General features: G+C 40.2%; 4 protein-coding genes across 4 annotated transcripts in view; 2 read left to right on the top strand and 2 right to left on the bottom strand.

The window, feature by feature from the left end:
- zic5 (zic family member 5 (odd-paired homolog, Drosophila)) overlaps positions 1-1578 on the top strand; it is a 4446-nt gene extending 2868 nt beyond the window's left edge. The window contains exon 2 of the mRNA XM_007547177.2: positions 538-1578. Coding sequence (XP_007547239.1) covers positions 538-989 — 452 coding nt within the window. The 3' untranslated portion in view covers positions 990-1578. The remainder of the gene's footprint in view (positions 1-537) is intronic.
- A 16270-nt stretch (positions 1579-17848) lies between these two features.
- Positions 17849-53039, bottom strand: LOC103134852 (citrate lyase subunit beta-like protein, mitochondrial). Its single transcript, XM_016669079.1, has 7 exons — positions 52770-53039; positions 35937-36125; positions 29627-29728; positions 28359-28452; positions 26824-26991; positions 22896-23020; positions 17849-21466 (listed from the first exon to the last, which is right to left on the bottom strand). The coding sequence occupies exons 1-7, from the start codon at positions 53037-53039 to the stop codon at positions 21371-21373; spliced, it is 1044 nt and encodes a 347-aa protein (XP_016524565.1). The 3' UTR covers positions 17849-21370.
- Positions 53040-61715: 8676 nt separating this feature from the next.
- Positions 61716-97060, bottom strand: LOC107835725 (citrate lyase subunit beta-like protein, mitochondrial). Its single transcript, XM_016669075.1, has 3 exons — positions 96994-97060; positions 62984-63197; positions 61716-62836 (listed from the first exon to the last, which is right to left on the bottom strand). The coding sequence occupies exons 1-3, from the start codon at positions 97035-97037 to the stop codon at positions 62819-62821; spliced, it is 276 nt and encodes a 91-aa protein (XP_016524561.1). The 5' UTR covers positions 97038-97060; the 3' UTR covers positions 61716-62818.
- A 20364-nt stretch (positions 97061-117424) lies between these two features.
- Positions 117425-119582, top strand: part of LOC103134747 (G-protein coupled receptor 183) — a 4118-nt gene continuing 1960 nt past the window's right edge. The window contains exon 1 of the mRNA XM_007547176.2: positions 117425-117705. The gene's annotated coding sequence lies outside the window, so the exon portion shown is untranslated. The remainder of the gene's footprint in view (positions 117706-119582) is intronic.

The following is a 119582-nucleotide window of genomic DNA, read 5'->3' as shown; positions in this document are numbered from 1 at the left end:
TATATATATATATTTTTTTTTTTTTTTTTTTTTTTGACATGAACCAACGCTTTCCGGCTGCTAGGGACATAATCAGGTAAAACTTGATACTGATCAAAAAGAGTATAAAATATAAGTCCAGCTTTAAATAGTTTTAAATTGCACACAGAAGAACTTGTGCCTCAGGAAAAAAAGCAAAAAAAAAAAAAAAAAAAAAAAAAAAAAGGAAGAAAATGCTGTGCGACATTACACAAGCGTCTCCTGGTGGTCTCCTGAGTGCCTTCCCCCCACCCTTCTCCCAGCCACATGCAAACATGGAAAACCAGAAGGCCTGGAGGCGATGTTACACGTGTTCAACAGAGGAATGAAGCTTATATGTTGAGATAAGTGGGTGTGAAGCAGCGGATAGGCATTCAGTGGCGGAAGAGTAGCTAATCTTTAAGATTTAACGCTGACAAGTTGTGTTGCAGTAGCTCCAGCGTTCTTTTTTTTCTGGGTTTGTTCTGGCAGCTTTCAGACCCACAATGATGACTGTGTGCGTTTCTCGTTTGTCCAAAGGAGAAAAACCCTTCAAGTGCGAGTTTGACGGCTGCGATAGAAAGTTCGCCAACAGCAGCGACCGCAAGAAGCACTCTCACGTCCACACGAGTGACAAGCCCTACTACTGCAAGGTGCGGGGCTGCGACAAGTCCTACACGCACCCGAGCTCCCTGCGGAAACACATGAAGGTGCACTGCAAGTCCCCGCCGCCGCCCCCCTCCTCCGCCAACGTCGCCTACATCTCCTCCACGAACACCCTGGTGGCCGAGCACAATCTCTCGCCGGGCTCCGAGGCGCACCGGAGCCGCTCGGCGAACCTCTCCCCGCAGGTCACCAACCTGAACGAGTGGTACGTGTGCCAGGGGAGCGGGGGGCCCAACCACCTGCACACGCCGTCCAGCGACGTGCCGACGTCGGATTCGGACGACGAGGACACTTTCAGAGGCTCAGACCCGAGGACGATGCTCTGATTGCCTGTTTACAACCCGGACCAGACTATGTCCAGCTCGGCATTGACTTGACCCCTTTATAAGTACTGGCCACCAGAACCACCGACAAATGCAGCTCAACGCGTTGAAACAGTACAAACTGTGGATGCAATGCAGGTTCGCCTGCACAAGGAGAGTTCACTCTGAGATGACCCCCCTGACCTTTCACATATATATATGAAGCAATTTCGACCTTTAATCAGACTTTATATTTGAAGATCACTACTTAAAATTAATCTCAATTTGACTTATTTGACTTTATATTAAAGAATTTACACACAGGTTTTTATTAAGTCTTATATTTTGGACTTAAAATTGAATTTTTTTCAATTGAAAATATGTCACATTATGTCACACCAGGGGGTGGAGGTGGGGGCGGGGTACTGTCTGCTGTCTCATGAGTGACAACAAACAGATATTGACGAGAATACACAGGAAAAAAAAAAAAACAGTTTGGTTTTGGCAAAAAGTGATCAACCGAGTGTCTGAGCAGTTCTTGTTTTTCAGATTTCTTTCTTTTTTTTTTTTTTAAACGCTTTGGATGGAATTTTTTTGTAATATTTAAGAACTATTTAAGACTGTATTTTATGCAAAATAAAACAAAAACAAAACAAAAGAAAACAAAAGAAAAAACACCGCACACACACATACACACAGGCGAAACACTCGTTTATATAGAGTCCGGTTAAAAACAACAACAAAACAAAACAAAAGTCCCCCGAGACCCTAAAAATGTCGACTCTGTATGGATTTGTACATATGTAACCGTACCGATGCTTGTGAATGTTGTGTAGTTTTATTGACGGAGGGGTTCGTTTTGTACATTGTAATTTATTTGCTGGTGTCCGTGTTGTTAACTGGAATTACAGAAACACCAAAGAATAATATTAATAATAATATTAATAATAATAATAATGATAATATCAGTTTTGGTGATGTAAAGAGCCCTACTGATGTTCGAATCGTCTTCTTTTTTTTTTTTTTTTTGCAAATTTATGTTGAAGTTTTTTAAAATCTGTGCTCTGTAAAAGATGAAATCATCTACCTGGATAGGCCGTGAAATGTGAAAAAAAAAGAAAAGAAAAAAAAAGTCCCTCCTCTCGCATGCCTTTTTGTAGTGATGTGTCTTTCATATTGAGGTGCATGATGCCGGTGGACAGTATGGATTAAGGACAAAAAAAAAAAAAAAAAACTGAGAGAGGGAGATATGAATCAGTTATGATTGTGCAGACCCTTGATGTTTCAGATTTAATTTACAACCCAAAACTCTTGGTATATTTAATAAAAACAGTCAGGACGAACACAAGCAAACAAGTGTGGAATGATTGCAGCAGAAGCCAAAATACCTATAGTGGCTATTCTCAGGTTTATTAAGAGGTTTAAGGAGGTTGTCCCCTCTTTTTTAATAGCCTTTTTAACTTTAATTAAGAGTCTACAAGCCATCAGTCTCAACAGCAATGGGGAAAGCTGAAGTAGCACCCTCATTCTCTTTAACATATTCCCAGAATCAGGCCCAACAGGCCAAGGAGGGCTGATATAAACTAATCACTGAGCTAATGGGAAAACTTACAGCCCCCTAATGGCGCTAGTTCCTGAAAAGGCTGCGACGACACAAAGCGGCTCAGGCATGAATCATTCATGGGAAAAATAAAAGATAAAAAGATATCTGACAATGCGCAAAGATTTGTATAGAGTGTATGAAGAAGAAAAAGGGAGGTGGGAAGTAGGTTCCCCTCTCATTTCCTCCATTAAGAAAAACGCAGAATCTCACTTTCAAAGAGTTGCCCCGTCCAGTCTGTAGAATAAAAATTGACCGGCGTCGGTTTATGCGAGCACTTCAAAGCTTCCACAGCTTCTCAAGGGGAAAGGACGCCTGCTTTGACAGTCTCGCACGCCGCGTTAGGATTTCTATGGCAATCGGGCAGTGAGACACTCTCATTTGAATACGTCCGGTTTGCACTGTCACTAAATGGAGTCCAATCAAAGCACGGGTGGGTCGGGAAGGCGATGCCCCCCCGCCCCCCCACCTCACCACCTCTTCCTCCTGAAGTGCGTGTTGTCACTGGCGGGTACAGTAGATGACGTTGACACGCAAGCTGAGAACTGTACAGAGTCACAACAGCAAAAAAAAAATAAATAAATAAATCTTCAAAGACACTTTTATTCTTGTGTAGGAAGAACATCATGATAAAATAGGAAAGGGGTGTAAAAGCAGCTATTTCCTGTCAGAATTGAGACACACCTGACTCAGGTCAGCGTGGAGAATTTAATGAGAACTGGAAACTTGCTCTAATGTTCATTTAGAGCACAAGATAAGATGCTCTTAGCTGGTGCAAAGGAACTTTATTAAACACCGACCTCTATGGGTTTTTCTTTGAACGCCATGATAAGTTTTACTGGACATGAAAAAGAAACAAAATACCAAAATATTTCACTTATTTGGGCACCCTATCCAATATGGTGGTGTTATTTCATCATTAGGAGGGTGGGGGTCATTAGCAAACCCTTAAAGTTAGCTAACACAGTACTTTTTTTCCTAAGAGTGACCATAAGAGAGGAAAGGATTGCAAAAATGTGCATATTTATCTGTTACAGAAATATGGTTTTGTCTTTTTTTTATTTACTTTTTTGACCTTAGAGCATGCTACAAGTCTTCGCTGTAACTTCTGAGCCTGCTGTCTCCTTATTGTACACGGCAAATCAAATCTGGGATCATTAGCTGTAATTTCACAGCAATTTATCTCAAAATTAATTATCTCATTAAATGGAGTTTGAACTTGTACATTATATCAGGATCACTACTTGGGTCACACAAAAACATGAGAGAGCACAGCTCAAGTTGCGATCATTAACTTTTGCAGAGGTAAAAAAAAATAAAAATAAAAAAAAAAACATGAAAAAAATTAAATTCTGCCATAGCAACAAATTGGAGGGACAAGTTACAGCAAGTTACAACATGGGGTCAATTGTAGCCCAGAACTTTTGACGAGGTGTGTAATTGTGTAATTGTGTCAGTGGTGTGTCTTTCCAGTAATTCCGAGACATTCCGTAAAAGATCATTTACACGTTTCCAGACAGTTCCCACTTCATTTCACAGAGATGTGCAGAAGTGGCTGTTTGAGCGCGGTGAAAGCGATACGCTTTCTGCTTAAATACCGAGCTGCAGGATTGATTCGTCGAATACCGTCGGGTTTTATGTTGATGCCGTTAAAAAAAAAAAAAAAAAAAGTGCAGTTCTGAAAAACACAAACATGTTATATTGTGTGGTAGCTAATAATGATCACTGTGGGAAATGTTAGTGCCTCTAAAACTTTACAGTGTCTAATAAATTATTCCAGACATCATTAAAAGATTAATCCAAAAGCAAAAAAGCCAACAATAAGTAAAGAACCAAGTAAATTACTAAATTAAGGAATGATTACCCGGAGTAAAAGTTGCTGGAGTTGCAGTGTTTTTGTTTAAAATTTTGGATTATGTAGGTGTAATCACACACTCATTACAGACGGATGAATAGCATCAATTGACTTTAGATATGTTTTCAATTTATTACCCCATTTCATACTTAAGTTGCCATTTTGGCTCTTCCGGCTTCCGCTTCACACCTGTACATGACAAAGATAGGTCACAGGAAGCTCACAAATCTCACTTATCGTTTTATTTAAATCAATACTGTCAACTGGAAATCATATATTGCACTGTATTCCCATATAGTTTAGGTTCTGATTCTTGTTTGCGCTCGTCCGAATGTAAGCAGCTGCTGACGCATATCATTTTATGAGATGACTTTGAGGAGAACAAAAATTTCACTTTAACTATCCAGTGTCAAAACAGGTCAGTAGGAAATGTATGGTACCGTTTCGCACCCCAAAAAGTCAGACGAGAAGCAAACAAAAATGCAACAGTACAAAAATCTTAAATAGGAAGAATAGCCAACAGTTGTACTACTGCTACCAATCACTGTATTGTCAATGGATGATTGAAATTTAATATTTACAGGGCAGAAACGGGAAGCATTAGTGTCAATTAATAGTTTCTAAACATGGTTTCAATTACACTTTTTTTCAGAAATTTTGTAATAAATAAATAAAAAATATAAATCGGTTGCTGTGTTCCACCACCTTTAAGTCTTAGTGGGCCCCCACGTGGCCGCCCCTTTCTAAAACTCTCTGTAGACGCCCCTGTCAATAGGTAACCCCCCTCCCCCCACAACCCCCGAAAAAGGGGAGAGAAGCTCCTGTTAGGAAACAGACGCTCCAAAATAAACATGATGGAAAATAAGCAGAGACACTCCGCGGCCGCATTAAAAAAAAAAAAAAAAAGGAGGGGGACTTAATAAAAAGGAGTGAAGCGGTCACCCTTCAGCGAGAAACGCTTTGAAGTAGAACTTATTATCTGAGGAATACTTTTTGGGTTGTCCTAACGACGCCGCTGAATGGGAAAGGCGCTGCTTTTGTCAGCGATTTGTTCTCCTTTAGTGGGATGTCCGTGGAAATCACTTACATGGGCCACCTTAACATACACTGCCTGCAAATCAGTAACTGGCAAGAGTCAGACATGCAGACGCCACTTTGGAGAGGACAAAGAGGGGGGAGGAGGTGGGAGTTAACTAAAAAGAGGGAGAGAGAGAGAGAGAGAGAGAGAGAGAGAGAGAGAGGTTCCCAGTGAGAACGTTGCTTGCTTCTCTCAATTGCGCCCTTTAAAGGGGTTGAGCGATAATTTCTCAGACGAGCGTGGACCCAAAACAAACGCGGACTTGTCAGCGTTTACAAGCTTTATCCATCTCCTGAATGCTGCCGGCACAATGCGCACGAAAGTTGCATGTGAAGCGACGACAAAAAAAGTTAAAGCGTCCTCTGAGTGTGTGATCAGAGAGCACCTGCAGCCGTGGGACGGCTCACCTCTCCGGGGGAATCAGAACGCAGTCGAGACAAAACAAAAAAACAAAAAAAACCAAAAAAAAAGAGATGATAATAATAATAAGAGTATTATATTTATAGAAATGAGAAAGGAAGTGCCACTCTTCACACCGTGCGCCCTAAATCTCCAGATCCCATTCGGCAGACCTGCGAACACCTTGTCACGGTTTTGGCCACACAATAAAATCACACTTTTTCTGATCCCTATTGGGTGAAAACTAAGAACATCGAGTGATAAACGCGAGGCCAAGGCCCCTGAAAATGAGGGTTACGACAGGGTCTGAGTTTAATCAATATTTACCCAACTCCTGTTGACAGAATGAAGCTGCTCTCTTCACGCCTTTCCCGGTAAAGTTTCACAGGTCTTTTCAAAAACGACATAACGGCGCAGGATTTGCACTTAAAAACCCCCCACAAAAAACAATTTGTGTGCGTCAAAACTGAGCAGAAGTTCGAGCAGAACAATACCTGCTTGTCTTACTGTCTCGTGATTTTCTCACGAACACCTTTTTTTTTATTTTCTCAGCCACACACACACACACACACACACACACACACACACGCACACGCACACGCACACGCACACGCACACACACACACACACACATATATATATTTCACGAGAAGGTCCGAAAACAAAGCAGTCCAGTTGCCTTTGCAACACTCTTCTCTTGTCAACAAAACTTTCTATTCGGAGTTGATTCTCTCTCTCTCTCTCTCTCTCTCTCTCTCTCTCTNTCTCTCTCTCTCTCTCTCTCTTCCCCCCCATCGTAAGTGAAGCGCAAGTTTTTCAGTCTGCTCAGCGAAAAGTCAGCCTGGATGTTTCTTTTTTTTGTTTTTTTGTTTCCCCTCTTTTTCATGCTCGACAGCCTGGAGGGGATATGTTGGTCTTCAAGTTTAAGATGCGAATTTTTTTTTTTTTTTTTTTTTTTTTTTTTTTTTTTGGTCCGGGTCAGAGTTGGATTAAAGCAAACTAAAGCCGTTGAGCCCTACAGATGCATGCAGCCCGACCTAAATTATGTGAATTGCCCCATGATGGAACCTTTTTTTTTTTTTTTTTTTTTTTTTGAGCCTTTGAAGAAAGTTTTGAATAGAGACTTTTTCCACCCTCCTTTTGTCGGATGTCTCCAGGGGGAACGTCGCGCCTCTTTAGCCCGGTCTCAGCAGCTGTGCTTTCACCCTTTAGCCCCGATGTGTTTCGCGAAGGAGCTCCACATCGGACAAGAAACTGATCTGCGGAGCGTTATTATTTTTATTAGCTTTTTTCTTTTACTTTTAGTGGAACTTCATTGAATTAATTGAGTCACATGTGTCCTTATTAATGCTATATAACTGTCTTCTCCAAACTCTAAGTTCTGTTTGAAGGTGCCTTATATTCAACGCGTTTTTGCCCTGTCTCAGCAGGGGCGTTGCTAGACACAGAGACGTACTGGGGCACAAGATCTGAATCATAAACCACAGTCTACACATAGGTCTGACTTTGTTGTCGGTGCCCTGGAAGCACACGTAGAACACCGCATTCATGGGGGGGGGAAAAGGGAATAAATAGTGACTTTCTTTCTGTATTTTCTGCAGTAAATCAAAAGTTTCAAAAAGTTTCAAAAGCTTCCATGTTTTAAATGCTTACTTGAATTTTCTGAGGTTGTCCGTGCAAACTCAGTCCCTGCCCACACATTATTCTTTAGTCTGGCATTCATTCTTTAAATATTTTAATCGAAGTTGTGGGACTTTTGTATCATCTTTAAAAGTTGATGTTAAAGCTCTTAGATGAAGCGCAGCCCTAGTGAGACGGGTCTTAGCATCACCTGTGCTTTAGTCCTTTGCACATTATTTACCTGTTAGAGCTCTCATTTGACCTATAATTGACTAGCAAGTGAAAAGTCTCATCATCCCAAAAACCATCCATGTTTTTAGAATGAAAAATGGTAAACGAGAAAAATAAAGTAATTAAAATGAGAGAAACAAAAATTCTGTTTAAAGACACAGATACCAGGCAGTTATCCCCTAAATTTTATGAATTTCCAAATTCCGCTAACATAAGCATCAAACTTACACGAACACTTTTTTTTTAATCTCATCTGTTAAAAGATCTGAGTTTCACAAACGTATGGGGCTTGTTCGCCGTGCTGCACCGCTGCTCAAAGGAGCGTGATGCATCACTCAGAACCTGACATCAAATCTGGTGGTTCAGTAACATCTGTGTGGGTACGGAAACTTGGTGCCGCTCCAAAAAGCCCCATCCCAGGACTGGGAGCCGCTCCAAGTGCTGCAGGTGAGGGGGAGCAAGGTCGTCCACGGACAACCGCATGAGCCAGCCGCCGCCGCCGTACCTTGGCCCTATTATACGGCCCACCGGCCAGAAAGTAGAAAACCAAAGTGCAGATGAGCGTGAGCATGCTTCCCCCAGCCGCCTCTTATTGAATGACAAGGCTTTTCTAAAAGCCTCTAAATGCAGGATGTAGGCCTCAGCGAAACTTGGAAAGTGGGGATGAGAGCGGGTGGAGGGAGATGGTCAGCTACTCCATCAAAGTGCAGCAGATGGACTTTTTAGTGATCTGTATTCTGATTTGTGCCCAGGGATGATGCTGGTTGCATGATGCTGGACGGAACAAGAAGAAACAGCTTCGCTTCTGGCAGCTTCTTTGACTTTCATGACCTTTTTTTTTAAATTATTATTATTCAAAAATGCTGCACTTTTTTGTTTTTGTTTTTGACAGATTTACAGTTTAAATATACTGAGAAAACATGTGGATCTAATCACATCTGACCACAGTGTTTCAGCCATAAATGTTTACAATTTACATATGTCTTACATGTGATCACAGTGCAAAAGTATTATGACTTTTCCACATTTCATTTCATTACAACCACAAACTTTAGTGTATCTATGGGGAATTTACTAGAGCATATAGAGCAGAGAGACGTTATACATGGCTGTAAAAAGTTTTTTTTTTAAACATTTTTGAAAAGTGTGATGCACGTTTGTATTCAGTCCCTCCTGAGTCGACACTTTGTAGAAACAGCTTGTGTTGCACATTCCTCTTTGCATAATAGAATGTGAACTTCGATTTTCAAGACTCGTAACAGATTCCCAATTGATTTTTGATTTGGACTTTGACTGGGCCATGCAATTTGCTTAGAATTAAAGAATAGCGGTCCCTCTCTACTCTCTTGCAGCCTCAACATAGTTTCTTACAGGATTTTCCTCTATTTAAGCTTTATCCATTTCCACCTCAACTCTGACCAGCTTCCCTGTTCCTGTTGACGAAACCCAACGTCACAGCATAATGCTGCTTCCACCATGCCTCATAGTGGAGTGTGTTCAGATGTACTTGCTACGTTGTGGCAAACTTTAAATTTCACTTCTTTCTTTTTTCCTTTTTTCTTTCAGCTCCGGCTTTCTTTTTTCCACCACACATAGAGGCCGACTTGGCAGAGTGCATCACTATAGTTGTTGTGCTGACTGATTCTCCCACATTAGCAGTGGATCACTGCTGCTTCTCTAGAGCCACCACAAGCCTAATGGTTGGTTTAGTGGTTTCTTGAAGGGATTTGGAACACTTTTCAGGGTTTTTTTTCCCCTATAACTATCATTCCTTTTGATTGTCTGCAATACTTTCTGTTGATCTGCTCCACAGAAACCCTGAAAAAGTACATTGAACTTTGTGGGCTTCACATTGCAAACTGTAGTCAAGTTTAAGAGATGTGAATACTTTTTCCAAGTCGCGGTAAATCCTCTAGCTTTCTACGTGTCGGATACGTACATATGGTTGCAAAGATGCACTTCAGCTCTTCATAAATAAAGGATTACCCAAACCATTATGACCCTTGGTAATGTGATTCAAATCCATGCTTCTCTCTTTTCCCCCCACCTCTCATATCTTCAAACTTATCTGCGATTGAGAAAAAATTACTTCAGCTGCATAGAGCCAGACTACCACTTTCTTCAATCCCCTCTCTTTTGTATGATCAACCCTCTTCATTGTGGACAGAGATTGGCATCGGAGGCAGACTTGGAAAGAACGGTGTGCCTCCGACATCAGAGGGCTGGCCCCTGAATGCATCTGGGTTTACCGCAAGAAAAGGTCAGCATCCAGAGAGGGGAGAAATCCCTCTTACACAGCTGGGGAGGGAGGAAAGTGGGGTATCTCTTGGGGGGGCAGAAATAGAAGACAAGGGAAGAAAAATACTCATGTCAGTACACAAAGAAGAAACATGAGCGAGGAAAACTCCAGCATGAGTCGGAAAAATAAAGGAAAGACGAGAGAGCGCATCCACTGAGAACAACTCCTCTGCCTCTCACCATAGCTCAACTGTCACATACTCATTGTGGGCAAAGTGGTGAAGCTGGTTAGCAATCAACCTTTGCGTCCAGCTTATCTGTAGGAGTTCTAATTCAGCGCGATAAGCCAGCAAACTAATGCTAAAGCATCCAGTGTGGAGACACCACAGCCTCTTTCAGTACGAGGAGCCGAGACCTCCCTCTGACTTCACGGAAGAGGTCCGTATGGAGCCTCAAAAACATCACAAGCGTCTCACCTACTCTCTCTCGCCGACTTGACTTTGGCGTTGGCTGATATGGCTCCGACTGTCCAGAAGAAAATGTGGCATCTTGATGTTTCCAACTGACCAGGGATAAGCCAGAAAGGAAATATGGTTGGCTGGGCAATAGGATTGAGATACGGAGGTCTCCATCTGGCCCAGAGCTTCAAAGAGACATGGGCTCAGTCTGGTGAGGCCCCAGATGAGGCTTAGGGCAAGAAGTGATTGAATGCTGAGATGACTTTTGGCGTTACTGCTGTCCACAGAAACTATCACCCCTTTACCAACCACTCTGATTTCTTATGACGCTGAATGCACATTTGGCTCTAGAGCATTTATATTTTTTTTTTAAAGATTGTAAAGACAAAATGTAGCCGGTCTGCTCTTGTCATGTTATGATACGCTTGAGTTTTTGAACGATAATTTTATATCGGGTTAAAAGAGGCAATTTTTTAACCATGTAAAGCCAAACATGCTGGTTTTAACTGCAGACATTTCAAAGAGACATGGGCTCCACCATGTCTCAAAGTGGGTCGCTGTCTCTTTAACAAGGGTTGTACTTTCCTTAAAAATCTGCTATTTCATAAATAAGCTGTTGTATTTACAAGTTTTCCTTAAAAAAAAAAACTTGGAAAATGGATCATAAAAATTAACCAAGACTATAAGACAGTTTTAAAATCTATGTGTGAACTTTGTGTGTTTTTGTTTGTTATTACAATATTGCGAAAGCTTTAGGGGATCATTGTGATGCCAAACAAGAAGAGCGGCAAAGTTTGAAAAACAAGATCCAGATGTTTTCTTAAAAGCATTCAGTAGTCAGCTAGCTTCTTTTTAATTTGAATTTTCTATCATAGATTTCTTGTATTTGGCTCTAACAGGATAAGAAATGATGGGTGATTATTCCATGGTATCCACATCATGAGTGTCACGTGTTTTATGCAGCTGGGAATACATCTACACAGTCAAATCTAGCTTTCTTGTAAACAAGAAAGCATAGGTGTTTTACAGCCAGCTGACAGGCAGTGTGCAGCCTTAGGTGGGGGCAACAGCACTGCATCACTCTATGCTCCATTCAGCTGGAGAAAATCCAATCGCTCCAACACTTCCTCTGGGATATCTTAAAAAGTAGAGGAAAATGTTGCAGTTATAAAACCACAGCTGTTAAAAATCTTGGAGCACTTTGATGCCAGTCGCTGTCCATAACTTACAGAATCAAAAACACAAACAATGCAGCCTGCGACTCCTTCCTGTGAAGGTACAGATGACAGCCATAATGTGTGCTCCTGTCCCAGAGGACGTTTGGTGCTGGACTGTCCAGATCGCAAGACTAATTGTATAATTAGGCTGGCTCCACTGGGGACGGGAACCTTTTGGCCCTTTGGAGACACTTGCCATTGTTAATGACAGTATATCTCTGGAAATATTAAAGCCTATCCATCTTTTGCACTATTAAATCTGAAAGGTTGTGATTTCATTATCATGTTTGACTGATGGCTGGTCGCATTCCTGTCCAAACTGATAACCTGTAACGTTCGTGGTGCACAGGTGAATCTCAATCAATGAAAAATATCAACAAAAAATAAATAAGTAAATAAAGAAATACATTTCTTACAATAATTCAATTGAAAATGTGAAACACGTATGTAGATTAGTATCACTCAGAAGGGTGTATTTCAAGTGTGCATTTAAGCTAGTTTTGTCATAATGAAAATTAACCATCAGTTTCTCCAAAAATGAATCAAATTATGACAGGTCACACACACACACGCGTGCACACGCACACACACACACACACACACACACACACACACACACACACACACACACACACACATATACTCAAAAGACAGTAAACCATAAGAAGTCATTGCTAAACGAGTTTAGCTGTTCAGAGAGTGCTGTATCTTAGCCTGTTGGTGGAAAGTTGAATAGAAGGAAAAAGCGTGACAGAAAAAAAGTGCACAAGCAACCTGATTCCACCTGATTTACCAGCCACATACAGAATCTGAGAGGTTTGGTCTAGAGGAAGTTGAAAAGCGCCTGACACTCTTTACACCTCAGCAGATTTAGAGGCTGACCGCCTCAGCAACACGAAATACTAAAGCAGCAATCCATACAAAAGGAGTCCTGAGTATTGAGAGCGGATACTGTGCAGCACATGGGCTAAAGAGTATGGTAACATTATTGAATATAAATAATAATTCTTTATTCATATTTAATTTTGCGTATCTTCTATATTTCAGAAATGAACTCCTGAAATGTCCCAACTTGTCTTTCACAAATCTATGCGAGTTTCACGTTTTAGCTACTGAAATAAACTTTCAATGATGTTCTAATTCTTTGGGATGTAATAATAATAATAATAATAATAATAATAAAGAGATTTGCTCACTTTCTCATTCCCCTCAGGTTTGAGGGAGGAGAAGAGTAGTCATGCCTTGTGTTCATTACGTTGGGAGTGAGGGAGCGGTGAAGGGGGATGGGGGGGAGGGCTGCCCAGCTCCTCCTTCGATTTTCAAAATAACCATATGCAGCGTTAGACTTTGTCACAAGTAGAAGTTGGAGGCATGAACTCTTGACGACGAGGGCGGTGACAGGAGGAGGCCAGGAGGGAGACCAGAGACGCGCAGGTGCCCCAGTTCCGTCTGGGGCCGTGGCGAGGTTAGGCCGCTTCTCTATCCAGGAGGGGCCCCATAGGTGCCCTCATTAAGCAGGCCCCTGTTGCATCGGCTGAGGAGAGGTGCGACTCCTCACGCTGGAAATCCCCCTCCCTCACCTGGCCCCTGTCCGTCTGTCGCGGCTCCTACAGGGAGCTCTCCCAATCTGAATGATAATAAGCATAACACCAACAATAACCCTGTGCAGGGATAACCTCCTGTTAGCCTAATGAAGCACTCCAATAAACTAAATCATCTCTTGGAAAAACAACAACAATAAAAGCAGAACTTTAGCTCACTGACCCAATTCCAATCTGCAGCTCATTCTCTACCCCACCTCCCACCCCCATCTCGCTCCCTCTGCTTATGTCTAAAGATGCACATCTGAAAAAAAAGCAACAAATAAAAGTTTGTTGAAAACTTCCCCTGCAGCACGCTGTGACCGAGATTCAAAGGGCAAGCGGTGCTTCATTAACCGCATCTCCATTTACTTTCCATCCCCCCTGAGTCTGCCACAGAGCGGATTAATGTCAATTACCTGTCGTTTTGCAGCATCCAAGCCAACAATATGGCGATGCTGCCATACATTTCCCAGACATGACGTCAAAAAGTGGAAACGGTGTGAGATGCAGTTTAAGTTCAGCTCATTTTTTTTTTCTTTTTAATGAATTCAAGTTATTAATTTCCCAAGGTGTAGTTACGTTTTTGCTTAAAGATTTAGTCAATTTTAAAATAGATTCTTGATGTTTATGGGCATAGGCCCAACCTATTCAAACAGAGGGCTCATTAAGCGCACGCACTTCACGTGTTTAATTGATTCCTAAATCCCAATTAGCAGGCGGTTTGGATTACAAGTTTTAAATGTTAAATAAATAAAAAAGAAAAGAAAAGAAAAGAAAAAAAGGAAAGAAAAGAAAAGAAGCCCGAGATGTTGCCAGATTCATTCAGACAGCCGCGCCGGAACGTGGTTCCTCTGTTAAGAGCCACATTAAAAGGACTGACCGTATATAGTGCAGGACAAAGAAAACACTATCCAGCTCGAGGACCAATGAGGGCTTCCTTTCACTTTTCAATCACTCGTGGTCCTTGCTCGGGATTAAGAGAGGGCTCTTGACTCCGTCTTTGACACAAAACCAGGAGTGCTTGTCTGCAAGTTGAAGAGGGGCTGGGGCGGAATGAAAAGGGGGAAGAGAATAAAACGTGAGTCCAGGGTTATCGTGTTTAATTGGATTAGATAGTGTCATGTCGAAGCGCGGAGAGATTCACCGGGATAAGCACACTATTACCCAAAGTGGATATTTGAATAAACAAAATTAATTTAAGGAATATGCCTTTTAATAAATAAATAAATTGCTCAATGCGCTCTTTTTCTTATGGGAAAGAAAAAAAAACACCCGCAAGTTTCTAGTCACTCCGGAGCTGCGCGCTGCGCCCGACTGAGCGTCAAGCAGCGACGGCGATAACAAGGTGCGCGCAGCTGTGCGTGCAGGTGCGCGGCCTCCACCTGCTCAGCGGCGATGAGGGAGGGGGAAGGCCGGTGCGAATCAAAAGCATCGGGGACTTGATTATGCGGAGAGATCAATGTGTTAGTCCGCTTATTAAATAAATAAATAAATAAATAAATAAATAAATAAATAAATAAATAAATAAATAAATAAATAAATAAATAAAAAAGCGCCGATAAAACAAACTTTGAACTAAACTAAATAATGTTTAATGTCCTTGAGCAGAGAAATTAAGTTTAAAAGTTCAACGGCCCGTGGCACCACCAAGATGAGTGGGGCGTTGACAATGACTATGCATTTTTACAGAGGGAAAGAAGCGTGTCAAATGACTGATTAAACTGTTTTGAAATGAACCAAAGTGTCAAAAGAGGATCTCATTACTGTATTCCGAAATATTTTTTGCAGGATTTTTCTTTTTTTAAAAAAACATAATTAACATATCGGACGAACTGATTTTTAGTGCAAGTACCCGGAGTGATGGGAACTCTAAGGATTGGGGTTCCTAAATTTTAAAGTCCCCTTAGAGTCAAACTTAATGCAACTCTTGGGATTGCATTAAGGCTGGTCATGTATTGTCTGAAGGATCCCTAAACGAAACAGCTCCAACTAATTGTTTAAAATGTATTCTTACACGGCAGATGGTGAATAAGAATATCTAGTGATATTAGCCTGAACGAAGACTTTCACTTGAAATCTCATCGAAATGCTTAAGTTTACTATAGTAGCTAGTGTTGTGAGAACTTAACCTACATTGAAAAAGCTAAAATGCAAGACTCGTATATTAATTTCTTGAATGGCTTATATTCCATATCTTCACAAATTCATTTTTATAGTGTGAAGGAGGCAAACTTATCTTGATCCGAGCACAATGAGAGAAATCCCTGCGTCAGAAACGGTAGAGATCTAAATCTTTACGTGATTCTTCTACAAACTGTCAAGTTGCGTGATGGACGAAAAGTTTTTCCACGGAGGAGAGGAGGACCCTACAGGACCTCGTAGGAAAAAAAAAGAAAAAAAAAGATTAACTATATGTGTTACAACCATTTTCTTCCAATCAAATTTGTAGTTGGAGGCAGGTGTTAGACTGTGATCTCACCTCCTTGTCATGTGACCACACACCTCAGCTGACGTCTGCCGTTTATTGGTTGCTCCTGCTTCCCCCCCCCTCCCCCACTTCTGTCTCAACTTTGTCCCATGCATGTGCGTTCAGGAACAGCGGATATTATGCCACTTTTATTAGTTTCATTCCATGACTTAAGCTAAGAGGTGGGTGTTACATCGGGTAGAGTAGTATTTTTTTTTTTTGGCCAGGCTGCAGGGAACTAATTAAAAAAAAAAAAAAGTAATACGAGATATTCTGACAATAAAGACGACTAAAATAATACATACGAGAGTCAAACGCGACTTAAAGAAGAAAGATTAAAAAAAAATACCAAAATGTTGTGGAGACCGTTTCATTACACCACCCTCCTCATCCTCCTCCTCCTCCTCTTCCTCACCCCTGGCAACAGCAGACAAAGCGGGCGGGTTTTAGTGGTCTCCGCCGGGCCGGTCAGCCTTTGATCTGGGCCTGTTAAGAAGAAGTGAATCGTGGAGAGGGGGCTCCACCCAGGAAAGGAGCAGTGGAGGAAGGTAATGTCTCCAAGAAATATCGTGGTTTTTCTTTTTGTTTGTTGTTGTTTGTTTTGTTCTCAGTAATTACATAAAAAGAGAAAATCATATTCGTTTTAGTTAAAGGGCAGATAATCTGAAAATTAAGGTGATTCAATCCTAAAACTGCTGATAATAAATCCACACTATAAAAAAGGAATACGGGGGTATTCAATTTTAGCCACTAAAGTATATTTCTTTCCTAAAAACAAATTATGTTAATGTAGAAATAGTGTTCAGTGGTGGCTAGATCCTAAAAGCACTGTTTGTTTTTTTGGGGTAACAAATCCTGAACTTTCTAAACTGAAGATTTTGGTTCCGTTAACATTTAGCATCATTTGACATGCTAAAGGTCAAACGGGACCACAGCAAAGGATCTATGTTTATATGGGCTGAATTGTGAATGGATGAACTTGGTAAAAAGTTCAGAACTACCATCACACTTTAATTTCTTTGTTGGAGTTTAAATCCAAGTCTAGCTTGCTTAGCAACAATGCTAATGCTAAACTCAAACGTGTTAGCAAGCTGTACTTCTCGACCCCAATAGCTGTTGCCAATCGCTATCTTAGCTTCTGTCAGGAAAAAGATTTCTGCAACTTTGCTTGAGTAGACTTAAAAAGTTTATCGCTATTTTAGTAGCCTATAATGCTTAACTAGCTTAGCAAAAACAACAAAAACAAAAACACAATTTTGCTGGCTAACTGAACTTTCTATACTCTGTGGCAGTTTACATCACACTAGCTAATTCTTTTTTTTTTTTTTTTTTTTGCTTCTTTTCAACACTGATGAAACTTCAAAAGGTACATATTGTAATTTAGCTGTTTTACACTAATAACCTAAAGTAATTTGCACTCAGAAGACCAGATTCAAATGTGTTGCCCTTTAACATGTAGGAACATCATTTTCTTTTTCAGTTAAACTCTAAAAGTTTGTTTTAACAGCGCACAGGTTGAAAACTCAAGAACAGAGATGGCCTATAAAGGGCCACAGAGTTGGTGGGTAAACGCTGAAAAGGCCAAAGTGGATCATGCTTTATATATATATATATATATATATATATATATATATATATATATATATATATATAGCCTCTTGTGCAAATGGAAAAACAAATCAAAACAAAATCAAGCGAAAAGTTATTTATTTTTATTTTTGTCAAACATATGGTAAATGTAAGTTATAGTAATTACATTTTTTTTCTGTCTTTGCTAAAAAAAAGGAACATTTAAAGCCCCTTTTAAATTGAGTTAGTGATGGTATAATGTGCCAGCTGACGCAGCAGAGACAGGCCTTGGTAGATTTCACGTCCAGCCAAGCTCACTGCTACGGTCATCAAAGCGGCTTCACAAATGGCTTATAATCAGAATGAAACATTAAGATATATAAAGTCGGTTGCCGGGGTTCATGTTGTCACGTATGTGTTTAAAAAAAAAAGAGCTCGCTGTGATATTGTTTAAAAGGCCCGAGGCTTTTTCTTTCTTTTTTTTTTTACTTCAAAATGCATCGTTTCATGTCATATTATGAACTATTTACTGGTTAAACTTGAAGAACGCAAAGCAGAAATTCACTTCTTTTTTTTTTTATTTAAAGCGTTTTAACTTTCAGCTGATGGGCGTAAGGGAGCGTTCAGCTGTCCGCCTGAGGGGCCGCGCATGAACGACCCTTCTGTCAGTTTCTCTGAGGCCTGAGCTTACATCGCTTCAACAGCAACAGCAGCTCCACAGCTAATGCAAACAGCATTATTGGACGTTAATTAGCACAAGTGAGACGTGTTCCTCCCTCTCTCAGCTCCCGTTATATAAAAAAAATAAACAAATAAATAAGTCCTCTCCTCTCAAACTGCGCCACACGCGCACATAACTGCGGCGTTTCTTATTGCTTCGGAATAAAATCTGCCGGTGCAATTAGTCCGTCACACATCGCCATTAGAAGTCTATTAAAACATCAAGTCATTATTTGAGCATCCCCGGGCAGGAGGGAGGCGGGGGGAATTAGAAGAAAACTATCTGTGCCGCACGGGTCCCATTTGGATTAATGGGGAAATATGTAAAACATTTCGTTTTAATTTTCCTCTCACGGTGTTTTGCATACGAGCCTTTTCTCTCTCTCCTTCCCTCCGCTGAAGCGCTCATTATTTTTGAAAGCAATCTCGACCGGCACATTACCGGGCTATGAAACGCAGCTCGCTGCCTAATTGATTCCCCGTCACATTTTTTTTTTTCCTGTGAGCTTCTAATCGTGTTAATTGTAATTTAATCTCTCAGGGAATACCGGAGACGTGTATTTAAATAAGACTGCCGAGCGAAGACGTGAATTTGTATTACTGTTAATATTATTATCATCATCGCGTTATTATATAATAGAAATGTCACGCAGAATTACGCAGCAGAGTCAGACTGGGATAAATTCCTGTAATCTACAGAGATGTTAGGGTGGAAAAACAGGAGAAGGGGTTTCTACTGCATTTCTTAAAAAAAACAACAACATATAAACCTGTCCAAATCATTTGCTCCTTTATCCTCATGAGGAGCTTGCTTTGTCCCTGAATGATGCCGTGTTGCAGTCCCCCCACCCTCTTCTGCTCTGAGGTCTTCCTTCCTGTCAGTGGGTGGGGGGCACCTGTTGGAGCAGAGCAGCTTGCAGAGTCAAGTTGTCCCGTCAAACTGGGCTCCTGCAAAACTAAAGTCACTCTGTTACGCTCTGGTGGGCTTGCAGCGTGGAGCATTCACAGCCATGTGAGGCTAAATGGCTTTCTGAGGGCCTTTCATGCAGCTCCACAGCACTCTGAATAGGGGCTGTGAGAAAGCTGTTTTACTGTAGAAAATAATGTTTTAATTGCCTTAGAAATTCACCTGAATGCGGCAACATAAAGCCAAAGTTGCTCTCGCTAAGTAGGACATTTTTAATTTGACACTTATTGCACCTCAGGTGGTTCTACAGATTCAGTACGGTAAACAGGATTTGAATAGGAAAAGACAGTGATGGCAGCTAAAACAAACAAACAAACAAACAAACAAACAAAAACGGTTGTTGGGTGTACCCAGATTTTTTTCTGTCCTGGATTCTGTTTCAGAGCTGTAACATAAACTGGATCAGAGCATTGTAAGTGGAGACAGCTGTCTGAACGGTTGCACTTCAAATTATTGCAGTTATTTTTTTTTTTGAGAATTTCCTAAATATAACCAACATACAATACACAAAAAGAACTAAAGTCAACAACTTTCCTAAAAAAAAAAAACCCCAAAAGACATATTTAACTATTTAATATCAAAATAATGAATCGATATGTCTTGTTATTTTACGGTAAACATCTTGGGCTAGCAGAAATGTGTGTTAAGGTCGACTGGACATTCTGGGTTCATCACAACATCATCAGTGAAATCTTAAGCCGGAGCAACAAAAAGAAGAAAAAAAATTAACAAATAAATATAAGTAGTCATTTCTGAAAAATAAAATGACTGAATAATAGAAATATAGACAAAATTAACATATAACTTTAAATGGTAACAAACTAACCGTTTAAAAATTCAGTACTTTTTCTAACTCTTTATGAACTTGGTTCACATGTTTGTGTTTCATACATCTCACCTATTCTTTTTTTTTTATTACTTGATCCCAGAGATCAAGTTAACGTATTAATTGTATAACTTACTTGACCTAAAACTACAAGCATATTTGGATTTAACATTTTTAACTGGAGCGATTTTTTATTTATTTTTTTTTTTTTATGCAAATGTACGAAAGTTTCACAAGCAAGAGGAAAACATTTCAAAGAGAGAAAAAACATGGCAACAAGCTGCATTCTAAGCAATCAAGGCAAACTTATATGTTAACTGTTTTAGAGTTTAGACATTTGATAACATCACAGAAAGTCCAAAAACGGCTTCAAATATGACATTTCAATCAAACAAAACATTTTTCTTTTCATTAGAGTTTGAAAACAAGCTCAATATGTTCATATGGCAGCAAAGAGGGAACCAGTTTCGAGTCACCAATGTGGCCGATTGCCAGTGCGACGGCTTACTGTCGGGGTCTTTGGATGGACGCAGGAGCCGTTTCTGTCTCTTTCTCTCTTTTTTTTTTTGTCTGGACGGGACTGGCATGGACACTGGGTCTGTCCCAGACACAATACATCATACAGTAAAGGGAAAGAAACATGAAAACAAAAAGAGAGCGAGAGAGAGAGAGAGAGAGCGAGAGAGAGAGAGAGAGCGAGCGCGGATGAGGTGGGGTAGAGGTGGTATGGCGCCTTTCATTACCATGGTCACCAATGGCACTATTAACCATTCGACACCCCCTCAATTATCCTCCCATCCGCAGTCAGAGAGACAAAGCCTCGGTCCTGGTCTGCTGGAGCAACATGGCCACTAATCTGTCTCTCCTCGAACATCACACCCACTTCACAGCCTCTGCGAGTCAGACAAGTGTTCCACAAAGACCCCTTTTGTGCTTTCATTTGTGACTTCTTCACTCTGCTCATTAAGGAGTTCATTTTTCATGTTCCGCTGAAGCTATTTTCGACGAACGCCGCTGTAAGTCCACGTCGCCACCAATGCAGAAAATGAGTGAAAATGTTGCTGCGCACAATTTACCTTGTAGTCAAAAATAAAAACACAAACAAAATTGAGTTTCTTCTTTAGTTTTTATGATGCAAAAACGTGAGGATGTTCGTCTGAAGGCAGGCGGAGGAACCCGAGTGGAGCTACGAGGCCCGAGGAATGGACCCACCACAACAGAGTGGTGTTGTTTGTTTACCCTTTGCCCCCCCTCCCCTGCCCTCCCCCTGCCAGGACGTGCTGATGGGAGAGCATTCATCACGACTTTTGAAGCGACGGAGGGTGCGGGCGCGCAGGCTGCACGGTGACATGATGGTGAACACGCACTGCTCACACTACTCACACACACACACCACAGCAAATTCAAGTAAGATTCTGATAATAGCTACATATTCTCGTCATAACACAAATATAAATCATGTTTTCCACTGTAATCTTGCACGAGGGGGACAGTTTGCAAAGTTTTTCGAAGTGCTCATTTTGTCTGTGAGATTTCCAGTCTCCTCTGTCCTGCTTCAGACCATGCGGCCCTCCCGATTATTTCTTGGACACCGCCGCAGCGAGGGTCAGGATGTTCTGAGCCTGCTTCAGCGAGGGCAAGTCAATCATGCTGCCGCGGAAGGTGAACGCACCCTGAGGAGAAACAAACATTGCACGTTTCATACATATAATCAGTTGCAGCAGGTCAAAATTCTGTCAATGTTTTGGGAGTTAGTATATTGGCATGGTTTTGTTTTGTTTTTTCTCAGACATGAAACTGGACAGACAAAGAAAGAGTAAGAAATAAATAAAATACACACAGAAACACGCGAAGGGCTCGACTGAGGGAAGGGCTAAGATGCGAATCCCTTCGGGCGCTGCCCTGGCAGGGAGACAGAGGTGGCGGGCAGATTGTGTATTACCTCAGCAGACAGCCCACAGAGCTCGGCACACAGGCTCCAACCATGCACTAAATTAGGGACAATAATATTGTACACTTAATTGGCCCAACTCCCCTCCCCTCACTGTCCTGAGAGTCACCCGGGGGTGTACAGTACGCAGCCTGAGCCATGGAGGTGCGCGCACAAAGGATCAGTGTGAGCGTCGGAGCAGAGAAACAGCCGTGTCATCGCAGCGTACGGGCAGCAGAGAGACGCTGACCAGTTACAGATGGGTCCTGTAATAGCTGCTCTTTTATAATACAAACAACCAGGCAGGAGCCAGTGTTAGATTTCTATGGCATCACACTCTGAAGTAAAAACACTGCAGTTTCATTACATTGGGCTATTTATGCAAAATAAAAGAAAGAAAGAAAAAAAAGGAATACATGTAGCATTAATCTTTTATACTAGTTTTTATTCATACACAAAGAACAATTATCCCTGCTGTTGTTGTTACAGTAAAAATAATTACATGGAACATTTGGATATTGTTATTTTGAATTAGACGCACAGACCTAAAAAACAGCATGAGCACAAACTAATTTTACTAGTAGTTTCCAACCTTTTAGTTATTTTCTCATTTTAAATTAGCACCTATAATCTTGCCTTGTTAATTAGTCAGGCTATCTGCTCAGGGAGAGCATGCAGTTGACTTTTTCACATATACATGGCCTCCCAACTGTAGTTTTAATTGTATGTTGCCAAAGTGTTTGGGTTTTTTTTTATATACAAAATGTTCTCTCTAAAAATGCAAATATGCATTTCTTGACAGGAGTGACGGCAGAGATGCCATTCATTTCAAAACACGTCTGGTTTTATCGAGACCAGAAATGTTTGAAAATAATGAAGTTCAGCTTTTTTATGAGAGAGGGGAGGGTATAGATGATGAGCAGTGCGTAGAAATAAGTAGGGGAGGGGGGGAGCTCTGCATTACTTTATGTTTCATACAGTCAAATAAAACAGTTCTGATCATGTCAGGGCTTCATGACTTTAATCTGTGGGAACTGTGCAATGTAAAATGGTAAGAGTTTTGATCATCAACTTTTTGAATCTCCATCAGTAACAACCCCCATGCCTAAACACAATAAATAATATTAAAATCATTTCAGTGAAATGATTCATGATTCTACACCTATTATTACCTTTCCTTCTTTCTGATGCTGGTCAAAAGCAGCAATGAGCTCCTCGGCCCACTGGACCCTGTCTTGACTCGGGGAGAACTCCTCCTGCACAGCCTGGATCTGCCCGGGGTGAATGACCTGCTTACCTGCAAAGAGACACACACACACACACTGGAACATTTAGCTCTTTTAGTCGAAGCTGCATGTTTTGTTTTTTTTCCAGCATAATGCTGGTAATTTTTGCCCTTTCAGCATTTCATTTTGTTACGTTTTTCTTTCTTTCTTTTTTTTTTCCAAAAAAAAAAAAAGGGAGCAATCTTCCTGGGGACGTTTCATACCCACCATGCATCAATTGGTACCTGCTTTAACAACTGTCATTCTCTCTCTTCTGCTGCTCATTCATGCAGTTTTATGACTTTGATCAACATCATTTAATAGCAGGTGATCCCTCAGTTGTTTTGTTTCGATTAAAGGTAGAGCTGGATTGTGTGCCAAACACAGGTTGTCATCACAATATCAATTTGTGCAACACTGCAGCAGCAAAGGATTGCTTATTTGGAAAAAAAAAAAGTAGGATGTGTTAATAAGTATGCGTGTAAATAATGCATTTGGAAATATTTTTAGTGCCCTCCTTTGCTGATACTCGACGTCTATTTTTAGCGGCTGAGATTCTAAAGCTTTAAAGTGGTGGGTACATTGTGATGAAGGGCGAAGCATTTTAGTGCACCGGTAATCAGAGGTCATGTTTCAAGACTCAAGTGGGCCACATGTGATGGAAATATCACAGGGTGTATTAACACAATGGATGACATGATTATTCATCTGCTTTTTGTGTCAAAAGAACTTATCTACCAATGCAAACGAAGCAAAATAAAATAGCTGAGTTCAAAACGGTTTGTCTACTGGCACAAATTCAAAGCAGAACTGGACAAAATGGAAATGAGAGAGAGAAATATCCTGGTGTGAATTGACCCAGAGTATTCAAAAATCAATGATCTGAAATATATACCCGTTTTCCCACAAAAAAAATAGAGCAATATTTTTATTACTTTCTACTTTATAGCAAACACAACAATGTGCAGCTATAGATCAAAAAAGAGAAAGTAGGTTGGGGAAATCAGTTTAGAGCTTCTATGCAAGAGATGCATTATGAACAGGAAGATAAAAAGGTAATAAGAGAGGAGGAGATGGAAATACACAACTGACTTGTCTCTGACAGCATGTCCAAACAGACTGGGGTGAAACAGATGGGAATGAAAACACAACTACAGCAAAAGAAAAGTCTGCCTCTAAAAAGCTGAAACTGAAGACTAACAAGGAGTTATATCTCTGTTGGTCACAATCTCACACACACACACAGACACAGCCATCTTCTCCGTTAAATGTGGGCGAAGGCTGCGGATATAATCCCGTGTACATTTGCAGATCAAACTTGTAGTGATAAAGTTGAGGGTTATGAACATGTCTGGCGAGAGCGGCGGCTCAGCGGCAGCCAGCGGGAACCCGACACTTTAGGGCTTAGCTCTGTCGCCAGCAACAAATCCTTCAAGGTGGCAGTGCAGGCGGGCTGCACGAGCGAGTAGGGTTAAAAAAAAAAAGGAAAAAGAAAAGAAAATCACAGAGGAGAGGGAAGGGGGAGATGGGGGGTAGGAGAGAACCCAGTTGCTTCATCAAGCTCTGCCCACCCTACGTTAGCCCATGAAGAAAAGATCTGGCAAAGATCACATAAACTCTGAGGTGCTTGGTTTGCATTTTCACGTCATACTAAACATAGTACAAAAGCTGGTGTGACCATAAATGTAAGAAAGCATTTTAATTGAGAAAGCATGCTATATTACAATAGAATAATTGCAATGCTTTTGTTTTCATATTTTTAAGCTATTTTTTCAGAAAACAGACAAAAACAAGAACTTGGCTGGGGGTAGCCAACCTATAAGATGGACAGATTTATGTCTCAGACCTAAAAAGCTTGAAGTATTATTTCCATATGACCATATTTTGTAGAAAATATGGTCATATTTTACCACAAAAAAGTGTATCTTTCTGTCAGCCCATCTGTGTGTGCGCGTGTGTGTGTGTGTGTATTTGTGTGTGCAGCTGTTTAGGACAACAAGAGAACGATGGTTCCAACAGGGCGGGCTGGGTGACTCAGGTGCCCTTAGTTACAATCCATTGGTTCTCCTAAAATGCATCATTCACGCCCTGCAGCCAATCCCGGGCTGCCGTGTGGGGTTGGCACCTTATTGGAGGACGGCTATTTAGCAAAGTGCTCTCAGGCGAGTGATGGACAGGGTCCTGGGGACTGAAGTGAAATGTGGTCCCTGAGAGCAGAGGAAATGTTTTTCTATCTCTAAAAAAAAAAAAAAAAGAACTGCAAACCAACAGCTCAGACTATATAAAATAAGAAGTTAATAAAATATTTAACTACACTATTATGAAAGATGATATTGCATTATCTTCTGATGTGCACATCAGTTCAAAACAATTCTGTCCTAAGCTCCCCAGTACGGAGCACTGGTGCTCTGTACTCTGCGCTTAATGGGTGCTGCTCCCAGCTTAGGTTGTGCCAAGGTCAATTACTGCACAGGTAGAGCTTCTGGCAGCGCCGTATTATTGCTTAAGCACACATGGGCCAGTAATAGCTACTAACCAAGATTATACCGAGTGCCCACGGCTCGCACGGCACTAATCCACTGCTTTAAATGCTTCTGCTCCCTTTCAAACCGAACCATTTATTTCATCAACCAGCTGTTTCCCCCTCCCCAGCTTTGCAGACCTCATGCGCCGAGAGATAAACTGCAAATCTGTCAGGCCCAAACAAACACAAACAATTAACAAAAAGGGCTTTTCGGTCTATTCTCTGCCTAAGCTTGAGGAATCGTGTGCCGAGTGTAGCTCTTAAGATGCAGAAATAGGATAGACAACAAAACACACGCACACACCCGTGCAACACACGGTAGGGCGGAAGTGGCAAACAAGGTCACCTGGGTGAGTTTCAGTGGGAAGCAGCAAGAAGTGCAACCTACACACTGACATAACATGATGTGCAGGTATTTTGTGTGCTTCGATACGTGCCCCGTGAAGAGCAGGTCATTGATTCAATGTCTCTTCTTTGCCATTTTTTTTCCCCTTTCATGGCAACTAATGCCTTGAGGAACTCTCACTGCTGTAGAAACCATGAGATTCAGCTACTTAGGTCCCCACTTCCAAATGGAGATATATTTAATTTTGACTTCTTGATGGATAAAATAACTAAATGAGATTAAAATAACAAAGCTAGAAAACGTGGCAAGAATTGCTATGAAACACATTCATGAAAAAAAGAAAAAAAAAACCTTCAAACCTTTTCTTAAATAACTTGTTAGAAACAGCAAAGCCTATTGATCTGCCAATACCAGTCAGAATTTTGTATATGATCCAACTATGTAGGTACGTATTTGACATTTTAACTAGCGATGGTGGGGCAGTGCTTTCCACTGAATGGACACAAAACTGGGATAAAGGAAATTTGTTAAGCGTGCAACTGAAAATGTCGACATTTTATGAGAGCTAATGCTGCCCCCCAAGGATATACCGCTCTGGACAGAGAGCCACGGGCTAAAAAACCGGCACTGACTAGAACACAGACTCCTCGGGATGCAGTTGTCTAAATTATTAATATTTACAGAGAGTGGAAGCAGACTCTAAATTGATCAGTTGTGAAGCACAGATAGATATCATTTCATGCCGATGCCGTCGTTACAAAAGAACAAATCTAAATAGTGGGACATCTTGAGTGCTTTTTGCAGATGAGACCTTTGTAATGTTCTCCCACAGGGAGGATGCAGAAACGATACGGCACACAATTAATACAACAAAAACCGATAACGGGAAGCGAGCGCAGTTATCAAAGGAGCACCTGGAGGATATTAGTCATGATTACAGTCAGAGAAAGAGGCAGAGATGTTACCGGTGAAACCCATGAGAGCTCCCTCCTGGGCCTGTAGCCTCAGTCCCTCCACATCTTTATAGTCGATGTAAACCAGGTCGATGGCCTGCAGCCCAAAAGCCTTGGTGGTCACCACCACCTTCTGCCTCGCGTAGAGCAGCTCTCTGGCATCCTTAGTCCGCGTGGCACCTGAGGAGGGCCGGGAGGCAAAGGCAAGAATGCTGAGGCAGAGGAGTGAGAGGTAATAAATAACACATACAGTGGCTCTACACTTAGAAGGAGGCTCTTCAAATCACCCAACAGGAGGGATAAACATTGAAATATACAGATTTTCATACAAATCCTTTACTTATCTTTCAAAATGTTCACATTTTGTTTGATTACAACAAACATTCAGTTCTTTTTTGTAAGGGAATTATGTGATGGATCGAAACAAAGCGTTCGTTTTAAAGTGAAAGGAAAACGATGCATGCCTTTTCACCACTATAAATCTGAAAAGTGCGGCGTGCAATTGTATTCAGCCGCCACGAGTCAACATGTACAAGAACCGCATTTTCACAGAAGAAAACAGCAAGTGCTTAGGAGTACATCTCTACAGGGGTTAGTTGTTTAGAGGCGGATCGTTTTCGCCCTTTTCTCCTTTGCAAAATAGCGTAAGCGTAGCACTCTGCGAGTTCATTTTCAAGTCCCGCCAAATATTCCCCAGTTTAATTCAGGTCTAGACTTTGACTGGACCGTTTTAACAAGCCATTGTTTTCATCTGGAGGCGAGCCTTCAGCTTCAGTCTCAAGTTCTCCGCAGCTGCTAACAGGTTTGTTTCTGTATTGAACTCCATCTTCCGTTTATACTCTGACCAACTTTCCTGCTTCTTTTGAAGAAAAGCATCTCACAGCATGATGCTGCCACTACCACGTATCTATCAGCTTTGTGTGTGCTTAGTGATGTTACATCTTGGTTTTCCGTTTTATAAATGAAAAGGCCTGTTTAGTTCACGGCTAATAGTTTTCCTGTAACCAGGGAACAAGGCCATCGTGGCTGCTCCTCTGATTAATGATCTCCTTACCCTGCCTGTCAGCTTAGGTGAAAGGTGATGTCTTAGTCTGTTTGTTTAATAATCTAACCCTGTCTGAAACTTCTCCGCAGTATTGTCCCAGCGGCATCTGGCGTACTCCTCGGTCGTCATGATGCTGATTATCCACTAATGTTACGTGACAAACTGCTGAGGCCTTCGCAGAACAGCTGGATTTACACAGAGACTAAACTGAACACACGTGGGCTTTGTGAACTAGCGAAGCGATTCCTGAAGACAAATGACTGCACCAGATATTATTTAGCTGTATGCATATGCACACCACACTTGCCACTACTCCGCATCGCCCAGTCGGTTTCAAATCCAAACAAAAAATATGTTGTTTGTTGTTTTAAAGTCAAAAAGGTGGAAAGGTTTAAGTGACTTGAATATTTTTGCAAAGCACTGCACAAAAAGTAATAGTGTGAATATCTAATCAGCTGTTATTTAAGAGTGTGGAAATGTAAGCGCAGAGTGCGACCGACACCTATGCTGGCACAGAAGTCATCGGAGCCAAACACCACGCCGTCATGGTGGAGCCCGGCCCTGGGAGAGAGTTGGCGGATTTCCTCACACACGGCCTGACAGAGAACAAAATACACTCAGCATAACAGCAGCAGGAGCAGCCGGACAGCAGAGACACATTTTCAACGTCAAAAACACAGAAACAACCACGAGCAAACAAAACAAAAAATAATAATAATAATCTGTGAATTCATCGCATGGATTAGTTCTGTTTTATCAGGAAGAGATAGTCTTGAACTCTACAGTATTTTTGCAAAACTGCATCCCACCCCCACCCCCTTCCTCTGTTATCTCATGTTTCTTTTAAATTATATTTTGACTTGAAAGACAAAACTGCATTTGTGCACACATCTAACAGCACCAGTAGGGAAATATTAACCGTTTCATCCAGGAAATTGCTCGTTAATTTATTGTTTTTGGCCAGAAATCAGCTCGGGGTTTGCTAAAAGATTGGAACAAAACATAATTAAAAGCCACACAGGTGTTATAGATAAAAGCGCATTAGACTAGCAGCCGCAGTCACGACTGAAAGAACAAAAACCTGGACTGTCTGTAGTAAAGAGTGACATTTAGTCGGATGTTTTTCAGGCTTTTTTTTTTTTTTCTTTTTTTTCCCAGCTACAAATTAATACCGCCTCTAGCTGTGCTACAGCAAGTTTGTTACCTGGTGTTCAGTCTGGGCGAAAATAAAGGGTTTGCTCAAGAAAGCAGAAACAGGCAAACCCTCGTATCCCCCCCTCCCCTCCTAACCGCCAACAAAACACACATGCACAGGCACAAGCACAGGCACACACACACACACACACACACACACACACGATCACAAACGCGGTCGGAGAATTATACTGAAGAATTGACAGATGAACCAAAAGAAGGACTGCCAGCTGGTTGCTCCCCAAATCTGCTCTCTTTACCCCTCCAAGAAGCTGAAGGTCATGCTGCACTGTTAGGGAAATCTGACTGACTCCAACTGAAATGTCCTGAAGAATTTTCTCACTATGAGGATATTAAATTAGCACTAATTAAACAATGTCAGGACGACTGAGGACGGAGGGCATTTTGAGAGGCGGTGGAGGAGCTTCAGATCCTGTTTCTTTCCGGATGTTGTCGAGTTCTCCTCACGCTGATGGGAGTCTTTAATCTAAAGCCAACGATGAACAAACAGCAAAAAAAAAAAAAAAAAAAATCTCTAACGTTTGCAGTTTTCCCTTTTATTCACTCGTACTCTACCTTAAAATTGAGCAGGCCCACAGCGGTTTCCACGAAGGTGACGAGGCGAACGGGTTCTGTCAGCGTCCGTCCTTTCAAGTTGTGCTGAAACCTGTCAACAAACTGAACACACGGGCAACGTCTCAGGCTCCGCTCATTAACAGCACCCACGGTTCTGTGTGACTGGGAGACAATAAAGCACTCAGCAATCGCAATAAATTAATTTACTTGCAGCGCTTTCAGCCAATCATGTTTACACAGTCCACAGAAGTGGGAAAATAGGTTTTTAGTGACACAAATACCTTTAACTCTGAGGGGGAAAACAAACAAATGTTTTCTCATTCCATTTTTTATGTAACCCGACACTCTTTTTAACATTTGGTTGAATTTGTCAGTGTACTTTTATCACTTCATTAGTATTTACAAATTATATTAACAGCATAACACATTATAATGACAATAACCTTTATTTCACCAGACAAAAACCATTTTCATGATGGACCTGGTGACGTAGCAGCACCTTTTACAAGTATCAACATTTACATTCAACCAGAGAAATAGATTTCTTTAGTTTTAAAAGCACCAGGCACTAGAGTTTATCCAGGGGTAGCAGAATAAAGGGGGATGGACAGAAATGATACAAACAGCAAACAGGAGCCAAGAAATGGCACAAAGAGGTGCAATGGAAATGGGCCGAATGCAAATTCAACAAACAAGATCCAGCTACAAAACTGCGCACTGGATTTTAGTTAAGGGTAGCCAAGGAAAAGGGGCTGAATACAAATTTTGTAAACAACAAAAGCTAGACAAGAAACACTGCAATGGGTTTTAGTTGGGGGTGGATCAGGCAAGTGGGGAGGGGGCTCAATATGAATTGTACAAACAGCAAAAGCTAGCTAGGAAATTATGGAGTGGATTTTATTCATAGGTGGCAGAGGAAAAGGGGTTTGAATGCATAAAACATCATGAAAACAACGTAATCATTTTCTTTCAATTGCACACCTTTGCAATGTTGAAAACTCTGTCACTTTAAATTTGGATGCGTTTTTCTGCGGTAACAACCGCAAAGGATTACAACAGTTTTCAAAAACGGCGGAGCGGGGTGGGGGGCCGGGGGGGGAATGTCTTCATACGTTAAAATTCCTCGTTTGACGGAAATCCCGACACCTTTATTACCTGCGCCTTGGCAGTTTCAGTCCTTATTCAGAAACACATCTGTGGAGGCTCACGTGGCGCAGGGAGCAAGCACAGGAGAGCAGCAACAAAAGCGAAGAAATAAAATATTTTACATTAACACCAGGGTTCCCCCCTTCGTCTGAAGTGTTCTGCTCTACCTTCTTTCAGAGGTTCTCCTCCACTACAGCTTGTGCTCCCCTGAGAGAGCATGCAGACATGTAAATGCACCCACGCACACACGCACACACACACACACACACACAGAGAAGAAACAAAAGTGCAGGAAAAGGAAGAAGAAACAAGACTTGGGACGTCTTTGAGCGTGTTTTTACCACCGCATTATTCTGTTTTCCGCGTGCCTCCTCCGTGGCGGGGAACAGGGGAGAGCGCAGCAACAATCAGAGAGCGATGTGACACTTTGCCGAGGCCTTTATGCTGCACGACTCCTGCTAATATGCAAGCTCACCTAAAGTAGGGTTTTAAAACCCGAGTTTAATTCTTTGAAGACCAAAGCGTTCCGATTTTTTCCAACAGACCAGTTCACAGCTAGCCCTGGACTGCCAGTGGGGTTGCCCAAATTCCTAAATCTATCATCTGGAAACACACAAAAGCCCCCTCCGTCAGATATTTCCTTTCAAAGCCAGACAAAAAGGGGAAAAAAAAAAAAGACAGAAAGAAGAGAGAGAGCAAAAGCTCAGAGAAGAAATGTCTACCTCCGAGTTCCCCCTTCCTCTCCGTCTGCTCCTTTAAGACATCAGAAATAAAAATAAATAAACGTATAAACATTACAAATAACCCCAGGTACATCATGACTATTTGTTCGAATGAGGAGCACAATAGCCCTCACACTCACAACTCTTGTTCTGAAAAGTGAAAGAGTGGACCTCCATTGAAGAGGTTCGGAAAAGAAAAAAAAAAAATAGAGGCAATTTTAATCATCTCTCCATTCAATCTCGGTTGGATAAATCATATCGGGGAGATTTGCATAAATACAAACCATCAAAGACTTTTCATCTTCAAAGAGGTTTTCAAGACCCAATAGGCTTTGTACTGTAATCATCTGAGGTCACAACCCTGTGGGAGCAAGGCTGCTATGGCAACATAAAAACTAACGCTGGGGGTTTTAGCATAATATGCCCCCCTCCCTCGCCAACACAGGAAGGGTTTTTTTTTGGGGGGGAGGTTGGGGTGGGAGTGGGGCTTGAGGGGATGGGGCGGGGGTCTGAGACGGAGTGTGAAAAGAGGGTGTAGATAAACCCATTTCTGTGACAGAGGAGACCCAGACTGATGTGGCCTCGTTGTCGGGGAATCCAGCAGACGTCGCCGCTGGCCGGGCGAGCGGTTTGGATCCTACCGAGGGAGCCAGGTGATGGCTCCACGGGACAAAAAGAAGAAGAAGAAAAAAAACAGAACACTTCCATGATTACATGTTTCTGTCCTTCCTCAAAACTCTCCTCTTCAGCTATTATACACCTTAAGGGTCCGATTTACTAGCATAAGAGGCGCTATAGTGGCTGTTGTCACTCTGACACTCACAGCAACCATTAACTGTCGATGGCTATCAAAACTAAGACCCTTTACGGTGCCATTCAGGGCAGAATTGAAAAAATAAATAAATAAATAAATAAAAGAATTGTTACAAGGGAAGAAATAACACCTCTCCTTGCCTTTGAGAGCCACGATGCAAACAAGCCCTCTGACAATTTTCGACTCGCAATCATGAAAAGAGAAGGAGGGAGAGACGGGCGCGAGAAAGGAGGCTATAGTGGGACAAGTTTCAATTAATTTTCTTCAAAAGGGGGCCAGATTAAATGTTTCCGGCCTGCTGAAGTGTTCATTTCACAGAGGGGAAGCGGAGAGAAGGGGATGAGGGAAGGGGATGAGGGGAGGGGACGGGAGGAGGAGTAGAAGAGGAGGAGGAGCGGGACAGGGCGCGATTCTTTTGGTCCCCGGTGCACACCAAATAGTGTGGTGGGCAAAGAATGCGCACGGCTCCGAATCTGTGTGAGAATTGTCCTCGAACAAAAGAGTGCGTGTGTGGAGGGGGGTTTACGCCTGTTACAGCCCAATAAGGCCTGTCAGTCACACAAGGGGCTGGAGGAGAGCAGAAAGGCCGGGCAAAAGAGTTCAGCACAAAGAGAAACAAGCAAGTCCATCTTTTAGCGACAAATCAGGCTGAAGGTTCCTGTGCCAATATCAATAAAAAAAAAAAAGGGGTGAAAAATAAACAAGTGACGGATTTACTGCCCTGCCTAACAAGAACGGAGAGAATCAGACACATGCTTACAACGCAAACACACACACACACACACACACACACACACACACACACACACACACACACAGAGGGAAAAGTCTGGGTAAGGGCACAGACGGAAAGAGCTGTGAGGGACCGAGGTGACATCAGATGAGCATGCATGACAGAGTCGAAGCCCAGTGCAGAACTTGTCTTCTCTCTCTGGAGCGTGCGTGCGCCCGCTGGTGCAGAAACGCACAAATAAATCACGACAGAAGCGCGGTAAGCTTAATAGCCAGTGTGTAGGTGGACTTGAATAAACGTACAATCAAGCGCATTAGTGTCACGAAAGGGGGGAGGGGGAAATAGCAGGCAGTTATCTGTGTCATACAGCTTTTAATTAGCCATCAGGTTTTTTTTTTTTTTTTTAATCTTCCAATAATAACAATAATAATTTTAAAAGGAAAAAATGCATGAGAAAAGTGTCTTTTTGAAGAGAATAAAAGTAGTGCAGGATGAAAAGCTGGAGCAGTGAATAAGCGGACACCTGTCAGCAATTATGCTGGGAAGAAAGAAAGGGCAGCAGGAAATAGACGTGTTCTAATTAAAACCACTAGTTAAAAACTTCCTGCGCCTGCCACTAGACCATGTATGCGTACATATTAGTGTGTGTATGTGTGTGTGTGTATGTGTGGGTGTGGGTGTGTGCGGGGACGTTCGTGTGTTTGCAAAGGTTTCCGACCAGACCAGACCAGACACATGCCTTTCACAACAGATTTAACCGAAGCCTTTAAAAGGGCTATATTAGCCACTTAAGAAAAAAGAAAAAAAGTTGAACAGAACATTTGCCTGTAATAAAATCAAAAGCTCAAGTATTCAGAAGTTTGAAGCATATTTATTATCTTTGAACTATTGCCATGCAAATAATGAAAAAAAGAAAAGAACAAAAAACTGACATTTGTAGTTTTTATTTTGTGGTAAGTGAAGCATATGGAGCTGATCAAAAAGGTCTACATTAATGATGTCCCTCCCTCCTGACCTTTGAGAGCTTGACATCCGTACAGCAGCCTTTTACGAAAACCCACAGGCACGGTCGATGACAAACGCCTCTTAACTACATGTATTTATGTTATTTCCAAAAAAACATTATTATTAAAAACCCTTTTAAAGGCGTCAGACAAGCTCTTGGATAACTGTATTCTTTTATGCAATTGCACCACAATATTTGATAATTACACCAAAATATTTGGAAAAATTCCAGTCTTCAATTTGTGTTACATTCATTTTGTATGAATATTATATACATATATATATATATATTTGTTTGGATATGATTTATTTGAGCAAAATTATCTGAGCCACAAATAGTAGCACCACCAAATGTTTCTATATAGCAAATGCATCTATGACATGTTTTCCATTTATACTTAATTTTCTTATGGTGACTCCAGTGTCTACATAGTAATCCATGACTTCCTGTTTTCATTGGATAAAAATATGACACGCTGTGTTCTTGTCACTCTTCAAAATGGAAAAGACAAGAGAACATGTCAAATACGGAGTACGAACAGACGTTTTTTTTTTGTTTTTGTTTTTTTTTTTGCATAATTAGCATAAATATATAAATAAAAAGATTTTGGCAATAACAGTGATAAGCTCAAACTGATGATGCTTTCAAACCCAAAACATCTTAGTGTGGATGTGATTGTTACTTTCGCAGTTTGAAACATTTTGTCAGTTTCATGTGAGCATCAGTAAATGCTCTGCTTGGGTTTCAAAAAGAAAACGGAAATGCAATTTCGCTGTAGATCTGAACTATTAATGCAGCTGCTGCACATACCTATTTTTGATAATGGATAAGTACAATTTTTAGAACAGTATTTGTTTTTGTGATGCTCTGACGTAAAGTTATAAATTTATAGAAAAAAAAACGACTGTGAGGAGAATAGAAAGGTTAAACAATCTTCAAAGTGACTTTAAGAACTGTTGTGGGGTGAGGGGGTCACAAAGTCTCCATAGCAACCACTCTTTTTAGGGAATCACATCTTTACCAGAGTCGCCAATAACTGGGAATGTGCTCCCTAGATGTAACAATTTACAGCACAGCCATGTTTCATGATAGTCAACGCATGTTTGTGTGTTAAACAGCATATAAAGCACTTGGCTACTCATGGAAGTGGAGTATCACTGGGCCCTAACAAATTTAACCACACACTCTTGTTTTCATCAGTATAAAGAACTTCAATTACAGTATATTAAACTAAGACAGAAAAAAACTAGAGAAGCTTAATAACCTGGCTTGTAACCAGATTCAGATCATTTCCTTGCCTGATCAGCAGGTCAGAAGAGCCAAAATGCAACATTCTCTAAGAAGTAAATTGTACCTTATAAAGTGCTAAGTAGTTGTGATTAAAACTATTTTTAGTGTAGATGTGGCTCCTGAGTGAAGGAGCCTCAAAGTTAGCTACTTTCGTAACAGTAAGGTATTTATGATGAAGCACAAAAGCTGTTTGAAGAGTTTGTTGAAACATATCTACGGTTCTACCAGGCAGCGAGAGACAACAGGAAGGATAAATGGAGTACAGCAAAGTTCTGTTTAATCCCTATTAGCTCTAAACTTCAGCTCGTCCCGAAACACCCATTTGTAAATGTTGGAAACCTCAGAGTGGAGATCAACATTCTCTACAAAATCCACGCGAAGGCTGTAATATTTACAGTATTTACAATGTAGCTACGACCCAAAATATACTTCTAACCCAAACACAAAACCAAAGACGCACCAAATACCAATGAAAGTCCTGCTTAAGTGTTTAAAGTATTTTTTAGTTTATCTGATGGTGAAAAAAATAATAAAAATGTACATTATTATTGAACGCTGGAAAAATAAATAGATTTTGGACAGCTGGCTCTGAAGCTCACCCATTTGACTTCGTGAATGTCCTCCACTTTGGGCAGCATGATGGCTGGAGGAAGAACCTCTGCTTGAAGAACCACTTGCAGGTCAGCCTCAGCGAGGCCACTGGAAACCGAATTTACCCTCACACACTTCTCAGTCCGGCCCAAGTCCAGCTCCCCCAACATCTGAGCGATGGTCTCTCTGGCTTCAGCCTACCAAACAGAGACATACAAGACACACACACACACATCAATTATGATTATTTTAGGAACCTTTTGACTCTACTGCAGGTTGAAATTAACGCAAAACGCGTTCAATCATTTTAACTGTGTGAAGTTATCACCTTCACTGTGGACGAAATGAGGTTATTTTAATGATGGCTTGCGTATTTCAGCAGCCACTTAACATTCAAAACAATAATCATTTATATTCATCAAATTATAATTGAAAAACATGACAGGAAAGCAATCAAAGTCACATGTCCTTAATAGATATGTAGCTGTTTAAATTGCGTTGAGCACAAGCACAAAAATAATAATAAATGAGTGATCAAAGAGTTTATACATCAATTTGGCATAAATAATACATGATAAAGCATTTGAGAACACCCACTGTGAAAAAGAAAAAGTTTTTCTTTCCTTTTTACTACGTCTATACAGTCTGAAGAGCGGGCAACATGAGAAAATAAGCAGTCAGTTGATTGGCTGAACATTTCCATTTATGAATCAAAAGAGTTATTATTCTGGAAAGATTGGCTAAAATACATTTTGTACTTTCCTGATAAAAAAAAAAAAAACTATGAACGTCAGAGAAACATTTTGTGAAATAATTGCTTATATCTGACTGTGTGAATAAATCTTATGACACTACAGCAAACATAGGTTTTAAATGAATAAAAATGTACTGCAATAAGTATAGACTTTGCAATGTTTACGTCTAAATGTAAAATACATGCAGATCAAATGAGTCATGCATCTTCAACACAGCAACATCCAACATTCAGTCTGGCTGTACCAAAATGAAGATTTTTGCATCAGTTGTCAAGACAACATGTAAACATATGCAAAATAAGCAACTGTATATTTCTAACTGATCGAAGCTGTTTTCAATATAAACTTCAGATCCTTTAGTCGCTCTTAATCCTGACAGGAAATAATATTCTCCTGTCCATAAAAAACAGATGTGTTTTGAACAGAGTAGATCTGAAATTATCTCTCAAATGTACAGAAAATAAGATTCTGCTGAGAAGTTCACAAACACTAACCATCAGCATGAATCCCAGAATACCTGCGTCACCGTCCACAATGAGCTGTGGTTTTCCATCTCCAGGTTACAGAGAGAGTGTCGACCGAGAAAGAAGCACCTGCTCCAAATTCAACATTCGAACTTTCAAGCTCCAATTGTATATGCAGCTGCCAATATGGACAAACTAAATCCCATCTGGAGAACAGTTTTATGCTCAGATGAAGCAAATCACTTTAAGGTATGAGCTAAATACCATTTTGAAATATTAATGATTTGTAAAAAGCAGTGAGGAGGGTAGAAGTCAACGAGACACTGCTACACACTGCACAAGGTGGAGAGACTAATACAATATATTTTAACTTAAATTAAAAGGAATTTTGAGGAAAACTGAACACAGTCAAGGGTTGCAATCAGACAGTGACCACAAACATGCATCTTAAATGGTTCTGGAAGGAATGAACCGTGTTACCATAAATATTCTAGAGTTCAACTCAATTGAAGATTTTGAATCTTGCTTAAAAGTGTTAAAATTTAGAATGTGACTGGTTTCTCTGGAGCTTGCAGAGGGAACATTAGTCAAATATAGGAGTGAATGTGTAAATTTGAGACTGTATGTATAATTATGACCCTGTGTGAATCTTAGAAAACCCACAACATGTTCTAAAATTCTACTTTGAAAGACAAAAAAAAGTGTTTCACCGCAGCTGCTAATAAATTTTGTATTTTAACTTTGGTTCGCCTCATATGTAGCATTGGCTTATAGTGACTCTGGGTTGGAGCCGTGTGGTGATTGGTGATCTTAATAATAAGTTAACGGCTGCATTACTCAATTCTAAGACTTTAGCTACTACTTCCATTCACTCTTAATGTGTTTCAAACAATTACTAAATGGGTCGTTAAAAGTAAACTGTTCTAGTAACACTTTCTCTCTTGCTCTCGATGAAGGCGGACACATTTTCCCTCTGCTCCCTCCCTGCCCTTGTCTGCCCTGCTTGCTCTGTTTTTGTCCTGTCTTCTATATTTTTGGAGCCTTTCCTTGTACATCATCCAGATCTACAAATTATGGATCTGGTCAACCGGTCTCTCAATGCAATGGATCAAATTTTCGACAAGAAGTCTGGGCACAGGAGAGCCCTCTTGTCCTGTGGGGACACACCTGGCGGGATTCACCCTGAATTTATTCATGATAACAGGATTTCTGCTATTTGTAGTTTGTGGATTCCTGGATTATCAACAAATTTGTGACGGACTTGGCCAAACTAGTGAACACTCAAACTGTTTGTGTGGACAGAGACTCTAAATCTCACTAACGACTTGGAATCGATCTAGGGGAAGTTGCTAGTTTCGGCTCAGTGGAACGACCAAACTAATTTGGATGATTGGGAACTGAGATGTATCGGAGAGACTTTAGGGAAGATTGAAATTTATAATCTTCCCGACCTAAGACATTCTGTTTATGAATTGGCTTTCCCGTGTGGCCTTGGAAGGGCTGCATATCTCTAATCTCCTTGAAGATATGTAAACATAATGCTCCTTCCCACCTCACCCTCTCCTGTTTCCATGGAGTTGTGAAGCTGAGCACTCCCAAGGACATCATTCCTCGATAACAACACCTTTATCAGACTTTGCCAGGAGCCTCAGCCACCTGGCTTCATGGCCCTGTGACGTCACCACCTTCACTTGTGTCTTTGTTTTGCCCTTTGTTTTGTCTGAATGTTGCCATCTGCTCTAATGTGTCCTTTCCTCTTTTTTATTAGAAACGGTGGAGTACTCCCTATTTAACCCAGAAAAGGATTATTTTAGTTTATTAGTAATATCAGAAATTGTGGAGTACGCACTATTTAGATCAATACTACACAGCCCAGAAATGGAATCAGAAATAGAATAACTACAAACTTGGAATCCAGAAATGCTTAACATGAACAGTCACTGCTTAGTTTATATTACTTTTAACCCAGAAAAGGATTTAGAACAAACTTAGAAATGTGGAGTACTCACTTTAACCCAGAAAAGGAATTAGATCAGTCACTCTTTAGCTTATTTTATCAGAAACTATAGAGTACTCACTATTTAGAAATGGAATTAGATACTTAGCAACCCTGAACAGGAGCACTTAGTGTACATACTTTAGAACAACATTAGATTAGTTTTCTTTCCTCTTTTTTCTTTCCTTTGGTTTGTTATTTTGTTTGTATTTCCTTTTAACTCACGTAAAGCACTTTGAATTGCCTTGTTGTTGAAAATGTGCGATATAAATAAAATTACCTTACTAGAATTTTTGTTCTGAAGGGATTTTGACAGATACATTACTATAGTAAAATTTTACCCGCACAAGTAAAACATCTGCCTAAATGCTGCTGTAAATCCTTATTAGACAGCTAGTTGTCTAAGTCTCTCAAGCTACTGTTTTGAAACCGTTCACCTGACTTCTTCCTCCTCACTGAATGAATATCCATATAAAATTTCACCTCATGAATTCAGCCTGAACTACAGACTTGCCTTTATTAATTTCATCTTGTGCTGGCATTGTGTCATGCAGACTCAAGTTTCACATAACTCTTCAGCAACTTTTAGTTACGTTTTCTACTCACGTGAACTCGGTTGTCTTTTTCCATACAATTTTTGACATTTCTCAATTCTGCACATGAAAAGAAATATGGACATTTTGAGACAAAAGTTGCAAAACGGTATACACCTTTAAGGGTTTGTCGATTTTAAATGGAGGCAGTGATTTAAAAATATATACTTATACATCTCATACTTATGTTTAAATCAAACGCAACATAATAATGTCTGAGGCTACCCAAAGAAACTGATAACTTGTGCATGTGTGGAGCAATAGCTCCACAAATGCAATATTTACTTATCATTGAGTGTGTGATATGACCCTTGACTGTTTACCCTTTTCCTTATTTGCAATACTTTTATCTGCTTTAGTGCCGTTTTTAAATCCCACTCTTGCATTTATCCATTTGCATCAACAAGGGTGGTTTCCCAGTTCTGTAAGAATGTTTTAATAATAACCATAAGCTGAGCCTAAAATGCAAATATATATTAGGAAAAAAGACAAAATACCGGATGCAGTCTCATGTTGTTTTTCTGAGAGTCAAAACACCATGAGGGTGCAAAAAAAAAAAAAAATGAAAGGAAGCCTACACACCCAATTTCTATCATCAACCAAGTGGCACAAGCAGCTTTACTCAAACCAGATGCTGCAGCTGCAGGAATTAAGAGAAAACATTATGGAGTGGAGAGAAAAAGTCCAGCTATGGGAGAGGAAAGAGCTTCTGTGGGAAAAATGTGGTCTGAGTTAAGCAGTTTGAGGAAACAGTGGCTTGAAAGTTGTCAGCTCACATTAGAGACTATAGTCTGATATTTTTGCATTATATACATGTCTGCATAAATGCAATACATCATATATATATATATATATATATATATATATATATATATATATATATATATATATATATATATATATAATTAAATTATTGAGAAACTATTCTCGTGTGTTTATTGTTTTGCATCAGTGAAGAATATCTTAACTGTGTTTTGATTGGTGGACTGACCATTGAAGTAATGCAAGTGTTGGCAGCACAGAAGAAAATACGTGGAGGGAAGCAGCATGGAGGGACTGCAGTTCACAGCCTCTTGTAAAAACTTCAGAGAATGAAAGTAAACTTGACTTCAGTTTTATCTGAGCGTTGGGGAAGCTGTCAGGAGTCGCAGGACTGAACAGTTTATGCTCTGATCTCCTGGAATGCAGAACTATACTTGATATTTTGAACGCTCCTCCAGTATCAATAAAATCCAGTATCAAACTACATATCAAAGATTTAGCCAGACTTAACAGGGGTCACGAGGCGGCTGAACTGCTCCGTGTCGTCTACGCCTCCCTTTTTCCATCGCTGAACTAGACGAGAGGGATCGTCACACCGTATGATGAGTATGCTGTGATCTTTGACTTTTATGCAAGCCCTTCTCTCTCCTTCTTTGTCTGGCTGCTGGCCTCAGGACCTGCAACTGTACGGAGGTAACTTGAAACGGATGGGGCGATTTATGAAGCCCTTAAATCACTAATCATAAACCTGCTACTTGGTGGATGAAATTCTGTCTGTCCCTCCGCTGTTCGTGGCAAAAGGGGGGGAAAACCGATCTGTGAGAACTACAGACCGCTCTGTGTGCCCAAAGTCACAGAGATCCTTAGCCAAACAAGATAAACAGAGGACCAGATGAGATCAATAAACAGGGTTTATACTATTCACAGATCAAATGAGACAGTAGTAACGCAAGCTGCCACTTCAAAAAGGGAGCCTCTGTGAATATTTTCTTTCTTGTTTCATGTAAAGTGAGACTCATCATATGGATAGCCTCTTGAACTTTTCTCAATTGCTGAATCTATGATACCAGAAACGGGCAGGTGATGATGCACTATCCTTCCCTTCATCTGCCTTTCCCCCTAAAGAAAGAGATTATTCTGCCAGATACCTTGACCCCGGAGGTATCCTGTACTCCAAGCTTGAATAAAGCCCTTTGAAAGCAAGATATTTTACATTAATGGACAGCCATCCAACAAGTTGCTTCAAAGCTCCCTCCGCAATCGCCTGGTCTCCCACGGAGAGCTCCACCTCAACGTCAGCTCCGTCTACCCTTTGATTCCCTCCATCATCCCCATCATTACGGGCCGACACACACACACACACACACACACACAAGCGAGCGAGCGAGCAGACAGCCAGGCGGACGGGGCCGCGGAACGCATAGACGCACACGAGAAGCTTTTCAAGTGCAGAAGAGCTGACCTTCCAGGAGAGCGAGGGCAGCTTCTTAACACGCAGCCTGAGCCTTGACGCTCAGGTTCCTACGGAGTGCTGTGTATATGTGACACAGCATGGCTGCTGCCTTGTAGACACCACATCAGACCGGAACGTCCAAACTGATGTGTGTACAGTCCACAGCAGGACCGGCTTCCTCTTCAGCATCAGATCATGGATGTCTCGCCCTCCTGTCAAGCTGCTTGAAACAAGCGTTGCCTATGGAGAGCCTATGTGCGCAAGTTCACTTAGTTGACACGTTGAATTTAAATCATTTCTCCTTGCAGCCAGAAGTGCAGCATACACTGAATACAAAGTAGATGAGATGAGGTGAGTGATATACATATTTTAATGAGCCAATAGGGGAATAAACAGCGATTGCATGCCATTAGTCAAATTTCTATCCCACAACAATTCTAGTGTCTGAATCCACGTTTCACCTTAAACAAAGGAGTGATTGAGGTTTGCTCAGTTTGTTAGTTTTTTTGTATTGTAACTCTCTAAGTCAGGTCCTAAGATCACTGTTTTCTACTTTCTTATTTCTGCTCCTTTTGCCCTTAATCTTCTAATCAACTCTCCCAGTTTAAAGGGTTAGAGGCCCAGAGAGCTCCGATAATCAGTCAAAACCGAGGTATTTATTTCCCATAACTTCCCTGCTCCCTTTTTTGGTGGTAAGTATTTTTGAAGTGTCTCGTGTTTCTTCTTCTAAGTGTTGTTGTGGCTTGAGATTTCTACATTTGTCTTCTGCCTTATCGTCTACTTTTTAACAACTGCAATGTTTGGCTGATTAGTCACAGAGATATTCAAATTTTTATTTATTTTTTTCTGAAGTTCAAGTCAAGTGTCAAGTCTTTCCCCTCCAAGTGCAGGTCAAACATCGTCTCTAATGTCTTAAATCATTTTATCATCAAGTGTGTTCCATCTCGTGCGCCATTGTTGTAGGCTGGGAACTCTAACCTGTCTTAAATGAAGACGTGAACACCTCACTGCATTTCACTATCCGTTAAAGAAAAACAGCAGAGTGAAATAACATCCACAGATGTAGAATTTCTGAATGAATCAGTTAGTGTTTCAAATCATACGTTTTTGGAATGTAAATCTAAATCCAGTCGGAAAGTTGACTTTTACTACTTAAGAGTAACTTTAACGCAAGTCTGAAACTTGAGTCACCGCTCCTCTTAACCCATTTTGAATTTGTCCATCTGCATGTAGATGTCCCAGTCGATTCAAGTCACTTCTATTCATTCTCCACTCGGATTGCAGGATCTGAGTGGATCTAATTCGTACTTGATGTTTCTGGTTGTGGCATCTGTATATAGATCACATAACTTTCTTTTGAAAGAAGCTAAACACATTAGCTACATTTGAGATATGTCTCAGATGTTTACCTCTGGGTTATGTGTAACTGTCCAGAACAGCCCAGATATTCCCAAACGTTGGTAGTTCCACATTTCAGCTGTTGTCACCTCGTCTCTCTCTTTTTAGCACATTTGAGCACATTCATCCATTCCAAATACCATCCTAATGACCTTGTTGTACAGCCTGCTGACATGGATCAGTGAGTTGTCTCATTCATCATGTCATCAATACATAGAAGTGGCTGATCATTACTGCCTCTGAAAGCCAATATCCAGAGTCACTCTTTTTGAACATCTGCCTTTATACCACAATTGCATGTGTCAAGAGTGGGGAAAAAAAACATATTTGTTTAGATGTAAAGAGAGTTGGAAATCTTGATTCACAGTAAAAGTGGTTGTTTTCCACTCTTTCTTTTTTTTTTGTACCTTTTAAGAACCGGCATTTTGCTACCTGCTGCGCAACTCACAATGCCATTTAAAATGAGCTGTAGACGCTTGCAAGTGAAGACTGCCTGCCTGAATTGTTGCTGCATAACCATTTGTTTTTCTTTTGTCAGTGCATGCGTGTCAGGAAGTGTGTGTGTGTGTCTATGCACGTGCACATACATACGTGCGTGTTAGCGGGCTTCAAGTCATAGTGAATGCATTCTGACAAGTGACATGCTGCACTCCAGAAAGCCGGAGTGAGATGACTGTCTAATTCAAGCTACGCTGATAACTGAGATGTAGCAGGAGGAGACTCAGACCTTCAATCTGTCAGTTGGAGGCACAATGCGTTATGTGTTATCCCGTCACGGAGAGACAAGAAGACACGGGTAATCGGATAGAGAGTGGGAGAAATTTGTAAATCGTGATACCTGCTTATCAGCGTTGGTAAAAACTGACAGGGTTGGGTAGGAAAGCAGCAGTTTTTACACACAGTTATCATGCTGGTTAAGCATGAAAATGTATAATTAATGCTCTTTGGAGTACAGTTTGTCCTATCTGTAATGGGAAGTGACTAAGCAGATGCCCATCTACCTTGTGAAATTTGTTAATTGAATATTTAATTTCTGCTCACTTTGCATCAATTTACCTTGTTCCACAAAAACTAAAAGCAGTATTAACAATAACAATCTCAGGGGGCGTACCGACAGGAATGTGGATGTAATTTTAAAGGGTTAGCTTGGATTTTCTGAAATGGAGTTTTGTAAAGTTATCATTGGTAATAGTTTCCTGTCCAGCAGAAGAAAAATGTCACATCACCTTGAACAAGAAATAATATTGCTTCTCATGTTGCAAAACCTCGCGCCATGTCAATTCATTACATTAGTAAAGAATTTGAAAAATGAGCATCTTCAATATTGTTACTAAATACTCCTGCCACCACATCGACTCTCTCCTCAAGTGTTTTCTCCAAATCCCACAATGCATCCAAAGTTCCTCGGATGCAGCGAGGAGATGGGGGGCGGAGGGGTGGCAAGTATCTCTTACTTCTTGCAAAACAGGAGATATTTGCTTATTTTGCACTATTCTCTCACCCACATCTGTGCTAACCCTCATTCTTTGATGCTCCCTTCTTCTTGTAGCCCTCCCTTCTCCGGCATAAGTTGCTCCCTGGTGTTGAGTGTACTGAGAAGCCCACTGCCATGGAATGATGTGGGTTATGGCTGCCAGTGAAAACACGAGGGTGTAACAGGATAATGGAAGTGTTCGGGAGAGCCTCAGCCCTCAACTTTCATTCCTTTTCTTACTACTGCTGCTGCTATTTCATTACACTTGAACTGACGTTTGAAAGACTTGCAAAAGTTGCCGCGGAATCAACGAGCAATTCGTAAGAAACACGCTAAAATGAACTTCGCCATCACTCATCTGAGCCCCATGACCTCTTGTTCGACCACAGTGCTCTCCCCATGAGGTCTCCAGTAGTTACATGACACCTAAAATCACACGTACACTTTGACAGACAGTAAAGCTCGGTTTGGAAGGGCTTTCTGATCTGACCAGCATGGAGTCCATTTTCTGGTTGAGCAGCTCGCATCCCGTTTGTGAATCTTGGCAGGCTAACTGGGAGTTTCTCTAAAGTCTCTGTGGTCATGTGAGGTGTCGGGCAGGAGTAAAAAAAAAAAAAAACTTAAGGAAAATGTGTATTCATCTACAGTGGCTTGGAAAAGGATCCATACCCACTGAACATTTTCAAATTTTGTCATGTTACAACCACAAACTTCAATGCACCTTTGGGAAGATTTGATGTGATACACAAAAACAAAGTAGTTGTGTACTTCCATCCACTGTACTAACTGTAGGGTTGAAAGAAAATGATAAATGGGTCTTAACTCTGTTTTTTTTTGTTGTTTTTTTTTACTACGAATACAAATCTGCAAAGTCTGGCATGACATAATTGTTTTAATGTCCCTGAGTCAATACAGGATTTTCTATGGCAATTATGTTGCCCAGCCTATTGAAGTATTTCTTAACCATTAGAATAATATTTGTAAAGTCTTTGCAAACTGATTATTCTTAGTCAAATTTGATGGGTATCATCTCTCAGCATGGATTGTTTATGTTGCCAACTGGATTTAGCTCTACACTTTCCTTTGACCATTCTAACACATGAATACATTTTGATCTAAACCATATTTGGAGAACCATTGTTGTAGATCTCTACAGTTCAGGTTAGCTGCCTTACTGATTTATGCTTTAAAAGTCATATCTTGGTAGGTTTGCATTTGCTCGATAATCTAATTTCGGATTTTGGATTCAATGGTGCTAACCAAAACATTCAAAGCCAGGGATGTTGTTTCATAATCTAATCATCTCCCCATCTCTGACTAGTCGGTTGTGTTCCTTAGTCTTCATGATGTCATTTACTCCCCAATGATCTCTAAAAAAAAAAAACCTCTGGGGCCTTCACAGAACAGCTGGGTTTACAGGGAGTTTAAACTGCACACAGGTTGACTACTTACCAATTAGGCAACTTCCGAAGGTAGTTAATGGAACAGTATTTTATTTAGGGGCATCAGAGCAAAGGGTGCTGACACAACACAAAGAAATACAACACTGAAAACCACTTCATACTTATGTGCTGCTTTGTGTTGACCCGCAACGTAAAATCTCAGTAAAGCCACTGATGCTCATGGTTGTAATCTGAGAAAGTGGGAAAAAAGTTAAAGCGATGCGAATACTTTTGCAAAGCACTGTACATGTCTTTCATATTCCAACTTTGCAATATCACTTCCCAGGAGCACTCTCCGTTAAGACCGTACCTGACCGAGTCTGGTTTTAAAGAAGGGAGCAAAGCTTTCTGTGTCCTTTGGAAAAGCACAGTGAGCATTGAATCGAGGTCATGCAGCAATTGACAGTTGACTGCATAATTTATGTTAAGTTGAAAATCTCTGGTGTCAGACACAATTCATGCATACGGCACAGCTCATGCTGACTGACAATCAGACAAAGGTAATAGACTGTAATAATGTAATCCGTACAACAATGACCTGTTTGTCATTCAACCGCTTTTAATGGAGGCATGAGAGAACCCGCTCCAGACCACCGGTAAATGGTCCAATTGGGCATATAGAATCCCAGAAAACACCACTTTTAACCTCCTCCCTCCACTCCCCACTACCCACTTTCACCCCACCCCCCGCCCACTTTTACCCCACGATAAAGGAGTCATTCCAGCAAGAGTACGGTTAAGGAGGAAAGTACCACAGAATATTCAGCAAGTAATGTAGAAAATTTATGCCTGATGGAGTATTCTCTGATTTTTACTTATGTGTATATTTGTCATGATTACAGTTATTGGCACAGCTTAATAAAGCTGTGTGTAAAAAAAGAAAATGTTACCAGCTTATGCCATACTGTATTATTAAAACCTACTATTGAACAATATGCTTCAAAGTTGTTAAACTTTTTTAAGTATTACTCTTCCTGGAAGTATGGGCCATTATCAAGTTATACCAAGGTTTATGCAGTTATTGTTCCAGAAACTTCCATTTTCCATCATACCATATATATATATGTTAAAGTTCTTTTAGTGGTATGCTGGAGCAAGAGCCACACCGTAGTCCCCCCTTCACCTGTTGCTGCGCCCTGCATGTCAGCTGGCTTAACTGAAGTTTGCTACACATTCTGCTTGCTTGAGAAATTCAGCTGTTTGAAAATGTTTCTGCTTTCTACAATATCACAATTGAAATGAAAGGAGAGCCAGCATCACTCTTTTGGTGTTTTAAAACTATAGAAAACAGTTACAACAATTTGTACGTTTACCCCCCAAAAAAGAAAAACAGTCTAAATTTAGCCTGTGTTTATTTTATGTTGAAAAATTATTGTTGTAACATTGTAGCAATAAAGTAGTTAAGCCTTACTTTTCTCTTTTATATAAATAGATCATAATCTACAGAACAGAAAGGTCTTTCCCATTTTGAAGATTAGCTAAGACAAATGGTCCTCTGTCACCTTTAGCCAACTTAAAGCATACGTTAAAATAAAGTTTAAGATGCATTTATTTTATAGGAACTGTAAGTGTCAGTAATAAATCATGACAACAATCAAATCTGTCGTTCATTCTCGCTAGTCATTCCGATTAGATATGGATAATTATCACTTTTGTTAAGTGTTGTTGCTAAAACAATGAAAACAAACTAATTGATGGTTTTTACAAGCTCCTTAATCTAACAGTATGGCTGGGATTAGAGTACCTTTGCTGTTAGAGGTATTTTACCACTACTGGTAATACGATGCTGGCAGTGGGCATCATAAATACAGCCCATTGTTTGAATATTAGGAAAGGAAAACTTTATATTTTCAGTCATATTTTGGTTAATAAGTTAAAGTATTGTGCAATGGCCTAACTCATCCCCTCTGTGATGTTCTTATGGCGTGTGAGGTGAAAATGTAATCAAAATAAGAATACTGTTATATGAGGGGAAAAATAAGAGATGATTACGTGAATGAATTTATGTATAAATATTTAGGACTGAAAAAAACAATTCTTGAAGGTACTCAACTTTTTTTGACTGAGAAAAAGTACCTTAAGTATGACCAAAAACAAATCTGTAGCCACTTGAGATGACTCCACCACAACATGAATAGAACCACTGAAGGGAAAGGAAGCTACTGGTTCGTTCAGCTCAAGTCAGAGACTAAATGTGACAAGAAATAATCACCATCATATCTGCAAAATAAAACAAACAGTATCAGCTTAAAATATCAGCAATAGGTCTAAGTTCTAAATATCGGCATCCGTTTCAATTTCTTTGCAAGTTGCTTCAATAATTTTACAAAATCCTGCAGCCGTCATTTGTTAACCTCATATCTTGGTTCATGTTTTGTTACTTACAGGATCAAAAATCTACATTACCACAATTGAAGCACACTTCCTGATTTAAAAGCTTTAAAAAGCTGCTGAGTGTCCACTGCTGGAGCACTGACACTTCACTAAGCAGCTACGTTTCACACTTCAGCGAAGTTAATTTGCCGTATCTACCCAATAGCTCAGCGTCTCCGAGGAAATGTAGCGAACCCGGGGTGAAAACCCAAGGGGGGGGACGCTGGGTTCAGGGTGCCGTTTGTTGTCTGAATGTACCTAAACTGAACTGCACGCAGTTTTCTCCATCTCTATTTTATTCTTACCAATTCTGCTTTTTATGTGCAAACGTCTGTGTGTGTCTGTGTGTGTGCACGCTCGCGCGAGCGTTAGCACGTACAGACGCGTGTGCATGTTTCTATTGTGCCCGTCTTGTGTGCGTTTGCTGGTGTGTGAGAGGCGCTCCCCGTCGTGTCGGCCGCGCCACTATGCCATCTGGAGAGGAAATCGAGTGTGAAGTACAGTATAGTTTGGGACCAAGCTCCGTGGCAGCGGCTCAGCAGTTAGTTCATTAGTTCCAAACTTCCAGGGATTAGGAGAGACTCTCTGCGGCAGGGAGGCAGGGGGGAGTCATCGAGGATGGAGGGACCCATGTGGGGAAAGGAGAAGGGGAAAGAGGAACACCAGGAGGAATACTGGACCAAAGGGCACTACGAGACGGAGAGGGAACATGGGGGAAGGGAGAGATAAACAATCGTAACCCTAAGGACACCAAAGAGGGGGAGACAGGCAATATAGAGAACAAGACGGCAAGGGAGAGAGGAGGAGAGAGGACAGGTGTAGCCGTCAGTTCCGCTCCAGGGTTTTAACCTGCCCTCCTTATTCCTCCACCCCACTGATCATACAGATATGATGATATGTGTAAAAGTGTTAGAGCAGTCAGCCTTGTCTTCCCCTGCTTTCCTTTCCTCCACCTCCTCCTCCTCCCCATCAGGTCCACAGTGACAGTTAGCAAACTCTGGCTTTACTCCCCTGTCTTACCTCTCTACCCACTTAAACACTCACCGTTTCAGCCAATCTGAAGTGCAGACATTTCATGAGTCAAAGTGGCAATTACCAACACACAGTTCCAGATTTCAACTTTCAACAGAGTGGGAGGGAGGCCTTGTCATGTACTTTTTTATTTTGGTTTAAATTCATAAACTTCCTTTTCAGGTGAAGGTGACGAGTAATTAATAGAATGCATTAGTGGACGTATAATAAAACGGTGGTGGTCAGCAGCCTATTTAAGGGACATCCATGCGTACGCAGCGACTAAGTTCACACTTCACCCAGCCCATTGTGGCCTTCGTCTAAACACAGCTTCAAGATGACATTTAAAAAGCCAAGCCTGTGCTTTTCTCCCATTAGACATGCATTACGAGACTTTGAGTCATTGTCGAGGGCCTTGTGAGCCTTGCCGAACCCACAGAGCGGACTGTGTGGTTGTCATGGTGAATATAATCGCGACGAGGCTAGACACTGTAGACACTGTGTCAGCGCGAATACACACACAGCAACGTAGATTGTAATAGCTAGAACTGCCATTCATTTACCGATCAGTGGGACCCATTGGCTTAATAAAAGACGTTAGGAGGTCTGTTTGGAAAGCTTCCAGCAAATATGTCGGCACAGATAAGGTGAAAGTGTATTTAACAACATCTGAGCTTAGTAGAAAGTATGCTTTGCATTGAATTTGGTGAATGATTGTCATCACAATTTACTAAAGACACCCATTCAATCAAGTTAAGGAGAAAAATGTGCCAAAACTTGTTAGACTTTAAAAGTTAACTGACTTACAACACATTTACAAGAGAGGAGGGACTGAGGACATTATTTTTTTCATGTTTTTAGGTAGAAAAACAGATGGATATCTAGGAAAATGTCGCAAACTTTAGGGGTGCACCTTGCTATCATTTTATAAACTCCAAACGAAGAGTTGATGTCAAACTTAAGGCATGTTTTCATCATGTTTTTCTGAACATATACCCTCAAAAATTGAATTGGTCCAAGACCTCAACCTGACACATGAGAAAAGTGAAAGTCTCCCTCTGGGGAAAAAAAAAAACAAGAGCTGACATTTCCAACAATTAAAGTTCCAGATGATTCAAAAAGTCTTCATTCTGTGACATATGTAAAGTCACTTTAAACCTCTTGTAAATATGGAAAAATTATCTTCCAAGTGTTTCTAAAGAAAAATCTGTGATCTAAAAAGCAATCAAAATCCTGGAGGGACTGATAAATACTACAAAACACTAAGCGAAATGTCTCATTCTTTTAGGCAAACCTTACATGTATATTTGACAGGTAAAAAGCATCAGCCTCATGTGGACGTGTGGAAAATGAAGGGGTCTAAATATGTTCTATAAGCACTGCAGGTGACGTTTATTATGTCATAATCCATTTAGAGAGAGCCGAATGTTGAATTTTAAATTGCTTAACTATTATAAAAAACAATGAAAAAGGTTGATTGCTCTTCATTTACATTAAACAATTATAAATTTTTTAGGTGTTCCAGTCACAAAATGTGGTATTTGCCTTTTACATAGTTAAATGAAAAAGTCCTTAAAACATGAACATTTAAATATGGCTAAAAACTAAATGTTTCATGACTACCAAAATTAAGGAAATCTGGAGAATGGCTGCAATTTAACTGCCTATAAATCCTCTGCAAAAATTCTCCGTCTAGGAAAGATAAATGTCTTGAAATTCAAATCTCTGACACCCAAAACCAATATGATGCCCCAAATAAGGTACTGATTTTGGAAGAAACGCTATAAACCAACAACTATTGACAGCTAATTCTGCCAGGACAAAAGAAAAAGATGTCAATACCGTGAAAGTATTGAAAGAAAGGCAGCGGGGAAGGCAAATTTATTTATGGAGCAAATTACAGCACAACAAAGAAAACATAATGTAGCTCCGAAGCATTCCACACCGAGCTGAAAGCTAACACGGCGAATAGCAATGCGGTGGCAAAACCCTGTGCTGTGCTGATGTTTAAAAATGAGAAAAGGAGGAAGTAATGGGATTATTGGGTAGAAAAACCACTGATGTAGAATGCAATTTTCCTGAAGTTAGTGTTGGTATTTTGATGTGCATTACTCAGAGGGCTGCATGTGGAAGACGGAGTGGTAAACCTGCTGAGGAACATTATTTTCCATCTTAAAAGGAATGGTTCTACCCTGTTGCTAATGCATTTTTGTCTTCAATTGCAACAGCACATGTCAGGGTGACAAGTGCAACCCACCAGCTAATCGCTGACATAAAAAAAAAGAAAAAAAAAAAGGCTTTTCAGAAAAATCATTCATGTCTTATTCAAAATATATAATAATTCCCACCAAATCCAGTCGGATATACAGTGATTGGCCAGTGTGGGCTATAGTGTGCGAAATGTGTAGGTTGGAGCGGAGCGGTTTTGGCAGGAGTCCAGCCTCAGACTTTTTCCACTAGCCTGCATGGCGCCTTCTGTGCTGCATTCTCCTCCACGTTTCCCCCCTTCAACACATTATAAAGACAGAAGCTCTGAGATCCACCAGCGCAGGGTCACAGTTTCTGGCCTGTTAGTCACACAGGCCATCAGCTTATTGTCTTTGTCTGCTACAGGAACAGCCTCCAGCCATATCAATCATCTTTATTATCATGACTTAAAAACCTTTGTTGTTTAACTTTTTTTGCCTGGGCTGCCTCTTTATCCTGCGCTCCAATCACGATTTCATGGGCAGTTCAGCCGGGCCAATGGGGAGGTTGAGTGGGCCGGAGGAGAATGCTTTTAACCTGCTGCATCTGGCGCTTTCCCACTGCTCACCCAGTGGGACGTGGTCACCTTGCTTTAAAAGGCTGATGGGGGGGTGCCGGGGGGGGGCACCCGGGGCTTTTCTGCAACCACAATGGGGTGAAATGTGCTCGTTTTAAACATCTCACTTAGGTAGTTTTCCTTTTCAGTGATTAAGAGCAAGCACCTGTCTGGCAGAGGGAGGTGAAATTAAAATCAGGCCAAGATCACAAAATAAAGCATGTGTTTGTGTGTTCCCTGCTATCCCGTTTACAGCAAGCTGATTTTCATTTATGCGAGGCACAATAGGTGTTTTTTTTTTGTTTGTTTTTTTGTACCTTTTTGGTGAGGGCCACGCCATCCTCACAGTCCAGAACGGCGCAGTCAACATCCAGCAAGGCCAGTTTCTTCAATTTTCGTTCATCATTGCCAGGGCAGTAGAGAACTGCCCTACGGGGGATGTAGCGCAGCGAGGAGCCGGGAGACTGATGGTGATGACAGCATGCTTGGGTATACAACTGCCAGACTGCAGGCGGGAGCCAGCCGTTCGTCCTGTCAGCACAGATATATACAAATGTAAGTGCACACTGGCACAGGGACATGGGCATACCTTTGTGAATGTGACACACCTAAACAAAAATCAAAGCATCAACTTTTTTTTTTTTTGCATTTCATCATGTTAGAAGCTCAAACTTCAGTATATATTAGTGGAGTTTCATGTGACAGCTCAAAATAATGTATTGCATCACTGTGAATTGAAAATTAAATGAAAATGAAATAACAAAACTGTGGTTTGTATTTGTAATTATCCCATTTGTCCCTACCCTGATACCCCTTAATAAAATCCAGGGTTGCCGTAACAAGTCGCATAAATACAGTTGTGTTGTTCTGTGAAGGCTGTAAAAAATTCCTTGGAGAGCATTAGTAAACAAAAGACATCAGGAAGACTAAGGAATACAACAGACCGGTCAGGGAAAATGTTGGAGAAGTTTATGTTTTCAAACAATGTCCAAAGCTCTGGGCATGTTACAAAGCTCTGTTCAATCCATCATCGGAGCACGGAAACAGCATATTCACACCAAACAATATATGATTGTCCACATAAACTACAAGACCAGGCATGGAGCATTATTAAGAGTCAAAAAGTGCATGGTAACTTTGGAGGAGCTGCAGGGATCCACATCTCAAGCNTGGTAGTTCCACATTTCAGCTGTTGTCACCTCGTCTCTCTCTTTTTAGCACATTTGAGCACATTCATCCATTCCAAATACCATCCTAATGACCTTGTTGTACAGCCTGCTGACATGGATCAGTGAGTTGTCTCATTCATCATGTCATCAATACAGTAGAAGTGGCTGATCATTACTGCCTCTGAAAGCCAATATCCAGAGTCACTCTTTTTGAACATCTGCCTTTATACCACAATTGCATGTGTCAAGAGTGGGGAAAAAAAACATATTTGTTTAGATGTAAAGAGAGTTGGAAATCTTGATTCACAGTAAAAGTGGTTGTTTTCCACTCTTTCTTTTTTTTTTGTACCTTTTAAGAACCGGCATTTTGCTACCTGCTGCGCAACTCACAATGCCATTTAAAATGAGCTGTAGACTCTTGCAAGTGAAGACTGCCTGCCTGAATTGTTGCTGCATAACCATTTGTTTTTCTTTTGTCAGTGCATGCGTGTCAGGAAGTGTGTGTGTGTGTCTATGCACGTGCACATACATACGTGCGTGTTAGCGGGCTTCAAGTCATAGTGAATGCATTCTGACAAGTGACATGCTGCACTCCAGAAAGCCGGAGTGAGATGACTGTCTAATTCAAGCTACGCTGATAACTGAGATGTAGCAGGAGGAGACTCAGACCTTCAATCTGTCAGTTGGAGGCACAATGCGTTATGTGTTATCCCGTCACGGAGAGACAAGAAGACACGGGTAATCGGATAGAGAGTGGGAGAAATTTGTAAATCGTGATACCTGCTTATCAGCGTTGGTAAAAACTGACAGGGTTGGGTAGGAAAGCAGCAGTTTTTACACACAGTTAGCATGCTAGTTAAGCATGAAAATGTATAATTAATGCTCTTTGGAGTACAGTTTGTCCTATCTGTAATGGGAAGTGACTAAGCAGATGCCCATCTACCTTGTGAAATTTGTTAAGTGAATATTTAATTTCTGCTCACTTTGCATCAATTTACCTTGTTCCACAAAAACTAAAAGCAGTATTAACAATAACAATCTCAGGGGGCGTACCGACAGGAATGTGGATGTAATTTTAAAGGGTTAGCTTGGATTTTCTGAAATGGAGTTTTGTAAAGTTATCATTGGTAATAGTTTCCTGTCCAGCAGAAGAAAAATGTCACATCACCTTGAACAAGAAACAATATTGCTTCTCATGTTGCAAAACCTCGCGCCATGTCAATTCATTACATTAGTAAAGAATTTGAAAAATGAGCATCTTCAATATTGTTACTAAATACTCCCGCCACCACATCGACTCTCTCCTCAAGTGTTTTCTCCAAATCCCACAATGCATCCAAAGTTCCTCGGATGCAGCGAGGAGATGGGGGGCGGAGGGGTGGCAAGTATCTCTTACTTCTTGCAAAACAGGAGATATTTGCTTATTTTGCACTATTCTCTCACCCACATCTGTGCTAACCCTCATTCTTTGATGCTCCCTTCTTCTTGTAGCCCTCCCTTCTCCGGCATAAGTTGCTCCCTGGTGTTGAGTGTACTGAGAAGCCCACTGCCATGGAATGATGTGGGTTATGGCTGCCAGTGAAAACACGAGGGTGTAACAGGATAATGGAAGTGTTCGGGAGAGCCTCAGCCCTCAACTTTCATTCCTTTTCTTACTACTGCTGCTGCTATTTCATTACACTTGAACTGACGTTTGAAAGACTTGCAAAAGTTGCCGCGGAATCAACGAGCAATTCGTAAGAAACACGCTAAAATGAACTTCGCCATCACTCATCTGAGCCCCATGACCTCTTGTTCGACCACAGTGCTCTCCCCATGAGGTCTCCAGTAGTTACATGACACCTAAAATCACACGTACACTTTGACAGACAGTAAAGCTCGGTTTGGAAGGGCTTTCTGATCTGACCAGCATGGAGTCCATTTTCTGGTTGAGCAGCTCGCATCCCGTTTGTGAATCTTGGCAGGCTAACTGGGAGTTTCTCTAAAGTCTCTGTGGTCATGTGAGGTGTCGGGCAGGAGTAAAAAAAAAAAAAAACTTAAGGAAAATGTGTATTCATCTACAGTGGCTTGGAAAAGGATCCATACCCACTGAACATTTTCAAATTTTGTCATGTTACAACCACAAACTTCAATGCACCTTTGGGAAGATTTGATGTGATACACAAAAACAAAGTAGTTGTGTACTTCCATCCACTGTACTAACTGTAGGGTTGAAAGAAAATGATAAATGGGTCTTAACTCTGTTTTTTTTTGTTGTTTTTTTTTACTACGAATACAAATCTGCAAAGTCTGGCATGACATAATTGTTTTAATGTCCCTGAGTCAATACAGGATTTTCTATGGCAATTATGTTGCCCAGCCTATTGAAGTATTTCTTAACCATTAGAATAATATTTGTAAAGTCTTTGCAAACTGATTATTCTTAGTCAAATTTGATGGGTATCATCTCTCAGCATGGATTGTTTATGTTGCCAACTGGATTTAGCTCTACACTTTCCTTTGACCATTCTAACACATGAATACATTTTGATCTAAACCATATTTGGAGAACCATTGTTGTAGATCTCTACAGTTCAGGTTAGCTGCCTTACTGATTTATGCTTTAAAAGTCATATCTTGGTAGGTTTGCATTTGCTCGATAATCTAATTTCGGATTTTGGATTCAATGGTGCTAACCAAAACATTCAAAGCCAGGGATGTTGTTTCATAATCTAATCATCTCCCCATCTCTGACTAGTCGGTTGTGTTCCTTAGTCTTCATGATGTCATTTACTCCCCAATGATCTCTAAAAAAAAAAAACCTCTGGGGCCTTCACAGAACAGCTGGGTTTACAGGGAGTTTAAACTGCACACAGGTTGACTACTTACCAATTAGGCAACTTCCGAAGGTAGTTAATGGAACAGTATTTTATTTAGGGGCATCAGAGCAAAGGGTGCTGACACAACACAAAGAAATACAACACTGAAAACCACTTCATACTTATGTGCTGCTTTGTGTTGACCCGCAACGTAAAATCTCAGTAAAGCCACTGATGCTCATGGTTGTAATCTGAGAAAGTGGGAAAAAAGTTAAAGCGATGCGAATACTTTTGCAAAGCACTGTACATGTCTTTCATATTCCAACTTTGCAATATCACTTCCCAGGAGCACTCTCCGTTAAGACCGTACCTGACCGAGTCTGGTTTTAAAGAAGGGAGCAAAGCTTTCTGTGTCCTTTGGAAAAGCACAGTGAGCATTGAATCGAGGTCATGCAGCAATTGACAGTTGACTGCATAATTTATGTTAAGTTGAAAATCTCTGGTGTCAGACACAATTCATGCATACGGCACAGCTCATGCTGACTGACAATCAGACAAAGGTAATAGACTGTAATAATGTAATCCGTACAACAATGACCTGTTTGTCATTCAACCGCTTTTAATGGAGGCATGAGAGAACCCGCTCCAGACCACCGGTAAATGGTCCAATTGGGCATATAGAATCCCAGAAAACACCACTTTTAACCTCCTCCCTCCACTCCCCACTACCCACTTTCACCCCACCCCCCGCCCACTTTTACCCCACGATAAAGGAGTCATTCCAGCAAGAGTACGGTTAAGGAGGAAAGTACCACAGAATATTCAGCAAGTAATGTAGAAAATTTATGCCTGATGGAGTATTCTCTGATTTTTACTTATGTGTATATTTGTCATGATTACAGTTATTGGCACAGCTTAATAAAGCTGTGTGTAAAAAAAGAAAATGTTACCAGCTTATGCCATACTGTATTATTAAAACCTACTATTGAACAATATGCTTCAAAGTTGTTAAACTTTTTTAAGTATTACTCTTCCTGGAAGTATGGGCCATTATCAAGTTATACCAAGGTTTATGCAGTTATTGTTCCAGAAACTTCCATTTTCCATCATACCATATATATATATGTTAAAGTTCTTTTAGTGGTATGCTGGAGCAAGAGCCACACCGTAGTCCCCCCTTCACCTGTTGCTGCGCCCTGCATGTCAGCTGGCTTAACTGAAGTTTGCTACACATTCTGCTTGCTTGAGAAATTCAGCTGTTTGAAAATGTTTCTGCTTTCTACAATATCACAATTGAAATGAAAGGAGAGCCAGCATCACTCTTTTGGTGTTTTAAAACTATAGAAAACAGTTACAACAATTTGTACGTTTACCCCCCAAAAAAGAAAAACAGTCTAAATTTAGCCTGTGTTTATTTTATGTTGAAAAATTATTGTTGTAACATTGTAGCAATAAAGTAGTTAAGCCTTACTTTTCTCTTTTATATAAATAGATCATAATCTACAGAACAGAAAGGTCTTTCCCATTTTGAAGATTAGCTAAGACAAATGGTCCTCTGTCACCTTTAGCCAACTTAAAGCATACGTTAAAATAAAGTTTAAGATGCATTTATTTTATAGGAACTGTAAGTGTCAGTAATAAATCATGACAACAATCAAATCTGTCGTTCATTCTCGCTAGTCATTCCGATTAGATATGGATAATTATCACTTTTGTTAAGTGTTGTTGCTAAAACAATGAAAACAAACTAATTGATGGTTTTTACAAGCTCCTTAATCTAACAGTATGGCTGGGATTAGAGTACCTTTGCTGTTAGAGGTATTTTACCACTACTGGTAATACGATGCTGGCAGTGGGCATCATAAATACAGCCCATTGTTTGAATATTAGGAAAGGAAAACTTTATATTTTCAGTCATATTTTGGTTAATAAGTTAAAGTATTGTGCAATGGCCTAACTCATCCCCTCTGTGATGTTCTTATGGCGTGTGAGGTGAAAATGTAATCAAAATAAGAATACTGTTATATGAGGGGAAAAATAAGAGATGATTACGTGAATGAATTTATGTATAAATATTTAGGACTGAAAAAAACAATTCTTGAAGGTACTCAACTTTTTTTGACTGAGAAAAAGTACCTTAAGTATGACCAAAAACAAATCTGTAGCCACTTGAGATGACTCCACCACAACATGAATAGAACCACTGAAGGGAAAGGAAGCTACTGGTTCGTTCAGCTCAAGTCAGAGACTAAATGTGACAAGAAATAATCACCATCATATCTGCAAAATAAAACAAACAGTATCAGCTTAAAATATCAGCAATAGGTCTAAGTTCTAAATATCGGCATCCGTTTCAATTTCTTTGCAAGTTGCTTCAATAATTTTACAAAATCCTGCAGCCGTCATTTGTTAACCTCATATCTTGGTTCATGTTTTGTTACTTACAGGATCAAAAATCTACATTACCACAATTGAAGCACACTTCCTGATTTAAAAGCTTTAAAAAGCTGCTGAGTGTCCACTGCTGGAGCACTGACACTTCACTAAGCAGCTACGTTTCACACTTCAGCGAAGTTAATTTGCCGTATCTACCCAATAGCTCAGCGTCTCCGAGGAAATGTAGCGAACCCGGGGTGAAAACCCAAGGGGGGGGACGCTGGGTTCAGGGTGCCGTTTGTTGTCTGAATGTACCTAAACTGAACTGCACGCAGTTTTCTCCATCTCTATTTTATTCTTACCAATTCTGCTTTTTATGTGCAAACGTCTGTGTGTGTCTGTGTGTGTGCACGCTCGCGCGAGCGTTAGCACGTACAGACGCGTGTGCATGTTTCTATTGTGCCCGTCTTGTGTGCGTTTGCTGGTGTGTGAGAGGCGCTCCCCGTCGTGTCGGCCGCGCCACTATGCCATCTGGAGAGGAAATCGAGTGTGAAGTACAGTATAGTTTGGGACCAAGCTCCGTGGCAGCGGCTCAGCAGTTAGTTCATTAGTTCCAAACTTCCAGGGATTAGGAGAGACTCTCTGCGGCAGGGAGGCAGGGGGGAGTCATCGAGGATGGAGGGACCCATGTGGGGAAAGGAGAAGGGGAAAGAGGAACACCAGGAGGAATACTGGACCAAAGGGCACTACGAGACGGAGAGGGAACATGGGGGAAGGGAGAGATAAACAATCGTAACCCTAAGGACACCAAAGAGGGGGAGACAGGCAATATAGAGAACAAGACGGCAAGGGAGAGAGGAGGAGAGAGGACAGGTGTAGCCGTCAGTTCCGCTCCAGGGTTTTAACCTGCCCTCCTTATTCCTCCACCCCACTGATCATACAGATATGATGATATGTGTAAAAGTGTTAGAGCAGTCAGCCTTGTCTTCCCCTGCTTTCCTTTCCTCCACCTCCTCCTCCTCCCCATCAGGTCCACAGTGACAGTTAGCAAACTCTGGCTTTACTCCCCTGTCTTACCTCTCTACCCACTTAAACACTCACCGTTTCAGCCAATCTGAAGTGCAGACATTTCATGAGTCAAAGTGGCAATTACCAACACACAGTTCCAGATTTCAACTTTCAACAGAGTGGGAGGGAGGCCTTGTCATGTACTTTTTTATTTTGGTTTAAATTCATAAACTTCCTTTTCAGGTGAAGGTGACGAGTAATTAATAGAATGCATTAGTGGACGTATAATAAAACGGTGGTGGTCAGCAGCCTATTTAAGGGACATCCATGCGTACGCAGCGACTAAGTTCACACTTCACCCAGCCCATTGTGGCCTTCGTCTAAACACAGCTTCAAGATGACATTTAAAAAGCCAAGCCTGTGCTTTTCTCCCATTAGACATGCATTACGAGACTTTGAGTCATTGTCGAGGGCCTTGTGAGCCTTGCCGAACCCACAGAGCGGACTGTGTGGTTGTCATGGTGAATATAATCGCGACGAGGCTAGACACTGTAGACACTGTGTCAGCGCGAATACACACACAGCAACGTAGATTGTAATAGCTAGAACTGCCATTCATTTACCGATCAGTGGGACCCATTGGCTTAATAAAAGACGTTAGGAGGTCTGTTTGGAAAGCTTCCAGCAAATATGTCGGCACAGATAAGGTGAAAGTGTATTTAACAACATCTGAGCTTAGTAGAAAGTATGCTTTGCATTGAATTTGGTGAATGATTGTCATCACAATTTACTAAAGACACCCATTCAATCAAGTTAAGGAGAAAAATGTGCCAAAACTTGTTAGACTTTAAAAGTTAACTGACTTACAACACATTTACAAGAGAGGAGGGACTGAGGACATTATTTTTTTCATGTTTTTAGGTAGAAAAACAGATGGATATCTAGGAAAATGTCGCAAACTTTAGGGGTGCACCTTGCTATCATTTTATAAACTCCAAACGAAGAGTTGATGTCAAACTTAAGGCATGTTTTCATCATGTTTTTCTGAACATATACCCTCAAAAATTGAATTGGTCCAAGACCTCAACCTGACACATGAGAAAAGTGAAAGTCTCCCTCTGGGGAAAAAAAAAAACAAGAGCTGACATTTCCAACAATTAAAGTTCCAGATGATTCAAAAAGTCTTCATTCTGTGACATATGTAAAGTCACTTTAAACCTCTTGTAAATATGGAAAAATTATCTTCCAAGTGTTTCTAAAGAAAAATCTGTGATCTAAAAAGCAATCAAAATCCTGGAGGGACTGATAAATACTACAAAACACTAAGCGAAATGTCTCATTCTTTTAGGCAAACCTTACATGTATATTTGACAGGTAAAAAGCATCAGCCTCATGTGGACGTGTGGAAAATGAAGGGGTCTAAATATGTTCTATAAGCACTGCAGGTGACGTTTATTATGTCATAATCCATTTAGAGAGAGCCGAATGTTGAATTTTAAATTGCTTAACTATTATAAAAAACAATGAAAAAGGTTGATTGCTCTTCATTTACATTAAACAATTATAAATTTTTTAGGTGTTCCAGTCACAAAATGTGGTATTTGCCTTTTACATAGTTAAATGAAAAAGTCCTTAAAACATGAACATTTAAATATGGCTAAAAACTAAATGTTTCATGACTACCAAAATTAAGGAAATCTGGAGAATGGCTGCAATTTAACTGCCTATAAATCCTCTGCAAAAATTCTCCGTCTAGGAAAGATAAATGTCTTGAAATTCAAATCTCTGACACCCAAAACCAATATGATGCCCCAAATAAGGTACTGATTTTGGAAGAAACGCTATAAACCAACAACTATTGACAGCTAATTCTGCCAGGACAAAAGAAAAAGATGTCAATACCGTGAAAGTATTGAAAGAAAGGCAGCGGGGAAGGCAAATTTATTTATGGAGCAAATTACAGCACAACAAAGAAAACATAATGTAGCTCCGAAGCATTCCACACCGAGCTGAAAGCTAACACGGCGAATAGCAATGCGGTGGCAAAACCCTGTGCTGTGCTGATGTTTAAAAATGAGAAAAGGAGGAAGTAAAGGGATTATTGGGTAGAAAAACCACTGATGTAGAATGCAATTTTCCTGAAGTTAGTGTTGGTATTTTGATGTGCATTACTCAGAGGGCTGCATGTGGAAGACGGAGTGGTAAACCTGCTGAGGAACATTATTTTCCATCTTAAAAGGAATGGTTCTACCCTGTTGCTAATGCATTTTTGTCTTCAATTGCAACAGCACATGTCAGGGTGACAAGTGCAACCCACCAGCTAATCGCTGACATAAAAAAAAAGAAAAAAAAAAAGGCTTTTCAGAAAAATCATTCATGTCTTATTCAAAATATATAATAATTCCCACCAAATCCAGTCGGATATACAGTGATTGGCCAGTGTGGGCTATAGTGTGCGAAATGTGTAGGTTGGAGCGGAGCGGTTTTGGCAGGAGTCCAGCCTCAGACTTTTTCCACTAGCCTGCATGGCGCCTTCTGTGCTGCATTCTCCTCCACGTTTCCCCCCTTCAACACATTATAAAGACAGAAGCTCTGAGATCCACCAGCGCAGGGTCACAGTTTCTGGCCTGTCAGTCACACAGGCCATCAGCTTATTGTCTTTGTCTGCTACAGGAACAGCCTCCAGCCATATCAATCATCTTTATTATCATGACTTAAAAACCTTTGTTGTTTAACTTTTTTTGCCTGGGCTGCCTCTTTATCCTGCGCTCCAATCACGATTTCATGGGCAGTTCAGCCGGGCCAATGGGGAGGTTGAGTGGGCCGGAGGAGAATGCTTTTAACCTGCTGCATCTGGCGCTTTCCCACTGCTCACCCAGTGGGACGTGGTCACCTTGCTTTAAAAGGCTGATGGGGGGGTGCCGGGGGGGGGCACCCGGGGCTTTTCTGCAACCACAATGGGGTGAAATGTGCTCGTTTTAAACATCTCACTTAGGTAGTTTTCCTTTTCAGTGATTAAGAGCAAGCACCTGTCTGGCAGAGGGAGGTGAAATTAAAATCAGGCCAAGATCACAAAATAAAGCATGTGTTTGTGTGTTCCCCGCTATCCCGTTTACAGCAAGCTGATTTTCATTTATGCGAGGCACAATAGGTGTTTTTTTTTTGTTTGTTTTTTTGTACCTTTTTGGTGAGGGCCACGCCATCCTCACAGTCCAGAACGGCGCAGTCAACATCCAGCAAGGCCAGTTTCTTCAATTTTCGTTCATCATTGCCAGGGCAGTAGAGAACTGCCCTACGGGGGATGTAGCGCAGCGAGGAGCCGGGAGACTGATGGTGATGACAGCATGCTTGGGTATACAACTGCCAGACTGCAGGCGGGAGCCAGCCGTTCGTCCTGTCAGCACAGATATATACAAATGTAAGTGCACACTGGCACAGGGACATGGGCATACCTTTGTGAATGTGAGACACCTAAACAAAAATCAAAGCATCAACTTTTTTTTTTTTTTTTTGCATTTCATCATGTTAGAAGCTCAAACTTCAGTATATTAGTGGAGTTTCATGTGACAGCTCAAAACAATGTATTGCATCATTGTGAATTGAAAATTAAATGAAAATGAAATAACAAAACTGTGGTTTGTATTCGTAATTATCCCATTTGTCCCTACCCTGATACCCCTTAATAAAATCCAGGGTTGCCGTAACAAGTCGCATAAATACAGTTGTGTTGTTCTGTGAAGGCTGTAAAAAATTCCTTGGAGATCATTAGTAAACAAAAGACATCAGGAAGACTAAGGAATACAACAGACCGGTCAGGGAAAATGTTGGAGAAGTTTATGTTTTCAAACAATGTCCAAAGCTCTGGGCATGTTACAAAGCTCTGTTCAATCCATCATCGGAGCACGGAAACAGCATATTCACACCAAACAATATATGACTGTCCACATAAACTACAAGACCAGGCATGGAGCATTATTAAGAGTCAAAAAGTGCATGGTAACTTTGGAGGAGCTGCAGGGATCCACATCTCAAGCAAGACAATCTGTTGAAGTACAGATACAGTATTAGTCTTTGACTCCAGGTAAAAAGCATCACCACTCCTCCTTACAGAGGCAGGAAACCGGTGAGAATTGTTGGGAAAATGAATGGAACCTGCTAAAGTCTGAAAGCTGGGAAAGACGCACAGCTTCCTTTGTTGCAGTGACCCAACACTGTAGCAACCACAGATGCTAGGGGATTATTTAGATCGCAGATGTCAAACTGTAATCCTAGAGGGTCAGTGTCCTGCGACCTTTAGATGTGTCGCAGCTTCAACAGACCTGGATCACAAACGTTACTCATTAGCAGAATTCTGTAGAACTTAATTGTATGTTGAAGAGCTGATTTAGCAAAGCGTGGTAGATTTACCAAGTCAAACTGCAGATCTAAATCAACCTGGGAAACTGCAGAAAGTGTCCTATCGACACTTTACATCCAGTCTGACTAAGCTTCAGCTATTTTGCAAAGAAAAGTTTCATCTGTACATCTGCAAAGCTGGTAGGGACACAAACCAACATAATTGCAGATAGGTCCTCCTATGAAGTGTGCACTTAAGGAGCTGCATCTATGTTTTTTTTTTTTTTTTCCCCCACATCAGAGGTATGCAGTATAACTTTATGTTAATGTTGTTCTGCCTTCACCTCAGCCACATGGAGAACAAAGGATTAAACTGCACCTAAACTACAAAGAAACTGGTAAAGATTCCCAGGAATAGCCCAATTGCATCACGATCTCTAAGGAAAGATGGGTTTTCACACAGCTGGTGATAGGTATAAAACCAAACACAGAGCACTGTTCTGTCTCTCTTGCAGCTATGTTGGTGCACAGGAGGGACCTCCGGACCTGAACGCCTTGATCTCGCTGGACGAATAACAGACTGAATCTTTGAAGACTAACCTTGGATCCAAAGTAAAGCACGACCTGCTTTTTTTGTGCATCAGGACAGCCGTGCCTGAACCTGGCTCCAGTTGGAAGACAATCCGAGCAGAGATTCTCCAAGAAGAGACAGGCGTCTCTGACTACGTCAACAAAGTTGGTTTTCCCACTGCCTGAGAGAAGGTGACGCAGGAACGGCAGCGCTGTGTGCGGAAAGCGCCCCTAAGCAACCGCTTACTGTTATTCAGAACCAGTAAGCGATTGTGTTTGGCCAGAGGTAATTAGATTAGGGCAAAAACAAGTATTGTGTATTTCACTGTGTTTGGTTGTGTTTTACATTTTTCCAACAAGAGCAAGCCCCAGAGTTGCTAACTTGAGGCCATCAATGCTACAGGCATTGATGGCCTAGTACTAGTACTAGGCCATCACAGTGCCAGTACTAGTAGTCTGGCACTGTGAGATTATCCCGTTGCGTCTGCATTTTGTCTTCCTGCTCCCTTACTAACTCGCATGAATACATGATAGCATAAAAATGAGATATGGGTGAAACGGTTGTCATTTGACCCACTTGCTAATGCTACAGCTCTCCAATGGCCAAATTCGACACGTGGCATTGCTACACCTTCCATCCGCCCACAACTTTGCAAGTTCATGCACAACTTTTGATGCCATCTTGATAGTCCATAGTTACTTTGCACTCATCACCATGACGGCAGATAAATACAGCATTAAGATTGTAAAATGTTAGTGATTTCTAAGGTTGAGCTGAAAGTTTTATTTTCTTAATAAAAACTGGTTTCCAAGAGAATTTGTTTGTAATCTCTACTGTGTATATGTTTCTTTCTGTAGGGAATGCCAGTGTGCAGATGTACTCCTTATCTTTTGTTCTGCAGTACCATCTCACCAAGGAGGTATTCATAGAGCAATAAGTGACACATACAGAGCAGTGCAAAAACACAGTCATACTCACCACTTTAATCCAGCTCTATAATAATAGTCTTGATAAAAAATATGCCTGTTAATCATCAAATACACCCAATTACAGCGGTAAACACCATCTCTGCCAATAATTCTCTCTCGATATAAGAAGGATAGACAGTACGCTTTATCTGAGCTGGGCAGAAGAAAAGCAAGAACAAAAAGGGACATCTGTAAAATAAGGGTGCTGAATTATTCTCTCTTTTTTTGTCTTTTGCTCTCCAACGGAGCTTAAGTGACTTCAATAGCTTACTAATCCTGTCAACTATGCTTCCCTGTGCCCTCCAGCTCCAATAAAATTTAATCTACACAGAGATGTTGCAGTTGGAGCAGGTAGTTAGAACCAATTCAGAAGGTTTCAAACACTTCAGTGCTTCTAGGCATAAACCCTACAATCCAAAGGCCTGGGAGAAAGTAACGAAGATGAGGCAAATAGATTTTGACTAAAACCATGGGAACTATTGGACATATAAATCACTGTAAATACAATTCTTTAAAACAGGTAAAATGAGTATTAAAGACATAATTTCATTTCATACCAGACATCAGTAGCAGCCCAAAGAAACAAAGAATTAGAGGAAAATACTTAAAAAAATGAAGTGATGGATAATAAAAAATATCCACAGGGAGTATCTGAAATAACATATCTGAAATGTTATTCAAAAGGGCATAAGAAAGTCAAGAACCCATCTGAAATCTGTCAATGTAAAGCATTCCTGCTGCTATGTACACATTAACATCAGCAGGTTTAATATAATAACATGGCCTATAAAAGGGTTCGTCATAATCAAAGTATTGCACTAAGTGGTACAATAACTAAAAGCAAAGAGACTTTCTCAAGACAAAGTCTTGCTGTTGCAAATTGGAGAAATCATTTGGAAAAATGGAAAAAAAGAAAAACACAACTCCACCCTGAACTAGTCACCACAATATTATTTTAATCTATAAAAAATAAAAAGAGACTAAGCAAAGACGGGGTTCAAGACAGAAGTCCGTGCTTTCTAAAGACAATGTGTGAGGGAGGTAATTCAACACAATTTTGACTTGTATACCAACTGCTGGCCAGCTATTTTATCCCTCCAATGATCCTATCAGAAGTGTGAATAGAAACTGATAAAAAGTCCCAGAAGGTATGCAGTTCTTCTCTCCAGTAGGTAAGCAGAGTGAGGGAGACCCCAGGACTCTTAGTTCAGGGGTGTTTTATCTTATTATTTGCTTCTTTTTTCTTTTTTTCCCCTCCTTTTTACATCACAGGTTATCATACCATGGAGCTGTACTGCAGCTGTAAAGCGGTTAGACTCAGCCACAGTGACAATGTTTACTACTCTAAGATCAGAGGTAGTTGTGTAGTTAGTGGGGTTATATATTGCTCGAAGGGGCTGCTTCCTATTAACACAGAGACCGCAGCAGACATAGCGCCACAAAAAAGAAAACGGAGGGAGGATCGAGGTACGAATTCAGGAAGAAGGGGCCGAGTCATGCATTTGACTCCCTATGGTTAGTTTAAAACCTAACTCATATGTTTTATATTTGGTTGTAATACCACATCATTTTAGTCTTATAATCTTGTTGCTTTTCTTAGTATGACAGCTCTGCCCATTGGATCAGCAGCGCTTTGCAAGCATTTCTGTGTGCATTTCTCTCCAGCAAAGGACAACCGTTCCCCAGGTAACAACCGAGCAATTGATCTTCAATACAACAGGAAAGGCTCAGATGATCTGACACTCTTGTTTCAACATCTCTGTACAGCCTGAGTGTGTTACGTACACCATGAAACACACATACTTGGACCTGGGGCTTTTTTCTTATTTGTTAGCTTGGTGATTTATGTACCAGTTTTTTATATCAACCTTCTTACCTTTGAAAATACTTGCCATTTTAATCCTGACTTGTCAATTTTTTTTACATTTTTAGTAGCTCAAAACATGTTATGCCATTTTAAAAGTCTGAAGTTGAGAATATTGGCAGCATTAGTTATTTGAAACGCATTAGCTTTCAACATACTTACTGTAAATACAAAACATTATGATGAATAGCAGTTGTAAAGCTTTAAATATGTAACACAATTGAGATTTTAGGCAGTAAGGATGGATGGATGACAAAATGGTGGAATTAATGTATGAAGGAGGGATGGAAGAAGGAGGGAAGGACGGCATTAAAGAAGAAACAAAAAATGAAATAAAGGAAGGATGCAATAAGGAAAGGATGGAAGCACTGAAGGAAAGAAGAAAGGAGGGAAAGAAGGAAGCAGCAACCAATTTGAAATGCAGATGGGAGGATGGAAGCAAAAACTCAGGATAAAAACTGCATATTTTCTATGCTCTATGTTTAATCTTTCTTTTCCAGAACTGAAAAAAAGTATCTGAATCAAATTCCAATCATTTCCAGACAGCTTAGGACACAGAGTGTCTCGTACCATCTCATCCCACATCCAGCTGCTAACCATCGACTTTGGCCATTTGCAACTATTGGTGTGTTTACTGAGAAGCTTAAAATGCTTCTAGTGAAGTTATGAACTGAGGGAGTTCAGCTTCAACCCGGCACTTAAAATGCATGAACTAGAATCTTCCTGGAGGAACCTTAAAATATGCTGAGCTGGATATTCAACCATCATCATTGCTGTGTCTAACTATAAACAGGTCACACTGTAAAGATCCTTGCCACGGATTAGAATGAATTTCTATTAAATATTGCATAAATATTGCATTACAGACAGTTTGTAGTAATTGCTTCATTGTAATGACCCGAAGAACACTATTTCTCGCAACTCTCCTGGCTTCCACATGGCAGCATAATCGCCTAATTCAGGTGCTAATATTCATCCTATGACATGAATTACTGCAGATAACAAGAGGCCCACTTGAAAACACACTCTGAAGACAGCCTCCCTCTCAATATGCAGATTTCCACAATTATCTCCAGCCTGGCGGCGCGGGCAGAAGCTGTGTCTAAAACGCACAAAATTAAAGATCTGCGTTTCCAACCCCACAATAATAAGACACTTCTTAATGCGTGTACCCCGTTTGGTGGTCTGCAGTGCTTAAGAATCCAGATTAAATTTGGTGAAAGAATAAAAGATGAATAAAGAACAGGGAGGAAATCGATGTTTCTGAAGTACCAACAAGCTCTCTTCCCCCCCTTGCCCCCCTCCGCCCGTTCACCGAAAGCTGTCAGCAGGGAGGAAATAAAATGGTCAAGAAGTCATCAATATTTACCAAGCTACACGTCTACCTGCCTGTCTGACACTTGGTTTTTGAAAGAAAAAGAAAGCTGAAGCATTCCCTCGCATCTACTCAACCTCCCAGCGTGATGCTGCAATGTGTCTTTTCCTGAATTCTCCCCCCCCCCCCCCCCCCCCCCCCCCCCCCCCCTCGCTACGCTGCCTCAGAACTGGAAACACAAGCGATGGTACGGAAATGTTGAAAAATTAACCAGAGACATCCAAGACAGGTCAGAGGACAGAATCAAACACTTCTTTTCTACTTCTTTTGCCCCCCTGCTTCCTTTGCTTGCCCTCCAGCAAGTTGGAAGCTCAGGATGAGGAATCCATTCCCCTCCAGATTAGAACAGCTGGGGGCTGCGGTGTTTACAGCGGCCAGGCTCTCGTTTACAAAAGAAGGAGCAGGGGAGACAATAGCATTCTGGATATGTTACACTTTTATTAATGTACTGCTAGTCCTGCGTTGCTGGACAAAAAAATAAATAAATAAATAAAAAACAAACAACGCTCCTTTTGAGCATATCAATACATCTGAGCAGCTCTATATTAACAGACGGTGTTTATTTGTGTTACTGTTATGCATGAGTCGGTATGAGAGTATTTACACAAAGACGTTAAAAGAAAACAATTATTACCAATGCACCTAAAGTGGCGAAACATTTTAGTAAGCGAGGGAAAAGTGTAGCAGCCTTCCTTCAACAAGCTAAGCCAGCGGTGCACAGCAACAGGTGTGGGAGGGGTGGCGGCATGTTTGTCAATGCTCCATACAGTCGGAGACAACTCTGGTCACTAAAGAACTAGATACATTTTCTCAAAGTGTTTTTAGAGTATTACTATGGTAGGCCTCATCACTGGCTAAATTCAATAACAGCAAAAACATATTTGATATCGCCTTTACTTGTGGTAATCACTGCAACTGAATCACAAAATATTACAGTTTAAACAAGGTAATGTTACTATGCATTTCAGAATAAAAAAAAAAGTGCAGTTTCTTGCATTTCAATGTTTAGTCTGATACTGTTTATCCAAGCTGTGATCCAACAGGTGTGGGAGGGGAACACCATTCTGTTGTCTACAGAGAGAAACTTTACCTTTGACTTCAGCAAAGGACAGAACAAAAAAAAAAACTTAGTAGGGCTGCATAATATCAGGAAGCTTGATTGCAATATTTTTCACCTCAACACTTTATTTAACCCTTACCGTCTTGGCCACCATCATCTGTGCTTTTTTATTATAAGGGACATTGGTAGCAAAACATGTAAAACATTTACAAAATAAAAGTAGTATATTTGGGCTTGCAGGCTGAATTAATACTAAATGTATTTTTGGTTTCAAATTTTTATGTTGACCACAGCAGACAAGTCGGGAAAAGCCAGAGCCACAACTGTGGCCAAGGGGTCTTAAAAGGCCTACATCTGCAGTAAAAGGTTATTGGTTTTTAAACCATAACTCTTTAAATCTGAGGTATTCATTGATCCCGATAACTGGCCCCCCGCCTGATTTATAACGTCATAAAAATGGAAGCTCCGTGTATCCGCCTTCAACCCAAGTCTGCGGCTCTTTTCCTTCGGCTCCAATTTTCTTTCCAGTTGCTCAGATCACACCGATGGTTCTGTGTTGTTCTCAACTAGTTAAATCTAGCAACAATAGTCCTCACAATCAACTAAAGCCTTTCCTTATCCTCTCATCCATGTCCTCTCACCCCTTTCCAGTCTCATTAGTTCAGGTTTTAGGCCTTAATCTACACAATGAGGTTGAAGTCATGGCAGTTATCTTCGCCAGCCAATGCCTGTCTACCTGTAATCCGTCCCAAAATCCCAGGAGTTTTCCCAGCTCACAAATTGGCATATAATGCTTTTATGCAAGGTCTCTATTGAAGTGACCTTTTCTCTCCTCTTTTTTTTTATTCCTTTGCATAAAACCAGCTAACCCCACTTCTTGCTTAGAAGAATAAATACATCTTAATCTACATCACAAGATAAGAAAAAGTCAGAATGCAAAAGACTTTGTGGTTTTTTTATGACTGTAGGTAAAGTTAATTAGTTTTTGTAACATAATAAAATCAATCAAAGAAGTTCATCACTAAATGTGTGGAGAATACTAATCCTTAGCTAACGTTTAAAAAAGAAAAGCAGAATGAATTCATCATTAAAAGTTAATAAAGAGGGGGCTTTGAAAGGTCAAACCAGCCACTCTATTCCAAGAGGGCATAAGGGGGTTAGCTTTCAACTTAGCATTTTTATTGACTCTGGCAAAACAAAATGAGCAGACTCTGAAGAATTGTGCACTCTGCATTGGTCATTTAGGCCCTCAGAGCCCATTGTAGTTGTTTGAAATGAATGAAAGGAAACCCCACTGGTGGAAATGCAGTGGAACAGTCCCACAACAGACCACAACTGTTCCCTTATGCATGAAAGGCAGGGACATAAAAGACAAGATGGACTTCTGAGGTAGGGCCAAAAACAAAGGCAACAAAAGTGCTGATCACGAGGGAATGACACGACTTGTCTCGGCAGAAGGAGCAGGGAGAAAAGGGGCAGGGGACAATAGCACTCCCGGCCAAATGACATGACGAAGAATTGAAAAATCTACACAAGAAGCGTCTTCTCAATTCACTAAACCCACAAGAGCCGAGTGATTGTGGGCTGGATCTCGGTCAAACCGAGGAGCGGGTGGGCAAAAAGCAGCCCACAGCTTTTCTCTTGTCTAACTTTTCTTTCCAAAATCTTTTTGCCGTTTTGGCAAACAACTTGGCAAGAGCAGAGACTGGCTGGGGTGATGCCTTTAGTCTGCTCACACCAAACCGAACCCAAACCAAGACTAATCAAAGAACGACGGGTTCCGCTCCCGCAGCTTCTGTTTTGATTTGCTGGATGTCTGTGTGTTTGAGCCATTTCTTGTTTGTGGCCTAAGTGCAATTATGCTTCTGCCCAAACTCCATGGAAACAGTCAGATGAACAAAAATGTTTGCTTTCACTCAAAGACCATCCTTGTTTTAGCGACTCAGAGTTGCTAATATTAAAGCCAGTATCTTACCAGTTTATTAAATGCTTCACTGATCTCTGTAGCCGTTTTCACCTTGATGATCGCTCCATTGGGAAAAATGCCTAAAGACCGTCTGTCTTACCACCTACAAGACTGTCTTCTCTGTAGATTATCTGTGGTCCAGCAGTTGTCAGTCCTGGTCGTCAAGGCTCACTGTCCTGCATGTTTTTGTGTTTCCTTGCTGTCACACACCTGACTTAGGCAATTAGTAAATTTTTGAAGCACCTGAAGTAATTGAATCATTTAAAATCTGGTTTGCTGGAGCACAGATCCATCTACAACATGAAGGGCAGTGGATCCAGAGGACTCTCCTTCTTACATGCCATGGATTCTCCATGGTATTTTAGAAGAAAAATGTCTGACATGAGGAAGTTATCTAGGGGAGTTTATCCTCATTATATTAAGAATCCTGTCACAGCATGATCCAGAGACCAAAACCCACCAGCCGTCCACTGACCTGGGTCAGAACTTGCAGCCAGCCTGCCTGAGGGAGACACCCAGCCAAATTTAAACAGCTTTTTAAGCACAGACTTTATTGACAGTCAAGTCCAAAGATATTCAGCTGGTGTAGCAGTTCGATCTCTGATCAAGCAGGGCCAAATTTCCTCTTCTATTGTTGCGATTCTGTTGCTGAAAACACACAAGGGTCAAGTCAGAGTCCAAATTTTGGTCATCTCAAATCACGTTCCTCTTAAATTGGGATCTAAAATCCTTTACTTAGGCTTACAAGTGACAGATAAGATTTTGTTAAATAAGCTTTATTCTTTTTAGATAATATTTTAAACAGTCATCCCCTATTCTTAATTCAGGTCAGTAGTGTGTAAAGTCGTATAATAGCAGGTATTTTTATACATTTGTCCATATTGGTTTTTGAATACATATTGCAATATTTTGTTACTGCTAGAACAAAATATTTGGCAGCAACACATGCTCTTCTCTTTAGACATATTCATTTTGCTATGAAGTTAAATAATAAACTTCACAACATAATTATAAAAAACAAATGAAACAGAAAAGATCTCAACTGTAAGTGAGAGAAAAATGCCATCTTTGTGCAAAGAAAAGTCATCTTAAGCTTTAAAATAAATGACTATCACTTGTTGAGTCACAATCCTAAGAGGTCACTCTATAAGTGAGGGCCCTCCTCCCAAGCAGCCCGAGGCCTATCCCACAATTCTTCACATACCCATGGGCCCTTTCACTGGCCATCACCCAGGCTGATTAATGGATCGATGTGGGAATTGATTAGTGAAGAGGAGGTGGGAACGGTAACATAGGTCAAACGTCAATAATGTTGCACCGACAAAAGGTGGAAGACATAAAATGTACCAGTGATAGCCTGCAGCCAGACCTCTGCCCATCAAAGCCCTGGTAGGGACGACATAAAGGCCCCAGTGCATTCTCCAGCCTACCCTGCCCTCCCTCCTCTCTGCTTCTTTTCTCTTGGTAATGCTGTGTGTTAAAGTGGCAGGAACCATTCTGGGAGCTGCTTGTCAACTCACCTTCATAAAACAAGCCGTAAAGCAGCAAATAACAGGCTTATATGGCTTCATTACGCCGGCTACGCAGGATCGCAGCCCTGGGCTGAGGGGTGAGGGGTTTGTGCCGGTAGTGGAGGGGCATGGGGAACTGTTGGCAGAACAGCATTTTTCTCGCGGAAATCTGTTGTTCCCAAGCTAACACATGCATACTAACAATGCCGACACACTTGACCCCCTTCAACTTTGCATTAAGTAACAGATATAGCAGAAAGGAAAAGGTGCATTGAGTAGCTGTCGATACATCCTAACGTATCATCCAACTTCTTTCTATTCATGCATTATTTTTAGTTATTGCAGCAGCTTTCTTTTCCTTCCAAGTCTTCCTAAAAGGCTCTGTTGGATCTGTGTTAAGCTCAGCATCTTTCATGGACGGAGTTAATGATGAAACTATTACTGCTAACAACTCTGTGTACTCTTTGTTTTTCTCATCAATAAAAAGTAGTCCTGGTTTAGTGCTGTCTCTTCCATTGCAGTGAATGAATGTGAATACAAGTTAAATGGATCTGGATTCTATATATTTGAATAAGAATTGCTTGTGCTTGTCTTGTAAAGTGTTACGGAGAGAGATTTGCTGTGAAGTGGTGCTATACAAACAGATTGAATGAATTGAATGGGTAAAATGACAACAATAGTCTTCTGGCAAACATTACTCATAGCCCTGAATAAGAAGTGATATTGTAGCATGAATGAGCCAGATAGCGCGTACATATCTGACAGTAAACTGTTTGCCTCAAACAGGGTTTGGATATGAGAGAAATGTTTATTTATTTCATGCAAATATGTTCAGCTTGTTTCACAACCTGACAGCAGGGGTTTAAACATGGTCAATACTTCAGGTTCTATCTCCAAAACAAATATCTTTGCTTATTTTTATTTATTTTTTTTATTTTTTGTTAGACTGTCAACCAATGGGTGCATTAGCAAATATGCATTTAACAGTCTACCATGAATTTAGAGTAGCAGCCAAATCATTCCCCTCGAGTAAAAAACTCAACTCTTGTTTTTGAAGGACTTGCTTGGTATAAAATTAATCTTATTTTGTTCTGCTTCAGATGTTGTTGGGTTTTTTTTTTTTTACATATAAAGTGTAACCATTATTCTACATATAAATTATGAAAAGTCCGTTGAAGTTTAAAGCTTCAACAAAAACTATAAATAGCCCGCTTACATTAGCAAGTCAAATGTGCAGCACGGAGGGCTGGAGGAACATCTGGTGAGGAAGCTTACACTATAGATCCACAAAGGTAAATCTCCCAATGTGTGCTTATCTGTCATGCGCGCAGTCCCAGTCGTGTTGCGATGGGCTGCGTGTCGGTTGCTGTAAGGCAGCAGCACAAGCACAATCACTGTGATCAGTGTTTAGTTAATTACCACCTCAATCAGCATTAGCACTCTCTAACCTGGGGGTGGAGGGGGAACTGCGCACTCCTTTTGAACGCTGACACTTGTTCTCTGAGGGGAGGGTTTCAGTGTCAGTATTACAGTGCACTGGAGAGAAGAGGCAGATGAGAGGTGGGAAGCGCACTGCACAACTCATGTCACCGATTCTGTGTCAGGGGGAGACAAAAGGAGACAGGGAGCCGGAGAGGATTGATTGGTGTTTACTTTTAAGCAGCCTCTCAAACAATGGGCAAACCAAAGAAACCAGCATGCACTGGACCATCTCCCCCTGACACGCTCTCACGGATCAACAAATTCATCCCCCCAACAAGATACAGACTGTTATCGCGTGTGTCACATGATCACACACCGGTCATATGGCCTAATGGAGCCTAGCTGGACACAAACTCCAGAGCAAAAAAAAAAAAAACACACATAAGGTTGGCAAGGCTTCAGTGTTAAAACAGTAACACATATGGACAAGCACAATATAATCATTACACACATTTGGCACAGGGCCAAACGGACTCAAATGTGTCGCCATCAAACCATATGGACGCACATATCCTAGGCTAATCTTAACAAACACTGCGACGCAGACGCACATTCACGCCTGCCCGCAAACACACATATCCGGACCGCTGAACAAAATGCCATCTTGAGCCCCCTGGATCACCGGGGCCATCTGACACTGTGGTGCCTGAATGCATTACGACTGGCAAGGTGGCTCCACTTTCCATCTCAGTTAGAGCTGTTACATAATCCTCCTTGATATGAATGCATTAACAGCATTCGTTCTGCAGGTGAGAACACTTTGCACCGCTCATAAAATAGCGCCGCGTCAAACTGGCACAATGGATATGGTTGCCGTTAAGATGAGTGAATGTAAGGCAAATGTTGCTGCCTCCTAAAAGGTTAAAGTCTTCTGACTATATCCAATCCAAATTTGTTTTCAAGGAAGTCACTGAAATGAATAAGGCTTTAAATGACCATTTTCCTCTCGATATGATTTTTTCTTTGCAACTCATTAAATGGATCAAAATTAAGAACTCCCTCCATTTTCAGTCTATAAATGCGTCAAACCACATCAAAACCACATCATTTCTTACTATAAAATTTGTTATAAATGTACAGGATATGTGATATTATGTATAAATGGGGATAGTATTTCAGTATCAAAGTAACTGCTGCATATTTTTTTTGGCATGTGGTACAGTCCACATATGCCAGGAAAAAGAAAAAAAAGAAAAAAAAATGTTAAAAAAAAAAAATCTGTATAGCTCAGAATCAGCAGGTCAGAACTCAGAAGATTGGAAACTAGTATCATCCTGATAAACTTTGATTAGTGCATCTAGATTCTACAGGGGTTAAGTTGGTATTTCAAAGTGTTTAACTTTGTGAAAAAGGAGATTACTTGCCGCCGTAGCAACATGACTAAAAACACTCACTTGCTGAATTAAAACCCTGTTTAGTCCAGGATTTTATTCAGCAATGTTTATAGACACAACACTGACAGTTAATCATACTTAGCTGGGATTATTTAAATATCTGGCTGTAATGTGAACGGTACCATGTCTGGTCTTTTGCTCCAAAACTCAAGCGCTGACTCAAACACTTAATACTCCTTCCTCGGGCCCTAGGAAAACATATCTGGCAGATGGGTGAACTACAAAGTTCCACTAAGAAAACCTAAACATAACGAGGCATTATCTCAGGTTAGGTAGAGTTTTGAATGTAGAAGGAAACTTTAACTCCAGAGTAGCAAAACAAAAACCAAACAGCTGTGACATTTGTCCAGTTTTCACTCTTGTGGTTTATGAGTCACGAACAAGCATAAGGGGACAGCTTTGGATCACATTCCATGTAATTAATAAACCAAAACCAAAACAGTCACACTCCAGCCTAACTCTACCTCAGACCTCACCATGTAAGTTACCTCTGCCCCCAAGTGGCTGAACATGATAACTACATGCATTTAACATAGAAAATGTATTTAGATGTGACAGTTCAATTGCTGTAAAAGCTATTTACTACTGCGTCTACTTTGAAATGCACCATTACGTTAAAGCATCTCTTTGTACATTTTAAAAGTGACCAGAGAAAGTGTTTACAAATTAGGAGGGATCTTTAAGCGGTACAATAATATGCTTAAATTTCAGATCAAGTTACAGCTGAAATGTATATTTGTAAAATAAAGAGGTTATCCTGTTTTTATTAAATGTTTTTAGCAAAATGTGGCAATCAAAACGCGCATTGATAAATCACCATTCCTGCGTGTCACTACTGAATAGGGGGGCACTTTAAGGAGGAATTTGAGGTAATAAAGCTGATGCTCCCTATAGTGTTATAATGACAGATGCTTCATTCTTTTAACCAACAGGGATGCCTTTTGCCCTCGACTTCTGCCCAGCCCCAAGCCTTTAATTAAGACTGGCTTAGGGCTGACTGATCCTGACACACCAGGAAGTTTCTTAAAAATCTGACTGCCAAAACCATGGAAGTATTATATAGGCCAGCACCCCCCATAGAAGCTTGCAGTCACTCTGCAAAGTCCACATAAAGGGGACTGTAAGCTGAAAGCCCCTCCAGTCAGTCTATGGGCCCCAGTATTAATAAGTTTGGCTTTGGCATTTTGCATTAACCCTTAACTGCAATGTGTAGTTTTTAATTTCCCAATCTTTTGAATTCTTGGAAATTGCCTTATGCTCTACAGTACAGAGTTTTTGCATATGCTGGACGGTTAAGTATGTGAGATTAAAATAAAATGTTAATTACCTCATGTAAAGTCAGTTTAAATCTTATACAGCAGTTTTGTCCAAAACAGAGCACCTCATCATGAAATAAGCATCGCATTTCCCACAGAAAAAGCAGTAATGCATGCAGGAAGCTGTAGTAGAACTGTGATATTGTCAGAGTGTCTGAGTTCGGCGGGAGTTGCGCACCACATGGAGAGAATTCCTGTTCCATCTCTCTGCATAACACAGCCATGAAAGAGAAGAAGCTCGGCAAACAGTTTGCAGCTTTTTCATGGGCTGTAAAATTGCTCTAAATCGGAATTGTTTGACAAGATCAGTTTTTACAAATAAAATGCATACCGCAATACAAATCACCCAGAGACTTTTAAATGGTCTACAATAAAGCTGATGAAAGGTTATTTCACACTCCGAGATCTGACAAGAGAATTGATATTCTACAGCTGATTTCAGCTTTAGGCCAAAACAGACAGAAAGCTACGCAGAGCTGTCATCAGTGGTCACACTTGCAATAACTCGTAAGATTTCCACTTTCCAGACTTTGATTCAAACGCCAGGCATTGTCATTACTGATCAATTTGAATTACCGAAAGTCAAATGTAGATTTGAAGTATCTTTTGGGTGTCTATAGTGTTTCAACTGATGCAGGAAATGAACTTTAGAAAGTAAAGCATCCAAATATGTTTTACCAAAAAAAACAAAAAACAAAAAAAGACAAAAGCTTTTGTCTTGTCATCTAAGTCAGCTGGATTTGGGGGTCTATGTATTTCTAAAATGCAGGACAAACAAACTGAAAGGTTTATTTCATGCAAGGCTGAAGAAGAAAAAAGTTTTGATTTTTTTTAAATGTATTAACTTAATAAAAGATTCATAAATATGTTTAAAAACTGCAAACACTTTGTCATAAACATTGCATGTGTCTGTCCTGTTCAACAGACACTACAATTATTCTTCCTTGTAATTTGATCTAGTGCTAAATTACAGTTTTAAAGCAAAAGGAAACGGATTACACACAATTTTCTCACACACACAACTACAGTTGTATTTATAGTTCCAAGTGATAATCTAAACCTGTAAAACTTGCCATACGTCAGCCTCATGGTGAAGCACAAGTGTCATTCAATCATAACACTAACAGTTGCAGAGTGTGAATAGATGAAACGCTCAGAAACAAAAACACAAACCCAACCACGATGTGGAAAGTGACGGGGAAAATGGCAAGGCCCTGTGTTGCCCTATTGCTCCCCTGAGGGTGTGGTGTAGGTGGGTTCCTTCCCTTATTGGGAGGATCATGGAAACTTAGCTCAAAGTCCTTTTTTTAATTTTGTTTTGCACCAACTCATTTTAGAAGCCCGAAATAATAGTTTTGAAGCAAACACACAAGAGTAAAGACAGAAGTGTACCATCTGCCACATTATTATACAAAGTGATAGACAAACTGTTCACAGAGATAATTTTTTTTACAAAAGAAACCTGTAACAGGGAGATGAATTTGTTGCTGGTCATTTCAGCTCAGATTTATTTATTTATTTATTTATTTTTTCCAGTTTTGGACTTTTTGTACATACATCTGTGGGTTTCAAAACGGAGATGCTCAACACAGGAATTTTTGGTGCTCCCCCGAGTCTATTTATATCTGCTTTATCAACTGATGATGACAAGTTATTTCCCCTGGCCATCTCATCATTTACTGCATCAAATTGTGCTTATGTGACTCCAGTACATAACCACTATCTAGAGGTTACCTACACTTATTTATTTTTTTGGATTTCATTAAGAGTCAAACATTTTCATATTTGACAAAAATCAACAAAATTGAGGGCATCAGAATAACAACCAGTGGAATTTGGATCAGTGTAACATAGCTGAACTCAAAATTACTCACATACCAGGCAGAATTTTGTTATTCCAACATGTTGACTGGAAAATCTGTAATGTTTACCCAATGATTATTGAGATGGGTATGTACAAATGTTATGGTGTTTTTTTTTTTTAATAATACCAGTAAATAACAACCGATATTTTATTTGACTGATACTACTTTTTCCATTGGTTTATTATGTTTTAAGAAAGCACTCATCTTATTTTCTATCAGAAAACATCCATCCATTTTCTCTGCTCCCTAACTTTGCAGTCATGGCTGGAGGGACTGGAGGCGTGTCTCCAGTGGCCACTGGGCAAGACACAAGGTGCACCCCAGACAGGTCATGAGTCCATCTCTGGGTAATACATACAGGACAAACAACAATGCATGGACACTCTCACACTTAAAGGGAAAATTAGAGAAATCAATTAATCTAACCGTGATGATTTTGGACAGGAAGAAGCCAGAGTACCCGGAGAGAACCTACACCTGCACGGGGAAAACATGCAAACTCTCCAAGCAGAGAGACCCCAGGCCTGGATTTGATTCATGTGTGAGACTAGAACATTTTTATGGTTATTTATTTCCAAAATTCATACTAAGACTTATAAGCCACGGTTAAGTTCATGGGCATGAAATTGTCTATATATGCTTGTCAAATGAAAGTAGACGAGGGTGAAAGGGCAAATGTGTACAAAATGAGTGTATGAACTATGAACAAGTTCATTCTATGTTTACTTAAGGGTGCAGAAAGTTTAGCAGAGAATTAGTTGAATTAGTTGCACAATTTTTTTCTTTTCCAGAGTTCAATTATAAATGTTTTCTTTTGTTTAATGAAAGATTGATTCGTATGTGACAGTTTCAGATAAAAACTCCATTGTGGACTTTAATGTTTATGACTAGAACCGTTTTAATCCTCACAGCTGAAACTTATAATCTTTTCTGAACAGCTTTTTATCACCGTCACCCTTTTATGACCTTTGATGGCTGAGCCTTGGTAGCCTGTCACTTCTCCGAGTATACGGAAATATGAGCGAATCTATTACAAAAATATATCAAATACAGTAACTATTAAAATAGCAATTTCTTTTCCAAATGTTATCTTGTTAACGTGCATTTCTGCTGCTTATTCTTATAGCACTGACTTGAATTTTAAAAGGTGTAGAAGTAGGGCATTTCTAAATAGCTTACACACAGACTGCTTCCTAAAAGAGCATAGACCACAATAAATTCTCTGTCTTCTGAAATCGGTGTCCTACATATATTTTTACAGTTGAGCAAGCTGTTGAGTCATGAACACGTGAGCCCAAAACACGGAGAACAATTAAACTAAAGTGGTTACAGTTACTTGAGTCAGCCTTTGTTTTGTATGTAGGTTATTGAGGATGTTCAGAAGAGAAACAGTCCTCTGATTGTCGACTTAACATGATCACTTAGTGAAAATCCATGACTATTGACTGACCAGTTATCCGAATTTGTTTCTGAGGCTAAAAAAAACAAGAAAAAAAAACTCAGCAACAAACCCACTCCTTGATATTGACCATGTTACCGCCTGCCAATGTCAGTGCAAACAACGGGTCCATTACTGGCTCACATGTAGCCAGCGGAGCAGACATCAGGTACAGGACGTCATTAAGAAGATTCCATTTGAAGTTCGCAAGATCTTTCCTGAACAGCACAGAATGGGTGTTGGCATATTGTTACTGGAAATGCCTGCTGATTGACACGGGGCATGATGAGTGTCGTGCTGCAGACTGTTTTGACTGGACTGAAGCCTAGAACGATCAACGAGTGAGTGAAACTGTCGACGTGAGGATTTTTATAGATCTCGCAGAGGCACTGGGATTCACTATTATTCTTTCCCAAGAGCCAAAGAAAAGTCACTCCGTACGCAAATACAGGAGGAAGGTAAGGTTTCTGTATGGTTTAGCAGGTGGCTGGAGAGGAGCCCCCCTCCCCCACCCGTCTATGCACCTACACCCCTCGCTTCCCCCTTTCTAGTAAAGCTAAACTTCAAGAGTCTTATCACTGTCACATTCCCTTGGAAAAGAACACAGAAATGGAGACCGGATGCAAAGGCTTACACTAGGTCAGGCTAACACAAGAAGTAAAGTGTAGAAATGCTTTGAATTTTGGCTTGTAAAGGGAAGAGGCTCCTGTACAGGCCTCCTGACCTTCCTACTCAACTTCCTTCCTGACAAGTGAAGGAATGCTGTGTCACATTTAATAAATTGGTAGGTGAATGCGTTTTAAAGGTCTCTCAGAAGTCTAATTCAGTCAAGATAAGATTTCAAGACAGAGAAACCAAAGCGGTTTGGTGGAATAAAATCCATAAGCCTCATAAGAAGAAGTGGTGTTTATGGTTTACGGGATAGGTTTGGACTAAGGTGTAAACTGAGTTCAGGTTAGATTTAGGGTTAGGCATGTACTGGTAACGTTTAGGGTTAGTGTGTAGAAATTAATGAAAAATTAAAAGAAGAAGTCAATGCAAAGTCTTGTGAAGATAGAAATAAACTGTGTGTGTGTGTGTGTGTGTGTGTGTATGTGTGTGTGTGTGCATGCACATGTGTATGTAGGATGATAATTACCAATTGTTTGGAAATGGCATAACTTTCAAAAAATTGTTTGGCTGTAAAAATGTTTTACAAAGCCTATAACTAATTATTGCAGTATTATTAAAAGTATCCATCCATTAAAACTTTTTTTGTTTACTCTCAGAGAAATTCAGTCCCCTAATGATGCAGATTTATCTTGGGAGTTTTCACCAAGACATCCTGAATAATGTGGAGAAGGGGGACTCCAGAAACTAATGGCGATAACGATTATGTTGCTTCTGTGCAATTTTGCACTACAATATAGAAGATCAAGGGAAAATGTGGAGTTTTGATCTTTTCTTTTAAAATACCCTCGTACCTGTCTCCCTGGCTCTTTATTCTCTTTTCTAAGGCCAATTCTGTCTTACACAGAGTCCCCACTTTGACTGTGACTTTATCCTGTATTTTCCAATTATCACCTTTTAAAGGCCAGCTGGGTGCATACCAAACCATTGGGGGGCAATTCCATTTGCATTGCTCAAAGTCATGGCCAAGTACTTTCATGCTTAAGTTCATATCAGAAAATCTTAAAGGATGTCATAGTTGCAGCTGAAAGTCAAACTAGCTCAACAGCTTCAACCAAAAAAACTGATAGGATACTGCTCTTTCTCTTGAAATGTGATCCAAGAGGTTTGAAGAAAAAACTTGTCAATGCTGAGCTACGCTGGAGAATGGCTTGAAAGTAAAAATGTCTACACAAATCAGCATGACAGCATTCAAGCATTCTAATTTTTTCACTTGGATCACTACAATTGTTATTGGATTTATGTTTACAACTTCAGCTACGTATTTTTTTACTTCTCAATATTTTTTTTTAAACACTAACTGCCTATCATTATTTCTGCCCTTTCTGTATTCAGTGGGTCAACCTTTTACAGTCAAAACAGCTCTAACCAATCAGGGGATGGACAAAGAATCTGATATTGCCCTGGTTTCAGAAACACTGGAACAAGAGGGAAAGATTCTTACAATCCCGTGGGTTGTGAAGTCAACTCTCTTGCTCTCTGCAGATGAGAACAGATTATACCGCTCATAAATATATCTATTAATGGTGAAGACCCCACCCACACCCGTCATTAACACGTGTCCTGAGTGATCAGAAAATGCCGGTTAAATTCAATTTGGACAGGAACTCTAGGCCAGAAAAGTATTTAAAAAAAAAAAACATAAACAATGATGTCCATGGATGTCCAGTGTATGAAGAGAAGATTTAATTGTGTTTTCTTGAAACTACTTCCAAGTTATTTCAGCAGGTCTCCTCACATTCAGTTTGAGTGGGAGGCTATTGCTGTAGGGCAGCATTGCTGCCAAGTAGGGTTGAGATCATCTGCTTAATATTAAGGTTGGTGTTGAGAAATGCCAACATCAGGATACAGCCTTTCAGCACTTTCTTTACATGTTAGTGATCATGTTGTTATTGCTGTGTTGCTTTTATAAGCTCATCAGTTTTGCACAGTACTGAACAATAACTTTCCTGTCTGCGTTCAGTCCAGGCTCTGCTTAATACAAAACATATTCGCTAGTGCAAATCCGTGTTTGACTTCCTCTCTTCCCTCCCCCTCAGACTGAATATAGTAGCATTTAGCTGTGAATTAATTTTCATGTTTGCTTATACCCTGCTGAGGTGTGATGCCAGTGGTGCATAATCAAAAACTGCAACACTGCATACAAGTAGATAGGCCTTGCCGGCATTTATCCTGTGCAGAATTTGTCAAGCAGGGAAAAACTGAAACGACAGAATGAGAGTCAATAACCAGGACACACCGCAGAAGTCAGCAGAAGGGAAAATGGACATTTACCTCAATCTGTTTCCTAATAGAGGGCCGTAGAGCAGAGAATATCTTCTGCAGTGTGGCGTGCAGCTGCGAGTGTGTCCTTGCGACAATGCACACGTCTCTGGCCATAGGACAAGACAAGCACCCAAAAGCCACAACCCAAACACCAGCCGCCCTTAACACAGTGTGTCTAATGCTCCCATTTATTGTTTGGGGAGCAGTGGCGCATGGCCTTAGGTTTTCGGGCGGGGAGCGAGGGTAGCACCTAGCCTGACAGCTGTGCCCTAAACGGAGGACAAAAGCCCGAGGAAGTACCGCATCAGCGAAGATGGGACTGAAAGGCACGGCAATTTGCTTGTGGTCACTCTGCCATCTGATTTTGTCCGTTATCGGCTGTTCCCCTCTAATGTGTTTTAGTCGCAAACGCTTTTTCCTCACCTTGTAAGGCATCATTATGTGAGTTCTGGCATAAAGGATCGGCATCAGCACTGCATTTAGAAGATCAAAGTGTAAACTACTAATTCATAACAGAGTATTTCGAGCAAATGCGGTGAACACAGGCCACCTCCAGCGAACAAATCCTTTTATTGTAGTTTATTTGTAATCTTTTCATAGGAGGGAGTCGTTTTTTTTTTCTTTGTCAGTCGCTGTACATCAAAGATGAACTAAACCCACCATGCTGGTTGTGTTTGTATGTCTGTGTTCAAGTGTTTAACACCACAGAGCAGAGCATGTTTTTAATCTATTGATAAAATAAGTGTCCTCATATCAGGTTAACACCTAAACAAATAAATCAATTTGGACATAGTGTTTTTTTGTTTGTTTGTTTTTTGTTTTGATTTTTTTTTTTTTTTTAGGGGGAAACACTTTTTGAATTTGATGAACACCCAACAGACCATGAAGCAGTACAGCCTTGTTTCTTCTAAGAACAAAGACTCTCCTTGCCGTTTGTTCATAAATGCCAATTTTGTTCATTTTTTTTCCCTCCTCCAACAACTTATTTTCGTTTGAAGCACTGACAAGAACACAACACTAACCACACATTTCTGTGTGCGGTCAAGCTGAAGATAAAACTGTAAAGCCACTTAGCACCCATAATCAGTTGGTATAAAAGCTAATCTAACATTATATTTGCAGAGGGTACAACAGTCTGCAGGAAGGGCTAAGAAAAGCAAAAAGAGATAATAAGCATTCATTTGTTGCCACATCAGCCACCAGGCGATAATTATGCTGGGGTGAGAATTTTGAATCCTAAATGGTTTCTTTGATCTGAACAGGTGTTCGCAGATGGATATGTAAGATTATTGCTTTAATTATTACCAGAGATCAAAGCCTGTGTAAAGCCTGTGTCTGATTCTTAAATATCTAGCTTCCCGCACAATCTTTGGGAAATAATACTAAGCAGATATTGGAAAATACATCTGTCAGACCTCCTGTTAGGTGATGTGTAAGACCATTTTATTGTGATTACTTTTGATATACTGAAGTATTATGTGAATGGAAGCCCAGCAAGGTAGTTGAAACATCAATGCGGGGGCGGAAAGGGGGCTGTGGTCACATTTCTTACCACACATTTCAGTAGCTATCCCAGAAATAAAATGGAGAGCCAAATGTTTAGCATCTCATCCAAACAGGAAGGTAGTGTGTGCGTGTGTGTGTGTGTGCGTGTGCGTGTGTGTGTGTGTGTGTGTGTGTTGTGGTTGGATGGTGATTTGAGGCAGAGGAAAAGCCATCAACTGTCAGAACGTTTATAGGTGAAATGGTTTAAAAATCGCCAACACATTAGGGTAAAATTTTAACATCCCTTAAAACCTTTTGCTTTTTTCCTGTAATTATCTGGCTTCACTTGCCTCAAAAATCACAAGATTAAAAGTCAGTTTAATTATCCCATACTGGAAAAAAAATTACTTTACATATCTGCATTTAGAAAAGTCATCGTGTAGCCTGTAGATTTGACGTTTATGGAACAAAAATCCAACAGCCTCCCATTACTGATTATTGTTACGCCTCTGCTGAAGCAAGATGAATTACAATCCAGCCAGACAATTCTGTGTAACAGACACATGAACTGGAAAGTTATGAGACATCTAACGGCAGCATGCTTGTCTGTAAAATTCAACCTGAACTCCGTATTCGTCACACTGCCTGCGCCGATGGAAGTTACTGCCACTTGACATTGCAAGTGTTCACTTCTTTCCTTCATAGACAGTTGGGTAGATTTTAATTGCGTAATTTGCAATCAGGACACTGCAACGCCTTGCAAACGTACTCGCATCCATGAACTTTCTTACATTTTGTGACATTAAAACCACAATTTTATAGGGACTTTATTAGGATTGAGGCAGGAGGATGGATGACCACACAGCAGTTCTTGTTATGTGGAATGCAAAAGGATCCATGATATTTAAAATGTTTCTCAAAAGAAGAGGTGAAGTGAAAAAAAAAAGTGGCATTCATCTCTGCTGAGTCAGAGTTTTGTAGAACCCTCTTTCACTTTCAATACAGCGATAAGTGTTTTGTGGTATGACTCTATGGTTCATTTATGAACAACTACAGACAGGTTTGCTCATTTAATAGTTCAAGCTCAGTCAGAGTGGATGACTGGATAACACTATTCCAGTGTCATCCATCCATCTACTCTTGCTCTCACCATCTGACTTGTCCCTCAATCCCCCACAGTATGATGCTGCCACCACCATGTCTCCTGGTGGTGAAATGCACAGGACAAACATGTTGCATGTAGAACAAAATCTTCATCAAATTTCACCACAGAACCTTCTCCCACAACTTAGCTGTGTCCTGTACAGGGCTAGTGCCAATCCATCCACCAGTTTTGTTCATTTATTTATTTGTTTATTAAACAGTGCTCTGTGAGAGATTCAGAGCTTTGGATATTGTTCTATACCTAACCATGCATTAAATTTCTCCAAAACTTTATCTATGACCTGTCTGCTGTGTTCCTTAGTCGTCATGTTTGTTTATTAATGTCATCTTTCAAACTTTAGAGGCTTTCATAAATGAGCTGCATTTTTCAAGAGATAATATTAAATACACTATTTCTTTTTTATTTTATTTTGAAGATAATGGTTCAGCTGTACTTGCCACATATCAGGATAAATTTTCAGATTTTAGGTGATGTACTTTGCTTCCACTTAATCAAATGCTACTTTGTGGCGGCTTACCACATATACTGCAACTAAAATAGACTAAAAAAAAAAAACAAAAAACTGTGACACCACATGGAAATGATGATAAACATTTGCTGAAATACATTAGCTTTAGACTTACATGTGATGTTTTATCACCATTCGAGTTCAGTATAGCTTATTAAAACAACCCATAACCATTCAAACAGAGACAAATGAACAATGCTTCTTGATCCTAATATGAACTGACTGCAGAGGTCATGACCACAAGCTGTTGTTAATTCTGCCAACTGTAGATGGTCATTTCAAAAAGAATGAACAGCCATTAAAAGTTAAAGGACTACAGTCAAACTCTAAACAACTACTGCACAAGTCATTTTTAAAAGAATTTAAAAACAGAAGATTTTGTAGTTTTTCTCAAGAAAAGAAAATCAACACGTCAACCTCTCTCTCTCTTTTTTTTCCCCCATTTCAAAAGCATTTCTGACTTGACCAAATAACAAACGTGAGGTATGTCCCTTTGTGTTTTGTTGGGTTTTATACTCCAAAACTCTAAAACAAAAAAATTATCATCTAAACCATAATGAAAGAGTCTGAAATGTTAAAAATCTGCATCTCTGAGACAGCGAGTGTCCTCAGAGAGCATTAGCACGGGCATTATCTCGTTGAGCCAGACTGTTCGGTAGTAAACACCCTGGCAATTGGCCTTGTAGTAAACTCTCGGCGGAACTGCCACAGCAGAGCTTGGAGTGTTGTAACCGTCCTGGCACGGAGATGTGGGTCACGCTAGGCTGTCCTCTCCCTCACCCCGGCACCGCAGCCCCAAACCCTGATGAGATTAGCCGGCCAGCCAGAGGCTCAGTGGTGGTAAAACACAAACACCAGTGATTACGTGGACATTAAAGTCCGATCCCCTCACACTTTAGCTCGGATCCCCTTGTGCGGGGTCACAAACAGGTTACTGTCACGACTATGCTACCATTAGCGTCATATTTTATGCAGAACTGCCTTCCCTCCCCCTGCCTCCCCCCAATTACAGACATCAAAAAATATAGCAAGTTTCTCCAAACAAAAAAATACTTTAAACTTTCCAGCAACCTAAAAAAAAAAAAAAAATACATATCTACTCAACCTATCTGGTAGTCACTTGATATAAAAAAAAAACAAGAAGCTGCTTATTTGTCCTCCTATTAGTCTTGCATGCTTGGCTAAAAAAAAAAAAAAATTAATGACCATGATGACTGGCGAGTTAAAAATCAGTGTCAGAAATGGGATTAGGCAGGTTGGAATGCCAGGCTAATCACTCATCAGCGACGGCCAGGAGAAACGACCTCCTTAAGGAGGAGGGGCGGCTTTTATAAAGCTTTGATTACTGCGCCGTCTTAAAACCGCATCCGATGAGTAAAGACAAGCGCTGGTCCACCCCCACGTTTACTGGGCCAGTTGCCCCCTGGATTCCTGTAAATACGTGATGTCATAGAGCTTAATGATGCCCAGACTAACACAGTTGAGGAAAAAAATAAATAAATATTGCAGAGCTGAAGTAAAAAAAAAGAAAAAAAAAAAGAAAAAGAAATCCCTAAAAATTACAGTATTTAAAGCAGAATTCAGTCTAATAAAAGGTTGCGTCTCCACAATGAATTTTATGTCTCTGTGGGACGGCTAATCATGGTGACGAGAATCATCACTTTCCTCTGAGCACGGACTGCTCCGTCAGGAACGAAACACAAACAGCAAAGGTTATAGATGGAGAGTGCCCAAAAAAGAGAGACGCTCTCCCAAGCGCAGACTGGAATGGACAGTTGTTTCCAGTTGCTGCATTTAAAAGGGCCCATCATAAAGACTGGCGAGAGGAAACAGGATAAGCGCTCGAGCCAAAGCAGTAAAAAAGAAAAACTCTCTGGGAAACTTGAAAGCCACACAAATGAAGTCTGTGTCTGCCATCTGGAAACAATAAACAAACAAAACCCAGCAGCCAAACAAACACCACAAAATGGCAGGGGGGGGAGAGAGAAACAAAGAGAGATTTAAAAAAGAGCGAGAAATGGTTTCAGACATTTGGACTGTGAGTATGTTGAATGAATGACAGCGAGAGGGGAGGGTGTCGGCGTTAAAAATGTGTGCGGCATGCATCATTAGCAGACACTGATGGGAGGACAGACACAGACACAGGCCTTTGTATAAAACAGCCTTTGATGCTAGGGAGATGGCCCTGCTGTTTGAATGTGTGTGGTACCACTGAAACCTGGTTCTAATGAAGTGCAGCGCTAACAGGAGGCTGCCTGTCTGCAACCAGCGCCGAGATGAGAAGTTACAAACAAGTCCCAAATTCAGCAAAATACCAAAACAAAGTAGTCGGCTATCTGCTCTTTGTTCAGACGAATCAGAGAAACACATCATGTCTGACATGTTCTAACAAGAGGTTTTATTTTGTTTTGTTTTTGTTTTTTTTACAGGAAAACCGCTACAGTGTACCTCAAATTTCACAGAACTTATTCATGTTATGTTTAGTATAAACACTGAAAGAAAAATGGACCTTATCGGCACCCTTTTGCTTCCTACTGCCAGTAAGCTGGCTGAAAGAAGGCTGCTACACTTTACCTTCACTTACAAGAAAGACAGATTCAACGATCTGGATACAAAAGCCGACAGTCATTGGATGGAAACTTTGGGTGTTTTCATACCTCAGATGTTCAGTCCACTTAGCAGCAACTGTATTGACACCACCTCAGTTGCAAACAAAAAACCCTACAGAAGTTTGTTTATGGTGCAAACACAATCCACCCTTAATCCGACAACCTCAAGGTAAACAACACAAGCTTGAGTGAACGACTTTCCCGTAAAACAATACGGACAATCCTGAACATTCCCTTCATGGCTGTTACCAAACAAGAGAGTGTGTTCAGTCAGTGTTGACTTCAGGACCTCTGAAACACTGACTGCTACAAGACATCCTTACTGCCTGCAGCAATCAACATCTACAATAACTCCAAAGAAAATAGGATGAGTGAAGACAACATTTCATTAATAAAATATATTCGATTTGAGCTGAATTAAACTTTACGGGTTGCAGTAAACAAACTAACACCATGGCAACATGTTATATGTAAGGCATAAAACATTATGCAACTTTCATGATGTCTTATTTGGTATATCGTCTCAGATAATTTCGCCTGAATCTCACTATGGGGCTCCATGTCAGCTCACAACACAGAATGTGCTTCCTGTAGTTGCATTTCGAATATAAAAATAATCTCAGTTTTGTTTTCTGTGGTCTCAATCACAGAGCTGTGGCATCAATTACATCATAACTTGATGTCTATTTGTGGCCTTTCGCCCTGTTCTCACCGCCAACTGTTAATCTTCCTGAACCGAGCCCTAAAGGGCTTTATAGGCTGTAAACAACAACAAATAAAGTTTTGCTTAGTTTTTTTAAATCTGAATTTCTGCCTTGCAACAATATGTAAATTAGGTATTTAAATTGAATTTTTGAAATTCTTACTTTTAGGTGCGTCTGTGTGAACCTGGCAAACAAATATAAAACATATGATGTAGCAGCCTTCTCCAAGCAGGCCAAAAGTTATTTAACATGCTAGAAACCCTAAACCACAATGGTGCTAATTTTACAAGTTGTCTAACATCTGTCTCGCCCAGTGCTGTCCCAAATGTCAACTTGTACCTTCAATGTCGGTCTGAAGAGGTTAATGATGGAGAGGAAATCGTAAAGAATGTAAAAGAGCAAAAACTGTTCTGGGAGATTCACAAGCAATGGTTTATCCACCATCAAGACTGTCCTACCTCTATATGTTGATGAAACTTGCTAAATGCTTCCTTAATCACAAACTATTGACACATCTGAAAAAAAGTGTAGCACAGTACAACATAGTAAGCCTAGTTCATCACTTTAATGAAATTAACCCATACACACAAGACACAGCAGATTTACGGATCTTGTAGAATTAAAGGAATGATTCTGTCCAGGTCCACTGGGACAAATTAAACGACTAAAAAACTGAGAAGGTCCATACCATGAATTGTAATAGAATGAAATGACATTATTTAATCACTTAGCAGTCACCTAGTTTAAATGTATATACAGGCCATCAAGTCAGATGCATTAGCAAATGCCCATTAAATGAATGTGAAATGTCCAATTGTGCATTAAAAAGTGAGGAGTAAAATCATGCAATTGTTAAACAACAAACATATTAAAATTTTTAAGCAATAAATATAACTAAAACACTAGTTTATCAACTTTCTTTCTCGTTTTACTGTATTTCTTTAGGATTACTATGGATATATAGTTTAATAACTCACTCAAATTCAAGTTCCAGTAATGAGGCCATTCATTACTTACTGGCATTACTTGGTACCTTGGTAACAACATATTTCTCACAGCAAGAAGAGAACTTGCTACACAACACTGCATACTGAGAATTACTTTCAGGTTCTCCAAACAACATTTCCGCGACCAATTATTGAATTCAAGATACTGATTAGATAAAGCATTTGGAAAAAATAACCTACCTACCCGTTTCTCTTCCCAAGGTCTAGTGACAACACTGACACCAAGAGGTTCACTTCAGGACTGCAGCCCTGGTTTTATACATTAGGAATAACCTCACATAACGCACATATTTAACATGTGTGTGTGAAAAGGGAACAACAACAAAAAAAAGAAACATACATTAAAACAAAAAAAAGCCACACATGAACATAAATCCCCTGCTGAGCTTAGTTAAATACGCGGCTATAAAAAGGGCCTCTCATTAGTGTTCTGTGTATCAGACCGGAAATTCTGGGTAAAGTATACCTCATTGTCCTAAAACTACTCACCATCCACATGGCCATAAGAACAATGCATGGCTGTCAGAAGACTGAAACACAACTCCGGCAAAGGAGAGGATGGAATAAGATTCAAATTATTAATCCAAGTTAAATCAGTCCCATCTGCTTTACTACATTTACTTTTAAACATGCTCTGCTTTATAAACTCTACCAATTCTGACCTAACTCTGATTTGTCAAGACATAAAAAAAGCCAGTCATTAGAACAACATGTAATAAAAACATAAAGCATTGCATAATCCTTACAAATGATAACCTAATCGCCACACTCGTATCGGCTCACATCTGCAAGCAGAAACATGGGTCTTCCACTTGTGTTGTCATTAAAAACAGAAACTGTTTCCCCAGCTCCTCATTTGATCCAACCCCCACGTTCAAATCCTTAACCACATAAACCACCCGTTAGCCAAGTCCACCCCATGTTTCGAGAACAAAATTCTTTTGTTGCGATTGTTCACACATTCCTCCCTCGTTGTGTTTATACAGATGCAGCTCCATGTGCTCTCCGGGGTCGTAAGAAGTCCTACACCGCGGCCCAAAGATGTGCTGTTGATCAAAGGCGTTAGAGTTCGAGGAGGAGCGCTCGTTTCCAGTTGTTTTTGTTCCCTCTTTCTTCTTCTGTGGGATACAGGTTACCGCATCCATCTGCTGGCCTCATGTATCCACCTTAGTCAGAGCAGAGGCAAGTGTAGGCCTCTCTTTCTTGCTGTCTCAACCGTGTTTACTCAGCTGGTTTCCACGGCAATCGCCAGGACTTTGTTTTTGCACAGCAACATGTGTTAACTTAATGCTCTGTAATGGATTTCAAAGGCAAGCTTACCAGGTAATAGGGCAATTTATCGATTCGTTTGCTTAAAATTAGTCTTAATTGTAAAAGAAAAATAAAACACACCTCTAAGAAGATTTAGGCTCAAGACAGAAAAAAAACAACAAGCAAACAAAAGCTAACGCATTTTTCTAAGCTGCGCAAACAATTAAAGAATAAGTAAACCAAATAATAGTCAAGAAGACATGAGGGTTAAAGTTGCCTGGCCAGTGTGCTCAGCCCTTCCCATATGTGCTGAATTTGGTTACAAAGTCCCAGTGGTTGTTTTCTTGCTTGATTGGATTATGGCCACACACCTTAAGCTCAGCTTCCACCACCAATCAATGAGGAAATGAGGTGTCAACACTCTGGTGTTTATTCAACACTCATTTATTTTTCTACCGGAAGCTAAGAAAAGCTCGGCCACAGAGGACTGCCAGATGGGCAAGAGGTAGTCTGGTGAAGCGTTTAGAAGAACAGGAGATTATTAACGGCGTTAGTGAGTCTTTATCGTATGGAATTAGTCAAATACACAGTTCATTTTCTTTATTGCGCATTTGCGAAGTGCAATAATGTTTTTATAATGACTTCTTAACTACATTAACACGGTGTAACATTACCGAGATATGCTAGCATTTATCTCCGGAGCGGAGACGTGCTTTAAAGCTTCAAGCTGAGCATCCATTTGACAAAGCTAAAAAAATGTTGATGAGAAGACAGCAGAAAGTCTGTAATGCTTCCAGTCAGCATGAGGTGCCATCAACATAAAATTCTGCACAGTAGCCGCCACTTAATACAACCGGGGCAATCGAAAATTCCCCTTCCAGTTATAGACCAATGCCGCTGCATTACTATTGTAGCATGAATGCCAAGCGTCTGCATGGCTTTATGCTCCCTCTCTTAATTGAAAACGTTATAGGGGTGCATTACACTTAGGCTTTTTATAGGTAGTGCTATAAAGCCCTAGCAGGCCCTGTGAGGGGAAACTGCCCATTAACTTATAAGGTCCAGGCCTTGGCTCTCTTAATTGACAACCTCTAGGCTACTTTCATCACTTGTCGACTTCATAGTGGCAGCCAATGCTTCCTCCAGGATGCTGTTGCATCTTTGACATGAGGGTGTTTGTGACAAAGAGCAGTCTGCCGCCAACGCCGCGACGAGAGCTCTAGGCTGTCCATAAAACAAGCACATGCATTCCTTCCAAGAAGGCTGCATTTAACCACGGGGTCACAGAAATACACGACCAAAATTTAGTACCAACACTTTCTGCTTAAGAGAGCCAGCTGTAGTGTATTTCTGCAAAAGAAGATATCCTGAAATGTTAGTCTAGCTTCATATACGCTTAGAAACTTTGAAGTGCAAAACTAAAAAGGAGATAGAGTAACGGTATGCGAAGTCTTCAAGTTAAACAGTGCAAGCACAGTGTTAAACACTTAAAGGCAGACCTACAAGACTGGTGCGAAAATCACTTCACACTTGAACTTAGCAAGACAGTCAGTTTTGTGCCTGTGGAAATTTATGCCTCCTCAATTACACCCACATGTCACAAAGTAGCTGACGGTCTCACAACTACCTCTGGAATATTAAAAACACTCACACAGAAATTAAGCCGTTGTAAGTTCACTCCTCCCACGAAACACTAAAACAGTAGAATTTCTATCAGTAAAACTCCTTAAGTGTAATTTTGAAGGATCATTCAAGATCGGTTCAGTTGAAATGAAATTAATTTTTTTCTAATAGTAAGAACTTTACAAAGATTCTAAAAGTGTATTCACACAAGTCCTGTTAAGTCAACTTTAGTCAAAATTTCAAAGGTTAATTTGGGAAGGTGTGACTACACAATTGAACTCTGATGTGGAACACAAAAGCAAACTTTGGACCACCTAAAAACCTACGTCTTGGTTTGGTTGAAGTGAACTGTAGTGCAGTTTGGGTGATATATGTGAATGCAAGCAGACTGGAAAATGAACTGGTTTTCACAAAGGGTTTGGTTGGTTTAACACAGTGCAGTGTGAAAGCAAGCCATGCTTTCACACTCTAAAAACGTCACAAATGTAATTTTGGTTAACAACTGTATCAAGTCTACTCCGTGTCAGATGTGAAAACCTGACACCAAAGAGAAGAACTTAAGTCCTAGAGACAGGATGACCACTACCTTTTCCATGTCTAAAATTCCTACTTTTACTTTTGAATGTATGTATGTATGTATGTATGTATGGATGTATGGATGTATGGATGGATGGATGGATGGATGGATGGATGGATGGATGGATGGATGGATGGATGGATGGATAAAGCACTTATACAATGGGATTCTGAATAAATTTAAATTAAAAAAATATATGTTTGTGTATTTGGGAGACACTTTCATCCAAACTGATTTACGAATCAGTTTGGATAAAAAACTGGTCTTAGCAGAAAGCCAGGCTCTGTCAGAGGTGACTGTGTAGAAACAGAGTTTAGCTATAGAGGGAGAGAGAACCTACACTCTACGGCGCAGGTACTCGGGTAAGAGGGATAATATGATGTAAATGAGCAAAAGTCCAGAATCAAACCTGGGCCAGTTGTGTCGAGGGCTGAAGCTTCCTTATGCTGCACCTGCTCTACCACTACCCACTATTATATTTGTCCAGACTGTATTTTGCTTTTCCATACTTATCCACAACTTGAAAATACTTCAAACCAGAGATGTCAAACTAAGTCCAGTCTTTTGGAGCTGGAAGCCTTGTTTAACTTTTAACTTTCATCCAATACAACTGACTCAAATAGTGAATTATATCTTCAGTGTGACATACGATGATATTTAATTCAGGTTTATTGAAACCGAGGCATCTAAACACTGGAGTACACTGGTTCTCAAGGACTGGAGTTTGAAAGTTGTGCTTCAGGCAAATTTTCTAATTTTATAAGAACACTTATTACAAAAGAAATAACACAATTTGCCATGTTGATCTTAATGTAGCTGGACTGCTACTTCAGTTAACGCAAAGAGATATACCTATTACACTCATAAGCGTAAAAATTTGCAGTCAATGATAATTGTCAAAAATCGAATTCTTAAATATAAGGTCACAAATGTAGAAAATTGTTTATCAAAATCAAACAACTTTTCTCATGTAGCATGAACACTTATGAGAAATCACAGAGCAAGAAGTTATGGCTGCTGCCACACAAAAACTGAGACTCCATGAATGGAAGGTTTGTGACTGCTATTGAAAAGAATGGCAGGTATACTGACTACTGATTTATTCAAATGCCTGTCTGGTTATTTGTTAAGGCTATGTTTATTATCCTCACTTTAATAAATAAAAAGAAACAAATTAGATGGATTTTTTTCCACAGAAATTCTGCACACTTAAACTTTCCCAATAATTGTTCACATATAAATATTCTCTCAGTAGCACACACAATCTGTCTACTTGCTTCAGAAGGAAGCTATAAGAATTATAAATGCATTAGATTATTATCGTCCAGCCAGTTAAATTGTTATTGCCTTGCACATTTAAAGATTTTAGGATTTAGCTGAACTTAGAAGTCCATTGACAATGTTCAAAGCTTGTAATAAGCTCTTTACTTGTTAAAAAAAACAACTAAAGGTCAGGATAAATACTAAAAACAACGTTTGGTTATCATATTTCATTTTCTTCTATGAGTTTGTCTAAAGACTTAGCAATAACTCCTGAGAAATGGCTTTTTTGAAAAATATACAGGAAAAACGCTACTATTTTGATTTTGACAATGCTGTGGATACTAAAAGAACTTAGCAACCAGATATTTTTCTGAAATGTTTAAAAATGACCAAAGTAAAATAAATACCTTTATTTTCTGAAATATATAGACTCGAAGTGCATTAGCATTTCGTATTACTCCAAGAAATAAATAGCTTAATAATTGTGCACGTACTGTATGTCCAAACATATTAAAGTCGGTCAATTTTAAATTATCACATGACATTAAGACTATATTGATAGTTGTTTATTTCACATCTTGAATCTGTTAAATATTGCCATGACCAAAGTTGAGTATTGGAACATATGTTTACATGACATACATGACCCTTTTCTCCAGTACGTTTCTCACAGATGTTGATTTTAGTTTGACAAAAAGCATGTCTAAGCATATTAGTTGTATCGTGTAGCCAAAAAAACCTTTATAAGCATTGTTAATTCAAGTTCAAACCCTACTGAACGCTTCTGTTGAGCAAACAAAGCAAGTGACCTTCAGCCGACCGCTGCGACGTAGCAACAGCCAGAAATGTTGTCTGGAAATGATTTCTACACGCAGCAAAAAACACTAAGAGTTATGTAAACATTCAGAAACAGACTTACTGTGCAGGAAGACGTCTCACAGCTCTGACAATGTGCGCCGCCATGTTTTTCTGTGACGCATGAGGCAACTATGCAGCGATTGGCCTCAAAAGGTTCTCCCACGTGCTGCTTTAGTCATGTGATTGGATAGAGTAGTACGAGGGGCGGGGCTTGGGCTCCTACAAGCACATGGTGAAGTAAACAGAGAATATGCACAGAACTTGCTGGCAGCAAGAGACTGCTTAGAGCAGTAAATCCGTATATTTAAAAGTTAGAGTGAAATTCATATCTTTTTTTTATTATTATTATGTGCTGGTTGCCCTCTTTTTGGCTGCCATGTCTCAGAGAGAAACCTAAAAAATACTTTTGGAAAAAAGCTCAGAGAGAGAGAGAGAGAGAGAGAGAGATTGTGGACAAGGCATTTCACCCCAGGAGTTGTCTCTCACAGCAGTGGTGAATTACTACCACCACCATCAGCCAGGTTCTGGTGTTGTGGACAAATGACACGCATGATTTCCCGTGAGGAGGTCTGCAGGGGATTGGCTTCAAATGTCAGAGTTCAAGGGCAGTTTTTGTAGCCTGATTTTAGAAATGTGTGCTGATGCTCGCTTGTCTTACTGTACACCTTGAAAACCAGAAAACAAAATGTTTTAGTTACTTTTTTATGCCATTTCCTATCAATAAGAACAATTTTATGTGCAGAGCCAATAATTTAACAAGATGTGGTCCAAATATGTTGGGGGTTTTTTCAGCCATTGTTTAAGGTAAATTGCTGTCCCAAATGACTTAAAGAATATGAACTGTTGTACAAGAACAGAGTTTTTGCAGATATTAATCAATTATCTCTTTAGATAACTTGCAAACAATTAAAAGGGGAAAAATATCATACCATGCTTTAACTATATTTTTTGTTATTTCATTATGATTCATAGGTGTACAAAAATTATAGAACAAATTCATTTTGTATGCATTTTCAGACATTCTGCTTGTTGTCTACGGTCATTTGAAGACTGTGTTCGCCTAATATTAGTGATGGGTAGTGCTCCTTTAGTATACAAAGTATGATTCATGGTGCTATTTAAGACTGGAAATATATTCAAGATGGCAAATTTATTTATTTATTTATTTATTTATTTATTTTATTTTAAGCAAGACAAAAGTGTCGGGACCCTCTTTAAGCTCTGCTAGTGCATAGCAACATTTCAGTGGCTTTCTCTCACATCTTTTTGAAAAGAGCTAAATTATATGATGGGATATTTTTAAGAGTTTGAAATCTTAGTATGCCTTGATACCAGAAAACATGCCAAAACAAGATGATTTCAAATAAATATGAAAAAAAAAGACATCGAGCTAAAAACAAAAGATCCATTACCAAGAAAAATTGAGAATATTTCAACATCTAAATAAATCAAGGAAAGGTTCAAATCAATTCTTGTGAGGGATGAAAAAAAATGCATCAAAGTAGGAAAATTCCATCTATGGGTTACTTGGAAACTACTTCATTCCCTCCCCCTTCTGTTCATTGAACACAATTGTTGTCCACTAATCCAGTTTTGATAGCATTTGGCACACTTTCTTTGGATCACAGCAAGATGCTCAACTTCCATTCTGGTCTCCCCTAGGAACCTCTGAGCCCGAGAAAGGCAGCCGACACCAGGTCGCGCCAGAGCGGGGGTTGGGGGGCGGGGGAGAGTTAAGGTTCTCTGTGTCCTCATAAAGCACAGAAAATTATTTTTTGATCCGAGTCAACCCCAGACACACGCACGTACACGCGGACCTGCTCGCAGGCTCATCAGACTGGCAGTTAATTTGGGATATATGCTGAATGCACGTTTATTCTTGTCAGTCTGTTCTGTTGTTTAACGTCGCTATCACCTAATGACCCCCCAAAAGGCAACAGAATATAAAATATTATGTCAAAAGGGTAAGCTTTTTTTTTTTTGCCCGTATCCCCCTCTGTAGCCCCCCCCCCATCCAAATGTACAATGCATCACTAGGCCTTGATGCCTCAGAAGTCTGGGTTCATTAAAATCTTGAACGAGTGCCAAAGCTGTAGTCAGAGATAAAAAGAATATGAAAGGATAACAAAATTTATGGATGGCAAGACACCACCTCACCCTGGCATTTATAATAAACAAATGGTTTCTGTTTCCAATTTAAATTTCTCATTATACTGTGACTTTTGGAAAATGTGTTTTGATTTACCAACATTTTATCTGAAAAAACTGTATAATTGATTAGATTTACATGGCTCTGATTTTGATGCTGATCGCCTGGCTCTTCCCCCCCAACCCCTCTGCAGCAGCCCCCAACCCACCTCCCCAACCTCTACCCCCCCCCAAAAAAAAAAAAAAAAAAGAGGAGAAAGATCTGAACAGCTCCTGAGGCACATTAACATCATATAAAACAAACCTACATATCAAACGGGCTTTTTTTCTGATAAAATAAATTGGTTTAAAACCGACACAGAAGCCAATTCAGCCCTTTGAACGGAACCTCTGTGAGGGCACCACAAGAAAAAAAAAAGAAAGAAAAATAGTGAGATAGACTTCACAGCCCAAGTGAGATGGACATCAATGCAGTGTGCCAGCAATGGCTGTATTAACCCATGGCTAAATCCCATCAGACAAATGTCAGTGTATCCGTTATGAAACCATGACATTTAGATCCAAGGTCTCCATTGTGGTTTTAGAGGGAGTCGATGTTTGTCCATTCTTCGCCTCCATCAAGCCCGCGTATAGCCTCACAGTCAACTGTACTCTGAACATGAAAAGATTAGAGATCATAGGGCTAGATTTATTGCATCATGCACTTTTGATATTTTGGTGACACTGCAAAAAAAACAATTGTAGGCAAAATGTAATTATAATTTTCTAATTCAATTTTAAAAAATAAAATATTTAGTCTGATCTGCAATGCCTTGGACTAGTATAAATACTGCTTGAAACTTTTCACAATTTGTCACACTACCTGAAACTTCGATCTCTACGTTTCAGATCGACAAGCACAAAGCACCACAAAGTGGAATCCTTGTAACACTTAACTGTGGTTTAATCCAGATCATTCTATCAAGCTCAGGCTACTTAGGAATTTTGTTCAGAAAGGTGAACTTCCACTCCAGTCTTATGGAGCCTCAGATTTTCATCCAACACTTTTTTCTTTTTTTAGTCATCCATCTTCCCTTCACCTTTGTCCAACTTTCATGCCCCTCCTAAAGAAATGCTTCCCCACAGAATAACGCCGCCACCACCATGCTTTATGGCAAAAACAGGTTGTTTAAGATGGAGCTATTCAAATGTTAAGACACTGTTTAAAAAAAATACAGCTTTATGCTTCTCTACTGTTTTTCTTGATCTTTGTGATGCTCTTTGTTCACTAATGTTCACTTTAGAAGTGACCTCTAGAGACAGTCGGCTTCCATTTTTATACATAGGTGTTAGAATAAAGGGGTCTGAATACAAATGCATACCACACTTCAGATCATTACTTATTAAAAAAAAAACTATTGGACGTGTTTTGACTGTCTCTCACATAAGCAATGGAAATGCAATAAAAATAATAATAAAAGAGAAGCAATTCCTTTTTAAAGCCATTGTAGGAATCCAGTGGAAAAACATGATAGTGATTAACAGAAATAACATTTATTTACCAAATATATATATATATATATATATATAAGAATTATTAGCATAGTGTTTTATTTTGAGTATTTTAAGTACATATAACAAAAAGGATGAAAGCAGAAAAAATGTGCAAAAGTATCACACCTACTTTTGCACCAACTCAGTGGCAGCCATACTTCCAAGACATGCCAACATGTGGAAAAACTCCTCCTAATTTACCCCAGACAACCTTTCCAAACATCACCATCGTCACGGCAGCACACGATGCACGAACCCGATGCGACACATCACGACCGCTCAGGTGTCACGAGCTGTGAGGAGCAAAAACCACATTCAAGAATTGGACAGTGTGTCATAAAGATCTCATGTTAAGAGGGCAGCACCTATGAGCCACTTGGTTGAGAATCACGTGACGTTTAATTATTGCCTCCTTACATTAGTTTAAACCCACCTCCCTCTATGGCTTCCCCTCTCAAGCATCAGTTGCGGTGAGACTGTAGGGTTGAGGCAGCGGGAAGCAGAGATTGGTGTAGTTGGCAAAGAGGAATAATATATTTATATATATTTAAAAAAAAAAAAAAACCTTCATTACTCTGCTTTTTCCTCCTCATTTTCTGGCGGCGGCCTAAATCAGGAATTACAAATGATATCATGACAATTTTTCATGCTCTTCAGACCAGTGATGTTTTACCGACTCATTTGCTATGATACCTTGTTACAGATCCAGCTGTGAATCAGGGACGATTCACGGGGCTAGAAGCCCGCCCCCTGCTGAGCCTGGCCAATGACCTGGAAGGCAATAGGGGATGCCAGTGCCTGCAGCATGTGCTGCACTGACAAAGCAGCAGGGCACCGTCAAAAACCCTCTCGTACAAACTTTGCAGATCACTCCGTTTTTAACAGATGAGTAAGCACTGGTGCTGACTTTATTTTTTTCTTTTCTTTTTTTTCCCCTTTTCCTCTGCCCTCACACGAGATCCATGGATTTTCCCTTCGCAAGTGTGCGGCTGTGGCTGATGCACAGCAAAACCCCTTGCCCACGAGGCGAATAGTGTAGCGGTGCGTCGGGCGTAGAAGGGTGCAGATAGCATGTGGCAGGGTCACTGAGCGGGTTAAGCAACAATTCAGTCGAGTGTCCATAAAAGAAGCAGAGTGCTGTTGGGAAAGACCAGAACACCAGCTAAAGAGGCCCAGCGATCCAGATTAAACTTTGGCCTTTGAACTGGAATTTACAGTTAGCAATTTTTCTTTTTTTTTTTTCTAAAATGCAATAACTTATTTTCCTCGCCAGATTTCTTCTGTAATGTTTTTTTTTTATTTTGTTTTTTGAAACTGTACCATGTGAGACAAAGCGCGTCCTAATCCATTCATTAATTTTTGTATTCATCAACAGGATTTCAATGGAGTTAAGGCTGTTTGGGTTTCCAGTTCAAAGCCCTCACGCAATCCCAGGCCCTGGTGACTTCTGCATTACTAAAATGATGCTGCCAGGACTGATGAAGCTGAGAGTGTCAGTAGGCATTAGCCTTCACGGCCCAAAGCTGGTGGACAAGATCAGACTGCGCCCCTTGACCCAGTCCGCCGCCAAGTTACTGACACAACAATCAAAACAGGCAGAGAGGAAAAGGGCAGCGCAACAAAAGACTTTTTTTTTGTCTTTTTCTTTTTTTTTGTTAAAGTTTACCCAGCAAAGATAAGAAAAATATAACAACATGAAATATTAATGTGGAATAAGCCAAGAAAAAGAAGAGGAGAAAACATGTATTGAGACATCTCTGCATGCTAGTCAAATCACAGGAAATGCTTTAAAGTTTTTTTTTGTTTTTTTTTTCCCTGCTTGGTTCACTCTGATTCTTCCTCTCTCACTTCATTTAACTAAATTAATGAGCAGAGCGAGCCAGAACTCTGAAAATTAACTTCCTGGCCACTTTATTGGTGATTGATTTTTCATATTTCACTGTGCTCGTGTAATTTGGCAATAAATAAATGCATTTCCTATGGTGGCTTGTAAATAGATGTTGTTGTTTTTTAACAATTTTTTAAGCAAAGCAATTTAGGAAGCAAAACAAATAAGGAAGACAAACGTCACAACGGTTGTGCGATCCGTAGGCTCCGGGATGCGAGCTTGTATAGGAATGTCCTCATGGCGCTTTTAGTCCACACTGACACTGAGCACAGTGGGGAAGTGGCCTTGCAACATAGCACTGCTGCAGTGAGAAACACCTACATCAGAGGGGACCTAAAGCTGTGTACACATGGTTCACCTCAGGACAAACGTGCTTATAGTACAACGTCAGTGATGGGCTCCCTCTGTGCTCTCTGCCTGTGATAGTGCGCTGGATGATGTTCTGTAGCATGCTGAGCGGTAAATCACACAGCCATGAAGGATAGAGTGTCATTGTCATGAAACTTGTTTGTAAGGTGATGCTTTTATGCAAAAGTGTGTGGTTGGTAGAAAGCATATGCTTAATCCCACTGGTTGCTGAGGACAATCTAACTGAAATGTTAATTTCAGGGAGCGTTGTTGGTGGATTTTTGGTTGGACATTTTGAGCTTAAGGAGCAAGTTATACAAATGTATACATACATTTTGTTCTTTATAAGAACTCAATGCAGAGTTCTTGGGTTGTGCTGATAGATCCCCTCTGTGTTGACAATTGCATAAAATAATTGTCAGACATCTCATAATCTAATCCCTCAGAACAATCTGTTCTATGCCATTGGAAATACAAACATCACAAATGTCTCTGTTGTTGTAGATTAGCTCTGGCTCCAAACATTTTTTGCATTTCCCCTGACAAAATAACACGTAAAGAGGTTGCAGTGTGTTAGCATTGCTGCCTTGCTCTAACAAAGTTCTTTGGTTGCAATCTTGACTGTTCTGTGTACAGTTTGTTTCCCTTGTGTCCTCAAATATGCCAGAGGCATGTTGGGTAATTTATATAGGAGTGAGTAATTTGATGGCCTGGTGACTTGTCTGCCACTAATCCCTCTGCAGCTGTGAGTGGCTACAATAATTTACACCAAATGGATGGATGGATATATCTTTTGTCATTTTTGGGGTTGCCAACTCTCACTCTTACAGAGTGAGACTCAAATTACTCTCCCATTAAAGAGCTACTCCAAATAAGGAAAGCACCTAACCTCAGTGTTTTTTGTTTACTTCTGTTTGCCAATGTGTAAAATAAGCAAGAAATTCTCTGGCATCATGTGCAAATGCCTGCAGACTTCCTCTCAAACGTCCTCAAACTTCCTCGTTTTCAAATCGGCGTCGATGCGTTCTACATTTTCTCATGCTCAAAAGTTGACTTAGCCTTGTTATTAATGAAACAGGTGACTGGTTTCCACGTCTGCATGCTTTCACCAGTTGTGAGTAAGGCACCGTATATGGATTTGAATATTCCAGGATGATGATGTCCACAGTCATGAGTTAACAGTGTTCAGAAGACGCCTTGTACCTCAAGCCTGTGTCAGAGAGCCAATAATGGCATGCAACTTTACAGTGTCATTAGTCTAGTAAACCACAAAGCATTGACTGCCCAGCTTGTTCAGCTCCAACTCCAAAAGTTGGAGTGCTGCACTCTGCGGCTTCAAACGTACTTCCAGCTACAAACTCATTTTTACTACGGTGGCGGTCCAGGTTTCACTGTGGTTCAACTCAACTTGTGATCAGCAGGTTTCATTTATCGAAGTCTTACTTTTGCAAATACTAAAATCCCTTTAAAATAAGAAGGCATTTCAAGCCACAGCAGCCTCAGTCGTAAGCAAATTTGTCACAGGCTTATCAAGGCCTAATTACCAAAATGAGCTGGCGGATAACCTCACTCCCCCCTCGTCCCCTCTCCCTTCTCCCCCACAGCAGTGGTCAGCCTGTAAAACCAGGATGTGTTGTCACCTTTATGATATAAATACTAACACACCCTGGGCATAAGAAAACTGTCAACAGAACATTTGTTTTCCATTTTTCACCACCCAAGGCACTTTAATTGGCAAAGGAAGAAAAAGAAGCAGACAAGGCGTTAAGAATGTGCCACAACACTAACTATTTTGCCCTTTGGTGAGCTCGGATGATTAAACAGATGGGGCTCGTATTCATTCTGTTTTATCGGGTGCAATACGTGTGTTTGGCTTTCCATTCAACCGGTTCTCACCTCAACACGTCGCTTGCGATTCCTGCATCGAGACCGGAGGCACAAAAACACACGAGTGTGTAATTTTAAACGAGAATCTGAAAGCGTGGGGAGCATTTATAGTCGACTATCCACGACATCTGTGACAGCATCTTTAAGCATCCCTTTGTAATTCATGCTCTGAACTTTGACTGGGCCATTCTAGCACTTGGATGAGCTTTGATATAAAATATTTTATTGTGTCGTGAGAGAAGGAGTTTCTAACAGGTTTCCTTTTTGTTCTGATAATGTGCTGTGTTTAGCTCCTTCCCATCAACTCTCACCAGTTTTCTCACAGCATCACACTACCACCACCATGTTGTGCAATGAAAATGGTGAGTTCATGATGATGTGCGGTGCTGGTTTTCCGCCACACCTACACAGTGGCAGTTCTCACATGAATCATGCCCTGTTCAAGCCTCTTCTTTTGCCACCTCTCGCTTAAAATAAACAGAAAAATTTAAATTCTACGATTGGGATGAAATGCAGTTCGGTCCCACACAAAGCACAGAGGCCAGTCTCCTTGTTTTGTAGCAGCAAGCAGGAGATGTCAACACATTCATACAAGCAATCAAAAAAGTTGCGGAAACAACTTACAGATACATTTTTATCTGATGCCAAGGTGCCTATTTTCTCATGACACCCTGTGCAACTTAAAAAAAAAAAAAGCTAATTTCAAAAACCACCTCATGAGGTCACATACCGTGATCAGATTACACACTGATGGAGGTTTTTCTCCGACTTTTTGAGGCAGTTGCACTGGATTTTGTTAACGGGTATCAAAGTAAACTTAACACAAATCCAATCAAGAAATTCCAGCTTTTTATTTAAAAAAGAAAATACAAGCAAACAAACAAAACTAACTTTTCACTTGTGTTGACATATCACTTGAAATGTACTTTTATTTGGGTTTTTTTTGTGTGTGTGTGTGTGGGAAAAAGAAACACATTTGTTTTTCATTTTATGCCCACACAAACCACAAACGTGTTTTGCTGATTATAATTCACGAGTGCATGTCAAGCGAACTGAAAGACAAGGACTCTGCCAGGAGCTGCAAGATTTGACCCACGCATGCAAGTAAGGCGTAATGACCCGACCGCCCCCACCGTACCCCAGCCACTCCTCCCCACCATAAATAGATCAAAGCACATCTGTTTCGGTGTCCAGCAGCCACACATCTATAATTGCAAACTGGCCTTAATGGCTCAGAGCGACCCATCAGACACTAAGCAGTTTGGACACAGGGGATACTAAAGCATATGAGCATGGTGGAACCAACAGTAATTGTTGGACAGGGAATTCTCTGGAGCCACAGCAGCGACCTGTCTGGTCTCCGCTGGACTGAAATAGATATCACAACTTCAGCCTGGGGATGCTGGCCCGTAGGCGCTGAGGCTGACCACGCAGCTGGGATTGAGGATCTTCAGCGTCGGGAAGAGGGGTCAAAACTTAAAAGTCAGGAATGTGTTTCAGATTCAGGGAAACTACAAGAAAAGAAGCGAAAGCATGTGGGATGTCGGAAACCGAATTGGTTTGCCAGTGTTTCTGACTCCTGAGCACGATCTTAAAAGTTTGTGTTTTGGACAAGAGCGAAGAGCCGTAACGGTTAATGATGTCAAATTAGCTGTGGGAGTATTTGAGCTGGTGTTGGTTGAACGGAGTGAAGCAGCGACTGACTGACGAAAGAAACCTCAAGTTGGCCACTTGTCACAGTGTGACACTGATTCGGCCTAATGAGCGTAGTGCTGTCACTGCACATCTGCCTCTCATTCACTTGTAGAATCTGGCAGACTCAAGGAAAAACACACAAAAAAAAAAACCTGCTGGAGTCGCTGCTCGATGCTGGAAGTTGAGACGCTGCCCACCTCCGTGCTTGCCAGATTGGAAAAGAAACTCAACAAATTGTAGTCTAACAAGAGAATCAAACTCAATGGCAACGGCTCCAAATTTTTGAGCTGAACCTTTTGTCCTACAAACGCAGGATAGACGTTGCGATAAGGCAGGCTGAGGAAAGGTAAATGATGCAGCACAAGTGTAAGTTTTTTATTGGTCACTGAGGAATTACATTTGTCCTTGGGGCAGGCCTGAGGTAGATGCAGTTTTTTTTAGGGCCAACTAATTTGGGTGCCCGAGGATACGTTGAATTCCATACCTGCTTATTCTTGCAGGATTTTCAGCAGCCAAGGGCTCCACATGATTAGAAGAAAAATACAGCAACAAGCAATTGCATAGCAGTGGAAAAGTAAGTTGAACAGACTACACTGTAGGATGTTCCAATTGTCGTTAATCAGAGATAGTTTCAAACAAATGGGTTTTTAGGCTTGCTTTAAAGGAACTCAGTGTTTGAGCAGTTTTGCAGGTTTCTGGAAGTTTGTTCCAGATCAGAGGAGCATAAAAGCTGAATGCTGCTTCTTCACGTTTGGTTCTGATTCTGGTGGTGCACAGCAGACTTAAACCAGAAGGCCTGAGAGGTCTTCTGGAAGGTCGATGCAATGGCAACAGGTATTTTGGTGCTAAGTCATTCATTTATTTATAAACTATAAACAAAATCTATTCTCTAAGCCACATGGGGAAGAAATTATTTTTGACTAAAGATTAAGACATTACTTCCTTAATCCTCAAAATGTTCTTTAGGTGACAGAATGTCGACGTTGTAATCGTCTTTATGTGTCCCTGATGGTTCGGGTCTGAGTCCATCACGACATCTAGATTTCGGGTTTGATCACTCGTTAACTACAGCTGTGATAACGGAAGCTGTGTGCTGACTCTAAATCGTTCCTCTTTTGTTTCAATGATATTAAGTTCGGTTTTGTTTCTGTTCAGCTGCAGACAGTTATGGCACATTCACGTGTTGACTTGTTCTATGCAGCTGTTCAATGCTTGAATGGGTTCATGGTCACCTGGTGATATCCTGTGTCATCTGTGCAGGGGAAAACGCCTGATAATAGGGACGAGTTCACTTCCGATCAAAAGCAAGGGGAAAAAAATTCAAGATTGAATGAAAATGAAATTCATCGACTTCTAGCAGGGATACAAAGACATTTCAAAGGCCTCTGGTTCTTTGGTGACATCCTAGATGAGTCAGCAATGTGCTCTTGGAGTAAATTGGGTTAGCTTGCCCCTCCTGAGAAGGTTCACTACTGCTTTATGTTTTGGAAATGGCTTTGAAACCCTGTCAAGACAGACAGAAGTACGTCCTTGAATTTCTTCAGATTGGAGCACAATGTGTTTTCAAGGTCTTCATGTCGTTACACAAGTGCCGTTTATGTGATTTGACTGATTCAGATCAGGAAGCAATTAGACTGGCATGTGTAACCACATTTTATTCAAACAATAAAACGTGGCTAATCACAGTCACAGTCATGATTTAAGAAGTTGTGGGATGGGGAGGGGAAGTTCAATGATGTTTTCACAAAGGGGAGTTTTTGATCATTTTCTTTTTTCCTGTGCTTGATGATCTGTAACACTTTGGTGCAATAAAAAGGTAATAACTGTATAAATCCCTTAATACATTTTCACAACACTGTAAAACAGCCCTTTATTTAACAACCTTATCACTCTTGAGTACGTGTTTCGCCACCATATGAAGTGAACACTGATGATCAGTCAAAATAATGCCCTAAATCAATTTTCCTTTTGTGAAAAAAAAAGAAAAGAAAAAAAAAATCCGCAATGTTTTTACCTAATACATAAAATGTCAGGTTGAATAAAAACAAGCAGGCGAGACCGTAAGCTCTGTTAAGGTTATGACGATCAGGTCATTTTGCCTGCTGCAGAAGACAGCAGATCTCCCGTCTGCCCCGACTCCGAAGGCGTCTTCACAGACCGAGGAGCAGCTATGAAAAATTCCTCCTGGGCATCCTCCTGGAAACTAACACAAAGGTTTACTAAACATCATTGTGGCGGTGGCACCAATTATTGTTAATATACATCAAATGAGCCCCGGCTCAGCACACTAAACAGACTGATCAAACCGATGATGGCAACTGTCAGTCTGCTCCCCAGTGAAGAGAGCTGTTGAAATAATTAGTCCTTGCCCGGCGAATAAAACAATAATTCAACAGCAGACATGACATCCGAAATATGCGCACTGCCTCAGATGGCTAAAAAAGAAAAAAAAAAAAAAAAAAAATATGTTAATCATAATTGCCAAAATAAAATCTATTTTCCAGAGTATCCAGGCTCATTCGCCGACACAAAACAGCAAAAAAAAAAAAAAGCTGCCGAAGCACGTTGTGGTCTAAAACCTCATGTTTTCGTTTTTTTTTCCTCAGAAACTGAGAACATGGGCACTGCTGGGTTTTCTTTGGTGAAATGGTTGATGGTGCAATACCAATAAAGAGGAACAGATACCAGCAGGAGGAACAGATACTACACAACAGGTTGTGTGAATGAGTTTATATTTTTAAAGGCTGCTTTTAAAGATATTGTTTCTTTTTGGGATTTGTAGAAAATATGAATGACAATATGTTTTGTTGCGTTTTTTTATTGTTGTTTTTTTATACGCATTTAGGATTTACAAATCAAAGTGAGCTTTGCAGAAAAGCACAAACAGAAACCCAGGCTGAGCTCAGATGAAGTTCAAAATATATAAAAGCTGTTAAAAATATTCATCGAACGAAAGGCAGACATACAACTAAACAAAAACTTAACGCCATTATGTCGACGCAAATCCTGAAGATGGTGCTGCTCAGCTGCCTTTCTGATCCTTCTAAGGATGTGAAAAGTAAAGAAAAAACAACACTCCAGACTCCAAAACTGGAAGACCACTTTGCATATTTCATGTCCTGAACTAGTCATACAGAGCATTTCAAAGATCTACTTAAGTTTTAGTCATGATATTTCGTAGCTGGTAAAGAGAGGAAGTAACTTAAACAGTATTGGCCTGAAAATTTACTCTGTACAAAACAAGAATCTAAAGCCATTTTTTTTTTTACAGAAGTTTGTGTATGCAGTTAGAGATTTTTTTATTTTCACAATCCATATTGTCCATATTATAGGATTAGGGTTAGAAATAACCATTAAGTATTTTTCTCTGGAATGCATTTTCTCTGCTGAACATGATTACAAGGACCTGCTTTCACTATGACCACATGACAGTAACGCTACATAATACATACGACAATAAGGAAATTATATTTTTATTATTAAGAAAGCTAGTATTGTATTTCAATTTGTAGTTTATTGAAGACATTACTTTGGTGACTGATATGTATACAGAAACCTGGCAAAGACCCGTAAAAGGCCTTAAAATAAATTCAATATATAAAAACATATAAAAGACAACATTCAACTTGACCATATCTACTGTAAGAACAACAATTAATAAGCTCAGAAAAACTGTAACTGTGATAATGAAGGCTGGTCAAGAATTCAACTTTAGCCACGAAGTCCTGTAAGGAAGAAGTTACAAAACACACATACACACACACACAAAAAAAAAACAAACAAACTCAAAAGCACAGGTTCAGAAACTTATCATTTTATGGTAGCAAAATAACTTTGCTTCAAAACTATTCTCATATCTTTACCAGAAAGGTCAATAAACATGATAAACTGATTAACCTTTAATGCTACCTACAAATACGCAAAAAATCTTGTAGAATGTTGAAAAAATTTAGTCCACTTTTAGCCAACTTTGCATGTTTAAAAATGGCACTTTGCGTGTACTGTTATGTTGAAGCAAGCAGACTTTTATAAGGCTCTTACTTCTGTATTGTTTCCCCGGCAGGTTCTATTGAAAAGCAGAAGTGAAACAGAAAAAAAATAAAACAAAATGAAGCCGGATCCTCTGATTTCAGAAGCTTTGTGAGAGTCTTTGTCCTAAAATGCTAAAGCTCTATCCTAAATCCCAAAACTACTTTTTAGTTTTCAAACATGAACGCTAATTCGAGTTGAAAACCTGATGAGCATATGTACCAAGAAGTTAGAAAATTGTTTTTTTTTCTGTGCATGTTGATGGGTGTGAAGTTGTGAGCAGTTGAAAGCTCTCAGGCCACAGAAAGCTGGTGTGTGTTTTTAGCCACCAGCCCTGGTGTCAACACCATGACATGCTAGATCAAGATTAGCTCAGGATGGAACTAGGAAGCATTGTAGGCATTTTTTGGGGTGGAAAAAAGTCTGCTGTAGAAATAAAGTTACTCTAAAGCACACAACCTTCCTAAGCCTGAGCTAAGGCTCAGGAAGGGGCTCGGAAAGTGTTTGGTGAAAAACAGCAAACAGCTCACCAGTGATTAGGGTGACGAACACGAAGCAAAGTGTGAACGTGAAGTATTCACGCGAGTGCGGTGAAACAGCAGACGGGGTCTGAGCAAGGCAGGCGGCGGCGGCGGCGGCGGCTGATGTGTAGGGGTGGTGGGGTGGAGTGGTGATGATGAGACCAGACACGAGCCACATGAGGTCCCCCTGACCACGCAGGAGTCCCCTGCGGTATGTCCAACAGTCTGCATACACATACGCATACATCACACTGAAACACACACAAGCAAGCACGCAACTCATTTACTAAACAGACAAATACACAAAACCACGAGCAGGAGCTGATGAATAAAAATGAACCGAAGTATTAAGAGTTTGCTCAAATGTTGTTTGGTCTTCAGCGCTCGTTGAATTCTTTTCCGATTTATAATGATTGCTCCCCCTCTAGTGGCTATTTTTATCATTACAGTTATTCTGATGTCTGCCTCTGACTGAATTTTTAAAACCCCAAATTCAGGTTCTGAGGAAATTTTATCTACTAAATCTATTAAAAATCAGAAAATGAGTATCTCGGTGTGTACACTATATGTACTGAGTAGTTCAAACTGGCCAGTTTTTGCATTATTTACTACAGGAATACAACATGGCATGGAGATCAGACTGTGGCGCTTCTGAGAAGTTAAGCAAGCCCAAGTTGCTTTAATCAGCACTCTTCACCTCGTTTGCGCTGTTGCTGCTCTAGTGGTGTGGGCAGGTGCCAGGTTCTGTTGGGAAACAAAATCAGAATTTCCATAAGGATTTGTAAAAGATAGAATTGCTCCAAAATAGCCCCATGACCCCAGATGAAGTTGGCCCTCAGGAACCAAACTTTTCTGTAGCCTTTCTGTTAAAAACTGAAATCATACAAACTGAGTCAAAGTTTAGTCTTTTTTTTCCCCTCTGCATAGGTAAGATGTTCCTCACATTTTCTTTGGCTGAGGACAGATTTAATACAAGTGACGGCACAGTTGCAAATCATGTTCTTGACACATCTGTATGGGATAACTCTTGAATAACTGTCTCCCAAACTCCTGAATAGGTTTTGCCTAACACTTTTTTTCTTCCACTAAATGTTCTCTTGTCTTACATTCTTAGACAAAGCACTCTAAGGACAGCCATCTTCTTTTGCAACGACCTATTGTGGAAACTATGCAGTCTTAACATTGCCATAGCAGTTCTTTATTTGATTTTTTTTATTGTCTTGAAGTCCTAATCATCAAATCTAACATCAATAAATCCTTGTAAAATCATAGACATTTCATATTTTGAATGGAATTACTGAAATACATTACATTTTTGATTAAATTCAAATTTTACGGAGCTACGCCTGTGCCGAGAATCTATTAATTTCCTTCAGTTCTGATTTTATTTCCCAGCTGCCTTAGCCAACAGGAGCAGCCAAGTTAGTGTGATAAACTGACCCCAAAGTTGAAATGTACGTGCGGTGATAGGAGGGATGGGGATGGTGTTGGGTGGATTTCTTACAGAATTCATTTTGGCAGCAAAAAAACACTCCAGATCTGGTTAGGCACCGGTTTGTGGAACCACGCTGGCTTTTCCACACATGTTGTGGACACCAGAAGTCATTCCCAGTTTGGTTCACCAACACACCACTGGTCTCCCTTCCAACATGAGGGTGCCTTTAAAGCGATATGCCTTCCGGGGTTGTTCTTCCATGGGCTTGAACTGCACCATTCACTATTGTATAACTCTCTTCAAATCAGTTTGTTCTACTCTACCCGTTCTCCCTCCTCCCACCCCATACACTTTTTTTTCTTTTTCTTTTTCTTTTTTTTTTTTTAGCCCACCCCTGACTTAACATCCAGAAAAAGGTCACATTTCTGAGAAGTGACTTCCATGCGTGTCCCATGCTGGGTCGTCACTTTCAATTTCCTAAGACCTTTCATGTCACACAGCCATCAACCCGTAAAACTCCCAAACACTTCACTACACGCTTCCTAAGGCGACTTCTCAGGAAACAAAATTAAATCACAAAAGTCATTCAAAGCTGCTGGATTAAAAACATAGATTCTGGCTGATTTTTTTTGTTTTTTTGTTTGTTTGTTTGTTTCATTTTTTTAAACTGAAGTCATTTGCATAACTTTTTCACAGTTACTCCTGTATCTGCGGAGAGCGTGCATGAGGAGCAACAATCGTCTCATTCTTTCCATGCCTTCATAGGACGCTGCAGCATTTAACACCGAGAGACCCTTGGGGACGCCTGGTGGGGCCCCAACAGACGGCTGTCCTTTCCTTTTTCCACAGCACCGTTCACTTGGTATGAGATGTTTAACTCTGGGCACAGAATTAATGGAGCATGAAATGCAGGCCTTAAGTGCAGCAGGCTCCTAACCTGTAGGTGACACTGTCTGCATGGAGTGTTTAGCCGTGACCTAAGTGAGATGTATTATAACTGCATTTGACTGGTGACAATTAGTGACCTTTTGCTGATCCAGCAGCCATCCTTTTAAATTACGCTTGTGTGACGTTCTTCGGCGAGGACACGCGATGAGATACTACAGCACCGAAGGCTTCTACTGTACTTCTACTGTTGTCCCGGCGGCGCAGGGGAGCGAGAGCGCACCGGGTCAAAAGTAGAGGTAGTAGCAGAAAAAAAAAGGTCACATGTGAAGTAGAAGAGGATTTATCACAGTGCAGCCTTGTGAAAAAGGTTTTGTTTTTTTCCCCCTTGCGTTTTGCTTGTTTTCGCTGTTTTGTCTTTATGTCTTTTCAATATGAGACGAGAATGACGTCATTAGGTACAAAGTACATTTTTCAAGTGATGACTCCATTTATTAAAGTAAAAACGAATTCCTTTTAAATCAGGCTTGGCAGACCCGTTTTCTTCTTCTTGTTGAACCATAACCTTTGACCTGAACTGAGTCAAATTAAGTCTCCAGAGCTTTATCTTTAGCTTTTGTGACAAAGCTAAAGATAAAGCAGTGGGATTTCCAGAGCCTTAAAGTCAAAGAAAAGTATTTGAAGACCTTTTGCCTTAGAGACTGAAAATCGTCAATGTGTTCGTTTCTCCTCTTATATTAAATTACTTTACGTTGCGTTATGATGTGCTTTTTTTATATAAAATGTACTAGCTCTTTTCTCTTAAATAAAAAGGGAAAATGTCAATTGGAACTGCATTTGTTTTGCTTTTTTTTATTATTAAATGATATTAAAATTAGTTTCCTCTTGTGAAATGTTGGTGTGAGAAAATAAAACAGTTGAATTCTTTAGGGAGGGGAAATCATTTTCTCACATCAGTGTGCTTTTCCTGTCTTCTGCTTAATAGACAACAAGTTCTGTGAGCATTTATTTCAGCATTTCCTATTTCATGTAATGTTTTTAAAGTTCTGTTTTTTTTGGGGGGGGGGTGCAGGGGGTTTGCTATCTTCGGATTACAACTTCCGTTTAAAAGAGAAGATAAATTAACTACGTGACACTTCTTGAATGACATGTTTATCAAAATAAAGTTGTTTTTCTTTTAAGACTGCAGTACATCATGTTGAATAAGAAATCTCAAAAGAAGATCTGTAATGGTAGCTAATTTAATTGATTTTTTTTTTTAAATTATCATTAGTTTCAGTTTATTCAGAATTTCAGTACGAGGTCCCATTTTTTATATATAAAAAAATAGCAAAGGCTATCTCTTTTTACACTGCATCCTCTTTAAATTTAGATTTTTGAGTAAGTTTAAAGTAGACTTACTCTCAATAAACACAACTGAATGAAATTGAATTTACATGACACAAGACCATCCTTTCGACCTTGTGTTTAAATATAGCCTCTTTTTCAGCAGAAGAATATAAATATTGGTTTTAAAGGGGGATATTACGCACTGTTTTAGGCACATTTCACCATTTTATAGCACAGCTATCTTACGTCCAGTTATAAAAACGTTGTTTATTAAACTAAGCTTCACTTCGCGTCGTCTGATGCTTTGAAATTGATTTCTGCCTCTTTAAAAAGAAAAACTCTAACCCTTTCTGACACTCTCCTTTTCACCACGTCATCACAACAATGCTTCTCCATGCCATCCATCAGTTTACAACCGTTCTTTGGAGCGTTGTAGTTTGTCTGAAAAAAGCTCAGCAACACCTGGAATGCAGTTCCAGTTCCAGGTGTTGCTACATGCTGCTGCCACTAGTCTGATGGAGCTGTGTGGGGGGAGCGGAGGAGAGAAGTGCTTTGTGAGGCAGGAACTCAGCTGGAAACTGAAGCTTCAAGGTAGAGCTTTGGCTAAATAGGTGGTGAATTGTTTGAGCAAGTGCTAAGGCGCCACCGGACATTTAACAATTACTCAAATATGCATGAACTGATCAATGCAGCACTCTGAATTTGTGTATTGTGAGGAAATCACAGTTTAAGATGATATAAAGCTCAAAAAAGTCCGTTTTACACAATGATCCCCTTTAATGTCCTAATCTGGAAATGCCCTGCACAGTAGAAGAGTCTCATTGGCTGCCACAGATGAATTTACATATCAATTTTACACCTAATAACTTTGCATTTTCTGGTTTTAATAGGTTACTCAGAATTGTTTGGTTTAATGGGAAAGTACCTCAGGCAAGTACAGTAATAATGTGATACGATCTGGAGTTTTCCAGTTACGGCATATTGAGTTACTTCTCATCTTTTCTGTTGTTCAGTCATAATTTGACTCGTATTTTAAGTAATTTGCCTGTAACGTCTCCGCATTTTTAATAAGCTTACAAGCTGCTACAAGAGGCCCCACATTGCGGCTGCCTGACTTTCTTACATGAAGCAAACTTACACAACCGAATTTCTACATCTATCATTATTCTCAGAAGTCAGAGCTGCTTAATGGGAAGGTGAAAAAAAAAAAAGGGTCTCTTTTTTTCAGCTTTAGCGTATTTTTGCATTTTGATTTTTGTGCCGGTGGTTGAGATGTCTGTGTAAATGTGACACTGACTGTTGGTGACTCATCCACACATCACAGAACGGTGGCGACGGTTTTAACTTTTTTACAAGATGCCAATAATGCTTCGGCTTCCTCTCGTATCTTCCACCAGCATCGCCAGGGAGCTGCCTGCGTTCAACCCGACTTTACAGCTCGCAAGCTTGAGAAACCTCAGTGACAGGAACTTAATATAAAACCTCACTATCTCTCCATCTAACCTTTCTCCCGACCAAAAAAATAAAAAATAAAAGTGCTACACCTACTGCTTTTTACTGCTGCGTATGATATTTTTATGTTAAACAGATGGACTTGTTTTTGTTGAAAACCCGTTTAGATCAGTAGAGAATGCATATACCTTCTTTGTGGTGTTTTTCCAGTTCTTTACTCCAGAGGTCTCCACTAGTCTTATTGTGGGAGTTTGTACTTAGTGTCTGAAAAAAAAAAAAGTTGGTTTATCATGCTTTTTATTCTATTCTTCATTTCTCCAGGTTTAGATCAGATATGTTCTTCAAAGGAGAACTAACTGGAGGTTAGATGCAATGCTGTGCCATCTCCATCCTGCAAAGCAGGTCTGTGCTTCTGCAGTTGCAGCAGACTAATCTGTTAGTGAAAAAAACGCAAAAAAAAATTAAAAGGTACCTTGTTGCATAAATGCGCTCCATGTTGATGGTGTCTTTACATCCAAGAAAACAAGCAATGTTCTTGAATTCATTCCCGCCGTCAGTTTTACTGATTTAGGCAAACTTTACATACAGAGCATACAGAGGCACATGCTCCACAACTTACATAAAAGAGGAAGCACTGATGTTGTCATTACTCTCTGACACCTCTAAGTTTCCTGTTGTAAGTCACATTGGACCACCAACATTTATATTTACCAAATGCCAAAATAATAAAACGACATCTTTAAATCTTATTTTAACCGCATATGTTTACATTGCCTTTTTTAGTTCTTGCTAAGACTGTATTTATAGTGTATAACTTGGACTAAACTTTCTGGGTTTCCCCTCACAATACTTAACTACTTACCCCTTACTTTTTATACTCTGAAATCTTTATCCTTTTGAGAATTCATCAAACTGACCTGCTGTCTGCAAATTTTCCCCAATTATTCTTAAGATCGTTGTCTACTTGGGAGACCTATTGGGTGCTGGTTAGTTGAAACTTTCCAAATAATGTGCTATCGCCATGATTTTATCAAAGTGCACCAATGATGCCTGGTACCAAACAAACCTCATACTCCACAGCTAGGAAGGTGTTTTCAGGCTTGGGAGCTTCAGTATCTTCAAAACAGGATGACAGGATGTCTGTTATATTTATAAGAGGACTCCTGAACTCACATGTTCCGAGGGGGCGGGGGAAGCTTCAACATGAGCCTTTAATGATTCAAAAAGAATATTTAGGAGGATATGAAACAAACTTACACAACCGTAAAGAGTCTCAAGTTTAATTCAATTGTGAAATGCATTCAGACGATGAAAAGTTATTGTTGCACGAATGTTTCAGATCTCTGTCATCTGGAATAAAACCAGAAACTGAAACTTCATCACTTTTAGGTGATATGATGAAATAAAAAAACATGTTCATGAGGAAATATTTTGGGGTCCCAGTAAAGACACACCACACGAACAGCAGCGACTGAAACCGTCCTTTGCCAGCGGAAGCAGAGTCACTCTGATATCTGATCAAACTGGTGCTTCTCAACAGAGCTCCTCACCACATCCATGGCTTTAATCAGTGTGTGACCTTCTCTGCAACCGCATTTCTGTCTTCTGCAAATACACACGCAGGTAACGTAAAAATTTCTATTGTTATAGTGATATTATGTCAACAAAGTCTTTTATTGGGCATGTAAAAATGCATCTAAATTATTATGAAGTTAGTAATGAGTGAACAGCAATTAGTACAAAATCACAAAGCAATGTATTAAAAAGCAGAAGAACACAACTGAGCATTGACAGAGGTTTAAGTACATTTATAAGAGCAACTTTTGACAGTTTGAGGGTAAGCATTTAGAAACAAACAATTAGCATGATGTCAACAAGGGAAGACATCGGCGATGAACTGGAAAAAAAAAAAGCGTTCCTCTTGATCATCAATTTCTTAATGATTTTTAAAAAATGTTGGAGTCCATATTTCAGCAGGCAAAAACACTAGAAACAAACAGAAATGAGTCAAAACAGGAGCAGGCGTCCAAGCAAAGTTCATTCAGGGGTTAGACTGTGAAGCTGAGAACTTCTGTCTAAAACCTCAGAGCCCAGACCAACTGTTAGCTGTAGTGAAAGCCAAATGGTAGACCTCAACAATAGAGTAGAACAGAGTGCAGTTTTTGATATCAGCTCACTTGTGGTGTCCTGAGTCATATGTTAAAACCATCATCTTCCCTTATCAATTTAAATATTTAAATGTATGTTCCATGTACATTGTGCCATTTTATACCGCAATTAAGTAATTATGTTACCATCAGTTGTAATAAAAAAAGCTGCATATATCAAACATAACTTAAAACAAAAGTGACTTTGAAATTTGATCCCTTGGAATCAGCCTCTGTCTCTTTAAGAAGCTCCCACTCTTTCCGTTGCTCCCCCTTCAGAAAAACAGTCCTCCTCCATTATGCTCTTCTTAGTCCAAGAGCTTTGGACTAAGAAGTCATTTCTGTGATGAGTTCAGCAGATGCACAGTTCCAACAGGTGCTTGCCAATTGCTGCTGCCACCAGTCTGGAGGAGCTGAGTGGCAGCTCCTCCTCCTGCAGGAGGAGGGATGCTCTGTGAGGCAAAAAAAACTTGGTTGGAGCCTGCAGCTTTTCATAAATGCAAACTCAAACATTGCTTCATTTCATTCTTTTTCTTTTTTAGTCAGAAAATTGCAACAATGAGCCGCAAATACTCTGCATATTTCCTTATTTTAAAGCCAAAAACTGATTCAGTCAAAGAGATGTTATGTGTACAGTACTGCTCTTATTCTAAAAATGTTCACATTTAAATTAAATGTCTATCTGTAATTTGGACTCAATTGTTCTCTGTCCATGAACCATTTACAGATTGCTTTGATGTATTTTCATCATAAAAAATGTTCCCTGGGAGCGATTTTCAAGAAAAGGTGATCATAGGTTGTAGGTTTCTCACCAAACCCAACCTAAAAATTCAATATGACTGCCTTATATAATAAACGAACTACTGCTATTTTGAACTTTTCCATCTCATTAAGTCTTTCTCACACACAGAGTAATGTAGAACCTCTGTTCCTTAATGTGCTTCTACTGTGTCAGAAAGTGTAAAGCAGACAGGAAAAAACAAAAAAACAAAAAACAAAACAAAAACAAGACTGTTATTAGCACGTATTGCAAATTGCAGTTCGAATGACCAGTGAGGCAAAAATCCTTAACCAATCCAACTGGTTGAACTGGAACACCAGTTGTACATATAATGTGGCTCACAGGGGAACTTACTCCTGGTTTCTGCATCAATACAAAGACAGACACATGAAGTTAATGGTTCTCTCGACATTCCCCTTAAGATGTGTGCACACCTTTTGTACCTACCTAGTGCCTTTTTTGGCAGCTGTTGGGAATGTGAAATTCTGTAAAACTTTTTTTAAGTAGATGTGTTACATCTCTGTGTGTGCGCCCATGCGTGTGTGTGTGTGTGTGTGTGTGTGTGTGTGTGT

This window comes from Poecilia formosa, unplaced genomic scaffold, assembly GCF_000485575.1.
Source record: "Poecilia formosa unplaced genomic scaffold, Poecilia_formosa-5.1.2 Scaffold19, whole genome shotgun sequence".
Lineage (NCBI taxonomy): Eukaryota > Metazoa > Chordata > Actinopteri > Cyprinodontiformes > Poeciliidae > Poecilia > Poecilia formosa.
Note: the sequence above shows the minus strand (reverse complement) of the source record. Positions and strands in the feature narration are given on the sequence as shown.

Excerpts from the sequence above, each read along its gene's own strand:
- LOC103134852 (XM_016669079.1), bottom strand. The coding sequence starts at position 53,039 with ATGCCCATGTCCCTGTGCCAGTGTGCACTTACATTTGTATATATCTGT. Across the intron at positions 36,126-52,769 it reads GCGTGGCCCTCACCAAAAAG|GCTGAAGCCAGAGAGACCAT; the intron begins GTACAAAAAAAC and ends TCTGTTTGGTAG. Across the intron at positions 29,729-35,936 it reads ACATTCACGAAGTCAAATGG|TTTGTTGACAGGTTTCAGCA; the intron begins GTGAGCTTCAGA and ends CCGTGTGTTCAG.
- LOC107835725 (XM_016669075.1), bottom strand. The coding sequence starts at position 97,037 with ATGGCGGCGCACATTGTCAGAGCTGTGAGACGTCTTCCTGCACA. Across the intron at positions 63,198-96,993 it reads GTGAGACGTCTTCCTGCACA|GACGAACGGCTGGCTCCCGC; the intron begins GTAAGTCTGTTT and ends CTGTGCTGACAG.